The sequence below is a fragment of the Ahaetulla prasina genome, chromosome 4 (genome assembly GCF_028640845.1).
Source record: "Ahaetulla prasina isolate Xishuangbanna chromosome 4, ASM2864084v1, whole genome shotgun sequence".
Lineage (NCBI taxonomy): Eukaryota > Metazoa > Chordata > Lepidosauria > Squamata > Colubridae > Ahaetulla > Ahaetulla prasina.
The window spans coordinates 132,679,002-132,823,180 of record NC_080542.1 but is presented as its reverse complement, the minus strand read 5'-3'; the positions used below and the strand labels follow the sequence as shown (position 1 = coordinate 132,823,180).

At 38.7% G+C, this 144,179-nt stretch overlaps 1 long non-coding RNA gene across 1 annotated transcript; it reads right to left on the bottom strand.

Annotated features, from left to right (window-relative positions):
- Positions 1–31,204: 31,204 nt before the first annotated feature.
- On the bottom strand, positions 31,205–115,858 carry LOC131198813 (uncharacterized). Its single transcript, XR_009155166.1, has 3 exons — positions 115,698–115,858; positions 52,882–53,056; positions 31,205–31,333 (listed from the first exon to the last, which is right to left on the bottom strand). It is a non-coding gene; the product is annotated as an uncharacterized LOC131198813 (long non-coding RNA).
- Positions 115,859–144,179: the final 28,321 nt, after the last annotated feature.

Here is a 144,179-nt window from a genome sequence, read left to right as displayed (position 1 = left end):
AGTCCTAACCAGGCGTGATCCTGAACAGATTTTTCTGGGCATCAGTTGCTCCAACTGGAGTTTACATTTGTGACTAAACAATTTGTTAAAATCAGATATAATCAAAACACCTGTTGCTTCATCTGTAATCTCATCATATTCAGAGGTGAGCGAGTTAAGATTTGTCTATCTCATTTGCAAAATATTATGGAAATGTAGAGGCATTTCCACACATACTGCTTCTTTACTCCTATTCCTCAAAACATTTTGAACGGGCTGAGGGTTCTTTTTCATTCCTGTCATGTCTTGAGGAATGAAAAAGTACTTGAGAAAAGTACAGGGAAGGTATACCAATAACCAATCAATGTTTCTTCTGGCCAACCAATAGGAAAATGCAAATGCTTTGGTTAAGCAAGTAATCTGCCTCTGAGCTATGGCATCTCTTGGTATAACAAAAATATCCTTGCACTTATCTCAATGCTAGTCCTGCCTTCATAATTTGATTTCTTTTACCCAGCAACTGGATAAAGGAAATATTTAATGATATGGCTGGATATAAAAATCAATTTTGTCACTAGGTCAGGGCCAAGAGTTTTTTCAATCTAAACTCTTGAATTGCTAGACAAGTACTGAATTTGCCTGATCACATCTTCATTGCACTCAAGATCAGTTTTAGCAGGCAATATCAATACCAACCTAGCAGTTTGAAAGCAAGTAAAAAATGCAAGTAGAAAAATAAAGACCATCTTTGGTGGGAAGGTAACAACGTTCCATGCGCCTTTGGTATTTAATCATGCCGGCCACATGACCACGGCGACGTCTTCGGATAGCACTGGCTCTTCGGCTTTGAAACGGAGATGAGCACCACCCCCTAGAGTTGGGAATGAGTAACACATATGTGCGAGGAGAAACTTTACCTTTATCCATGGGTAGTTTGTGAGAATACTTTGACAGATACCCATGCCTGCCCTTCTTCGGCCCTGATTTTTGGAATTTGTTTTTAATGAGTACTATGAAGTCTGCAGGGCAGAATGGGTGTCTGCAACAGAGACCAAAGAAACGCAAATGACGAAATGTGTTTTATGACATCATAATACAAAGTTCACACTTTTATACAGGTAGTCCTCATCTTATGACTACAATTGAGCCCCAAACTTTTGTTGCTAAGAAAGACAGTTGTTAAGTGAGTTTTGCCCCATTTTACAACCTTTCTTGTCACTGTCATTGTGTGAATCACTGCAGTTGTTAAGTTAGTAACACACTTAAATGAATCTGGCTTCCCTACTGACTTTTCTTGTCAGAAGGTCACAAAAGGGGATCACATGACCCCCTACAGCAACGGTCATAAATATGAGTCAGTTGTCAAGCGCCTGAATTTTGATAAATGTGACCGTGGGGATGCTGCAATGGTTGTAGCTGTGAAAAATGTCATAAGTCACTTTTTTCCACTGCTGTTGAACCTTCCAGTGGTTACTAAACAAACTATTGCAAATTGAGGACTCCCTGTACTGTATTATGAAGTCTCATCCAAGTACATTACAAACAGCACAGCTATCCTGATTTTGCAATACATTTTTCTCCTTTTGACGAAGTTTTACCTACATTTACCTACAATGGCCCCCAATTGCAAGTCTATTCATTTTTCTCTTGCTTGGTGCAGGCAAAAATACATCATAAGACAAAAGGAGGATCTGGATTGGCATGGAAGGGACACTGACAGGGGCTGATTTCTATGACAAGAGGTATAGATAGCCAAGCGGAGGGATAAATGTTTTAAGGCATTGATTGTGCTGGGAAAGAATACTGGAGGTCTCAGATAAATTAGAAGATAAAGTCTGCCTTTTTCAATAAAATCCAAATGGGACTTATAATTAATCCTGGTATAAAGTTTATGCACTTGTTACCTCTATTACTCCATGAGACGTTTCCTGTAAGATAAGGTTCAAGGAGACACTTTGGGCCGGGTTACCCTTTCTCAACAAAACAGCCTCTTTGTCAACTGGAATTCTCTTTGTCCAAGTCATACCGTAAATTAACACGAAGTGAGTAATGAGGGCAATGAATGGGAACAGACAGAATATAGTGGGTGACATCATTCCCGGATGTGTGTGTTGCGTGGGGCTCACCTGTTAGACAGGTTTAGTCAAGTCTGGAGTTAAACTGTAAGCTCAACATCTGGTAAAGAGCTTTCAAAACTTTGGGTCAAAGTTAAAATAGGCCCTTGGCCTAGAGTGATAGATAGCCGTGCAGCTTGAAATGACCATTCTGGAGTTTATCTGTTATATTTATTTATTCTATTTATCTTGGGGAAAGATGACACTTTAGTGGCAGCCAATAAGCAACCAATGAAATTTACAGGGAAGAAAAGCAGGTGAGCTGGTTCATGCTCTCTGTGGAAGAAAGGGCAAGACATAGTTTCCAAGAGAGGTGAGTTACTGCTGCTTATTTTGCTCTCTCTTATGCCCTCTATGAAAATCCACTGGGCTGCCAATTATTGAGTTATTTCGTTTAGTCAGCTTTTATCACCATGGATAAGAGCATCTAGCTGGATCCCAGCAGGGTTAAACTGGGTTTTTCTTTTGATAGATAGCGCTAGAAAATCTTAGACCTAAAATAGGGATGTCCAACTTGGCAGCGTTATTTCAATTCCTTGTATTCCACAGCCAGCCCTGTGGACTGGGAAGTTCTGGGAATTGAAGTCTACAAGTCTTAAAGTTGCCAAGGTTGGATATGCTTGGCCTAAAATGAGAACTTGGGGAGTCATGACTCAATAAATGGCCAATAATGTCCACACTATAGTCAAAATAATGCACAGACATGTTCCTGTGAACATAGGAACTGAACTTGGCTTGACAGAGACTTTCCCTTAATCCAGTGTTTCGCATCCTTGGCATCTCTGAGATGTGAGACTTCACCTCCCAGAATTTCCCAGGATTCTGGGAGTTGACGTTCACTCATCTTAAAGTTGCTAAATTGGAAACACATTGTTCTAAAGTCATGATGGCGAACCTATGGCACTCATGCCACAGGTGGCATGCAATGCCTTCTCTGTGGGCATGACAGCTCTCGGCCCGGACCAGCTCCACTGTGGATGTGCATGCATCCCATTGGCTAGATGGTCTTCAGGTCTCTGCTGCACATGCACAGGGGGCAAGGCACATGCAAGGGACGCACGCATGCATGTGCAGGGGGCAGGATACATGCACAGGGGTGCAGGTTGGTGCAGGAAGTTTTCTAAGTCCAAAACTGGGCATGGGGGGCTCACATGCCCCCTGCAACCCATTTTGAGCCTGGAAAGCCTCCTGCACCAACCTGGAAGCTCAAATGCAGCATATGTACAGGGAGCCCAGCAGCATGCACAGGGTTGTGTGGAGGTGGGGTACAGGCATGGGAAGTGCTTGCATTGGATTTTAGAGGTTCAGCCACACGTGCATTCATTTGCGTGTGTGCTTTGGGCACTTGGCACCAAAAAGGTTAGCCATCACTATTCTAAATGAATAGGGCTATGTAAAATCTTGTATGGGACATGGTGGCTCAGGGGCTAGGACGTTGAGCTTGTCAATCGAAAGATCAGCAGCTCAGCGGTTCAAATCCCTAGTGCTGCCGTGTAATGGGGTGAACTCCCGTTACTTGTCTCAGCTTCTGCCAACCTAGCAGTTTCGAAAGCACGTAAAAATGCAAGTAGAAAAAAAAATAGGGACCACCTTTGGTGGGAAGGTAACAGTGTTCCGTGCGCCTTTGGCGTTGAGTCATGCCGACCACATGACCACAGAGATGTCTTCGGACAGCGCTGGCTCTTCGGCTTTGAAACGGAGATGAGCACCGCCCCCTAGAGTCGGCAACGACTAGCACGTATGTGCGAGGGGAACCTTTACCTTTACCTTTTTAAAATCTTGAAAAAAATAAAGTTGTATATGCAGGAACACCTCCAAAATATTGCACTGCCCATTTCCTGTTTCTCACAGTAATGTGAACTTGCACTCTTGCTTTTTCTTATGTTCTGCTTTATCTGCTTTATCTTCTGATCATTTCTGCAGCAATTCCAGCAGTGTTCACACCAGGGCTGAAGTAAATCATAGTTCAATGAACAAACTGCAGCAAAGAATAAATATTGCTTTTCATTCCTGATGTAAGGGATAAAGAAGGGAAATTTGTGACAAATGTGAAATGATCTCTAGTGATGCATAGCTTTTGAATGATCATGTGTACTCATATGTAAAAAGCCGCTTTGGTTGTTGCAAGGGCCATCTGTCACAATACATGCACACACATATACTGTTCTGTCCTCCCTTGCCTCCATCTGAATGATGGCTTAATTAGCCGTCACTATCAGCTCTGGCAGCAGAATAGCCAGCGTCTGCCAAGAGCCTCCGTTATCTTCCATGACGCTGGTGAGTCACTCAGAAACAAACTTCAGCTCGTAATCAGTGGATTTGCCTGTTACAAAGAGACACAGCAGCTCTTGCTGCCTTTTATATCCTGTGGGGTGTGGCTTCATGACTCAGCACTTCCTAGGCCTGTCCCACCCTTGCTTCTGTTGTTCCCTCCTCTCTTGCCTACGAAACGTAGGGTTCAACCAAGCCGGATTGCCATCAGCTGGGTCTGAAGGTGTGGCCTGGGGGGGAAAGAGTCAGGGGATGGAGGCCTCATTATCTCTTCCACCTGGCCTGCTTCTGGCTCCTGGAGCTGAGCCAGGCAAGCCGGAGCTCCTGAGGTAAGTCCTGATGGCCCTTCCCCCTCACTATCCAAGTCACTTTCTGGCAGCAGGCCCGGCTCAGGGGGCGCAGACACAACACACACATACACACACACACACACACACACACACACACACACACACATATTTAAGAATAGAAGTGCATAAGGGTGGAGTTTGTATTAGGATGTTATCATGTGCCAGTCATCATTCTGACATAATCTCAGTTTACCATAGATAACGATTGTCAGCCAACATCAGGCTGTTAATAGCAAATTCCAGGAAATGTGTCTGGTGGAAACATCTGAATATTTCTTAGAGTAATGTGGACTTCTTTTTATCAGGGTAGTCCTATATTCTTATCAAATCCAGGATCAATTGATGTGGGCAGAAGAAATTGGGACTGCATAAAGGGACTGGCTGCTCAAGTAATAGAAAAAAAAATGCTTCCTAACTTTCCATGTTTCATTGGCAACCGTCAGTCTCAAAAGGCTATGGCATCGTGCTCTGGAAAGAGGTCCTAAAACAGCATCTAGTTAGTGTGACTAGAAAAGCCAATTTGAGAGTGGCAATCCCTTCCACAGTGAGGGCAGAAACATTCTCTCCTTTGCCCAGCCCCCAGATTTCTCTGGTTCTGGCACTGCCTCTTTGCCTCAGCCTGCTGAACAAATGTCTCTTCGAATTGGAGAAGGCCATGCTGCGTCTTTAGCCTCCAAGCTGAACGATCAGAGGTCAAGGTTTCCCAGTCATTAATGTCCATTCCCAGGGCCTTTAGGTCCCTCTTGCAAATATCCTTATATCACAGCTGTGATCTCCCTCTGAGGTGCTTTCCCCGCACTAATTCTCCATACAGGAGATCTTTCGGAATCCGACCATCAGCCATTCTCACGACACGCCCAAGCCAGCGTAGACGTCACTGTTTCAATAGTGTATACATGCTAGAAATCCCAGCACGTTCCAAGACTGCGCTATTTGGAAATTTGTCATGCCAGGTAGAAGATCCATGAAAAGTGTCTGGTGGGTTATTACAATTCACAGAGAAGAACTTCATATTTATTTATTTATTTATTATTTACATTTCTATACCGCCCTTCTCCGAAGACTCAGGGCGGTTTACAGCCAAATTAAAAAGACATATACAAAAATTAAAACACAATATTTGAATTTAAAAATCTGAATCCAAAATCCGAATATTAAAATAACAAGTAATAAAACCACCCATTAAAAATTACCCTTAGGCCAACCCTGCTCGGTGAAACAAAAAAGTCTTGAGCTCGCGCTTAAAGGCCCGGAGGTCGGGAAGAAGGCGTAGCCCCAGAGGCAGTTCGTTCCATAGGGTAGGTGTCCCCACAGAGAAGGCTCTTCCCCTGGGAGCCGCCAGCCGACATTGTTTAGCTGACGGCACCCTGAGGAGACCCTCCCTGTGGGAGCGCATGGGTCGATGGAGGCTATTGGCGGCAGTAGGCGGTCCCATAAGTAACCTGGTCCCATGCCATGAGAATACTTATAAATAACATCTTTTAAAATTTTTTAATAATACTTCCCATTGATCATTTTAACCTACTTTGGTATCCAGGAACAATATGAACTGCTTGCAGAGACATGCATAATAAGCTTTACTGAAAAGATAAACATACCCTATGAATGTCTGCAGAACAAACTATTGTTAAGATAAGAAAACCAGGAGAGTTGTTAAAAAATAAATGACACCCTCAACCAAAATTAGCAGCCCTAAGTCAAGAACACAGGCATCTCTGTTGCTATGATGTCTATTTAAGCAGCTTCTGCTTTAATGGGAGAAAGCCTCCCTATTTTGCTTTGATTCTTTTTATGTCTACTTATAGGCCATCCCTAGCACAACTAATGGGCAAATACTTCGTTGGTTCCTAAAACCTTTTTATCCTCTGTGTAAATAGATTACATGCTGAGTAATAGATGTAGTTTCAGGAAAGCATTTTCAACTTTCAATGTTATGGTGGAACTTTCTCATTTTGGATCTTCATGCTGGAATTGAACTGAACTTATTTTTAAACCATAGTTGTGGATGTACTTGTTATCCTTTTGTGGCAGACTAGCACACTTTCCTAGGTTTCTCCTTTAAACTGAGTCCTGTGTCTGTGTTTTTCATTCTAAGCCTATAGTTATCTGAACATTTATCCTGGAAAGCAATGGTGGCTTTCATATTTTGTTACCACCGGCTTACCGTGCGTGTGCATGCTCACTTTGCGCATGTGTGCACTTTCTGTGCATGCGTCTGGCCTTCTGTACTTACACTTCAGGCACGCATGAAACCTGCACTTTCCACACATACATCCAGCCTCAAAAACATGCCTAAATAGGATTGTATAGCACCGGAGCGGGTGAGCAGCCCCCCCCCCCCCACGATCTCTAATACTAGTTCACCCAAACCAGTCTGAACTGGCTGCTGGAAAGAGTTTGTTGAACTTATATATATTTAAATCAGGAATGCAGTACCTGACTCTGTGGTCTCTTTCCAAAATCCCCAAAGCTTTAACCAAAGACTATCTACTATTGACCTCACCCCATTCCTAAGCGGTCTGTAAGGGGCATGCATAAGAGCACAAATGTGCCTACAGTTCCTGTCCTAATGTTCCCTTTTATTGTATCCAATTCATATAGTTATTTCATGCTTATGCTTATATATATATTCTTACATATCGTATAGTTATTTCTTGCTTATGCTTATATATACTGTTGTGACAAATAAATAAATAAAAAATAAAAATCCACTAAGTCATCTTCCCCAAGCTGATGCTCTCCATTATTTTAGGACTTTAGGTATCTCATCTGCACAGCAAGAAGATACTAGAAGAAAGCTGTTCTCATATGCTCCAGGTCCCCTTTGATTCTATCAGCTCAGTTTCTTAGACAGGGGACAGCCAGATTCTAATCTTCATTCAGCTGTAAATCTCACTGGTTGATCTTGGGCTTGTCACTTTCTCACACCCTAAGCCTTTTTATAGGTTTTGTTATATGTGTAAAAATATGTGTGGGGGTGTGGGCATATATGCTGACCTGAGGTCCTTGGAGGAAAGACAGGAAATAAATGTCATAAATAAATGGAAACAAAGCCTAACATTACAATTTTATGTGCAAGGGTACCACCTTGAACTTAGGGAGATATGTGTCTCAGTACTTATTTTTTAATTCCATTTATATCTTGCCTTTCTACACATGGGACATTTAAGGCATCTGGAAGGAAGAGAGGGACAAAGAAGGAAAAGAAAGAAAGAAAGAAAGAAAGAAAGAAAGAAAGAAAGAGAGAGAGAGAGAGAGAGAGAGAGAGAAAGAAAGAGAAAGATAAAACCAGTTAAATTCTTTAAACTATTATTAATATAATTCAAAAGCCTTGGCTAAAGAAGGAAGTCTGGATTCTTTTCTGAAGGCAGAAACAGTGGCTGGTTCCTTTGGGAATACATTCCATAGTTTATGAATAGCTAAGTAAAGACATCTGGCTGGATTACTCAGCAATAGCTTCATATGTAATGAGATTACATGTGAATTCAGGAAATTGCAGGCCCCCAAACAACTGGAAAATAATTTGCCTGTCCATCCATCCATCCATCCATCCATCCATCCATCCATCCATCCATCCATCCACTTTTATGCCATATACAAATTTAGTAAGTCCAGTGACTTACTAAATATACATAAAATCAATTTTTTAAAAAAATAAAACAATTCATCGTAAATAAAACAATTATATATTGTTGAAACAACTGCTGCTCTCATTAAATCCCTATAATCCACTGAAGATATTTATCTAGCCTGCTAACAAAACATTTGGAAACCAATCCACAAGCTTGGAGAAAGAACCTCCACTCTCATCCCTCACCCAAACTACAAATATTCACCACTATTTCACCATTAGATCTTCACAGGAGAAAATCTCTCTTTCTCGCTCTCACAAAAGGACTATTTCATGGAAAGACAAAGTAAGGGCACCTCTAGTTTTATGGGGCAAGATGTTTCGGAGGTATGGAGTGTTCATTCTCTGAAGTGCAACCTTCCTGATATCTTCTGGGTAGACATCTGGAGCAATATTCCCTTACTAGGCCCTGTAGAGTGGACCTATTCTACAGGGGTATTCTACCGGGTTAAGATGGTTCAAAAGGTAACAGGCGCTGAGGACATATAGTGTATTATACATTAGTGGACATATAGTGTATTATACATATAGTGTATTATACATATAGTGTATTATACATTTGATTAAATTATCTTTCCATTGATAATTTTATGGTACTACTCCAAAAAAAGTGGTGTTATTAGCTAGTTTTAGAAAATACACTTTTCCCAAAATGTTTCCACAATTTTGGCCACTACTGTAGGCAATCAACAGTGCCTTAACATGGACCTAATGGTAGCTAAGGCAGCTGCCTTGGAACAGAATGTTTTCTGCTGAATAGCCTAAGGGCAGTCAACAAATGGTCTTCAAGCTCGGACCTATCTGGACCAAAATGCAGTAGTTAAGCTCAAAGAGGGAAAAGAGATGAGTCACTGTCCTCAGTGCCTCCTAATCTTCCCTTCCTTGTCCTGCTCTTCTTCTTCTTCTTCTCTCTCTCTCTTTATTTTAAAAAGGCATGTTGTTTATTTTGCTGAAACTAATCACTTAATAAAATCAATATTTTTGTATATGTCTCTCTGTCTGATGGCTTTGCTCCATTGCTGGAGTATTAAAAATAACCTCTGTTTGAGCTGTGTAAATAGTTAGGAGTTCAGCTCTCCCAAGGGGGTAAATAATATGTGGGATGTTGACGTTTTTTCTGCACTGCAGTTGGCTTCTCCTTTGCCTTGCTGACCTCACCCAAACCTGAAATTAGCCAGTTTGTAAAGAATAGGAACTTGTCTCAGGCTTCCACTTGCTCTGAACAGCCTAAATAAATATGAAGGGAACAAGAACAGGGAAGTAACAGATGTTTCCTAAGAAGGTATAAACAGGAGGGAAAAATTAGTTTTCCTTTAACATTTGCAGGCTCACTTGGCAGGTTTGCCAAGTTGAGTGGGATGTCCCAGATTTTGGAAGATTATTATTATTTTTTTAATTTTTAATTTCCTGAGCAGCTTGATAGGCTTGATAAGATGTTCCCTTAAACAACTTTATCAACTGGCGATCAGATAGCAGTACACTAGGATCTTCCTTCACAAAGATTTTGGCACCTAATTAAGGGGAAAATAATCATGAATTGTCATAGTTTTGGCTGGCGCATAGAAAAGCTTGATCATTGGGGTAGAATAGCACTTATGTCATTTGGAATTTTCCAAAAGCCTAACTGTTTTAGTTTGTTCAAAGAGACATGTTACAAGTTAGGATATTAAATATGGTCTGGTCTTGCCTTTTTATTTTAGCTCTTATTTTAAAAAGAGACTTAAGAAAAATTTGCTGGGGTCCAGGACAAATTTATAACAACTGCATCTGGATGATTGGGGTGGGGGGCAGGGGGGGGATTGTATTTTCAGAAAATTGTATTTTCTTGTCTTTCAGTAAATAGCAGTGTAGCCCAGTGTTTTTCAAATTGGGCGATTTTAAAATAATGGACTACAACTCCCAGAATTCTCCAGCCAGCATAGTTTTGGGGAGTTGAATTCCACACATCTTTAAGTTGTCAAGGTTAAAAAAATACTGATCTAAATCAGAGGTGGAGAATTATGGCTCCTTTATGACTTGTAGACTTCAACTCCCAGAATTCCATGCTGACATAGGAATTCTGGGAGTTTAAGTCCACAAGTCATAAAAAGGCCATAATTCCCCATCCTGCTCTAAATGGAGACAGGTCACTTCCAGTAAAAAGAATTCTGGGAATCACAATGCATGCATCTTAAAGCTATCTAGTTTGAAAAAGAGTTCTCTATCCCATTCTCAGCTATCCAATTTCAGACACACCCCAACATGACAATATATACGTGTACTAATATGTACAAGTGAGATATTTTTTTTCAAAGCCCAGAGGTAAAATCCCATGCAACCCAAAATGATTTCTTCTTGCTATATTATCAGATTTATGTAGCTTTCCTTGTTTCTGTTAGTGATTTAACTAACTTTTTTTTTAATTTTATCTTCCATGCTGTTCAAGTTGTATTTGTGTATGTTAAATCAGATCAGCAACTGTAAATAGTTATAGCATTATTACCACTACTCACTGATAATAGGTTTGTAAATTCAACAACCGTCAGCAAGTATAGCTAACGGGTGTGGAAATCCTTCAGTTTCATGATGAGCTGTCATCTATTCAAGTCATAACAAATTTGTTAATGTTTAAAATGCCATTATATTTTTGCTGTAACAGATCATTATCACTGATTCTTGAACTTGATCCTTAAGATGAATTTTCATTTTTAATATTATTATGAACATAGTCATTTGAGTCAAAATTGCTCCCAAAACATTTCCAAAGATTGGTATTGAGACAATTCCTGCCTCAGGCTTATAATTTTAAAATTCTTGATGGAGAAAGAATAGAGAAAAAGAAGAAACAGCTTGACAGTTACACTGAAATTACAATTCTTATGTTAACTGGTTGGGATGAGAATATTTTTATCTGTTTGTCTGAATTTATTATAGCCATTCGACTCCAATAGACTCAACTCTAGCAGCTGTTTGAAACATGGCTTCCTCAAAATGGGCTGAAATGGCATCTCCCAGAATTCCTGGCACCCATGATCGAAGAAGTGGCCTCCCACTTAGGAGAAGCCAAGATGAGGAGCTGTATTGGCCAGTGTTTCACAACCTTAGCAGCTTTAAGATATTCCCAATATTCCCTAGGTAGCCATGGGGGATGCCATACATTAACTTTTGCTCTGAAGTTAGAGGACAGTTGAAAAAGGCTAATTAGGATGTGTGTGAAAAACAATATCACACTACTAACTAGAGCATACAAAATATTTGCTAGACCAATTCTTGAATACAGCTCATCTGTCTGGAACCCGCACTGCATATCACCCGCACTGCATATCATAAATACAATTGAACATGTCCAGAAATATTTCACAAGCAGAGTCCTCCACTCATCTGCTCGCAACAAAATAGTTTATGCCACCAGACTTAAAATTCTAGGCTTAGAAAACTTAGAACTATGCTACCTTTGGTATCACCTAAGTGTAGCTCATAAAATTATCTGCCACAATGTCCTACCTGTCAATGACTACTTCAACTTCAACCACAACAATACACAAGCACACAACCAATACAAACTCGATTGCAGAAAATATGACTTCAGCAACAGAGTGGTCAATGCCTGGGATGCATTACCTGACTCTGAGGTTTCATCCCAAAACCTCCAAAATTTTAACCTAAGACTGTCTACTGTTGACCTCACCCCATTCCTAAGAGGTCTGTAAGGGGAGTGCATAAGAGCACCAGCATGCCTACCGTCCCTGTCCTAATATTTCCTCTATTTGTATCTATTTTATGTATTCAGTTCATGCTTATAAATATTACCTAATCCGTTCTTGACAAATAAAATAAAATAAAGTTCATGATGCAACTACTTTTTTCTTCCTACAGTCAAACATTTTCAACTTGATATGATAATATGGTTTATATGTTTATCAGATAAGCTTTCTGGTTTTCTATTCACTAAATGCTTAACAATAATATTTCTGCCAGTTTGTGCAAGAAATTAAATTATAACTTTCTGCCAGCTTGTGCAGCAAGAAATCAAACTGTACCTCTCCATTCTTTGAGTGGCAAGAAAAGAAAAGAGTTTTCCTTCAGGAATTGCCTTTTTTGTTTGAAAAGGGGAAAGAAACCCTGTTATTTGAGTATTTGTTTGGCTGCTGCTATGTTTATTTACTTTCTCAATAGTTATCCATCCAAAAATGGAAAATAAATGAAATAGAATCATTCCTTTAGGAAGCAGCTGGGTTTGGGATGAGTGGGTGGCTGGATAGAGTGAAGAACTTGCTGAAGAAAGATCAGTTTGTCAACTTGAGAGAATAAAGGTCAGTTCTGCTGTTCGGCTGTAAGGCTGCAGAGAAACACTCAACGTTTATAACATTGTACCTTCATTTTCAAAGAAGTCTTTCAAGTTGTTATTATTATTATTAAGTATTATCTGCCAAACTGATTAGATTAGACTTAGCCGGTTTTACTTGTGTTGAGGATCAGGCAAATCCTACAGCTTTGTGATCTTCAAAAGACTCCCCACTATCTATAGGAATGAAAAGTTGCATTGCTGTACACAAGAAACAACAACTAAGTCAGGAGGATGAGGATACGGTAACAGGAAAACCATGCTCAGTGGACAAGGTCTTCCTTGGCTTGGTGGATTGCCTTGCAGTTATTTTTAAGTAGGCTTTTGTGCAGGGGAATCCTGGGAATTGAAATCCATACACTTACATTGCTAAGGTGGGAAACCCTGTAACAACTTCTAGTTCAGGAGCAGGTCTAGAAGTCCACATCCTAAGTATAATCATAGCATGGGCCAATTGTTGTGGCCCACCAGCGGCCAGCACAGCTGGCAGCAGATTCAGACAGTGAGGAAGTTGGGGAGGAATGTGGTCCAGTCCTGGGGTCTGGGGAAGGCTCGGACAATGGCTCTGTGTCAGAAGCAGAGTGGGGGCCAAGGCCATCTGGTAGTTCTTTGCTGCCTCTGGAGTCTCCAGAGTCTGACATCAGCGAGGCAGAAGAACAGCGTGAGGCCTGTTCCCAGGGTGCGCATGCAAAGCTGCCATGAGACAGGAACAATTAAGGAAACAGGGTCAACTTGTGAGTAAGACTTGGAGATGATTGGCCCCTCCCATAAGACATAAAAGAGAAGCAAACGGGATGTGAGCTTTTGCAGGAAGCAATTGATTCATCTGGCTGATTCAAGATCTGAAAATTCTGTTTGTGACTCTGTATCAAGTTTGGCCTTGCCCTGCAACTGGAAATTAGCTCTTTGGCAGTGTTCCATGTGAGATAGGTGGGCGTTAATAACCTTCCACTGAAAGACAATTTATCAAGCCTTGCAGACTGTAAATGAAAATAATTTACAGCCGTATGAATTAAAGTGGTTTGCCGGGACTAAGTTTGTGCTGTTTAATTTCTAAGGAAATTAATTACATTTCCACCCCGAGCCACCCCAATGAAGCCGCTGAGGTCTTGAGGCCGTGCGGGTCTGGATGGGGAGGAACAGGCTCCAACTCAACCCTTCCAAGACAGAGTGGCTGTGGGTACCGGCGTACCGGTACAGTCAGCTTACACCATCGCTGACTGTGGGGGAGGAAGTACTGACCCCCAGGGAGGGAGTGCGCAACTTAGGCGTCCTCCTGGACGATCGGCTGTCCTTAGAGAATCATTTGACAGCCGTCGCCAGGGGAGCATTTTATCAGGTCCACCTGATTCGCCAGTTGCGCCCCTTCCTTGACCGGGACGCCTTACAGTCACTCATGCCCTCGTCACTTCCCGCCTGGACTATTGCAATGCTCTCTACATGGGGCTCCCCTTGAAGAGCACCCGGAGGCTCCAGTTAGTCCAGAATGCGGCCGCGCGGGTGATAGAGGGAGCACCGCTGTTCCCATATAACACCTATCCTGCGCAGCCTACACTGGCTACTGGTAGTCTTCGGTGCAATTCAAGGTCTTGGTTACCACCTTTAAAGTGCTCCATGGCTTAGGACCGATACCTTCGAGTCCGCCTTCTGCCGATTGCCTCCCAACGACCTGTGCGCTCCCACAGAGTGGGCCTCCTCAGGGTGCCGTCGACCAAACAATGTAGGTTGGCGGCCCCCAGGGGGAGGGCCTTCTCTGTGGCGGCACCAGCCCTGTGGGACGAGCTTCCTCCAGGATTACGACAACTACCCGACCTCCGGACCTTCAGACGTGAACTGAAGACTCTATTATTTCAGCGTGCGGGACTAGCCTAAGATAAAATGTTTTAGCATATTTTAATGGGGTTTTTATTGGTTTCTATTGTTTTAGTGATCAGGCCATGATAATATTTAGTTTTAACTGGGTCTTAATGTTTATTTATTATATTGTTTTAATATGCCTGTGAACCGCCCTGAGTCCTACGGGAGATGGTGCGGTATATAAGTTTGATTAATAAATAAATAAATAAATAAATAAATAAGGAAGCCTAGGTCATAACATCAGCTTTCCACAAGTTAGCACCTGTTTTCCAAAGCACCAGAAAGCAAGCCAAGATACAATGGATTGAAACTAATAAAGGAGAGAAGCAACCTAGAACTATGGAGAAATTTCCTGACAGTGAGGACAATTAACCTGTGGAAAGGCTTGCCTTAAGAAAGTGTGGGTGCTTCATTACTGAAGGCTTTTAAGAAGACACTGGACAGCTACTTGTCTGAAATGATATAGAGTCTTGTGCTCGAGCAGGGAGTTGGGTTAGAAGTCCTCCAAGGTCCCTACCAATTCTAATATTCTGTATTCTAAATATATAGATTTTTGACTTCAAATTTTCCCAGATATTTTTCCATTGCTGGTAGTTATAGGAATTGAAATCTGTCCATTTGGTGGGTGCCCAAGTTAAGAAAAGCTGAAGAAGGCTATAAAACTACATAATATATGCTAAGCATATATTATGTTTGTGCTGTATTTGAGACTACAGGTTTGAGACTAAGACAACAGGTTTGAGACTAAGAGGTACCCCACCTTGTTGAGTTCTTGTGGCTCTATTTATTTCCAGATAATAGTTTTAAAGTTTTCTATCAAGAGGGACAACCAGTTGTACCCAAAGGTTTGCTACTGGGCTTTGGGCAGTGGTGGGATTCAATTTTTTTACTACTGGTTCTGTGGGCATGGCTTGGTAGGTGTGGCATGGCTTAGTGGGCATGGCAGGGGAAAGATATTGTAAGATGTCCATTCCCTCCCCACTCCAGGGGAGGGTTACTACAAAATCACCATTTCCTCCCAATCAGCTGGGACTTAGGCGGCAGAGAATAGATGGGGGCAAGGCCAGTCAGAAGTGGTATTTAACGGTTCTCTGAACTACTCAAAATTTCTGCTACTGGTTCTCCAGTACTGGTCAGAAGCTGCTGAATATCACCTCTGGCTTTGGGTGAGCCCTACTATAATTGATGCACCATCATAATCTGAACAATTGTTATGGAATGTAATATGGAGCTGAATTCCCAGGAGGGAGGAGGTGCATTTCACAGGAATAAGAGACAACTTAGTCTAGATATTATGTCTGAGCAAAAGAGAATGAAAACAGTCTTTCCCTAATCATTCACAGAGTATATTTTAAATACAGATAGTAGAATGCTCAATCTTGCAAGACTTGCTGTCAGGGTTCCAGACAAATGCCCTAATTAAATCATGAGTCTCGAGCCAAGCTTCAAAAGAAATCCAGTCATTTATTAGGAGCTTCAAGGCAGCATGTTCCCAAATGAAGCCAGCTCTGACCCTACATAATTTATGCTCCAATTATGACCCTGTTCCCCCCCCCCAGGGTGTGTTATCAATAATATTCACCAATGGAGCAATTTTGTGGGTGGTAGAGATCACTCCCCTTCGACTACTGTAGATATCCCTGAGATACAGCCTTGAGGGAGATAAGCATGGAACGTGCATCTGTTTTTGGCTGCTGTGCAGTTTCACCAGTTTCCCATCCCCCCTGGCCTATGGCAACTGTAGAGCAGGTCAGGGATGCTTTCCGGTTTGACACTCCACTTATAGGTATGAAATGAGTTCTTTACTTTATTTATACGGATATGGATTCTTCCAAGTTTATATGGATTCTTCCAAGTTTATATACCTATAAACTTGGAAGAATCATCATCATTTTTTATTTTGAGCCTGATAGCAGTAGAAGCATAGAGTACAGAAAAAGAGACCAGTTGTCTCAGCAGGAATAGAACATGAGCATCATCCAGCAATTGTCTCCAAATTCAGATATACATTTCTCAAGACATGCAAACTAGGATATGTGACATGGGATCTAGGACAATTCAGTGCAGCCAACTCAATGTGGCCAACTCACCATGGCCAACTCACCACAGCCAACTTGCTGCGAGACAACTCACCACGGCCAACTTGTCATGGGGCAATTTGTTATGGGACAAGAGGTACACTAAGATTGAAGGAATGGTGGACTAGAATAATTAAAGAAAGTATGCAAAAGGAGGGACAAAATAAATTGTGAATGACATTAAAATATTTTTTTAATTATTTTAAATATTTAAATTGAATTGTTGTCCCACAGCAAGTTGTCCCATGGTAAGTTAGTCAAGGTGAGTTGACTGGTGTGTTGCCCATGGTGAGTTGGCCACGCTGAATTTGCCATGCCAATTGTGACATCTTGTCTATACTATACTGTAGGGAAGTCTTTCTGATTTCTGTTTAAAGTTGTCTTAAGTATTGGGGAGACCAAATATTTTCACAGCCATTTCATGGCTGTAGAAGAAGCTATGTCTCACAACAAACCTCACCTTTAATTAAATAATTGTAGGGGGTCCTTGATTGAAAGGAGGATAGCCTTTAGTGATAAATCAAGCAACAAGGTAATGACAAATTCATTTATGCAACAGTAAATTTTGACACATCTCTGTGTGTCAAAATTGGGGGCAATTCTGACGACAGTGCCCAATTACTGCTTACCAGTAAGGTAGAAAAGGTAGTGAATTGGGCTGGAGCATTTTGATATCATGGTATATTAGAATGATATAATATACAACAAGTAGAAGAAGCCAACACAATAAAGTCAATTCAGCAACAATTGTTGGATCTGTCTCACAGGAGCAGATACCAGTATTAGGATGGTCGCATTCCTAAAAAACACACACAGCACATGAATCAATTTCTCATTGATTTAATATGTCCTTTGCTTTATATGGTTAAGGTTCACCATTTTTTTGCACATGCAAAGACACTTTTGAAATACTATCATTTCCCCTTCTTAGAATATCTTGACATATCTTCTGATTTATTATGGTGGTTTCCTTGAGATGACCTATGGATTTAGAGCAACATTTCTCAACCTTGACAACTTGAAGATGTGTGAACTTCAACTTCCAAATTCCCCAGCCAGCCATATTGACTGGAAAAATCTGGGAGTTGAAATTTATACCCCTTCAAGTTGCCAAGGTTGAGAAACACTGATCAGAAATAATGGAGAAGGATCTTTATTTGTCTTCTTCCTGGCACTTAACTGGGAAAATGTCTATGGAGATTCTCAGCCATCCAGGTCATGGTTGTCCCAGAAGTGCTTTTTCAAAAGGCAACTGGACTTTCTTCGTTTTGTCCGTGAAGACATTTCTTCAAGAAAGTCATTTCAGTGTGGAATATAAATTCTTCCATTCTCACCCTTCAGCCAGAACTGAAAAAGCTTCTCGGATAAGAAGTGAAATGTCTTCAAGAAAAGAAAAAAAGTCCAGTTGCCTTTTGAAAAAACACCTTTGGGATAACTGAGAAAGTGCTTTTGAAAGCACAATCCACTCCATAGTTATCTCTCTTTTAATAGAACAGTTGTTGTTGTTGTTGTTAGTTGCAAAGTTGTGTCTGACCCATCGCAACCCCATGGACAACATTCTTCATATCCCAGCATTAATGACAAAGTTTTCCTATTTCTGACTTGTTTCTCCTTTCCCTTGTCAGTCCCAGCAGTGCACGCCTGTTTTTTTTTCCTGTTTTTCAGTTTTTGTATGTAGAACTGCAAAAATCTCCCATCCATTCTCCAAACAATCCTGCTCTTGTTCAGATCGCACATTTCTCTGATGAACAATGCAGCGGTAATTCGTTGTCAGGACAGGTCAACAAGAGGACTGATTACCGTACTGTTTGGCTTGCAGGTCTCCAGGTCATAGTATAACATTTATGATTCTGTTGAAATGAATAATTGAAGTAGGGGAAGAGGATGAAAATATTGTAGGATGGAAAACAAGCTCAGCAAGCTACTAAGTGCAGCTGAAAGAGAAAGCTTTGGTGTTTTGCACTTCAAGGATTGATAGTGGTTTTGCTTGCCCATTACTATTTATTTATTTAGATAATTTATATGGCCACCCAACACGCTGTTAAGATATTTAAATTTAGTAGCTGGAGCAGAAGGTTTGTGCAGTGAACCAGAATGCACAGTTGTGGTTGATTGGCTGCAGAGCACTGGCTCCTGAGTGAGGTAATCTGCACTGTGATTGGTTGCTATGGGTGTACAGGGGGACCTTTCACCCGCCTTTTTCTTCTGTGTGCCGCACAATTTACCTCATGATGCTCCTGTTTGCCTGACTATCTAGTTTAGTGTATATATTGATGTAAAATATATTCATTTATATAAAACTACAAGTTTGTATCAGCATCTCTGGCTTCATTTGGACACCGGCTGCATAATTCCCTGACATCACTCACTCTGGATAGCTTCCAGAAGTAAAAACGCAAATGACAAAATCATGTATTCAGGGTCTTCCAAAAAAGTATCAGGGTGGCAGTCAATCTTATCTCCACAGGGATGATGTTCCAAAGGGAACATGTTACCACAAAGAAGACCTTTCTTCTTGGTCTACCTTTTTTTTTTCTAGTTGTTGTTGCCTTTATTGACACATCTATTAGATATAATGAAAAGGAACATTAGGACAGGAACGGTAGGCACGTTTGTGCTCTTATGCACGCCCCTTATAGACCTCTTAGGAAAGGGGTGAGGTCAATAGTAGACAGTTTTTGGTTAAAGCTTTGGGGACTTTGAGAAGAGGCCACAGAGTCAGGTAGTGTGTTCCAAGCATTAACAACTCTGTTACTGAAGTCATATTTTCTGCAATCAAGATTGAAGCAGTTAACATTAAGTTTAAATCTATTGTTTGCTCATGTATTGTTGTGAATGAAGCTGAAGTAGTCTTCAACAGGAAGGACATTGCAATAGATGATTCTATGAGTTAAACACAGGTCATGTCGGAGGCAGCGGAGTATCTAGGTTTTCTAAACCTAGGATTTCAAGTCTGGTGGGATAAGGTATTTTGTTGTATTCAGAGGAGTGGAGAACTCTTCTTGTAGCAAATGTTTTGTAAGCTCTGGTTAGTAGTGTAGTGTTTCTGGAGAAGAAGCTACACAAGATTAAGTTTACAACTCTTAAAGCCTTTTTTGCGATGTAGTTGCAGTGGGCTTTGGCACTTAGGTCATTGGATATGAAGACTCCAAGGTCTTTGACAGGGTGGAGGTCATCTGTAAGATAATGTCCGTTGAGTTTTTATTTAGTGTTTAGATTTTTTTTTCCAATGTGTAAGACAGAGCATTTGCTGGTTGAGATTTGGAGTTGCCAGGTTTTAGACCATTCTGACACAAAGTCAAGGTCTTTTTGAAGAGTAGCTGTATTGTTGGTAGTGTTAAATAGTGTGATATCGTCAACAAAGAGAACACAATTATTTTTAATATGGTCGCAGAGATCATTAATGTATAATATGAAGAGTGTTGGTCCAAGAACACTGCCTTGGGGAACGCTGCTATTGACAGGAACAGGATGTGATACGGCACTGCCTATTTTGAGGGCACTGCCTATCCTTGAGTGGCTCAGACTGCTAAGACAGTCTGTTATTAACAGCAGCTGCTTGCAATTATTGCAGGTTCAAGTCCCACCAGGCCCAAGGTTGACTCCATCCTTTATAAGGTAGGTAAAATGAGGACCCAGATTGTTGGGGGCAATAAGTTGACTTTGTATATAATATACAAATGGATGAAGACTATTGCTTAACATAGTGTAAGCCGCCCTGAGTCTTTGGAGAAGGGCGGGATATAAATGCAAATTTTTTTAAAAAATTTTTGACCACTTGTCTGTTTGACAGGAACGCTGTTATCCAATTGTGGAGGGGTCTGGAGATGCCGTAGGAGTTTAGTTTTAGGAGACGTTGGTCGTGTACCACTGAGTCAAAAGCTTTACAGAAGTCTATGTAAATTGCATCTATTGTTTTGCCTTGTTCAAGATTAGTAGTCCATATATTTTTGCAGTGAAAAAGTTGTAAATTACATGATAATTTTTTTCTGAAACCAAATTGTTTATTAGAGAATAGGTTGCTTGTTTCTAGGTGGAGGGTAATGTACTGGTTAATGATGGATTCCATAACTTTACAGGTAACGCAGCATAGAGAGATTGGTCTGTAATTTTCAACTAAGTTGGGGTCTCTTTTTTTGAAAACAGGGATGACCGTGGCTAGTGACCAAAGTTTGGGAAGGGAACTGGTCATGAAGGCTTTTTCAAAGATTATGCTTAGGGGTTCTGCTATATAAGTGGAAAGTTTTTTTAAGAAGTATGCACATAGTCCCTCAGGTCCTATAGATACTCATGGTTTTAAATTGTGAAGAGCTTTTTCAACATTTTCTTCAGTGAAATCTATATGTGTAAGGTCGTTGTTGGTGCAGTTGGGAAATTTCAGGTTTGACCATTGCTGTTGACAAAGACTGAGCCGAAGAATGTGTTAAAGAGGTTTGCTTTAACTGTTTCATCATTATTTTCTTTGCCGTTAGATTCTTTTAGTGGTGGGATGGATCTCGAGACATTAAGTTTGTTATTCACAAAGTTATAAAAAAGCACGATTGGAATTTGTGCGCAGAAGGTCTTCTTCTTGCTTGGTGTGGTAATTTTATTTGGTTGCATATATCTCTCTAGTGGTTTTTGAAATTAGCTACATGCCCCTTTTTGTTTTTTCTCCAAAGGGATTTTTTTTTTGGATTGGAGCTCTTTTATTGATATGGATAATTTGTTTTTCCTGATTTTGGTGGTGGTTAGTGGTACATAGAGTTTAATGACTCTACTGACTTTGAGTAGGAAAACTTTGTAGTGGTCTTCAGCAGTGATACAGGTTGAGAATAGATTTTGCCAATCAAGAAATGTGAAGTAGGTGTTTATAAAGTCATAGTTGGCTTTTTTGAAATTGTAGATTGGATTACTATTATTATGATGATTTTTGTAAGGGCGTATATTGAGGCAAAAGTCTATCATACTGTGGTCACTGTTGGAAAAGGGTTCTTTTATTTGTAGTCCATAAATTGAGTTTGTGTTATTGGAGAAGATGAGGTCAAGGCAGTTGTTTAGTCTTGTATTGTTAGTTGCTAATTGTTCAAGACCTAGATTTGTAACATCATTGTATAGGGTAGCATGGATGGGTTCAGTTGTACATTCGTTAGTTATCCAGTTAATAAGAGGTAGATTGAGGTCACCCAGGAAGACGTGGTGGACTTTCTTAATAGAAGGAGCTATTACATACCCTGCCTCCCCACCCTGGTGAATTGGATACATATAAATGAGAAAAGATGTCTAAATAACCTGGCCCCAATCTTCTGAGGTGGGTGAAATGGGCCTCTGGTGGCTCAACAGACTAAGACAATCTGTTATTAACACAGCTGCTTGCAATTACTGCAAGTTCAAGTCCCACCAGGCCCAAGGTTGACTCAGCCTTCCATCCTTTATAAGGTAGGTAAAATGAGGACCCAGATTGTTGGGGGCAATAAGTTGACTTTGTATATAATATGCAAATAGATGAAGACTATTGCTTAACATAGTGTAAGCCCCCCGAGTCTTTGGAGAAGGGCGGGATATAAATGCAAATAAATAAAATAAAAAATAAATAAAATAAAAAATAAATAAAAAAATAAAATATAGGGCTTTCAAAATGGCAACCAACATCTTGAATTGGATCTGGAAGCAAGTTGACAACCAATACAATTCACACACGAATGGTGCAAACATAGACTTGGATTAAACCATGGAGATCACTACATTTTAAACTAATTAGTGGTTCTGCCATCCTTCTGAGGTCGGTGAAATTAGGACCCAGATTGTTGGGGGCAATATGCTTACTCTGTAAAGTGCTTAGAGAGGACTATAAAGCACTGTGAAGTGGTACATAAATCTAAGTGCTATTGCTATTCTCAATACCTTTCAAGGGCCTCTGGGGCTCAGACTGGTAAGACAGTCTGTTATTAACACAGCTGCCTGCAATTATTGCAGGTTCTAGTCCCACCAGGCCCAAGGTTGACTCAGCCTTCCATCCTTTATAGGTAGGTAAAATGAGGACCCAGATTGTTGGGGGCAATAAGTTGACTTTGTATATAAATATACAAATAGGATGAAGAATATTGCTTAACATAGTATAAGCCGCATAGTATGAGTCTTCGGAGAAGGGCGGGATATAAATGCAAATAATTAAAAAAAAAGGGCAGCCCCACGTAAAGTGAATTGCAGTAGTTAAGATGGAAGGCAACTTGGGCATGGATGACCACGAACAGGTCTTGTTGGTCCAGGAGAGTTGTTTGTCGGTTGTTTTAAAGAGTTGTTTTAAACTCTTGTTGGTCCCAAACTGATACATGATCCACTGTTGTGCAAAAGCTGTTTTGGGCACAACTGCCACCTGCTTTTTGTGGAAGAGTCATGAGTCCAGGAGAACCCCCAGATTATTTAATTCACCATGACATTCACTTTGTTTTCTTGGAAAACCTCAAGTCCTAAACCAGAAGGCTACCTCCAGATTGCAAGTGATCCTAGTCAGTGGTGAAATCCATTTTTTTTACTACCGGTTCTGTGGGCATTACTTGGTGGGCATGGCATGGCTTGGTGGGCGTGGCTTGGCTTGGTGGGCATGGCTTGGTGGGCGTGGCAGGGGAAGGATACTGCAAAATCTCCATTCCCTCCCCACTCGCCAGCCAGAAGTAGTATTTGCCGGTTTTCTGAAATACTCAAAATTTCCATTACCGGTTCTCCAGAACCTGTCAGAACCTGCTGGATTTCACCCCTGATCCTAGTTTCTAAGAAGACCACTGATTATGTTCATTAGTCACCTACGCCTCTTGACAATAAGAAAATCAACAAAGGATGAAATCAGGCCCAAAATGACATCTTGTCATCTCCAGTGGCAACATTAAAATTGAATGAAGCCCTTTCTGCTGCCATTTGCCAGTTGAACCAAGAAAACATAAAGGATATCTTTCTTTGCATAAATATATCAACCAATAGAGATCCTCTAATGAAGTCTCACATTGGACCTCACTGCAATAACTAAATGTGAAGATAATGGACACCAGTACTCAGGATGTACAATTTTTTTCTGGGATTGTTCCAATACTCAAATTATTTTCTTTTCATAAGGATTTTTGAATCAGGAACTTTTTCAAGGTTCTTGAACAGGCAATTTTTGTCTCGTTAATATTTCTTTTAATTAATCCATTGGGCTTTTTTCTTTGGAATGTTGTCTTTTAATATGCTTCACTGTAGCTTTTTCATTGAGCTACTTTGGGAGTTTTTAGGCAAAAGGGCATCTTATTGCTATTTTAAGTTAATATACATAAGAGCAAAAGTGTGTAAACTGAGCCTTGCCCTATGCCTATGAACATGGGCATCGCTCCATCTAAAACACTGCAACGTCTAATATTTTTAGTATTCTGAGCAAATGTGAACATGTATCTGCAAAAGCCCAGTATAACAAGCTGCCTGAATTATGAATTTTCAACCCAGCTAAACGTTGTAACGATAAATACATTTCACCACAGGCAATAAAACACTGTATCATTAGTAAAGCAAAGTGTAAAAATATTATCCTTTCCCATCTCCTTTATAACTTAAATTCTACACAATTCCATCCTTGTAATTTAGTGCAGTACATTAAACATTTCTTATACAATATAATTCCCCTCTGGCCTCTATGATCTTGAGCTACTTATGGTTTCAAGATGTGACGAACTGGGGAAATGGAAAGTGATTTTCAAGAATAAAATAATGGACTTATTCAGTTAGTAGCAGTTTCAGAAGAAAAGCATCTGAGAGACAGAAATAAATGGAGAGCTAACATGAGATGAACTCTCCAATTGCTGCCCAGAAGCATGGCTCAGATTTTAAAGTAGGAAATATTTAACAATAGCCAGTGTTTTCCAAGTTGTAAACAAGCATTCAGACATTGAGCTAGTCTCTGCACTAAGAGACATATTCTCAGATATTTGTGATGAGTATTTCCTTATTTTACAATTATTCTTGTTGTAACACAATTGCTTCTGCAACAGCTCACATGTTTTTTGTGATTAAAACCTGAGGGAATCTGAAGCAAATTGGGAGGGTCTTCAACACTTTGGAAAAGCAGAGGGGAAAATTAAAAAAAAAAAAAGGTGGGGGGGGGACATCAGAATAGCAATATGTCAGGGGAACTCTTGGGTCCACAGGAATGTAAATACATAACAGAAAGAAAAAATGAGCTATTTTAGGGCTATTTCCTGTGGAGAAGTGTGATTAGAGTAGAAGAGAACAATTCTATGGATAACTTCAGTTGGTCTCTGGGAAAGGATTTGGTAGGAATTACAAAGATCAAATTCTTCTTTTTAGGAAGCTTGGATGAATTTCTCTTCCCCCCACCCTCTCTCTCATCCCTCTCTCTTTCACACAAAAATAGCTTCTCTTGAAAAGTTTCTATGTAAGTAAATTGAGAACTGGGGAAAGTATGTATGCAGACCTAAATAATGAGGAAACAAACAAATATTTATGATGTAACCACACCAGGGAAACAGCCAACTCAAAATGATCAATTCAGTTAAAGGAAAACCAAACATTACATGAACACTATATTCAATATTCACCCTGACATATTTACAATGTCTATAAAAATAAGAAATATACAAATATAAAATCTACCCGTATGACCTGATATACTCTTGAATTTTGGTGTTGGAGAAAAGGTCTGGGAATACCATGGGAAGTCAAGAAAACAAATGGATCATTGAACAAATCAACTCGGAGGCACAAATGATCAGGCTCAGATGATTATATTTTATTTCATGACAATTATGATAAGATCTAGCTCCCTGAAGAAGACTGTATCAATAGGGAATGTGTAAGGAAGAAGAAAAAAGAGAAAGGAACCACTTGTAAGTGGATCTACTAAATTTCAGTGATAAGGAGTGTATACCATTGAAAAATATGAAGGATCAAGTTGGGACAGGGTTGACATCAACTCGGCACATAATCATAATCAATCAAAGTTTGCAAAAAGATGAAAGGTATATAGTTTTTACTTGGAGATGACAGAATTGGATGAGATACTCTCAGGAACAGATGAGAAAATGATTTAAAAATTATATAGTTATTTAAAGGTAAAGGTTCCCCTTGCATATACGTGCTAGTCGTTCCTGACTCTAGGGGGCGGTGTTCATCTCTGTTTCAAAGCCAAAGAGCCAGTGCCGGCTGAAGACGTCTCCGTGGTCATGTGGCCGGCATGACTAAACATCAAAGGTGCACAGAACGCTGTTACCTTCCCACCCCAAGGTGGTCCCTATTTTTCTACTTGCATTTTTTACATGCTTTCGAACTGCTAGGTTGGCAGAAGCTGGGACAAGTAACGGGAGCTCACCCCATTACGCAGCACTAGGGATTCGAACCACTGAACTGCTGACCTTTTGATCAACAAGTTCAGTGTCTTACCCACTAAGCTACCATGTCTCTTTGTTATTTACTTGGAGTTAAATTAGAAGAACAAGTAAAAGAAACAATGATAGTATGGGCAAATTTTTTTGAATATACGATAGAATTAGATAAATGGCAGCAATTATGGGAAAGAAACTACAAATAACAATGGCTATAGCATGTAAAGAGAACTTGTATATAAAATGTTTTTTAGATGGCACATGTCACCGGAAAGATTGGCAAAAATGTTCAAAGATAAATCAACTAAATGTTGGAAATGCCACCAGACATCGGGATCGTACTATCACATGTGGTGGACATGTCCAGAAGGGAGAAATTATCGGGCAAAAATTCAAATATGGCTAGAGAAAATTATACAGCAATACTTTGATCTTAAACTGGAGCTGTTCCTGTTGGGTATCTTACCGGAGAAATTCAGTAAAGAAAATACATATTTGATTATACATGTAATAACGGCAGCAAGAATGGTATTTGCACAAAATTGGAAAGCAGAAAAAATTCCTACAAAGTGAGAGCTAATTAAGAAAATATTAGAATGTGCAAAAATGAGTAGGTTAATATTAGCAATTAGAGGGAAGGAAGAATCGGAATATTACAACATATGGGGGCAATTTTATCAATGGATAGAGACTGAATATAGATAATAGACAATGTAAAAATAAGAAACATGGGAAAAATACGTTGTAATATATTAAATTTAAATGTAAGAAGAAAGATAAATATGTACTAAGAAAATGATGATAAATATTGAATATGATGACATAAGAAAAATTTGTACCCAGATGTTACACTGATTGATTAATGATGTATTGTTTGTTTAAAAATAAAAAAAATTACAACTAAAAAAATCATAATCAATCAATCAATAACCTGATACCTGACATCAGATCTTACTAGTAAGATTTACAATAGGATACCCCCCCACACACACACACACCTAATTTTACTAATCATTTTCAGCTTCTGCTCACAACCATTTCCACCAATCAATCTGGATTATTGAATAAAAAAAATTCAAATTTCTTTGAAGTTCATTCAAAGATATACATGGCTGGAAAAGAAAAGAAAAAAGAATATTCTAATTGGAAGTGCATCTAGAACCTGAAAAATAGGCATATCCAACAGCCCAAAATACAGGAAAGGAATGGGGGGAAAAAAACCAAGACATCCTGTATTGTATAAATAAGATCATACTAGCATATAAATTGACATGGCTAATAGGAAATAGCTAACCATGGAACTTTTAGCGCTAGCCCAAAATGTTTATAATGAGCTCTGGAATGCAGCCAATAAAAGGCCCAATGTTGACAGAATATCTGGATAAAAAAAATAAGAGAAGTCCAGAATAATGTGTACTGTAAAGTTTTGAGCCAGGGTCAAAACAAAAGGAAGACAAAGAAAGACCTTCTCATAGATACAACAGATAGATTGATGTTGTAGTCCAGCCAAGAAATTGCCAGAATGTGTAATAATGCACAGAGAATTTCAGACATGAACTAAAAGTATATTGTTGCAGTTGCAAAGATGGAACATATAATCTAACAAGACATGTGATTCCTGATTATGAGTGCTTTGCACATACTAAGGCTTAGCACATACTAAGGATTCCAGGGAATAAATGCACAAAACTTCAGTTAAATATTCTTGGAGAACTTTTTAGTGTTTAGAAACAGTCTACAAAGTAAGTCAAAACAGGTAAGAAATTAGGAAATAGAGAAGGTAAGAGGGAAAGGGATTATATAGCAGAAGATGAGAAGATTACTTTGACAATTAAAATCTCAAAAAACATGAAGGGGAGGGGAATTGTAAAATAGGAACAAAAAGATAAATGTATTACAATTTTATATGGCAAAGAGAGCATATTCAACTTATGTGCCAATTTATCCTCTTAAAAAGAATCTGAGTCACCAGATGAAAGCAAATGAAGATATCTAAGGAGCTCCTTTGGGACATGGACTCAAGATCAGATGACAGATTGAAAAAAAAAATTGCTTTGACTCATCCAGCAGATGATCGCAATTAGGCAAGACTGAGTGTAATGTAGCAAATAGGAGCAAGTAGATCATAAGGATCTTTTAAACATTTATGATCAATTCTATAAGCCTTTTTCCTTGCTTTTCAAAGTTGAAGAAAGCTAGAGATGGATGAGGACAGCCGCGCGGGTGATAGAGGAGCCACTCGTGGCTCCCATATAACACCGATTCTGCGCAGGCTGCACTGGCTACCTGTGGTATTCCGAGTGCACTTCAAGGTGTTGGTTACCACCTTTAAAGCGCTCCATGGCATAGGACCGGGATATCTTCGGGACCGCCTTCTGTTACCACATGCCTCCCACCGGCCGGTACGCTCCCATAGAGAGGGCCTCCTCAGAGTGCCGTCAGCCAAACAGTGTAGGCTGGCGACCCCCAGGGGGAGAGCCTTCTCTGTGGGGGCACCTACCCTCTGGAATGAGCTTCCCCCAGGACTTCGACAACTTCCTGACCTCCGGACCTTTCGCCGCGAGCTTAAAACATATCTATTCTTCCGAGCAGGACTGGCTTAATAGGGTTTTTAAACATGGATTTTATTGGGGTTTATTTTATATTTTGTATTGTATTTTAAATTTAGGCTTTTGGAATAAGTTTTTTAAATAGTGTTTTTATTGAAATGTATTGTATTATTTTATCTGCCTGTTCACCGCCCTGAGTCCTTCGGAGAAGGGCGGTATAAAAATTAAATAATAATAATAATAATAATAATAATAATAATAATAATAATAATAATAATAATAATAATTATTATTATTATTATTATTATTATTATTATTATTATTATTATTATTATTATTAGATTATCTTTAGTGGTTAAGGAGCAATGGGATTATTTTCCTTTGGATAGATGAGTCATATACTGAATAATTATCCAAATTTACTTTCAACCATTCCTGAAGACTTATGCAGTAGAGAATTTTCAACCAAGCCTTTAGCTGTTGCAGAAATAGAAAGTTGTGAAAAGTCCTAAATCATAACTCTCTTCTGAGGAAGAGTCAGAAATAACAGAGGAAAAGTGAAAATGATATAAAATGCTAGAATAATCTGAAGGAGTCACACAAGGTAATGTTGACCAACTGCTTTCAAAATAGCTTACAGTTTAATTCAAGATAATAGCAAGAAGACACAAATTATCCATTTTGAAAAGAATGACCGACAGTCTCATCACAATCTGGGAGGCCATTATGGATATTAAAATCACTTTCAACAATCATATGATGGAATGCAAAAAATACATTTGGGATCTGACTATTACGTGTTTTGGTTATGTGAAACAATTTTATCTTTCTGTGGTTTTATTACGTGATATAGGTTGGGTGGTTATATACTCTAAATCTTTTAGAGTATTTTTTTTAAAATAGTTTTTATTAAACATTTTCCAACTTTAAAACAGGGACGTGGTGGCTTAGTGGTTAAGACGCTGAGCTTGTCAATTGAAAGGTCGGCAGTTCAGCAGTTCGAATCCTTAGTGCCGTGTAACAGGGTGAGCTCCCATTACTTGTCCCAGCTTCTGTCTACCTAGCAGTTCGAAAACACGTAAGAAATGCAAGTAGAAAAATAGGGACCACATTTGGTGGGAAGGTAACAGCATTCCGTATACCTTTGGCCACATGACGTCTTCGGACAGTGCTGGCTCTTCAGCTTTGAAACGGAGATGAGTATCGCCCCCTAGTGTCGGGAACGACTAGCATATATATGCGAGGGGAACCTTTACCTTTACCTTTTAACTTTAAAAAACACATGTACAAAAGAAAAAAGAAAAAAACAAATATAAATACAAACAAATAAAAAACAAGCAACACAACAATGTGTCTAAATCTAAATCTTTTAATTAATCATTTCTCCTTTGGCTCAAAGCTACTTTTAGATAGGCAGATAGGGACCACACACGATATGGGAATTTTTTATTTAGCTTGAGCCAGGTGCAGTTCTTCCTGAAAACGTCATCAGAGGTGGTATTCAGCTGGTTCAGACCGGTTCACCCGAACCGGTAGTGGAAATTGCAGGTGGGCAATTTATGCAACCCTAAATAGAATTGCATAAATAGGATCTATGCAATCCTATTTAGCCACATTTTTGAGGCTAGGTGCATGCACGGAAGGCATGTGCATCAGCAAAATGAATGCGTGGAAGGATGGGCCCATGTATGGACGGGCGTGCTCACATTTGCGAACTGGTAGGGAAAGTAAGTAAATACCACCCCTGGACGCCATCTACAACTTCCCTACTGCAGCATGCTCTACATGCCTTAAAAAGCATGGTAGCTTGTGTGCTGGCCGGGGCAAACTGATAGTACTGTGTAATATCAATTTTGTGAGTCTTGCAATGGTTACCAGCAAACTTCCAAGGACTGATCAGAACCTAGGAAGACATTTCATTGCTTCAAGCCCTGGTAGGTGGATGATTGTCTAATCCAGATGGAACCCATACATCTGTTACTTTCAATCATAAGGGGATGAGTCAGAGTGCCCTATAACATTAAAAAAAGAAGAAGAAGAAGAAGAGCCAGAATTCACTCCTTCTCTGAATATGCCCCTTGAGATCCGAATGATCCTTAGCAATCTTCCGGAGGACCCCGAAGATATAACTCTTTTGCAGAGCTTTTAAGAAGTCCCAATACGATGCCTGGTTTTGTTCAGTGGGGATGTTTCCTATGTAATGTTTTAAGATTTTGTAAAACTATGGTTTTGTGGAATTCTGTAAACTTCTGGGAGTTAGAAGCAAGGCCAATAAATAAATAATGAACCAACACATTCTCCCCCAAAGGATAGAAATGAAAAATCAAAATTTCCTAGAATAAGGGTGTCATTTCTATCCTAGCTGGATATTGTCCACATGTTAAAATGTTCAGCTTTATGCTTTTTACATGTGAGGGGTGGTTTAAAGAGGGGAGGACCCAGCACCTGAATTCCCTGTCATAGAGAGGTATTGAGGAGGCCCATTTACTCAGTTAAAAATACGAGCAGGGATATAGCATGCCTAAGGCTCAAAAGTCATCTGATCAATTATACTTTTGCTGGAAATGTATTGACTTTGGTTTCTACAGTACTAGAGAAGGAAGTTTCTCAATTTCAAAAGCAGCTGATTTGAAGTGATACATGTGTGTGTTTCTTTGTGCAAGTGTGCACGTACACCTCACCATTCAGTTGTTGCATCATCAGCATGAACTTTATTTATTCAGCAAATTTTTTTCTCCATTCTGCTTAAGATATCCTTAGAAATAACAGCTTCTGCCTGCTATTCAAGCCACGTTTCTCTGGAATTTTAGTTCGTGTCACAGTGATTTATGATCTGGAAGGGGGGGAAAAGCATCAGCATTTGTTGATTATTATTATAGCCAGAGGGGATTAATATTGCCTCTTTTTGTCCTAGGACATAATCTGTCAGATATAAATGAGCAGGTTTTAATTTAGCACCCTATTGATTTGTAATGAGTTACAACTATGTGATCCGAAGGGTAATCTGTTTGTAGTCACTTATCCTATAAATGTAGCTCAATTTGTGCTCTGGATGGTTATTGCTATTGAAGGAATGAATAGGCCTGAGTTTAATTAGAATTTGATTGTTGTTTCCTTCTGATCCAGTCTTGCCTCCTTCTATTGGGGAAAATTGAACACAAGGAGCATAATACAGGGAAATCTGTGAGCTTTCAATAAATTTAATGTGTTTGGCCGATGTCTTCATGAATGATATAATGATTTTGATGTTTGACTTGGGCTCAACTTCAATTTCAGCAGTGAATGTTCAGCGACTGATTCTGGACAATCACTCTCTCTCCCAGTCTAACTTACCTTATAAAAGTGATGGCGAACCTTTTATACACTGAGTGCCCAAATTGTGTGCGTGCACGTGCCCAAACTTAAAGGTGCGCAACATGGGCTTGAGTGCACATGCATGAATGTGTGCATGCGAGAATGTGCATATGTGCAAATGTGTGTGAATGTGTGCATGCACGGGCATTCACAGCAGAGACCCGTTGGCAACAGGAGGCGGGGCATCCCAACACCGGCAATGTGGCAAGAGGTAAGATCTTTTTCTTTTGTGAGCTTCTGTTCCGTCGTTTGCAGGGAAACAGAAGCTCACAAAAGAAACGCCACGGAGATCTGACCTGGGACGACAGTGTATGTGCCAGCAGAGGGGGCTCTGCATGCCACCTCTGGCACACGTGCCATAGGTTCGCCATCATGGTCTTATAAGATTGATACCCTGAGAAGTATATTCTTTATTTGGAGGCTAATACAAATAGTCCTAACGATTGCAATTATGATTGTGATTGAGCCTCACGATTATGCTGTCATGATCATGATGGTCATAAAGATGGGTACCACAAGAATAGGCCCAGTTTTTGTAGAGGTCATTAATGAATGCAGTAGTTGTAAACTAAATACTTGTAAAATGGTCATTAAACTAATCCACAGTTCACTGTGAGGCAGATTTGATGGAAATAAATATCAGTTTCCAGTATAATACACACACATACACACACACACACACACACACACACACACACACACACACACACACACACGAAGGTAAAGGTTCCCCTTGCACATATGTGCCCGTTGTTCCCGACTGTAGGGGGCAGTGCTCATCTCCGTTTCAAAGCTGAAGAGTCAATGCTGTCCGAAGAAATCTCCGGGGTCATGTGGCCGGCATGACTCAATGCCAAAGGCCCACAGAAACCTTCCCACCAAAGGTGGTCCCTATTTTTCTACTTGCAATTTTTACATGCTTTCAAACTGCTAGGTTGGCAGAAGCTGGGACAAGTAACGGGGGCTAACTCTGTTATGCGGCTCTAGGGCCTCGAACTGCTGAACTGCTGACCTTTCGATTGATAAGCTCAGCATCTTACCCACTAAGCCACCATGTGCGTATGTATGTATGTGTGTATGTATCTATGTATGTATGTGTGTGTGTGTGTGTGTATATATATATATATATATTGATCATGTGACTGCAGTGTACTGCAAAAGACCATAAATGCAGATGTTAAGATTGAACTGCTTTCCTTCTTTCAAACCTTAATGTTTTTCAACTAGCCAATGAACTGAGGGGAGGGAAGGGTGAAATAGAATGCTGAGAAGGACTGTGAGAGTCTGGCAATCATCAAGGTCACCACTAGCAGGTGCTTGAGAAAGATACAGAAGGTTCCCATAACAAAAAGACATCTCATGATTGAACAATGTAATCACCCAGAGATGAGGAGAAAGGAAAGCTATTGTTTAACTAAGCAAGCATTTGTGTGAGAAAACCAGAACTGGTTTTGATTCTTCAGTACCAAAATGGTGTATCCAATAAAGTTTTACTTTTGGGAATTTAAAGCTCCAGAGAATGTTTCCTTATTTTGGGTTCACTGGTCGGACAGTTAGCAGCAGGCCAGTTCCTGAGTGCCCCAAAAGCTGTCATATGACAATGGGGTGGGTCTGGACGTTGGAACTTTGAAACTAAAAGTGAATTCTAAACTGAGATCCATCTATATAGTCCACTATAGCCTTGGCTTGGATCTCAGGCTTAATTGCAGACTTTTAGAGTTTCCCTTCATTAGGAACCATAGTTTTGATATCACTAAAAAAATGGCAGCCTTAGAAATTCATCTTTGATGAATTGACGTTGTATTGCTCCCTGGATGATATATATAAGTATTAGAGTTCTGTGGAGCAATTATTTATCTTGTCAAGACAATCGCCCATTTTCCTTATTATGCAATCTTTCCCTCTTGGATGCTAGTTTGCAAAATAATTATTTTTAGAGATGATTCCAGTCTTCAAGAGCAGTACGGTTGCCTAGAGGTGAATACACTCACTTCCTATTTGGAAGGTTGAGGGTTCAATCCTAGGTAGGGGCAGATGTTTCTCTATCAGGGAGTAAAGAAAAAAACGTCTGCGCAAACTTCTCATAGGCATCAGGAAGGGCATCTGGCCAGTAAACGTTTAGCTCCATCCAGTTTTTCTGACTCTACCTTGAATAGGGACTACAGAGCAGTGGTGGGATTCAAATAATTTAATAACCAGTTCTCTGCCCTAATGATTTCTTCCAACAACCAGTTTGCCAAACTGCTCAGAAAGTTAACAACCGGTTCTCCCAAAGTGGTGCGCACTGGCTGAATTCCATCACTGCTACAGGGTCATAAAAAGGAAGTTTTTATTTCAGTCTTCAAGATACTTGTTTCCTCTTAGCAAGGAAACAAAAGGGAGATGTTCATGAAATGGTCAAGACTGAAGCTCAGGTCAAAATTGCTGCCATTCTTTAAAGTTTCACAAAGGTGAACAAATACTTGGATTTCTTTGTCCTGAATTTTTTCACTAAACTAGTTCAATTATGTTGATACAGTGCTTCTGCAATTCTTCATTAAATGCAACGTCTACAACTTTTTAAAATCACATCCGCTTTTTAACTTAAGATTTAATAGGAAGAAGGTTTCTGTGCAAATGTTTCCTTCCTCATTGCTATCTGCTGACTCTATTAAGGGCATTGTCTTATTATTACATTTGACCAATCTAGCAAGGTTTCCATACTCATAATGTGTCATTCATGAATGTCAGGACCAAATACGAATCCTGCCTTCTTTTTGTCTTTCCCTTTCTTGAATACAAGTAAATTCTCTTGCATGACTGGAAATTATGTTAACAGAGAAGCAGGGGGAAAAAAACCACCCACAATCCAGGCAATAATTGCTCTGGGGAAATCAGAAAATCCAAGCAATTCAAATGAATATAATGATTTATTGTGAGCTTAAATTCTTTACAAGAATCTGAACTACTAACGGTCAAAGCAAATTGGCGATAGATAAGAATCAATGGAATTCAAGATGAGCTGGACCAGGGGTGAAATCCAGCAGGTTCTGACAGGTTTTGGAGAACCAGTACCGGAAATTTTGAGCAGTCCAGAGAACTGGCAAATACCACCTCTGGCTGGTCCCAGAGTGGGGTGGGAATGGAGATTTTGCAATATCCTTCCTTCAGGAGTGAGGAGGGAATGGGGGATTTTGTAGTATCCTTCCCCTGCTACGCCCACCAAGCCATGCCCACAGAGAGCCGGTAGTAAAAAAAATTGGATTTCACCACTGGGCTGAACTTAGATCTCTTGTGGACATGAAGGGACTTGAGGCTGGTTACACATTTGATCCTGCCGTTGGGCTCAATCTGGTCATCTCCTACAATAATTTTTTTCTATTTTATTTATTTTGTCATAACAGTATACATAAGCATAAGCATGAAAACAACTATATAACATATAAGCATATAAATGAGTATTAGTATGTAATAACTCTATCAATTGGATATAATGAAAGGAGTCAATAGGACAGGAATGGTAGGCACGTTTGTGCTCTTATGCTCTTACAGACCTCTTAGGAATGGGGTGAATCAATAGTAGACAGTTTTTGGTTAAAGCTTTGGGGATTTTGAGAAGAGACCACAGAGTCAGGTAGTGTGTTCCAAGTGTTAATAACTCTGTTACAGAAGTCATATTTTCTGCAATCAAGATTGAAGCAGTTAACATTAAGTTTAAATCTATTGTTTGCTCTTGTATTGTTGTGATTGAAGCTGAAGTAGCCTTCAACAGGAAGGACATTGCAATAGATGATTCTATGAGTTAAACTTAGGTTTTGTCGAAGGTGACAGAGTTCTAAGTTTTCTAAACCTAGGATTTCAAGTCTGGTGGGATAAGGTATTTTGTCGTTTTCAGAGGAGTGGAGAACTCTTCTTGTAAAATATTTCTGGACACGTTCAATTGTGTTGATGTCAGAGATGTGGTATGGGTTCCAGACAGGTGAGCTGTATTCAAGAATTGGTCTAGCAAATTTTTTATAAGCTCTGGGTGTAGTGTAATTTTGGCAATCTTATTTGCATACTTGTTAGATATGGGCAACCCCAGAAACTTCCTGCTTTAATCAAAGTGACCAAAACAACCTTATAACAATGCACCATTGCTTTGGGATTTACATATGATGTCAGAATGGACCTAGAAAAGGAGCAGAATATATGCCACAGACTTCTGGTCTGCAGAAGTATGACATGTAAGGAAAAGGAACAGGAAGGAAATGCAGGTGTAGGCATCCATGTCTAAAAAGTTGATCTTAACACAATGAATTGGGATGAATACAGTGCAGGGAATAAAATGGAATGGTTGCTGTTTAGGTAGCTATCATGAAGAATCTTGCATCTCATTTTGAGCGGCTGATCTTAAAGCAGAGTTTTCTGGTTCACATTTAACAGTAGCTTCAGCACATCTCAATCAGTATAGTCATGCCAAAGCTGGTATATTGTTGATAGAATCATTGGAGCAAGTAAAGGATGATCTCCCCCACCACACCTATATAATATACTTTGAAGTACCACTATACAGATTTTGCTGAAGCTCAGCGGTCAGCATCCCTTGCTATTAGATATTTGGGTTTGAGGCTCGTACAAGTAATGAATCAGTAACATCTGGAGGGTGACTCTTTGTCCCCTTCGGCTCAGATCTAGCTTTGTGCCAGTTTATGTGTTGGTTTACATTTCAGATTGGGCATAGCGCTGCTTTATTTGAAGAACAAGGCTTGCCAGAGGCAGAAACAACAAAGACAAGAAAAATAAGCACCGGTTGATAAACAAAAAGATAAAAATGGAATCTTCAAAAGTGCCTTCTCAACACTTCATTTTAATTTCCCTATGTATTATAGGCATGCAATCTGTTTTTAGGAGCTCTGCAATTATACATACATACATACATGTATATATGTATGTATGTATGTACGTATTCAAACCCTCATGAAATGTAGACTTGTAAACAGTCACTGCAGAGTAACTGCAAAAAAGCATTAAGAGCTTATTAACCTAATTGTTAACCTAATCTTGTGTAGCTTCTTTTCTGGCAATATTGAACTGCAAACTAGGGCATATAAAACTTTTGCCAGACCAGTTCTTGAATACAGCTCATCTGTCTGGAACCTGTATTGCATATTGGACATTAATACAATCAAACGAGTCCAGAGATATTTCACAAGACGAGTCCTCTACTCTTCTACTCACAACAAAATACCTTATGCCACCAGACTTGAAATTTTGGGCTTAAGACAACTTAGAACTTGGTTGGCTTTGGTCTGACCTAAGCATAGTACATCATCTGCTACAATGCCCTACCAGCCAATGAATACTTCAGCTTCAAGCAAAACAATATACGAGCACACAATAGATACAAACTCATGGTAAACCACTCCAAACTTGATTGCAGAAAATACGACTTCAGCAACAGAGTTGACAACACCTAAAATGCACTACCTGACTCTGTGGTTTCTTCCCCAAACCCCCAAAACATTAACCTTAAACTGTCTACTGTAGACCTCACCCAATACCTAAGAGGTCTTTAAGGGCATAAGCGCACCAGCGTGCCTACTGTCCCTGTCCTAATGTTTCCTTTTATTCGTATCCATTTCATGTTATTCATAACTATGTTTATACTTGTATCTGTTATCAAATACATGTTTGACAAAATACGAAAATAAAATAAATAAATAAAGTTGGGGAGATGCAAACAACAGGACTTGCCTTTCAGTACAATCCTTGTCTCTTCTTTTTGTTGGCCCACACCTGAGCTGGCAGAGAATTTCAGGCTTTAGTGGCAGATATATTGAGCTAGTCCTCAACAATTATTTGTTTAGTGACTGAAGTTACAACAGCACTGAAATTGCTGTCAGCTGTGGGCTGACAGTGATAGAGGATAACATGTCTTCTGTAAAGGATAACTAGGGACTGGGGTATCTTCATGCTGAGGTAGAAAGGCTATGTGAATGGGTTATTAACCACTATTAAGGAGAATCTGGGAGTGGTTGGTGATGACCTGAAATAACTAATAAAGATTTTGCAGAGCCAAAGAAGAACATTTGAAGAGTTTAAAAAGAGAAAATCAACCTAAAACTAAGGAAGAATTTTCTGACAGAACAATTAACCAGTGGACTCCAGAAATGGTAGGTTTGCCACAGGGGTGAAATATATTTATCTTCCTTACTGGTTGGAAGTGCACATGTGTACCGACCCTCTGCACGTGCGCAAACCCTTCTGTGCATGCGCAGAGGGTAAAAAATAGGTTACTTCCTGGTTAAAACCAGGAAGTAATGACGACCGGGCAGGTGGGTGGAGTCTCAAGCTGCCATTGCTACTGATTCTCCAAACCATTGGCCATCATCACTACCGGTTCGGCCGAACCAGAAGCATTTCACCCCTGGTTCTCCAATCCTGGGACTTTTTTAAGAATGGACAACCGTTTGAGTTGGTATAGATTTCCTGCTTGAGTAGGGAATTGGAATAGAAGACCCCCAAGGTGCCTTCTAACTCTGTCATTCTATTACTCCATTGAAACAAACAATGGCTCCCGTTACACAATCACATTATATAGTCACAACTGTGATCTTGACATTTCACGCCTCGTCCCCTTGTTTTCTAGGCCAGCAAGATAATAATTCAATTTTGAATTGAACTATTAATAAAGACGAGATTCTTCTCTGCACAGTTATCTTTCTTTTGTGCCCTTGAAGCGGATCTTTGCAGGACAATGGTGATGAGAGTTATTATCATTTTACTGCCACGGGTTCATCATTTGATCTGTTGACGAAGGGTTTAATTGGCTTGATCACTCAGAAGGTGTAGTTGAACTGCAGGCATTTGCTCCAGGTCCTATATGTACCTAAACCCTGTAATATAATGCATTCCTTTAATTACCCAAAGCTTCACTCACTATTCTGATGGAGAAAACGAATAAGCCAATCATAAATGGCATCATTCTTGTGTTGCAATGGAAGAACAGATGATTAATTATGGAGAAGAAAAAATATATTCCCTTATGAAATATATTCAAGAGATGCTAGGAAGTATGTGTTAGATGGTGGTTCTTTTCCATTTCTCTTTCCAGAGGAAATCAGAGGTAACCATATCAGATGATAATGAACTAAAATGATATTGAAGCAGGAAGTATTTAATATCACCTTCTGTTTACACATACATTTACAATCCTGTTTTGAAGGTTTGCTACATGTCATTTTCTTTGGTTGTGATGTTGCTGGTGCTTACATATTTTTTTTTAAAAATGATTTTCCTCCAACTTACCAGTTAAAGCTTTCTGTGTAGGATGACCTATCCTAAAAAGTATTTGTAAAAGAACGGTACACTAAAAAGCTAAGAAGTAACAATCACCCAGTCCCTTGGGGGGGGGGGAGAAAGATTTGCTTAATGACCACATTATTCATTTAACAACTAACAGTGATTCACTTAACAACCATGGCAAAAAAGGTTATAAAATCAGACAATTCACTTAACAACTGCCTTGGTTAATAATGGAAATTCTGGCTCATGTTTGTGGCCTTAGGTCGAGAACTACCTATAATGGCATTCTCACACATTATTGTGTAATTAAAGTGGGTATTAGTTATTACAAACTAGCTGCAATACTAGTTTGGAAAAGATTTTAACTCACCTGGAAAAGGAGGGGAGTGTCAACCACCCCAACAGTTGCAACTGACTAACATATACATACAAAAATTCATTTTGGGTGATAAAATTCTGATTGGGAAAAAAAAGCATAGCTTGAAAAACTCAATTTTCATCAACTTGGTGAAATGCAGTCAACTTCATCCCATTGTAAAATTGTAAGTTGCCTGACAACCCATCCTGCTGCGGTGAGGATGAGTGAGGTGGGAATAGATTGCATCTATTTTTGTTTATCCCATTAGGGAAGAGCAGATCTTGGAATCTGTTTAGAATAGTGTTTAATTTTCAGACATAGGCTGGGGAATGCTGGGAATTGAAGTCCATAATCTTAAAGTCGTCAAATTTCAAAAACTCTGGTTGAGAAGAAACTAGTCCAGTGCAATTGCAAGACAATTCAATACTTTTTGCAAACTCAAGCTCTGAAACATCAATTTTCTTGGTTTTGAATCTCCAAAGGCCAGGAAAAATGAATCATTTTTTGAGGGAGGGGAAGCCTTGAGAGTAACATGTTATAAAGAATTAAAATGAACCTTTAGCAAGACTTGTATGTTTACTTTTCTCCACAGAACAAACCAGCCACCTCGCACAAAGTAACTGGCCAGAATTCTACTCTGCTATATACTGTAAACCATTCCCCTGTTGAATTTTATTTCTTGTTTATGGATAAATATGTACATTATTCATGTCTTTGACTTGACTTCATGGAGGACATTCAAGGATTTCTTTCAATAATTTAATGAACCCATTCAACCTAGAAAATGTTGGAAATGCTCAAACATTAACCAAGGAGCCAAATACTTTTCAGGATTTCCAGAAGGTTAATTCTAAAAAGAAAAGTTCCATACCTGTCTAAAAACACTTGCTAAGAATGAAAAGGAAACCCAGGTATAGGCACTAGGAATAAGGAAGGAATAAAACTGAGGTTGAGGTTGTTGATGTTAGTTGTGAAGTCGTGTCCAGCCCATCGCAACCCCATGGAAAACTTTCCTCCAGGCCTTTCTGTCCTCTACCATCCTCTGGAGTCCATTTAAGCTCACACCTACTGCTTCAATGACTCCATTCAGCCACCTCGTTCTCTGTCGTCCCCTTCTTCTTTTGCCCTCAATCTTTCTCATCGTTAGGGTCTTCTCCAGTGAGTCCTTCCTTCTCATTAGGTGGCCAAAGTATTTGAGTTTCATCTTCAGGATCTGGCCTTCTAAAGAGCAGTCAGGGTTGATCTCTTCTAGGACTGACTTGTTTGTTCACCTAAAACTGAGGTAAGGGTGGCCAAAAGTTAAGAAAGAAGGACGATCAAGTTAAGGCAGAAACTCAAAACATAGTGAAGGAACTGTGCCCCTTCAGATCTTTCTGAAATATAGCTCGCATCAATTCCTTCACTATTGCTGAGGCTGTTGGCAGTTTTCATTTGGAACAGTGTTTCCCAACTTTAGCCATATTAAGATGTGTGGCCTTTAAGTTTCAGAATATCCCAGTAAGCAGTATTCTGGAAGTTGGAGTGTACACACCTTAAAATGGCTAATGTTGAGAAACACTGATCGAAAGCATCAGAATGTTCTTCTTATCAAAGCAAGAAAGTGGGAGGTAAGATTTGCAAAACAATGGCTATGTTGAACTTTCTCCTAAAGCTTGGCTTGTTTTAACGTTCCATAATGGGCTTCTGCCCATGCCGTTGAATTTCCCAGTTAAGGTGCACAAAACATGACGGTTTTCTTATAATGCAAAAATGCAACTGATAAGTCTACAGATATCAAATATTCTTACTTGACATAGTTCAAAATGCCCTACTACCCTCTTATTCTAACATTTCTCTTTTTCAGTTTCAGAACTAAACTTAGATTGTTTCTTCACACAATATTCATTTTTTTAAATGAAATGTGCTGTAATGAGACATATTAAACCTCAATGGTTAAATGATTTTAGGAGAAAATTGGGAAAATCCATGGAAGATTGAGCTATTGGTGCTGTAAGCATGACTAATAAATATAACCTTTGACTTCTGTGATTGTCTTCTTCTGCAGCTAGTGAAAGCATTTACTTTTAAGCTCTGCTGGTGAGCTGCCTTGAATTTTCACTCACAAAAAAGATAGTTGTTGTGCCACAGAAACTTAGCAAAGGGCTTACATTTTTTTGCAGAAATACTAATGCTAGAGTTAACTGAAACCCAGTTGTATAAAACCACTTCCTTCAAAAAAAAATAAAAATGGTTGCAAACAATGTTAGCTGATGGCCTTTACAACAAATCCAATTCATCACATGAACTGGAATCTCACAACATTCACACTTAAACACAAACTTTAACTGGATTGACAGTAGTAAGGAAGGATTCAGTAAGAAAATATATTTGCGGCTGCATGCAAAGGAGATAATTTGTGGCTGCATACAAGGCATAAGAGGGGTTTTTAATTGGATTTTTAAATGGGTTTTATTTTATAATATGTATTTTAAAATTTAATTTATCGGCCTTATTGAATAAGTTTCTTAATAGTGATTTTATTGTATTGTATTGTACTGTTTTTATCTGACTGTTAACTGCCCTGAGTCCTTCGGGAGAAGGGCGGTATAAAAATTAAATTATTATTATTATTATTATTATTATTATTATTATTATTATTATTATTATTATTATTATTATTATTATTATTACTACTACTACTACTACTACTACTACTACTACTATTATTATTATTATTATTATTATTATTATTACTACTACTACTACTACTATTATTATTATTATTATTATTATTATTATTATTATTATTATTATTATTATTATTATTATTATTATAAAGGTTATGGTACTCACTTTCTAACTTTACTTTGAAATTAGATTATTTTTTTCAAAGAATCCCAGGTAGTTGAACAAAACACAGTGGATTTCAAAAAGATTCAAAGGGTTCTGAAAAACAGAAAACAAGGACTGCTTTATAGGGGAAGGAGAAGGAAAAACAGGGAACATTGCCGCCAAAAAGAACAACTGTTTATACTAAATCTCTGTTCAGAAGGGAAATCCTGCCTGGAATTTCCCTTTTTTAAAATACATACTTCTGTTCAGAATTACTATGACCTGGTTATGATTTTTTACATATTACTGCTGTCCCTCATACCTTCAGAAGGTACCTTTAAGTAAATAAAATGAATAAATAAAACATTCAAACATTTAGAAGCAGATGTTAGATGGAAATCACCAAGGCTGAAGGATTAAGTTCCTGAAAAACAGCACCCAGCAATTCTATCTGTCATATGGGAATTATAGTTCAGCAAATATTGGGATACCAAAGGATGCCCATCTGCATATGAGTTGAAAGAAATGAGACACATAGTTTGTTAATTATGTGCCTCTGCTTTGTAATCTTTAAGTTGGAAAGAAGGGCTGAAAAAGTATGTTTTTGCATGGTTTTTTTGCCTCTTCCTATCAGAACAGTTTATGCCTCAGCTAATGCACTTGCTATACTTTTAAAACAAAGTAAATTGACTTTGACTTCCTTCCTTTTGCCCTGAGATCTTGATGGTGAAGATAAGCAAGTTGCAATATCAGATGTTAAAAAGGTGCTTACTGTGGCAAACCACAATGTATATCCCCAATTTCCTCTCTGTAAAATGGGTATGACAATTTCTTGTTTCTGAAATTGGAGCAGAAAATGACCTTAATCCTGAGCTTCTACTTCATTTTCAGAATAATTTCTTACTGAATTAATAGAAGTAGATTAATTCTGTTGCACAACACATTTTCAGTGAGCCTAGAAACTATCAAATTTTATACCTAGAGAAAACATATATTTCTCATGTATCTCAAAGCATCCATATCATTGTTAAAGTATATTAACATCCATTTTATTTTACCAGACTGGTTTATATTACAACAATTGGTCTATTTAAGAAGTTTTAAAGAGGCTGACTTAGATACACAAACCTTTGGATTTATACACCTTTTGACTGAAATAATAATAATAATAATAATAATAATAATAATAATAATAATAATAATAATAATAATAATAATAATAATAATAATAATACTTTGATAGTTTATGTACCATTAGTGTTTATCTAAAAGCAGGACAGATTAAGATAACAATATATTTCTACACTACTTATATATTTGTATTTTTTATCCATTGGAATAATTTCCCAGCTTCTATGCATCTGCCTAAATTGACCAATTTGTTGGAGTTCTTCTTCAACATAGTCTATCCATAGGGGAAAAAACTTACTACAGGGTTAGGAAAAAATCTCACAACTAAGCCTGATTGTATGAGAACACCATACTCTTATTTTACTGATCATAATAATCTGTTTTAACTCCTCTTCCCAAGGAAATGGGCCCAGTTCTTTTCTTGAATCTCCTCTGTACAAATTTATTAAAATGTGGGTTACTTCTTACAGGTAGTCTATGACTTGTAATCATTGATTTAGCAACTTTTCACAATTACAATGGCCCTAAAAATGATTCACTACTTTGCACTTATGACAGTCATAGCATGTTCATGATTATATGATCAAAATTCAGATTTTGGCAACTGGCATGTTTTCTCTATAGTTTTGTATTGGGCTTTTATCCTAATAAGCTGCCCAGAGTCAAATCTGGCAGCCATATAAATTTTCCTATATAAATATAAAGCAACAAACAAACAAAACTTATGACTATCACAGTGTTCTTGGATCATGTGTTTGTCATTTCCAGCTTCCCAGCTAGCTTACAACAAGTAAAGTGAATAGGGATAGCCAGATTCACTTAATGATTGAGTGACTCAACAATCACGGTGCATTTTGCAAAATCATACACAACTTGTTTGACAACTGTCTTGTTTAGTAACAGCTTAGTAACAGCTCACCTGTCTGGAACCCATACCACATCTCTGACATTAATACAATTGAACTAGTCCAGAAATATTTTACAAGAAGAGTTCTCCGCTCCTCTGAAAACAACAAAATACCTTATACCACCAGACTTGAAATCGTGGGATTAGAAAACTTAGAACTCCGCTGACTCTGACTCTGTATTTAACACAGAGAATCATCTATTGCAATGTCCTTCCTGTTAAAGACTATTTCAGCTTCAATCGCAATAATACAAGAGCAAACAATAGATTCAAACTTAATGTTAATCACTTCAATCTTGATTGCAGAAAATATGACTTTTGTAACAGAGTTGTTAATGCTTGGAATACACTACCTGACTCTGTGGTCTCTTCTCAAACTCCCAAAAGCTTTAACTAAAAACTGTCTACTATTGACCTCTCCCCATTCCTAAGAGGACTATAAGGGGCCTGCATAAGTGCACAAAAGTGCCTACCATTCATGTCCTATTGTTTTCTTTCATTGTTTGTGCTTGTATATAATGTTGTGACAAATTAAAAAAAACCCAGAAATTCTGATCACAGCTGTGGTCATAAGTCTGTCAATTTTGGAAGGCAATTTTCTTTTTGCTTCTTAACTGCCATATATTTTAGCTGGGGAAGTGGGGAGGGGGTTGTCGTTGGAGCGCTAGAAAGTTAGTCATAACAACGTTCCGTATTCAAGGACGTCCAGCGTCTGATGGAGACTGCCTGAAGATTGTATCCAATTGAGTGGGAAGAGATGATTGGACAATGTGATGAACTTGTGGGTGTGGGACAGGGCTGTGAACTGTCAACTGGGTGTGGAAAACATGGAAGCTTTCAATTTCGGGTTTTCCCAGCTGTGCCAACATGACATCTCTAATAAATTGGAACTTTGAGGAGCCTCAAGCCTCAGAGCTTTATTTTGTTGGGGGTATTCCTTGGAACCCTGACAAAGTCAAGGATTACCTGTACAGTGATTCCAAATGGATTAGGGGGAACAGAATCAAACCCCTCATTTTTTGAAACTCTTTTTTATCACATCTTCAAGGTTTGATATTCAGCAAAGGATGGGGGGCTTCACTGTTCTCTTATTCTTGGTCCTAGTCAGAGGTGCTATTCAGCAGGTTCTGACCAGTTCTGGAGAACCAGTAGCGGAAATTTTGAGTAGTTTGGAGAACTGGTAAATACCACCTCTGACTGGCCCCATCCCCATTTATTCTCTGCCTCCTCAGTCCCAGCTGATTGAGAGGAAATGGGATTTTGCAGTAACCTTTCTCTGGAGTGGGCTGGGAATGGAGATTTTGCAGTATCCTTCCCCTGCCACGCCCACCAAGCCACACCCACCAAGCCATGCCCACAGAACTGGTAGTAAAAAAATTTGAATCCCGCCACTGATCCTAGTATAGATTCCTCAATGTTTTACATGCCTCTTTTGTGGGAGGCAACCATTTATTTCTCTTCTGTATTTTTTTCATTTTGTAAACAGTTATCAAGACATAAGACTATTTTTCTTCATGAATCATGAATTCTATGCTTAGTCAGGAGCCTTGGGTAAAATACTTGACTGTAAACCGTTTGAAAGCACAAGTAAACAAAGTCTACCATATCATTCCATTTCACATGCTTATTGACAATTTCAAAGAGTTCTAAGATTAGTGAGGAACACTTATTACTATTTTATTTTTTTGCAGGAAAATGGATTAATTCTTCTTGAAGAAAACATGTTATTCTATTTCTTAATAATTTAATTGTTGCTAATACATTGGGTACTTTCCAACATTCTGGTGTGATGCTTAATGATTGATACATACTTTTATTAAAAGAGGCACAAATGATCAAATTATCTTACTTCGGAGATATTATATGAAGACCAACTCTTTGGAAAAGACTGAAGCTGGGGGAGAAAAGGGGGTTAAGTGGATTGATGAACATTATGTTCCCTTTTTTGTGTTTTGTCTATTTTATTTTCCAGGGCATGTTTTTTTCTTCGGGGGGACGGGAAATGCCTGTCAGCTTTGGATATTAACATCGGAAGCTTCCACGCTGCCACCTTGTGCTTGGGAAATTAGGAGGGGGGATTTATTTTTAATTTGATTTTGTCACAACAGTATACACAATCATCAACATAAACAATAACTCATAATGAGAGAAAAATTATATATAAGTAAAAGTATGCAACAACTATGTTAATTTGATATAATGAAGGGAACAATAGGACAGGAACGGTAGGCACTTTTGTGCTCTTATGCACACCCCTTATAGTCCTTTTAGGAATGGGGTGAGGTCAATTTAGTAGAGGGAATGTAGTTAGACATAATAACATTCTTCTTTTTGGTCAAGGTCATGGTATTCCTGCATCTGAAGGAGGAGTGGTTGAAGTAGTGTCTCAAGTTGGGACGGATGGTGATTGGACCATATGACGGGCTGATAGGTGCAGGGGGCTGGATTTGGTTTTTTTGATTTACTGAGGGAAAACCCAGAACTCTCAGATTCGGGTTTTCCCAGATGTGCCAGTATACCTACTCAAATAAATGGGAACTTTGAGTAAATGCCTGTCTCAGAATTTTTAATTGGAGTTGGGTTCTTCTGGAACGCTGACAGAAGGAAAAGGAGGATGACCAAGGTGGATTGACTTAATTATAATGGCAATGGGCACATAATTTAGAGCAGATTGTAAAGAAGCCCTTTACCAGGGCTGTCAAACTCCTGGCCCATGGGCCTAATGTGTTACAACTTGAGACCTCACTTCAACCACGGCCAGCTTAGCAAAGGGGAAAAAACTCCTGAGACATCATGTGATGCTGCCATGATGACATGAGTTTGACATCCCTGGTAAAGAGAAAAATCTGTCTTTGGGTTGGGGTCCTTGAGTGTGGTTGTTTTCTTGCATATATTTCATTGCCCAACTAACAGCACTAAGTAAGAGTGCTGATTAAGTTACCTTCTTGGGTAAAGAAGTGTCTGCAAGAAAACAACCAAGTTGAGGTAGCACCATCACAGATCAACCTGAGCTACAAATACTCTCTTCTATTGAAAGTTGTCTTTGTGGTCAGTAGGAGTTGACATGGACTTGAGGGCACATAATTAAACAATTTTCACCTTTGAATTCCAGCTTCCAGGTGGATAGTGACAAGAAGCAGTGATGCATTCAACTTAAACTTGTCAGTGAAGCTTAAAGCTATTTCTCTTTTCACTATTTTATTACTTCTTACTCTGTTCAGAGTGCCTTCATACAAATTTCAATTCATTTTGCTATCTAGGCTGCATCTTCTACAGCTAAAAATGTATTCAGTTTTTCAGCGGTCTTTTTATCTCTGACTCTTTTGTTGTTCAACCTGCTCCACAGCTGATTGTCTAACACTGATGCATTTAAATAATGTTTGAGACTTGAACCAAAAAAACCCACCCTATTTCTTCAAATGATTTCAGCACCTCACAATCCAAAACATTTGTGCTCTGCTATTAAATCAAAACAGAAGTTCCATCTAGTTTTAAATTTTTATTTTCTAAAATAGATCACCTGGTGTTTTTGAAAGAGCTCAAATGTAGATTCTGGGGATAAAAATGATTTTTTTTTAAATGAATGCTGACCAACGATACGGGCATTTAAGAGGGTTATGTTATTGGTGAACTGAAAATTTATTTTATTGCCTTTTTAACTTTTCAGTTGTTATTTTTAACTCTGCTTCAATTCTGTTTTTAACTTTCTTTTTAACTACAGCTTTTATATAGTTGTCTCATTTTATTTTTAAACCACCCAGAGTGATGCAAGTGTGATTGGGTATATACATTTGATAAATAAATAAAATTCAATGGAGTGTAACACAAGAACAAAGTTCCATGGTTGTTAGCAAGACTAGTAGACACTGACATACAAATGTTCTACAGCATTACTGGATCCCATTTCAGAGTAATCTGTTCCTAGTAACTTCACTGGGTTTTATTTGAACACCTTACTAATAAGATCTTTTTTCCAATCATATGTTATCATTACAACTATCAACAGAAAACAAGAAGTATATGATTGTCTCCTAGATCAAAGCCAGAGAGCTAATTTTATCCTGCTCTTTGTGTGTATATTTGTGTATGCACTAACACACAAACAGATTTATATATCAGATCCACTTATACTCTGATACTATATCTCATATATGAGTATATCACTCATACTCATATATGTGTTTATATACTATGTAATCTTTTTGTATGATACCTACATATATTGTTGTGACAAAATAAATAAATAAATAAATATGCAGTTACAGAATTTTTAAAAAATGAAAACAGAAAACTGTGCCCCTTTTTAAAGAATCCTGCTATTTACAAAGCATGTAGGCCTTAGCTTCTAATCTCACTTTTGTAGCAAACACACATACACACAGAGTCGCAAACACACACACACATACACACAGTTCCTTTCAATGTCTGGAAGTGTGCCAAACACATTAGAGTGAAAATTGGAGCTACTTTCTTTTCTGCCAGCTTTCTGACAATGGTGAATAATAGTTGAGAAATTACCCAAGGAAGGGGCACCAAACAGACATGCAAACACACAGTACACTTTTATGGAAATTCAAAAGGACCCTATAGGATCTGCACTGCACCTTTTCTGATATTCCTTTTGGATACACATTTGCATTCAAATATAAACAAATCCTTAAGGTCTCTTCTCCCCCCACCCTTCCTTTCCAAAAAAAAAGGTTGTTTTACATGGTGCTTTGTTCTGAAATAGCTGTCTTCATATATTATAGCCTTGTTTACATTGTTCCTGCTCAAAAGGGGTAGAAGAGGATTGGTAGAAGAAAGTGTGGGAACCGGCCAAGCTGTCTTAATTATTCACTTTCTTCTTATAGAACACACCATTAGAGGGCAAAATTAAAGCCTGATTCATGAATTTTGTTTTTAGATTTTTGCAGAATTTGTTTTCTTCTTCAAGAGATTTGGGAGATAAGGAAGTACCAATTTTGAAGAAGAAGAGAGAGAGAGGGATTCCATATGCTATTAAATTACTGGGGCATGGGTTTTTAGGCACAGAAAACATAATGGGTTTGGATGGCATACAAAAACTGGTTAAAAAAGACAAAGGCAGAAAAGACCAATCTGAAAAGGAGGGTGTCATTTTTAGGGATTTGCTGGTTTATTTCTTGTACATCCTACCATTCAACCAGAAAATGGCATATTGGTATAATGTCTGTATATAACATACCAGCTGCAAACCATTTGTGGCTTGGGTACACTATAGATAGATAGATAGATAGATAGATAGATAGATAGATAGATAGATAGATAGATAGATAGATAGGAAGAGATAGGAAGATACAGAGAAAGACAGAGAGAGAGAGATAGAGAGATATACATACATTGAAATTCAGCAGGTTCTGACAGGTTCTGGAGAACTGGTAGCAGAAATTTTGAGCAGTTCAGAGAACTGGTAGCGGAAATGTAGAGTAGTTTGGAGAACCGGCAAATACCACTTCTGGCTGGCCCCAGAGTGGGGTGGGAATGGGGATTTTGCAGTATCCTTCTCCTGGAGTGGAGTGGGAATGGAGATTTTGCAGTATCCTTCCCCTGCCATGCCCACCAAGCCACACTACACCACGCCCATCAAGCCTTGCCCACAGAACCGGTAGTAAAAAAATTAGATTTCACCACTGCATGCATGCATACATACATACAGTACATACAAAGAGATCTATCTCTGTACCTGTACCAGTAGTCTTCCTCTTACAGCCACAAGTGGGAGCAGAATTTATGTTGCTAAGCAAGACAGTTATTAAGTGAGTCATGCCTGAGTTTATGACCTTTGTTGCCATTGTTGTTAAGCAATTACTGTAATTCTTGAGTAAACCATAAATTCTTAAAGTAAATCTGGCTTGACTCTGTTTATTGTCAGACTGTAAATGGTGATCACTAGGATGCTGCAACTATCATAAATGCATGATAGTTGCCAAGCACCAAATTTTGATCACATGATCATGAGCGTAATGCAACAGTCATTATTTTTTTTTAGTGCTGTTCTTATTTTGAAGAGTTAAACAATGGTTGTAAGTTGAAGACTACCTATACAAGATGTTATGTAAGAATATTAAGAGAATTTACTAGTTTGGTAAAGTGCAAGACTAGAAGCTAAGAGACCAGGAGGTCCAGTTCTTCGTTAGGCATAATAGGTGTCTTTGGGCCAGTTCCTTTCAACCCAAGTCACCTCACAGAGTTGGTATTGGGAAAATAGGAAATGGGAACATTATATACACATTCTGGAGGTTTCTTCTACAACAGGGTTCTTAAAAAGATTAAGATTCTATGGTGGGAGAATGGGGAACATATTCAAATTATTTTGCTGCTTCTCTTTTCTTGAACCATCAGAATCTGGAGTCGGAATGGACTGTTTATGTCCCAGTATAGCTGCTTAATGGTTTATGAAACCAGCTAAAAGTGTTCCCAACAAATACCTATTCAACTTTTGTTCTTTTCATGTTTCTAAACAATACAAAAACTGTCCAGCATAAAGTGTACTTTCAGTATGCATGTCATGCAACCATTTTTCAAATATTCCCAAATCTTTCTTAGTTTAATAACCCCAGGAGATCTTGGAGCATACCTATAAATTAATGTTGATTGCTGCCACTTATACAGGAATATAAGACGTGCCCTTTTACTACAAACCCAAGATTAAAATGTCATGTTGGAAGAAATTAGATTTAGAACTCTTCTTTTTCATATGCAAGAATTCAGGCACAATTCTGAGGCAAAAAAAAAGATAGTAGATTTTGATGGTGAAAAATCATAATGAATAGTAGATGGCAGTAGTCTCTTTGCCACATGTGCTTCTCAGTCTTGGCAACTTTAAGCTCAGTGAACTTCAACTTCCAGAATTTTGCAGCCAACCATGCTAGCTGGGGAATTCTAGGAATTGAAGTTCCCATATCTTCAACCTGCCAAGGCTGAGAAACACTGGTGTAGAAATCACTGAGATTTGTACAGTTTATATCTAGATGGTTCAGAGGACAGATATCACTTGATTGAATTCTTCAAGGTGATCAGCATTAAATGTGGGTGGAGAAAAAAGGATAATCTCAAATCCTTCTGGGCCTCTGTGGCTCAGACTGCTAAGACAGTCTGTTATTAACCCAGCTGCTTGCAATTACTGCAGGTTCTAGTCCCACCAGGCCCAAGGTTGACTCAGCCTTCCATCCTTTATAAGGTAGGTAAAATGAGGACCCAGATTGTTGGGGGCAATAAGTTGACTTTGTATATAAATATACAAATAGGATGAAGACTAACATAGTGTAAGCCACCCTGAGTCTTCGGAGAAGGGCAGGATATAAATGCAAATTAAAAAAAATAAAAAAGTACAGTTCTTTGAGGCAGTGGTGAAATCCAAATTTTTTACTACCGGTTCTGTGGGCGTGGCTTGGTGGACGTCGTGTGGCTTGATGGGCACGGCTTGGTGGGCATGGCAGGGAAGGATACTGCAAAATCTCCATTCCCATCCCACTCCAAGGGAAGGATACTGCAAAATCCCCATTCCCTCCCCACTCCTGGGTGAAGAATACTGCAAAATCTCCATTCCCACCTCACTCTGGGGCCAGCCAGAGGTGGCATTTGCCAGTTCTCCGAACTACTCAAAATTTCTGCCAGCGGTTTGCCAAACTGCTCAAAATTTCTGCTACCAGTTCTCCAGAACCTGTCAGAACCTGCTGGATTTTGCCCCTGTTTTTGAGGTAGATTCAGACAGGGTGGGGACTCTGGTGATATTTTTTAGTCTTTTAGACTAAAATAAAAGTTTGTCAGACTTTTCCTCTGTCTCATCAAAGAGAATCAACCATTCCTTCCCCATTTGTAAGGCCAGGTCTACATATTTTTTTTCAACTTCCATTTTTTAGAGAGAAGATGCCCCTGATGCTTAAAAAGTGGAGAAAGGGGGATTGTTTTTGTTTTTGTTTTATTTTATTTTATTTATTTTATTTTGTCACACAGTATATATAAGGATAAGCATGAAATAAGTATACAGTATATAAGCATATATATATAAGTATGAGTATGTAATAACTATATTAATTGGATATAACGAAAGGAAACAATAGTAAGAACCTTTTTTTCCCCCTGCAAAATTTGTGGGTGGATTCCCCAATTTTGAGGAAGGCTCCACTAGGAGGTATATCTTACAGCCGTGGTGGCTCAGGCTGTAAGATAGCCTGTTATTAAAACACAGCAGCCTGCAATTACAGGCTCGAATCCCACCAGGCCCAAGGTTGACTCAGCCTTCCATCCTTTATAAGGTAGGTAAAATGAGGACTCAGATTGTTGGGGGGGGGCAATAAGTTGACTTTGTAAATATACAAATAGAATGAGACTATTGCCTTACACACTGTAAGCCACCCTGAGTCTTCGGAGAAGGGCGGGATATAAATGTAAATTTTATACACACACACACACACACACACACACACACACACACACACACACACACACATATATATAAGGGCAGAAATGTGACTGATCCCTGATGGAATCAAAGTCTCTGCCATGTGTTTTGTAATATTATGTCACTTACAGATTTTCTGGAGGAGCCTGGACTGTAGCTTCTAAGAGGCAGCTGCTCCAGATAACTAAATTGACACATAAGCTGGAATGGAGGGATGGATAGAAGGATTCTTTCTAAAGCAGGCCTGTCAAACTGGCAGTCCATGAGCTAGATGTGTCACGTGCAGAACATGCCCATCCTGGTTCTGCAAAGGCAAAAAAAATTGTGATACGTCACGATACATCACATGACGTGATCGAGTTTGACATCCATGTTTTAAAGTGATAATGTAATAGAATGTGAGAATGACCTTGAGAGACAACAACCAGAAGACAATTGAGAATGACAGCCTAGCCAAGACAATGGAAAAAGTGGAGAAAACATTACAGAAGGGATTTCCTTAGATTTCAGGAGAGTAAACGTAAGTGAAAGAAGAGGTGCTTTTGATAATTGCAAAGCTGTTACTATAATCATAGGGGAGCGCGATGGCTCAGAGGCTAAAGATGCTGAGCTTGTCGGATGAAATGCTGGGTTTGAGATCTGAGCATCACATGATGGGGTGAGCTCTTATTACTTGCCTCAGCTCCTGCAAACCTAGCAGTTCAAAAGTAGGCAAATGCATATAGATAAATAGATACATTTGCTAGACCAATTCTTGAATACAGCTCATCTGTCTGGAACCCATACCACATTCCGGACATTAATACAATTGAGCGTGTCCAGAAATATTTTACAAGAAGAGTTCTCCACTCCTCTGATTACAACAAAATACCATATGCAATCAGACTTGAAATCCTGGATTTAGAAAATTTAGAACTCTGCCGCCTTCGACATGACCTGAGTTTAACTCATAGAATCATCTGTTACAATGTCCTTCCTGTTGGAAGACTACTTCAGCTTCAATCGCAACAATACACGAGCACCCAATAGATTTAAGCTTAATGTGAACCACTCCAATCTTAATTGCAGAAAATATGACTTCAGTAACAGAGTTGTTAATGCCTGGAATTCACTACCAGACTCTGTGGTCTCTTCCCCAAATCCCCAAAAACTGTCTACTATTGACCTCACCCCATTCCTAAGAGGTCTATAAAGGGCGTGCAGGCCTCAAAGGCCTGACACACTTTATCCAAAAGCAGAAGTTATAGAAACTCCATGAAAAACTTTAAAACAAAATATGCAGACCTTCACATAAGGCAATAAATTCAGCATCAGTGCATTAAAATCTGCCCCAAATTTCTCTGCTTCTCACACACGAAATTATGGAGCAACAATCATCGTTGATTGATTTATTAGTGCCATCAAGTCATCATCAACTCTTAGTGACTGCATAGATCAATTTTCTCTACAATGATTTGTCCCTAACCTGGTCCTTCAAGTCCTCCAGTGGTGCACATGTCACAACTGCCAATAAGTCCCAAAATGTTGATGTTTATTGTCCTTTTCTTCCCTTTCCTTATGCCTTTCTGACATTAGAGCTAGCTGTTTACATAATGTGTCTGAAGTAGAATAGCTTCAGCCTGGTTATTTGTACCTCTAATGAGAACTCTGAATCAATCTGTTTCCTAATCCAATTGCTTATTTTGCAGAATTCTTTATAATACATACAGAAAAAATACCTTTGTTAGTGAGAAGAATTTTAAAATGCTTTTTAAATTGCACTCCTGAGCTGGAATAGAAAGTGTTCAGTATTTACCCACATTTCACTACATTGCAAGCTTCATGTCACTGTTTAGATAAACTTTTCCTTACCTGTTTGCTTGAAAGGTGTTAAGACGGACATTCCCACTCTTCCGAATCATCAGGCCCAAGACAGCTTTAGGTGTCTGGCAGATTACAAAAATGCAAATCTACCCACAATTATCTAATTAATACAATTAAACATAATCTGAACATGTAAAGATATTATCAGTACATTTTCAGTTATAGAACTGAGTTCTGCAAGATCACTAATGATTTTACCACTGTTGCTACCAACTGCTACTGCTAATAAAAGTATCTTAAAGTTTTCTTTCTGCTTTCCTATGTAGTACCAATCTATTGAATTCACTGTTTTATCTTACATTGAGTCTATTCAAAGGATGATACAATATAACAAGTGGCTCATTATAGACAAAAGATTGAAACTGTGTTAATATGCAAATTTTAATCCATTTAGGACTCTGCTCATGCACTAATCAATCAATTAATTTGTCAGTCTTAGTATTGCTCATTATTTGAAAAATGCTTTTAATCACTTTGAAGTGCATTAATTAATACAATGCTTAGTTAAATGAGGGAAAAATGAATTTCAGCTTTCCCCAGAGTTTCCAAATGGCAAATATTTAATCTTCAAATATAATTCTATGATTAAGCTATATATTCGACAGGAGTTTTATAAGATTCTTATATTATACAATTTCACTTCACATAAAACCCTTTGTATGAGTTAGATGTGCTAGAGAAGATTTCTTTTTCTTTAAATATATTAGCAATTTTAAATTGAAATTAATGAAGGCTGGCAAGACAATAAATATAAATGGAATATTTTCATACAGATCAATATTGTTATTTTTCATTTGCATTTTTGAGATACAAGGGTGAATATGTAAGTTTCATTAAATAATGCAGCATTAACTACCCAATGAGGGAATGGGAGATGTTTAATATGACATTAGGCATCGTGCTCACATCTGCAATTTCAGTATTGTTTGATCTGACACAATATGATTTTTGTTTCAGATATTAGCTTGTAATCATACATAATTCGGAGTCCAGAAATAATATATATCGCTCCCCCATCCAGAAGAAAAATAATGCAAAAAGATTTACAATTTCATTAACACATATCATTGTTCAACAATAGCAATAAATCCAGTGCTATATGAATCATCCATGGATGTTGATGGGGCATTAAATGACATCACAAGGACCATGATGTCATCATACAAATAATGTATGATTTATACTGGATCGCTACGAAGATAGCCCTCTTCATAAAATATTTCCAGTGTGTTCATTGGCTTTTATCTAGATAAACTTTCCTTAGCTTGAATCCCCATATTGTTGTGATGGAATGTAGTGAGGAGTGGATTCCCAGAAGGGTGTGTGTGCATTCCAGAGGTAACTGAGCTCAGATATTACATGTGAGAGAAAAAGGGTAAAGACAGCACCTCCCTAATAGTTCACAGTGTATATTGTAGATGCAGATAGTAGAGTCCTCACCATGATAAGATTTTATCTTATAGGTGTGAAAAGAATTCAACTTGGAAGAATCACCACATATCGTTCTTTGTTTTGGGTGTGATAATTTATCAGGTTGTAATCTGGACTTTCTATTAATCTGCTCATAAGAGATGTCAACATCTTCCTTACATAAAAGAGGAATCACTTTACATGCCCTTAGCATCTTGATGCCCTACTAAAAACAAAATTATTATTATTCATTAGACTTAGTAATTATATAAGATCTTTGAATTGCTGTGTTGAGAAATTGTTGAGAACTCTATGGACAACTAGAAGTGATGATTGCATTTTATGAGTATGATCATGATTTATCACTTGTTGCTTGTATGTACTTTTTTTTTTGTTTTTGTTTACATTTATACCCCGCCCTTCTCCGAAGACTCAGGGCGGCTTACAGTGTATAAGGCAATACTGAGACCTTAGGCACCAGAGACAAATTCCTTTTGTGTCCACAAGTCCACAATCACACTTGGCCAATAAAGAATTCTGTTCTGTTTTGTTCTGTTCTGCTCTGTTCTGTTCCCTTCCCTTCTCTTCCCTTCCATTTTATTCTCAGATGAAGTAAAATCAGATAGCTCTGTGGAAGGGCTAATGAAGCTAAGGCTTAAATACTCTAGACACATAATGCTGAAAATAAAAGAGTTTTTGGAGAAGATCCTTAGGCTTGGAGAAATTGAGGGCATATGTAAAATTAGGATAGCAGAAGACGAGATAGTTTAAATGATCATTGATGGAACAAGCAGGAATTTATAAGCACTCAGTTAACCTCAGACAATTTTGATGAACCAGGCATCTGATCTGCAAATATCAGAAGCAGCTGAGAGCCGAATAATAGCATTAGACTTCATATGTATTTAACTACTGATCTGATAATGTGAGGGACTGTCTCTTAGTAGGAAAACCACATCCCCAGCACGAATCAGAGAAGGAGGAGACGGTATCCTATTTTCATTGATAGTTGGAATTAGCAATTTATCAGTGGGAAATTCCTGGTTTGCCTGAAAAGGGGAGAATGGATTCTAATTAGTCTCTGACACACACAGGTATGTGGTGGAAAAGTCCTTCCAGGGATTATAGAGCTGGATGCATTGTTACTTTTGATAAGTACAGGAAACCTATGTCTTTTATGAGTATTTATTCTGAATTTATGTAATTTTCTTCCAATATATTGTTTCTTGCTTTCAGTTTCTAAATTTTGCTCCTTTACCTATAAATGCATAAGGACTAACTTTGATTATTGGGGTCTCTTACTATTTGATACTTTATAGATTTTTAAAATATGTATAATGTATTCTCCTTGATCCCACTTAACTGTTTTAAGAGTAAAAGAGTAAAAGAGTAAAAGAAATAAGGATGCTTCGGTTTGAGTGTAATCAACATCAAGGTACCTTCTTTCATGCCTGGTGGACGTGCCCCGAAGCGAAAAAGTATTGGATTAAGATACAGGATGGTTAAAGGATATAACAAAATGCCAAATTGAACTGAATCCATAAACATTTCTTTTGGGAATGTTTAAGATAAAATTAGATAAAAAAACAAGATACTTGATTTTGCACATTCTAATAGCAGCAAGGATTGCGTTCGCGCAATATTGGAAACTTAGTAACATACCACCAGAGAGTCTGATTATCCAAAAAGTATATGACTGTGCAGAAATGGACAGGCTTACCATAGAACTACAAGAAAAAGAAGATTCAGAATACTATGCGGTCTGGGAAAACTGGTACACATGGACAATCAATAGAAATAGAAAACAAAATATATGTAAGGCTATTGATGATTAGATGTATATAATATATATAGAAATTATATGGAAGGTAGATCCGAAATAAACAATAATGTCACAGCTCTGTTGAATATATACAATTGTTCTGGAAAAAAAATTGTAATAAAAATAAAATTAAAAAAAAGAAATAAGGATGCTGCTATCTAGATAATTTTTAAAATAGTAGATCTTGGCGTATAATTAGTGTGTGTTGATGCTGCTTCTGCTGCTGTTATTATTAACATTTGCTTCCTAGGTCCCAGAGTGGTGATTTAGCATTGTTCCAATGTGCACCGTTCAGTCTGAGAAATGAGTTCTAAAGAAAGCATTGATTTTCATTCTTCTCTCTTTTAGCAATTTCTATCTTGTTTTCATAAGATGAAGCATTGGAGGGTATTCATGGAGGGTGGTGTGGATAATAGGCCAAGGTAGTTTCAGTGGTTATCATCATCCTGGGTATGAAATAAATCTTGGATAAAACTTAGTAAATACATGCATTGGCAAAATTTCAGGCTGTCAATTACAAAAGGTCAATTACAAAAGATGCTGTTTGGATCTGCACATATGCTACACAGAAATATATTAAAATATCCTAGATTCTTGGGAAGTAACTTGATTGTATAAAGGCCAACACCAATTAAAGAACTGGTTATTGTGATTTCACATTTTTGTATGTATGATCAGGATAATGAAAAATACCATGTGCCTACTTTAGAATTCAAACAGACAAGCACCTGCCACATAATGCCCCAGACTTAACAATTGTCAAGAAAAAAGGCAAACAAGTCTGGGTAATAAAAGTGGCAATACCTGAAGAAGGCAGAACATCACAAAACATAAAGACCTGGAAATAGAAGTAGAATGACTCTGGCAAAAGAAAGCAAAGATACCAGCAGTAGTAATAGGTGCAATCCCAAAACATCCAGAGCATCATCGGCATTGACAAAATCACCACCAGCCAATTGCAAAAGGCAGCTTTATTTGGGACAGCTTACATCCCGTTGACAATTTCTTTAATGTTATTAAACAACAACTTTTGTCTATCCCATCTCCTTTGTCTATAAGTAGACAAAAATGCCAATTCCAGTCTAAATATCTGGCTGACTGTGCAATCAACAAAGGGGAAAAAAACTGAAGAAATTAAGGGAAGGAAGTATGGTCTAGTCCAGTGGTTCCCAACCTTTTCTTGTTTGAGGCACAACCTTTTCTTGTTTGAGGCACCCTTGGAAAGCCTTTCAAAAGTTCCCGGCACCCTTATAAGGAAATAGATATTTAAAATCTCCGTAGCTCAAAAGTTCCCGGCACCCTCAAAAGATCTCACGGCACCCCTTAGTGCCGCGGCACACTGGTTGGGAACCACTGTAGTCACTTCTCGTTCCTGATGTCTTATCAAATACGAAGGCTTTAACCTACTGCTCAGAGGATGAGAAACAAAATAAGGGGATTCCTTGTATGTTGATCAGAATTGGTTGGCCAGGATCTCTATGTGATGATTACCATTCACCTTGTTTTTACTTTAGAAATCAATATCAGTCTCAGGCTGTTTCATAATGCTTTTTCGTACCTGAATAACATTGGTTTTATGTTAATTTCATTAAAAAGGATTCTAATTATTTCAGTATAAAGACACAGTTGAGAGCTTGAATAATAACACAATTTGGTAAAACAATTTGTGCTTCAGGAGGCAACAAGAAACATGTGTCTGGTTTTGGGGTGAGGAACATGGCTTGCCCAGTTCTTTTAATAATGTAGCTTAGGGAGAGCAAAGCAAGCTGTCTACTCTTCTCTTCCTCTCTATTCCCAACACACACATACCTGCCTCGTTAAAATTCAGATTCACAGTATTCAGTCATAGCTAATGTTTGTTCACCTCCAAGAGGAAATTATCAGACAGTTACTGTAATACCTAGGAAAGAAAATGAAACAAAAAACGTTCTGGGGCTAAGGATTCATTGGTATCCCCCCTCATTCCCTATTGCCATAGATACAAGCCTCTGAGTATCTTTTTATTAGCTATTTTGCCCTGAGGTTGCTTCTGGCAATTGGAGCACATGGTTGCAATGCTCTCTGCCTTGAGGTTTCAAGGCGCTTATGTGGATCAAGAGTCATTAAATATCAGCAGAACTGGTAAGTTCAACTAGCGTTTTGCCAGCATTAGATGTCACAATAAATATCCATGCTTTGCTTTATTCAGGGCTAGTTTGATTTCCTGGTGGAACATGAAAGATTTCTTTAACAAAGAGCTGATTTGCTTGTCTTAACAAATGCGTTGTAGCATTTTGTGAAAGAATAATTCGTGCTACATGTCAAAAAAAGGCACTTCTGGGAAATAGGAGAAAGTGTAATTCACCAGTACAGGTAGTCATTGACTTACAATCACAATTGGGACCAGAATGTCTGTTGCTAGGCAAGAAAGTTTTTAAGTGAATCATGACTGATGTCATGACTTTTTTTGTTTGTTTGACAGAGTTGGTCAATACTGAGTTATTAAGTAAATCATGTGATCATTAAGCATTAAGTTAGAACAATTACTCAATAGAAAAACTTGCCTACAGAAGTTTGTGTGTTCCAACACTTTTTAAAAAAAGAGACTGGACAAGCATTTGTCTGAAATGGTATAAAGTTTCCTGTCTGAGCAGGGGTTGGACTAGAAGACCTCCAAGTTTCCTTCCAACTATTCTATTCTATTCTATTCTATTCTATTCTATTCTATTCTATTCTATTCTATTCTATTCTATTCTATTCTATTCTATTCTTAACATAACATAACATCAGAGTTGGAAGGGACCTTGGAGGCCTTCTAGTCCAACCCCCTGCCCAGGCAGGAAACCCTACACCATCTCAGTCAGATGGTTATCCAACATTTTCTTAAAAATTTCCAGTGTTGGAGCATTCACAACTTCTGAAGGCAAGTCGTTCCACTTATTAATTGTTCTAACTGTCAGGAAATTTCTCCTTAGTTCTAAGTTGCTTCTTTCTTTGACCAGTTTCCACCCATTGCTTCTTGTTCTACCCTCAGGTGCTTTGGTGAACAGCCTGACTCCCTCTTCTTTGTGGCAGCCCCTAAGATATTGGAACACAGCTATCATTCTATTCTATTCTATTCTATTCTATTCTATTCTATTCTATTCTATTCTATTCTATTCTATTCTATTCCATTCCATTCCATTCTATTTTATTCTTCCAAGTTTGATAAGTTGATAGGATGCCCTATGCATGGTCACTCATGCTCTCGTGACATCCCGTCTGGATTACTGCAATGCTCTCTACATGGGACTCCCCTTGAGGAGCACCCGGAGACTCCAGGTAGTTCAGAATGTGGCTGTGCGGGTAATAGAGAGAGCCCCTCGTGGCTCCCACGTAACACCTCTCCTGCGCAGAATGCACTGGCTGCCTGTGGCCTTCCGGGTGTGCTTCAAGGTTTTGGTAATGATCTTCAAAGCGCTCCATGGCATAGGGCCGGGCTACTTACGGGACCGTCTGCTGCCACCGATTGCCTCTCACCGTGTGCTCTCACAGAGAGGGACTCCTCAGGGTGCCGTCGGCCAGGCAGTGCCGACTGGTGACACCCAGGGGAAGGGTCTTTTCTGTGGGGGCCCCCACCCTCTGGAACGAGCTTCCCCCCAGGACTTTGCCAACTTCTTGACCTTCGAACCTTCCGCCGCGAGCTTAAGACACATCTATTTATTTGCACAGGACTGGACTAGAATTTTTAAATGTTTTAAATTTTAAATCGGGTTTTAATGGGGTTTTATTATTTATATTCCTATTTTAAATATTCGGCCTTATGTAATAAGTTTTTTAAATTGGTGTTTTATTTTGTATATATATGTGTTTTATATGGCTGTAAACCGCCCTGAGTCCCTGGGGAGATAGGGCGGTATAAAAGTGTGAACAAATAAATAAATAAATAAATAAATAAATAATGAGGTTTAACTCCATGGGCCCAGTTGCCAAGGAGAAAAAAAGAGCAGGTATCCAGCTGAATCATATTTATTTCAAACTTTTCAGCAGGAAGCACCAAATGCTAGCATATTCTTGGCCAGTGGCTTCCTTAAAGGAAGACAGTATGTTTGTTTAGCTTTTCAAGAGTTTGTGGGCAGAATCCAGGAATAGCAAGGTGGTTGCTGAGGTTTTTCTCCTGCCTCAGCAAGATCATCTCCTGTTCTGAAACTACACAGTGAATTGTAGAGCATTGCAGCCAAATCGTCTTGCACTTTTTCCCTCTTGGATCACAGTTATTTTTCTTCATATTAAAAAAAAAAAAATCCATCTACTCAGGGATTTCCCCCCCCCCGCACCATTCTTAACCTCAGACTGCTGTTTGTAAGGTCAGTTGGCCAAGAATTAATTTTAGCTGAGACTTGCAATTGTTGGTTTCTATCACATCGGTTCTTATTTCAAAATAGCTGCAGAGATCTAGTTCATTGCTATTTGATCTCCTAACTAATCTTTTCTCCTTTTTTTAAACCTCAAAAAGCCATGATCTGCCAAAGGGGACTTAGTCATGGAACAAATAGCAACAATCGATGTAGTATTTATTTTAATTTATTTACATTATATTGACTTGATTATGCTTTATAAACAACTCAAGGCAGCAGATATAGCTAATACTCCTTCCTGCTTCTATTTTAACCTCACAACAAACCTGTGAGGTAAGTTGGTTTGAGAGAGAATAACTAGCCCTCCGTTACTCAGCCAGCTTTCATGCCTAAACAGGATTAGAACTTTCCGTCTCCTGATGATTCCATCTCACCCAACCAATTTTCATCCTAGGTGGGAGCAGATTTCACAGTCTCCTGGTGTCTGGCCACTGAACCAGATCTGGGCATTTTAGGGCCTATAGGCCACATCCAAACTGTGGGCCGTTCCTGTCTGGGACACAGCAGTGCAGTAGTGATTGATGGGTGGTGGTGGCAGGTTATGATGGTGTATGTCTGGGTGGAGTGTTGGCAGTGGGATGGGGCAGCCCTGGCAGAAGATAAGAGCAGTGGTGGTGGAGCAGCGGCAGCCTCCATAACAATCCCAGTTTCTCATGTGGTCTGTTATGAAACTAGACCATTCTGGGTGTCATGTATGTCACACATGCATGAATTTAAACATTGGTAAAAATCAGAATTTTTGGGAAAGATGTATAAAAGCCAGTGCTGTACAGTATAATTTATTCAAAAGATGTCCACTCCCTCCCATCTCCATAATTTTATTTAATCCATCTTAAATTCACTGAGAATATGGCAATAGAGGCAGATTATTATTATTTTTGTTCTGTATAAATTTCCAGTCCATTGGCAGCATCCTTTTTAATTCTAAGTCTCTGTATTTTTCAGTAAGTATATTTTGGCAAGCGTGCATTTAAAAAAGGATGCCAAGACTAAAGTGTCTTTAAATAAAGCATTAAAAAAGGAAGTTGAATTTAAAAAGTACACATTAAGAGAAATTATGCAAGGGGGCGGATAAATATTTTAGGATTAGTCATGTATCCTGCATCAGAAAATGCAAAATTATGATCAATCAATTTTGGGGTCTTTTTAAATTAATAGCTTGCTTATAGCTTGCTTATAGCTCAGTATGATCAGCCCTTCCAAACCTCCGCAGATATGTTATGTTTACAGCTTGCAGAGTTCTCAGCCATCACCTATGGAGGCTTCCTTAAGTCTTAGGCTTCCAACCACAGCTTGGATCACAAAAATATCTGTGGCTGGGAAGAAAAATGCAAGAAGGAAATGTTTTCTATTCTTTCTCTCTCTGCTAAGTGGCCCACCCCCACTTGATATATAACAGGATTGATGTCTGCCAACATCTCATTTCATCCGGCCATCAAGATAACTCAACTTCTTCACTGGGGGCCAGGAGGCATCCACAATTTAGTTAGAAAGGGGATGGATACACTTTTAATAATATTACTGATTTGTCAATTCTAAATCTCTGGTCATGTAAATGTTTGTTTTCCTTATTTTTTTCTTTCTTTTAAAATATTTTGAGCATCGTTGCTTGGCTGTCTTGCATTCTTTGGCTAAGAGTATTGCAACTGCCAAAAAAAGCCAACACAGTTCTAGACTGCATAAACAGAGGGATAGAATCAATATCACATGAAGTATTAATACCGCTTTATAATGCTTTGGTAAGGCCACACTTGGAATACTGCATCCAGTTTTTGTCTCCATGATGTAAAAAATATGTGGAGACTCTAGAAAGAGTGCAGAGATGAGCGACAAAGATGATTAGGGGACTGGAGGCTAAAACATATGAAGAACGGTGGCAGAAACTGGGTATGTCTAGTTTAAAGAAAAGAAGGACTAGGGAAGACATGATAGCAGTCTTCCAATATCTCAGGGGCTGCCACAAAGAAGAGGGAGTCAAGCTATTCTCCAAAGCACCTGAGGGTAGAACAAGAAGCAGTGGGTGGAACCTAATCAAGGAGAGAAGTAACCTAGAACTAAGGAGAAATTTCCTGACAGTTAGAACAATTAATCAGTGGAACAATTTGCCTCTAAAAGTTGTAAATGCTCCAACACTGGAAGTTTTTAAGAAGATGTTGGATAACCATTTATCTGAAGTGGTGTAGGGTTGGACTAGAAGACCTCCAAGGTCCCTTCCAACTCTCTTATTCTAAACTCTTTAAGTACTTTGAATACTCAAAGAATTCACTAGAAGACATTCTCCCATGCTTGCCATAATTCCTCTCTAGGCTTACAGCCATGATAGCCTAGATAAGAAGCTCTCTCCTGCCTTAGATTGCACAGTAAGAGAAGTACATGACATCTTCTTCCTTACATCTTCACTTCTTTATGATTGACTCCATTTGCCCACTTTTCTTTTTTTTCAAAACAACAACAACAACAACAAATTGGCTATTTTATAAAGAGCCAACACCAAAGTATTGAAGTACATGTAGTCTTCAATTTATGGCCACAACTGAGCTAACATTTCTGTTGTGAGACATTTGTTAAGTGAGTTTTTCCCCATTTTATGACCTTTCTTGCCCTCGTTGTTAAGTGAATCATTGCAGGTGATGTTAGTAACCTGGCTATTAGGTGAATCTGGTTTCCCCATTGACGGCTGGTTAGAAGTTTGCAAAAGGGGATCACATGGGATCGTTACATCTCGCTTGGATTACTGCAATGCTCTCTACATGGGGCTCCCCTTGAAGAGCATCCGGAGGCTTCAGTTGGTTCAGAACGCAGCTGCGCAGGTAATAGAGGGAGCTCCTCGTGGCTCCCACGTGACACCTCTCCTGCGCAGACTGCACTGGCTACCTGTGGCCTCTCGGGTGTGCTTCAAGGTTTTGGTGACCATCTTCAAAGTGCTCCATGGCATAGGGCCGGGTTACTTACGGGACCGCCTGCTGCCACCGACTACCTCCCACCGACCCGTACGCTCTCACAGGGAGGGACTCCTCAGGGTGCCGTCCGCCAGGCAGTGCCAACTGGCGACACCCAGGGGAAGGGCCTTCTCTGTGGGGGCTCCCACCCTCTGGAACGAGCTCCCCCCAGGATTACGTCAACTTCCCGACCTCCAAACCTTCCGCCGCGAGCTTAAGACACATCTATTTATCCGTGCAGGGCTGGCCTAGGGTTTGATTTTTTTTATAAATTTAATTTTAATGGGGTTTTGTATTTTAACTATAGTTTTAAATTTGGCCTAATGGAATAAGTTTTTTAAATGTTGTTTTAACATGTATTTATATTATATTTTATGTTTTATAAGGCTGTAAACCGCCCTGAGTCCTTCGGGAGATAGGGCGGTATAAAAATTTGAATAATAAATAAATAAATAAATAAATAAATAAAGGACACAGCAACAGTCATAAATATGAATCAATTGCCAAGCATCTGAACTTTGATCACATGATCATGGGGATGCTGCAAAGGTTGTAACTGTGGAAAAACAGTCCTAAATCACTTTTTGCAGTGCTGTTGAAACTTTGAATGGTCACTAAATGAATGGTTGTAAATCAAGGACTACTTGTATGATTCCTCTATACCAGTGGTAGTCAGCCTTGTCCCTACCCCTACTAGTGGGCGTTCCAGCTTTCATGGTGGGCGGTAGGGGTTTTGTCCAATACTGAAGCACTTTCCTTTTTTTAAATTTAATTGACTTTTTGAAAAAAATTTCATAGCATTATTTAAAAACATTTTCATTAGGTTTTCATAAAATTCTCCGTGACAATTTAAATTTCTGAAAATATACTATTTGTATTGCCCGCGCATAAATTTGTTCACGTTACGTAAGTGAAACTAAATGGCGCTATAGTGCGACCACAAACAAAAGCGCCTCATCCCAGAATAGCTCACGCATCTCCCCCCACACCACCCAGCTGTAACAGACAAGCAGAGCCGGCGCTCCCCCCAACCCAACCCACAATGCGCGCGAGGCATGCGCAGACACGATACATGGCGCATTACTGTGGAACCGGTGGACGATTAGAAAATTTTACTACTAACAGAGATACAAAAGTGGGCGGTAGGTATAAAAAGGTTGACTACCTCTGTTTTATACTGTTGAGCGAATGAGATTAATCTTCTGACAAGCATTTTTGCTAATTCTTATTAAGCACTATGTTAAGGAAAGAAATGACTTTGAATGGGACAGACAATTGCATTATAATACTAGTTTGATATACATATTTGGTTACCAAATATATATGGCAGCCCATCTCAAAAGAAGGGATTCTGGGTTGCATACAAGAAGATATAATTTGTTTCTCATCCAGACCCTCATAGCTTCCAGGCACCAGGATAAGATATTCATGCCATTGCTTAATTTGCCAGGGGGCAAGAGATATATAATTTGATATCAACAGCGTACTACAATCTAGGTTAATCCCTAAAGATCAACCTAATGAACAGGGTATCATATCTGGTGACCTTTGGCTCAGCATCCCTGAAAGCTGTAAGACATTCATAGATAACAATTGCCACACTACTAGTAGTTATTAGGATATATGTAGTTTGCCAGAAATATTATATTATTATAATACTACAGTACTATGGCATTTTTCCTTTCTAAATTTTTGCACGGAGCAAAGCTGTCCGTTACCACACAGATCCGTGTTGCACTTTTGCACAGTATTTTTTGTCTTCTGTGCTACAGTCATAGGAGGCATGATGTAAATGGAGAAAAAGCACCAACCCATGATTCAGAATAGTATTACATATCTTCTGAACATGTGAAAAGTGATTTTTCTGTACCTATGCATATCTAGCTATATAGATATATGTATAATGGACATAGAATAATAGATTTAGAAGGGATCTTGGAGATATTCTAGTCCAACCCGCTGTTTGAGCAGGAGCCCTACACCATTTCAGATTAATGACTGTCATTTATCTGAATTGACAATCATTTATCTAACTGCCATCACTGCAGATTTTTTGAAAGCCTCTAGTGATGGAGCACCCACAACTTCTGAAGGCAAGTTGTTCCATTGGTTGATTGCTCTCACCGTTAGGAAATTTCTGGTTAGTTCTAGATTGCTTCTCTCCTTGGTTAGTTTCCATCCATTGTTTATAATCTTGCCTTTTGGTGCTTTGCTAAAGAGTTTGACCCCCTCATCTTATTGGAACAGTGCTATCATCTCTCCTCTAGTCCTTCTTTTCATTATACTAGACATACCCAATTCCTGTAACTGTTCTTTGTATGTTATCACCTCTAGCCACTTAATAATCTTTGTTATCTTATCTGCACTCTTTCTAGTCTCTCAATATCTTTTTTATATTGTGGTAACCAGAACTGAATGCAGTATTCCATATGTATTCTTACTAAAGCTTTGTAAAGCAGTATTATAATTTCATATGATCTTGATTCTGTCCCTCTATTAATGCAGCCTAGGATTGCATTGGCTTTTTTGGTTGCTGCAGCACATTGTTGGCTTATATTTAAGTGACTGTCCACTAGGCCTCCAACATCCCTCTCACAATTACTGGCATTAAGCCAAGTTTATGTATATATGTGTCTATCTATCTATATATGTGTGTGTTTTAGTTTGTGTCTGGCATGTGTGAGTGAGATAAATACATCTAACAGGTATGTGTCTGTGGATATGCAGGTGTGATAAACAGTATTTATAATTAATAGATATTTCAGAAGAATGATTGCAGTGAGTTACCTTTCTATAACTTTGATTGGCATTCAGAATTAACTTCATAATTGTAATAATAATGATATATCATTAGCATTGACTTCAATACCCTTGGCATTGACAAAATCACCACCGGTTAATTACAAAAGATATCCTTAATTTGAGCTGCACTTATATCCTAGAACATTATCTTTATTATCAAACAAAAACTTGCCAATACCAGGTCTTTGGGAAGGATGGAATAGATGGAATAAAAATGTCCAATCGGGTCTAAATATCTGGTTGATTCTGTGACCAATCATAATTTATTACATTTATATGCTATCCAATTTCTAGCATCTTTGGACAGCTTAAACCATTAAACATTTAAAAATAAAGAACTGTAGAAAGCACACACCCACACACACTAGCACAAAACAAAAGACTTGTTTATAATGGACCAGAAGTTTGGTCAAAATTTTACATTTCAAATGCAGCTGCTGGTGGCAAATATTCAGCCTAACTTTTTCTAAAGATCTTCTTGAACTGAACAAGGTCTTGGTAAGAGGTTATGTACGTGTGTGTGTGTGTTTGTGTACTATGGAAATAGTTAGACATTTCCTTCTGTTTGGCATGATTTTATTTTTTTCCACTTCCCAGCAAATAGGGAAATATTAAAATATGCTACTGCTCCAAAATAATATGGATTCCTCCGGACTATGTTTTTGTGGGGTTTTTTGCATATGTGAAGAAACTTCCTTTCACGCAGCCAATCCTTAAATGAATGATAAATTAAAACATTGTTAGCAAACAACACCTGTGACATCTAATGCATGAGTAATCCAAGTTTCTTTGTATATGTGTGTTAGCAGATTGTAGCCCTTGGTTACAGCTATCTGATTAATACCGAAACTGCTTGCAGCACAGAATTCCAAGTCTGGACATTGAGATCTGTGAATCACTCAGAAAAACTTAACATTAAATCTTATTCTCTTTCTCCCTCTGCCTGTCTACTCTGTTCTTTCTTGACTTCTTTAACATGCATCTGCTTAGAAACTGTCTAGGAACAAAATTAATTGTGTGAGTGTGAGTCTGGTGTCATTCCTCGCAACTTAGGCGTCCTCCTGGACGAACGGCTGTCTTTGGAAGATCATTTGACGGCCGTCTCCAGGAGAGCGTTTTACCAGGTTCGCCTGGTGCGCCAGTTGCGCCCCTTTCTGGACCGAGATGCCCTGTGCACAGTCACCCACGCACTCGTGACGTCTCGCCTGAATTACTGCAATGCTCTCTACATGGGGCTCCCCTTGAAGGGCATCCGGAGGCTGCAGTTAGTCCAGAATGCGGCTGCGCGGGTGATAGAGGAGGGCCCTCGTGGCTCCGTATAACACCCATCCTGCGCAGACTGCACTGGCTACCTGTGGCCTTCGGGTGCGCTTCAAGGTTTTGGTGACCACCTTTAAAGCGCTCCATGGCATAGGGCCGGGTTATCTACGGGACCGCCTACTGCTACCGAATACCTCTCACCGACCCGTGCGCTCTCACAGAGAGGGACTCCTCAGGGTGCCGTCAGCGAGGCAATGTCGTCTGCCGACGCCCAGGGGAAGGGCCTTCTCTGTGGGGGCTCCCACCCTCTGGAATGAACTGCCCCCAGGACTTCGTCAGCTTCCGGACCTTCGGACCTTCCGCCGCGAGCTTAAAACATACCTATTTAACTGCGCAGGACTGAGTTAGTTTTTAGTTTGTGGGTTTTAACTTGGGTTTTAATTTTTTATATTTTTAATTATTAGGCTTTTGAATAAGTTTTTTAATTGTTTTTAGAATTGTATTTATTGCTTTTAAATGCCTGTAAACCGCCCTGAGTCCTTTGGGAGATAGGGCGGTATATAAATATAAACAATAAATAAAATAAATAATTAAATAATTAAATGAGGAAAGTAGAATGATTTTTGTTTTAAAAAAAATCCCTTTAAATACTGTCATACCTAGAGGTAAACTGTGCACATAGCATTGAAAAGAATTTTGCTTTCTACACTCTGTATTTTTTTTCTTTCATTTCTTTCATTTCTCCTTTGCTCCTCTATGATGAAATTCTCAAACTATTTTTTTTTAAACCATCACGTTTTCCTAAATTGCAAAATGGAACTTTTCCATTTTGCAAAAGTTGCAAAATGAACCATCTCAGAAAGCTACTCCCAGTACTTTTAGCCTATCTCTACCTTTGTTCTCAAGCCGTCATACTTGCCCTGTGACAGTGCAAAATACTTTGTCCCAGTAAATATAACAAAACCAGTAATATGACAGCCTACTTGTTTGGGTGCAGAGGCGACCTTGAACAAGCTTCTCAAACACTTTAGAAATTTCAGCTATTTGAAATGAACTTTATGTGTTCTCCAAACCATTTCACAGTTGTGTAATGTGCATTGAAACCCACTTCTGAAATGAATGGATGGTATGGATGGTAGTTGTTATGATATCAACATGTTGGTAAACAGCATCCTTTCTTTTTTAAAAAAAAATGCTTTCAATTTTATGGTTTTTTTGAAACTCATCATGAGTCAGGCAATCCTGTGACTGTCTGGGCATTCTTCCAGCCCAGGAGGCTATTAAAAGCTTCAATAAAAACTTGATTCTGGTCGCGGAACCAAGGAAAGGTATGACCAAGGTTTCTGTCAATAGACTGGCACAAACATTTGCATAAGAAGACTGTTCTGCTGAGCTGAGCTTTTTACTGTACCTAAAAGAAAGAGCAAACAGAACCTTTAATTACTTTTTTTGGGGGGGGTTTTGGATACAGGAAGCTGTAACCCTACCACATCTCTGTAAGGAAAAGAGAAAAAGAAAAGAGGAAGAAATCCAGAGTTATTTAAACTTCTCTGACTCATGGGGGATTTTTTTTTTCACATCAAATGCCATTTGTTTTCCTAAAGTCCTTGCTTTAAAATGTGAATAAGATTAACTCCATGTGTCATGGAAGCATCCCATGGGAGACATCCATTTAAAAAAGGCAATTAGATAAATAAATACCCTCTTGTATGCTTTTTTAATGACAAAGCCCGATATCAGTTTTAGCTGTAGAAACACAAGATAAAAATAGTGTGTGTGTGTGTGTGTTTGAGAGAGAGAGAGAGACAGACAGACAAAGAGAGAGAGAGAGAGACAGAGACAGCGACAGAGAGAAACACAGAGAGAGACAGACAGAGAGACAGAGAGAATATTTTAAAAATTCTTTTACTTTGATTTCTGCAAAAGGGTAAGGTCTTAAAAAAACAAATGACAATGATCAAATTTTTTTTCAGGATGACGGGATATGGGCTTTTAGGTGAGAAGAATACAACTGCTACTACAACAACAAAAGCCTTTTGGCAAAAATACCTAACATTCTTCCTCTTACTCTGCCTATTTTCCATCCTTTGTGGTGGGTTGGACTGAGAGAGAGTGACTGGCCCAACTGTCAGTGTTTTTCATGCCTAAAGTGGGACTAGAACTCACAGTCTCCTGGTTTCTAGCCTGATGTCTCAATCACTAGACCAAGGTGACTCTTCCTTCAGCTGGTGGCCATGTCTGGAGAGATGTAAAACATACTTGCATGAAGTGTCCTCAATCCCTGTGTCAGATTAAGGATAAGGAGACAGTGGTGGCACACCAAAAAAATGTCTACACCACATATCTGATCTCTGTCTCTATGCCAAAACAATCTTTGAAGTGTCTCATATTTCTTTTCAGTTAATGTTTTTCTATCAGTTGTAGTCAATAGCTCCAGGACAACATTAGCCCCTCTCAGGTGTGATTCTGAAAATCCCAAAGCTGAGGGTGACTGCTTTTCCAAGTGGCCAGCAGCTGTATCTTTACATAGAGAGCACCTTTGAAGGACAATTTGTTGGTGGCTTTGCTTCTCTGGCCAGATTGTAGCAGGAAGGTGCAGCCTTGCAGTGGTCATTCATAACTTGGTCCAGATAGGGATATGATACAATGGGGGAACAGACATAAAGTTTTCTCTCAGGCTTGGCCAGTAGCTTGAATTTCACCAAAGATGGAGGATAAATTCAGGAGGCATTTGAACCATTTGGTATGAAACCACTTCGGTTGACAGAATCAGCCCATAGAGAGACTTAGCTCAAAAACAGAACTAGGATTATAGGACTATAAAAGGAAGCCAACTCATATGCCCACCTGGGCTTTCTTCCAGGGACAAACCAGTTTTAGTCAGTTGCAGTCACCTGCCAAAAGCTGACATCATTGCTGTAGATTAGGAAGTAAGAGCTAGCTTTGAGAAGTACAATAAATGCTGTCATATATTACCAAACTCTTCCAGGAAAAAAGCAAAATACCCAGATGGTTTCCTTCCAGCACCCTGTAGACAGGGTTCCCATTCAAGAAGAACAACACTGGCATTGTTTCTGTGGGTTAATCAACGTCTTGGTTTCTCAGTAGGGAAATTCAGGTAATTGTCTGAACTTGGGGATAATAGCTGCCTTGTTACCTATAAATGAAACAGTGGAATGGAGCAGAGGCAATAGCCTTCATAGCAAAAAAAGTGCAGTTGAGGGCATAGTCATTTATCAGAACATTAAGTCCTCTTTGGAGCACCTCAGGGCTTCTCTTCTCTTTCCTGTTTTCATGTACAGAAGAGAAGAATGAGTTTGTCACTTTGGCCTGCCCCCCCTCCTTTTTTTTTTAAAAAGGTCCAGTTCTTTTATTCCAGAAACAAAGCTGATGTGGCATTTCCTGTGATCACCTGTGATACCATACTGAACTTTACAAGTGTGTCTGGGATTCCTCATCATGAAACTGATCTAAGGCAAGGGGTTGTGTAATGCAGTCTAAGAGTATGGACTTTGAGCTTATAAAGAGCCTTTTCTCCTTCAGTTCCATGGCTGAACTAGATAAGAAAGCTTCATTAACAGTGGTGATGTCTCAAGTTGTACCTTCTCTGGAATTATTCTTCAGTTGTCTGTGTATTTCCTGAAATAATTGCTATTTCTCTAATCCACATATGTTACCATAGTGAACCATATTGTCACATACCATTCCTTTTATTAAACCGAGTATGTTGGGATTGGTCTGTTCTTGTTTCCTGCTTGAAATGGTAAAATTCTACATATTGGCTGACTTTTGGTAGCCAATATTTGGTTGAATTCATCTTGGTTGAACTGTCACAAGGGTTACTGGATTTCTTTAGCAGGAGTACAGTTAGCTCTTGTCTGCAGCTCTTGTACAAATGATTTATTCAGATTTCTGGAAGGTTAAAAAAAAAATCCAGCAAAGGGAGGGGGGAGTAAAAGGGAGGGACATTTATTTATTTATTTAGAAAATTTATATAGCCACATTCTCGCTATCAGCGACTCTAGGCAGCTTACAAACAATAAAAACACGGAGAGGAGGGAAAAAAAACAATAACCTTGGTGTGTATGAGAGACAGACAGAGAAAGTGACAAAGAGAAAGAGAGAGAGAGAAAGAGAAAAGAAAAAAAGAGGGAGAGAATGAGAGAGGGTGGGTGATCAGAAAAAAAGACTGTCTTCTTTCACGGGGATTATCTCCTTCCATTGACACCATTGACTTAAATGGAATATAGTTTTTGGAGCAAGAAAAAAACAAACTAACCAATTTTACTGCTGAAGCAGTGGTGGGTTGCCCCTGATTTGGACCGGTTCTTACGAACCAGTAGTAAAACCGCAGGGAGGCTGTGCCCACCAACCCTGATATCATCAGGAAGCTTCTGCGCATGTGCAGAAGCTTCCCACTGCAAACCAGTAATAAAGGTAAGTAGAAGCCATCCCTGTGCTGAACTACCATTGGCTTATCCTTGCTAGTTAACGACTCAGACTTTATTTATATATATGGATGGGAAGTCCCAGAAAAATTCCACCTTGTAGGAGAATGCGGGAAGCTGAAACATTATCTTAGAAAGTCATTAAAAAACCACTTACAAGGGAAAAACTAAGTATTCCCCAGGAGTCAAGCTCAGCAGCTCAAAGAGAGACCTTGCTTTTAGTTCATTTTAAGTATTTGTTTAGGCTTTATTCAATAATGAGTTCCAGAAGAAAACATTACTTATACTAAAATGGATGATTAGATAGAAAAGACAAATTTTCTTCATCATCTTTGGTGTTGGCTGTATCTCCTGATAACACAGTGACTCATCCAAGAATAAGTTGTATTCATTAACAGATGAAATTAGAGGGAAGTTGTCAAGGAGCCAAGAACTAAATTTATTCACACATCTTTGATGTCTTGAGTTCTCCCAAACAGCCGCTGGTTGCTTTTTATAACAAGAATGAAAATGACACTTTTGGGGGTAAGATATATTCCCCCCACTCAATTCTGCATTCATTTCTTCTCACCCTATTTTTAATTTAGAACCATCCACCTAGAATTAATAACAAATAAGCCACAGCAAGGCTTAAATGAGGTTACTGTTGTAACTTTCAAATACAAAAATCAAAGCACAGGAATCTCAATAGTTTTTGTTTGTTTGTATGCTTATGCACTAGCTTTTTTAAAGAAGAGCACTAATGCAAAAGAGTAAATGTGAAGTTCATATAAAATTATGAGTTTCAGGAATTTATTTTTTATGCATTCAGTTTATAGATTGCCAAATTCCCTCATGACTTAGCATACCACACAATACAGTTGAAAACAATATAGTATAAAGCAATACCAAAAAAACAACAACAACACATTTTTTAAAAGAAAAATTGCACAAACTCTACATAACCTCTTTTTAAGAGGTCATTTTAAAAAGATCAGGTTATGGACCATACATATTTTTGGCAGGAATGTTGTTCCAGAGGGCACAATATCAAATTAAATGATAAAACTCTTAATTGGAAAAGACAGAGAGAAGGAGAATGGGAGAGAGGGAGACATGGAAACAGGATTTTACATATCAATTATATATATTTTTCTCACATTCTCCCAAATCTTTTTCAGATTGTTTCATAATCCAAACCAGCCTTGTCTGGTCCTCATCCTGAACCAGAATGAGTTTGGATCTTGCTCAGATCTATTCCTACAAAGATGGTAAAGAATAAACAGCCTGTGATGGACTGTTCTCTTCTCACATGATTCTTAATTTTCATAGTTGGGGCACATAAATTCTTTCATCACGAGGAGTCACTGCCTTGGACTGAGGAAGCTTTGCTATTACCTCTGCATGGCATAAGACATTCTGCTTGCCCCAACTTGAGGAAATTTCATCGTTAGCTTTTGGAATATGAAAATTTCCGTCTGGAACTCACTCTGCAGAGCCTTCCCTATGCTGATGGAGCCAACGGATGCTAATGGATAAGCAATTAAGACTTTTAATTACGAAAGGCTTGTATTAGATCTGGTGCATGTCGCCGCCAAGATTGTTGTAGAGTGTTGTAAACCTCAGTATAGGGTATCCTGCTTTTGAACACTTAGAATTATCCACCATGCAATCCTGAATTTAATGTCATGCCTCGAATTGAGATTTTGACAGAATGGCTATTTAGTTGGAACAGACCCCTCTGTCACTTTTGGATGTGATTCCGACTTGGAAAAGAACAAATGCTGGAAACCTGAGGGCAGGGGTAAAATCCAGCGGGCTCTGACAGGTTCTGGAGAACCGGTAGCAGAAATTTTGTGTAGTTCAGAGAACCAGCAAATACCACCTCTGACTGGCCCCAGAGTGAGGTGGGAATGGAGATTTTGCAATATCCTTCCCACAGGAGTGGGCAGGGAATGGGGATTTTGCAGTATCCTTCCCCTGGAGTTGGCTGGGAATGGAGATTTTGCAATATCCTTGCCCTGCCATGCCCACCAAGCTACACCACGCCCACCAAGCCAAGCCCACAGAACCGGTAGTAAAAAAAATTGGATTTCACTACTGCCTAAGGGGTATTATTTGTGAAACCTAAAGGCAGGAAGAAACAAGAATTAGCACACACTGTAGATAAAGCTCTTTCTCTCTCCCATGAAGAACTGAATCTCCAAAGTCAATTGGAACTCTGTTTGTTTCTGGTGCCATTCCTCTTCAACTCTTTAACTGGAGAATTGCTAAAATGTCTGTGCAGACTTTATCCCCGAGTTTTACTTACAAAGGTAGCTTCAGATCCTTGCCTTTTACTTTAAAGGAAGCTTCTGAGCCTATATTCTCAGGAATGAAGATTGAATCTCTAAATAGTCTCTTCAGACAAGGGCAGGATACTTCATTTGGAATCTCTTCATCCATCTCTTAACATCTAAAGGCCTTTTGCAGTAAGACTCTTTGGTACCCTGATAGTCTGAAGGAGGAATAGCTTTGTGGGTCAGGAGAAAGACTCGCTATCAAGACAAAAGACAAAGGAGTTCAGAATGAAACTGTAACCTGAATCCAGAATAGAACAGAACTCTAAGTCAATTTCTTAGGCAAAACCCTCTCTAGGTCTTATGAATAAAAAGAGAGGGAAGGGAGATGCCCATTCACACTTGTAAGTTTCTGTTACCATAGCTTTATAATAAAAGTACTATTGACCTAGATAAATTGGATTTCAAGTCTGGTCTATCTTGAAGGACTTACACCCCTAGATGAAGCTGCAAATGCTACCATTTCCATTATGTAGTTTTTCAGAAACAGAGATGAGGGTCTGGAAAGGAAGTTGGCTAAAATATGTAAGTTATAACATTCTCAATATTGAAAGGTGATGCTTCAATACTATAATTGTATGGCTCTGTTGAATGTTGGCTTCTGGAGAGAAATCTGCCCTAATCTGTCATATCTTAAATACCAGAGTATGTGCTCCAGAGTAGGCACCTCAAAAGATCCTTTATTTCATAGAGGCATATTGGTGGCTATTAACCATGATAATGCTCATTTCTCCTGATTGAATAATCAATTACTGGAGTGTAATAACAGGGAATGGAGACTGTTTTCTTCCTTTGCTTGTGAGTTTCTTTAAATAAATCACCACTAAGTACATATTTTTCCTTTGATTCTACATGCTTTCTCTTATACTCTTAAAATAACAGTTAATTTCATTTCATGATCATTTATTTCCCTCCAACGTGAATAAATAAAGTGCACAAATATAAATATATTGTAAATCGCTTTCTTCTTTTTTTAAAAAAAAAATGAATCAGACCGTTTGAAGTTTTGGTGAGACTTCTGACTCATGTTACACTGTGTTCAATTGCATTCCAGTAATTTGAGTTGAGTTGAGTGAAGTGATGTGGTGTTAAAGGGCATACAATAGAACCAGGGATCTTCTCCTTCAGTTTGTGTGGCTCATCATCAACTGTCAACAGCCTCTGGCGTTCAAGGCTCACATTGTACGTAGTAAATTTTTCAAGCAGGGATAATCCATATGGCAGGTGTCCCACTTGTCTCAAAAGTCCTGACTGCAAATTCAATCTCTGCTTCTTTGACATTCTCTGAATATTTTCCTATAAGCTCCAGATGTGGGAGAAACAGCTATCTTCTCTTGTTCTTCAATAGAACCATCATCCTGCACCATGCATCAGTAAATTATAAAACTCGTTTGGAGAATATGGTAAACTCCCTAACACTGGGGTTTCTAACATGAAGTCTGTGTGTCTCAATGTGAACTTTAATAACTCCTTTCATATGTGGCAGATTCCCTACCTGTGAGTGTGTGTCTGATCATGTTTATACAGGCAGAGGCAACATCCAGGAATTGCTTAGAAAATTAAAAATGATAGATGACTACAACTTTGTGCTTTGTTTTCAAATTGAACCTAGTTAGTATTTGGTTGGAAGACTGTCAAGGGAGTAGCTAGACTAGGAAGTTGATCCTAGATTGACAAAATACTTCCATACTGTTTTGAAAAAAAGACAAAGCAATATATTCATGTAGTCTTCAAGAACCAAACTCAGCTGGAGGAGGAGGAGGAGGAAGAGAGACAGAGACAGAGACAAAGATGCGATCTTTCCAACTATTCAGAAACCTAACTCTAATATATGACTGACCCAATTTCCTTGCCTATAGTAAGCCTGGAATATTGTAAAGTCAACAATAAAAGAAAGTATAAAATTCACTGGCTAACTTAATGCTCCAAGCTTGGAATTGTTGCCCTGAACAATTATCTTCATTTATGCAAAGCGCTCCACTTACATTGGAAGGGTGCATTCTGGGAGTTGAGAATCCCAGCACATCTGGAAATATCTAGAAAGGTTTTATAAGAAATATCAGTCAAAACTCAAAGCCCACCATGTTTTTGTGTGGGAGAGAGGATTGCTCAGGCCACACACATAGAGGGGATCATATCTCAAATATAATCCAGCATTTTAAATGGTCCATTGGATCAATTTTGTTTGTTGAAGACAATAACTCCCTAGGGTTATTTCAGAATTTCAAATTTCCTCTGACACTATTTTTTTAAAAATGACCTTGTCATAAGGTGCAGTGAGAAGAAGTTCAGAAATGGAGAACCATAAGGACATTCTCCCTCCAGGTCTCTTTCAGATTTTAAAACTGGGCTTTGAGAAGGCCTGTTTTGAAGGAAAAAAAAAACATTGTACGTTCAGTTTAAAAGAATCTGGTTCTTCTGCTTAAATATCTCCCTTTATTAGAAAGCAAAATATGCCTTAAGAAAGATCAGCTAAGGATCCCGGGATGACAACATGTTTCTATTTACATATTTCACATCTGGGATTACATCTGGTCATACATTAGATTTGAGAAGATTAGATTTGACCATGCAATCAAAGCCTCACCACTTCTATTGCATGACGACAGGCCTTTTACTCATCTTGACTTTTTAGGCCACCCCTGCAGAGACCTCACTTTTTTATTTAGCAGCCTTTTCAGCGTGTTTTTTCACATTCACAATAACAACACCATTTTGGGTCCCTGTGTGGTTTCTAACAAAAGAATCAAAGGACCAAAGGAATTCACTTGCAAACAGGGCCCACTGACGAAGCCACTGCTGAAATTCCACCAAGCCAGGAAATATCAGAGTTCCCCAATAAAGCATTTTCTAATTTCACAGATGACCAAGACTCATTGGCAAACTGAAAGGATATTTTTGAACACGATTTTAAAGATCTCTTCCCCTCTTTTTTTCCATGTATTTTAGGGCTTGTTAAGCTAAAAAACCAAATCTTGCTTAATAGCAAAGGATGCTGACGATGAACGTTTCGTGTCTTCAAATTTGTACCATTCTGTCTATTTGTTCTCAAAGCACAGACAACAGCCTCACTCTGTATGAGCTCCCAGCCAAAGTGGCATTTTCAGTAATTACATGCAAATGAAACTCAGCAGAGTAATTCACGTTCCTTCACAAACCCATAGTGAAAACGATGCCAAGAACTAAAAGAGAAGGAAGGAAAGCCCCAAATTCTTTTTCTTTTCTACTAGAGTTTCCTTTCTACCAGATTCATTAACAACTTCAAAGAAATGTGGATGATGTGTGCAACATAATATTATTTCCTCTGCCACAACCAGGAAGCAGCTAGCTTTGCCAAATGTAGTTTATTGGAGTAGACACTCTAGTGTAGAGGTCACCTTAGGACATAGGAGAAGTAAGGACAGATGCCTACTTGGGGGGGTGGGGAGAGAAATATGTAAAACTGGATTATGTCATGACTGTAATTTTCACCACATCAGTATATTATGGAATCATGAAAAACAAACAATCCAGAGATAGAATAAAATTTCTATTGAAAAAAATGGAGACTTTAAACATCCAGGATTACCTGAATGATCTAGTCTAAATCAGCCTGACCTCTAGACTAATCCAGCCTAAAAAAAGTGTAAGGCCTTCACTCCTGCAGGATGTGGAGGAAAAATTGGAAAAAAATATTTAATAATTGCCAGAGATCAACGATTTGGGGAAAAAAATAGTGATAGTCTAATGCAGAGGTCTCCAACCTTGGTAACTTTAAGCCTGGTGGACTTCAACTCCCAGAATTCCCGAGCCGGCTTTGCTGGCTGGAGAATTCTGGGAGTTGAAGTCCTCCAGGCTTAAAGTTACCAAGATTGGAGACCCATGGTATAATGGATAGTTTCAGCATTGTGGAGCTTTGGGTTTTTTGTGTTGACATTTTTATTTTTTTTAAAAAGTATAAAGCCAAAAGCGGAGGACAGGAGAATAGTTCATTTACTGTACTAAAAGGGCCCTTCTTGTTCCTAAATTAGTTATTGCCTATTTTCAGAATTTTTTTCCTCACTTCCCAAAGTTGTAATTATCATCATTCACAATCATTCATTCACAATCACAATGAATTTTTCTTTGGTTATTAGTCAAAGTTCAATTATTGGTCCAGTATTTTTATCCATGAAGTTTTCTTGGCATCAGCAATTTGCCACTGCTTTATTCTGGTTTGTTCCCATATGGTGTTCTTTAGATTGCAAGGGACTGTCATGACCCAATCCACATGCACAAACTCACAGCGAGTTTTAAAGACTTTATTGAGACACCACAAGCTCCTTGTAGTGTTATCTGGGTCCTACTCACACCAATGGCAAAGTGCCACAGGGTCCAAGTCTGCTTAGCCTAGGAAGAGAGTTGCAAACTCCACAGACAAAGATACAAGTTCACACATACAGAGTCCAAAATCTAGGTATGGTCCAGAATCCAGACATGATTAATCCAAATTAAGGTACAAATCTGAAGTCCAAGAAGCAGACCCAAAGAAGACCAAACCAAATATGCAACCACACAAAGCCCAGGTCTGAAGTAGGGTTGAAATTCAACAGGTTCTAGAGAACCAGTAGTAGAAATTTTGAGTTGTTCGGAGAACCAGCAAATACCACCTCTATGCAGTGGGAACAGAGATTTTGCAGTATCCTTCCCCCAGGAGTGGGGAGGGAATGGGGATTTTGCAGTATCCTTCCCCTGGAGTGGGGTGGGAATGGAGACTTTGCAGTATCCTTCCCCTGCCATGCCCACCAACCCATACCCACAGAACCAATAGGGAAAAAATTTGAATTTCACCACTGGTCTGAAGTCACAAGAATGAGAGTCATAGAGTTGAAGGACACATACGGCAGAGAAAATGGGCAATGTTTCCAACATCGTGTAGCTCTACATTTCCGACTAAGTAGGCACCTACCAATGGAACTAATTAGGAGGGGCAACACTAACTGCCTCCTCATAGGTAGCATCAGTGACCTCTGTTATATCTCGCTTTGTGGATCCTGGGATCCAGTGGAGGAGGCATTCTTCTTCATCCCCACTGACCAACTGCAGCTATGATCCTTCTCCATCTCATGCTTCTTATTGGGTCTCAGAGCCCTCCAGCTGCAGCTGTATCTCTCCCCTTTGCTCTCCAGTAGGCTTTCTTCCAGTTGTTCCCCTGATGGTCCCTCCAAGATTCCTGGCCTCTCCTTTTCCTCTGGCCTGGTCATTCCCTGCTCAGAGACCTCAGCATTTTCCTGACCCTCCTCTGCAGCCTCCTCCCAAGTCCCTAGAGTCCATTCCTCCTCCTTGTCCAAGCTGGCATCCAGAAAGACCATTAGAGGGACATGGAACATATGTCTTTATCTTTTGCAGCAATAATTTTAGGTGCTAGAAGTCCATAGGAGGCAAAACATAGTTAAATAAGAAAAAAAAATATTCTAGTATATCATAGCATATACTTCTCCTTCCTTCTAAGTTTGGGAGCTAGAGATATATTTTTCCCCAGATTCATCCCATTTTGCAAAACTCCATCTGTGATGGGTGATCTGAAGATAGTTCATTATCCATTAGAATGATTTTATACTGTTATACAAGATCAGGAAATCTAGTTGGCCTAGTGATTAAGGCACCAGGCTAGAAACCAGGTGACTAATTTCTAGTCCTGCCTTAGGCATGAAAGCCAGCTGGTGACTTTGAGCCAGTTACTCTCTCTTTTCAGCCCAAGCCAACTCACAGGTGGGAAGATAGGAGAAAGATGTATACTGGTTGCTTTGCTTACAGTATTTATAAAAATAATAAAGTTGGCATAATAAATAAATCTGTATAATCAGAGTTTTTAATTCCATATAATATAATTATTATGATCTTCAAACTATAAAGACAGCAAGATACAAGGATGGCTAATTATCTGTAGAGTTGCTCTACAAAATTAAAGATTTATGGTTCTGTATTACATTATTACTGTATTTCCGAATCGCTTTCTGGACTAGATAATTTGGAAATTTCATTAGTGTTTATATATTTGGATCACAACCAGATGAAAAACAGCCAAGCTAAAATGAATATTTTAAAATTTGTGGAGTCAGTATATTTAAAATCCTTTGTAGAAACATGACTGAATCTTCCTAAAAGTTTTTACAGTGTAACAAGACTATTCTTCTACTGGAGAGGTCAGGTTCTGCCTTCATATCGAAAGATCCATCTCATTGTTCTCAACAAGCTTTTTAAAATCCTTGTTGAGTAGAAGGGCTTTTGAAGATCATTTAAACAGTATAGATGGGAGAGCTATCACATCTATCAGAATACTTTGTCACATCAATAAACTGGAGTGTATTATATAATGTCTTGCAAGTTTCTAGGTTAGGCTTGCTGCTGAGCCATATAACTAGAAAATAGTTGAATAATAGTATAATATAGTGAAAAATAGTAAGATGATGATATTTGTGAACAGAACTTATTGTTTATTACAATATCTTTCTCAAATACCGCTCCTACTAATAGAGTAGAATAGAATTCTTTATTGGTCAGGTATGATTGGCTACACAAGGCATTTGTCTTTGGTGAATAAGCTCTCAGTGTACATAAAAGCTATAAGTGATAAATCGTGATCATAGTCATCATAAAAATACATTTGTCATAAATCATAAGATACAACACTTAGTGATAGTCATAGGATACTAAATAAGCAATCAATATAAATCATACTAGAAAACTAAATAAAACAATATAAATTGTAGAGATACAAGCAACAAAGTTATAATCATAAGTGGAAAAGGAGATACATAATAGGAAAGATGAGAAGAAGAACAGTAATATAGTCTTAATAAATAGTTTGAAAGTGTTGTGGGAATTAATTATTTAGCAGAGTGATGGCATTGGGGGGAACCTATCTTTAGAATATCAGAGTTGGAAGGGACCTTGGGGGTCTTCTAGTCCAACCCCCTGCCCAGGCAGGAAACCCTACACCACTTCAGACAAATGGTTATCCAACATCTTCTTAAAAACTTCCAGTTTTGGAGCATTCACAACTTCTGCAGGCAAGTTGTTCCACTGATTAATTGTTTAACTGTCAGGAAATTTCTCCTTAGTTCTAAGTTGTTTCTCTCCTTGATTAGTTTCCACCCATTACTTCTTGTTATACCCTCAGGTGGTTTGTGCTCAGGTCCTTGTGTCTAGTTGTTCTGTCTACAGTGCCCTATAACGTTGTTTTGAGGGTAGAAGTTGAAACAATTTATGTCCAGGATGTGAGAGGTCTGTAGATATTTTCACACCCCTCTTTTTGACTCCTGCAGCATACAGGTCCGCGATGGAATGGTAGCAACTGTTTTTTCTGCAATTCTAATTATCTCTTGAAGTCTGTGTTTATCTTGTTTGGTTGCAGAGCCAAACCAGTTAGTCATAGAAGTGCAGATTACAGACTCAATAATTCCTCTGTAGAACTGTATCAGCAGCTCCTTGGACAGTCTGAGCTTTCTGAGTTGGCACAGATAAGATTAGGATAAAACCCTAGTATACTACCCATATAACCGCATCATTGTATCTAATATGTTTGGCTGGTTGTGCTGAAGATAACTCTATCAATTGTCCACTAATCACCCTCTAAAGTCATTGCCACACCAGCAATTAACGATGTCTTCTTCATTCATTAAATGACTGGAGTGCCAAAACAATGTAATGCAGATAGGCTTTATATCATGTTCCTGATGTCTGGATGATGCTATAAAGATTTTGTAAATCACCAATGAAGAAACGGGGTACATTAACTCACTGTACCTTCACAAATATTATAATGTGAGTGCCCCAATGGCTGTCTGTGGAAAAAATTCCCATGGTCACTACACAACATGTAGTCTGAATATCCTCCCTAATTCATATTTGATGATGGAAGTTGGGGGTGGGGTAGAAAGGGATGAGGATCAATGAAACTTTCTTCCACTACAGACCATGAGCTGGCTTGGACTTAAAATTCTGTTGAAATATGCAAGTAATTATGTTCTTCATGTTACAACTTGCTAGAGTACAGAACCTGCCACATCAAATTCTACTCAAGAGACACTAATGCATTTTTCTGGATTTTGATAAAAAGAAACTAAGCCAATTTCTTGGTTGTTCTGCTTAGTGTAAAATACTCTCATTCTGTGTGGCTTTTAGTTTTGCCATGGCTACATTGGCATTCTCTGTAATGAAGCTTGAAGGATTCCTCCAAGTAGCTGGGGGTGGTCAGGCTGCACAAGGTTATTTTATTTTAATCTCCCAAGGGCAGTGAAGTGCTTTAACAGATGAGAGATAAGATGCTTGCCAAGGCAAATTTCTATAATTGTTGTACAGAGATCTTGGCTCTCTTGAGACTAACTCATTGGCAGAAATGTCAAAGTTCATAATGGATGTGCTGCAACCAAGAGGCTTAGGTTGATGTATTGGTCACAGTGTTGGACTACAACTGTGAGTCTAAGCAAGTCTAACTTCAGCCATGGAAGGCGCTGAAGGACCTTGGGTCAATCACAACAGCTCTGTTCATACAAAATATGTGATTAGGCCTCTTGGAGATCTATTGCCTAAATTAGTACATGTCAGGCTCGGTTAATTTTCTCACTCCTTGTTTGCATGTATGTGTATGCATGAATCTTGTCCATTTGGTTTGTTTATGGTTCAACATATTGTGCAAATTGAAAACGAAAGGATTAATGTAGTAGCCAAGTTAAGCACCTTGCATAAATTCAGTTACTATCTCAATGCAGTCAATCCCAACAGGAAGTGCTATATATTCCCACGAGTTTCTGAAGGAAATGCAAATCTAATGAATAAATCATAATAAGCTCAGCACATGTCCAAAAGGTGTGCAGATTAGTTTAGTTTAGTCAGGACTGGGTTCCGCTTACCTTTACTACTGGTTCACAACAGGAGGTCGTGTGTGCTTCTACACATGGGCAGATCATCAGTGATGACATCGGAACAGGTGGGTGGAACCTCCTGCCACCATTACTACCCATTCTCAAGAACCAGATTGAATCAGGAGCAACCCACCACTGAGTTTATTTTATTTTATTTTAGTTTATTGTAATTGCACATGGTACTATGAAATTAAATTAGATTGCCATAAACGTTACCCTTAAAGTCAAAGGATATGACTTTTTGTACAGAACAGTAGTAATTCTCCAGCACAAAAGTTTCTTAGATGTCTACCTTCCAGTCTAAGACATGGCAGGATGGTAAAGGGGAAAAAAAAACCCCTCCTCTAGATACTCCAGAAGTGCTTTTCAAAAGACAACTGGACTTTCTTATTTATTTTTTCCTTGAAAACATTTCACTTTTCATCCAAGAAGCTTCTTCAGTTCTGATTGAATGGTGGGGAATGGAAGGATTTATATTCTTGGCAGTTAACTGGCTGTTAGCACTCTGAAGGTCAGTAATTTACTCTCTGAAAGTTGTTGAGGCCACTTTAGTGGTTTAATCTGTACCCTCAGGGTCACCTGATTATTTTTCAAGGAAAAAAACTAAGAAAGTCTAGTTGCCTTTTGAAAAGCATCTATGGGACAACCATGACCTGGATCATTGAGAATCTCCATAGACACTCCTCTAGGATACTGTGACCCATAAAATTATTAAATATATGAACTATGCCCCCAATGCATAAAGCTAATATTGTTGGCATTGAGAAAAAATAAACGCACCATTTATATTGAACAGTTGAATGTTTTTAATCTAATGAATGCTATTATCTAATATTATGTTTAATTTTGAAGAAAAATTAACCCTTGTAATATTAATATCCAAAACTTTAATTAATGTCAATAGAAAATATCCATTTCTCTCTTATCATTATTATAAGATGTCTAAATAACTAACCAATAAGAATTTAAGTATAGTATATAAATATTATTGTACTAAAATAATATTTACTCTACTAAAACTGAAAAGATGGAATATAGATGGTTTTTGTGGCTATCTTATTGTCTGTTTAATAATATGTTAAAGGTTAAGTAAACTCTTTATTAATACTTTATGTGTATATCTCTAATTTCTTCATATGTCACACAATTAATTGTTATTATGTATTACTATTACAATTAATTGCTTTTTGTATATTTTTGTTATATTAGCAATGTTATAGTTTTGGTTGTGTTTCATCATATTTTCTAGTTGCTATTTATTCATATTCACTTTTTTTAGATTTTTACCTTACTTTTATTTTTTTAAAAAATATGTCTAATGAATATTCTTTCTCTTATTTTCCCCGTAAAAACAACCCCGTGAGGTGGATTGATCTGAGTGACTTCCCAAAGTCTCTTAGTCAACCTTCATAACTAAGCTGTGACTAAACTCAAATCTTCCCAGTTTCTAGGCTAGTGTCAGGGTTCCAAGTAACACCCGCAATGAAAGAAGACTCCGAGGCTTGAAGTTTCTCAATGTTTATTAGAGATGTCATATTGGCACATCTGGGAGAACCCGAACCTGAAAACTTCCCCACCCAAAGGAAAGTCCAAGTCCCTGCCCCAGTACCCACATGTCCATCACATGTCCATCACATGTCACAGTACCCACATGTCCATCAAAACACCATCTGAACTGGAGATGACTCCCAGTTCCAGCCCTCCAGGTGCAGGGCAAGATGTCCTTGACTCTCAGAGAAAGGAATGTTATTATGACTATATATCACCCTGGCTCCCTACAATCCCTCTTCCCAGTTTCCCAAAGTAGTAGATGTGGCAGGCCTGAAGATCCAACGCAAAAGATGGCTTCCAGGCCTGACAGCTAGTACCTTAATCATTAAATAAAACTGGCTCCTTAATCTTTATTAATAAAATATTAAAATGTTAAAAACAATGTTTTAATTATTTTTTTAAAGTTAATCTATTAAAACAATTATACTTAAAATGTTATAAAATAAAACCAAGCTCATTGACAGTAAGCAAGTCACCCTTAAAAACCATGTTTTTCCCTAAGGGAGGAATCATCTTTGCATAAATTGTGAAATCTTGTTTTCACTTTGAAGATAGTCACCATCATTTCCCAAGGTCAGGGGAGAAAAAAAGACTTTTTTCACCTTAAGTCAGCTTTTCTTTAACTGTTGCATCTTGCAAAACATTGGCAGCAATGGTGGATTTCACTTTATGTTACTATCGGTTCATTGCATGCATGCACATTCTCTTCGTGCTCCCAGTTCACGTGCGTGTCTTCCTTCTGCACATGTGCTTGGCCTTCCGGGCAAGCGCCTAACCTCAAAAACGTGCCAAAATAGGATGGCATAGAGCTGGGGTGAGTGGGCAGGCCCATCCGCGATTCTGCTACCAGTTCAGGAGAACCGGTGCAAACCGGCTGAATACCAACTCTGATTGGCAGGCTGTAAATTAGTCCCTCCCAGGATAGACCCATGCAACCCATTTTATTTTTCCTCCTTATGCTCCATTGCAATTCACCCTTCAGAGTGAGGGATTAAATCAGATGACGGAATTTTGCACAGAATATTTGTGCCCTCCATGTATTAAGAAAACAAATCAGGCTTCAAATAGGATTCTAGAATGGCCGTGTTTCTTTGCAAATGAAGTCTCTTGATTAAGATAAGCAACTATAAGAAATTGAAAAAAATAAAATTAAATAATAAATAATTAAATTAAAATAAAATAAATTAAAACTGGCTCCTTAATCTTTATTAATAAAATATTAAAAAGTTAAAAACAATGTTTTAATTATTTTTTTAAAGTTAATCTATTAAAACAATTATACTTAAAATGTTATAAAATAAAACCAAGCTCATTGACAGTAAGCAAGTCACCCTTAAAAACCATGTTTTTCCCTAAGGGAGGAATCATCTTTGCATAAATTGTGAAATCTTGTTTTCACTTTGAAGATAGTCACCATCATTTCCCAAGGTCAGGGGAGAAAAAAAGACTTTTTTCACCTTAAGTCAGCTTTTCTTTAACTGTTGCATCTTGCAAAACATTGGCAGCAATGGTGGATTTCACTTTATGTTACTATCGGTTCATTGCATGCATGCACATTCTCTTCGTGCTCCCAGTTCACGTGTGTGTCTTCCTTCTGCACATGTGCTTGGCCTTCCGGGCAAGCGCCTGACCTCAAAAACATGCCAAAATAGGATGGCATAGAGCTGGGGTGAGTGGGCAGGCCCATCCGCGATTCTGCTACCAGTTCAGGAGAACCGGTGCAAACCGGCTGAATACCAACTCTGATTGGCAGGCTGTAAATTAGTCCCTCCCAGGATAGACCCATGCAACCCATTTTATTTTTCCTCCTTATGCTCCATTGCAATTCACCCTTCAGAGTGAGGGATTAAATCAGATGACGGAATTTTGCACAGAATATTTGTGCCCTCCATGTATTAAGAAAACAAATCAGGCTTCAAATAGGATTCTAGAATGGCCGTGTTTCTTTGCAAATGAAGTCTCTTGATTAAGATAAGCAACTATAAGAAATTGAAAAAAATAAAATTAAATAATAAATAATTAAATTAAAATAAAATAAAATAATAAAATAAAATAAAATAAAATAAAATCCATAGTGTATTTTGCAGGCCTGTTCAGGAAGAAAAGTGAGAAAGACACTTTCTGGTGACCTTCCATTTATTGTCTCATGTCTGCCTGGTGTCATGACCCAAAAACACTGACCTACTCACTGATGGCACCCTGACTGTGAAATACTTTCAATAAATATTTATTGTACAAGAAGGCAACTCTTGGCCTAGATTTACTAAAGTACGATGCTCAGCATTCCTTGCTTTAAACCATCTTCCCTACAGCTGCTGAAAATTGTGATTCAGCACCAGCTGGAAGGTCATATGCCGTCTGTGCCTGGACTCTTGTGATAATATTTCAACACTAAGCAAACATCATACCAAGACAGCCAGCCTGCTATAGACAACATTTTCCAGCTATCTAATATTTAGCTAATTGTTTTTTATGTTCAATTATTATTATTTTCTCAAAAGAGAAAGAGTGTCCACGATATGTATAAATCTTTTTTTTTTATTTTAGCTGTCTGATTTTTGTGCCTTCTTAAAAAAAAGTAGACTACATTTTTTTTTTGTCAGTAAAGGTATCTAGACTTTGATGTTTCAAGTAACAAAACTATTGCAGTCATGGCTTCCTGGATAAATTTTTCTTCCTGCTTAATTGACCAATTATTATTACTACTCAGATCATAGCCTCTCTCAGCTTTGCTTCTTTCCTTTCCTTCCTAGTTATATTTCCCTCTCTATTAAATGAGCCTCTTCCTCCTTCAGTGGGGCAGTGGCCATACTTTTCAACTTTTTAGTTCCTTTGTCTATTAATAACTAAATAAAAAATAACTAAATAAAATTTGCCTGTTAATAACTCAGCCATATTATGTCCATTCACTTGTGCTTTTGTATATAGCATTCAGTTTCTCATTCCTTGAAGTAACTTGTTGCTTTTCTTCTTACTATACAGACTTCATTTTTGGTCTTTTCTTTCAATGCTATGTGTAAAACATCTGAAAATGAAGAACCAGAGCTGCTTCTGCTTTCTGATGTCTGATTTAGTGAAGGTTATATTTCATTGATTGTAAACTGTAATGGAACTGCACAAACATCAATGGGTGAAGTGCAAATGATGGAATAAAATATAACCCACCAAGGTTTATAACCTGTCCATCATCACCATCTCAACTGTTAAATATTTGTTGTGGCCCTCAAAACCAAGTACTTTTCTTGCACAGTTGAACCAATGTGGTATAATGGCTAAGGAAATGGATTAGGCCCACAAAGGCCCACACCCAATCCATCCTCAGATGTGGAAAATCACAGATTGATTTGGAGGCTAATCATTATCCCTCAACCCATCTCACCTTGTAGTTTAGGCTGCTGGGGATAAAATGAAGGAAGATCCCCATATCAGTTTTCTTGAGTTTGTGAAGGAAGGGCAGAATAATTTTGAAGAGAAAGATAGCTACCACAAGAAGGAGAACAAAAAGACTGATGTATTGTAGTGACTTGGCTTTCATTCCCAGGACCACTGGACATTATCCATTTATTTGGAACAACCTGGAATTAATGTGGTGACAAAGCTATCATTTTTAAAGGCCATATATTTATTCCTAGGAAGAAAAATAAGCTGTAAACAAGAGGAGAGCAGTTGCATCAACCTTAGCAATTTTAAGATGTGTGGGCTTTAGGTCCCAGAATTCCACCAATTAGGATGCTGGATGGAGAATTTTCTGAGTTCTATAAATCCACATTCTTATAGTTACCAACGTAAAGAAACTGAATGATTATATTTATAAGTAACCCTCTCATAAGTACAGCAAACTCCATTGCATTTCATTTCTCTAAAAATTCTCTTGTCTTTCAAAAGAAATTTCAAAAGTTAAACTCCTTCATCAAATGATCTGGAGTTAGGGGAATTAATATCTCAACCCTTGTCATGGTCAGATCATTTACTCCTTCAGCTAGACTTTCAGACCGCTACACCTCACCGCAGGGAGACGGAACCGGTTCAATGGTTCCGTCCCAGGCGCCTGATGGACCCCGAGAGGTTTCTGATGGAGCTTGGGCCATTTCCGAGGGAGTTAGCCCACGGCTCGGCTGAGGAGCTGGCGGCTGCCTGGGATGAGGCGGCCGCTGGCGCCTTAGATCGTGTCGTGCCTTTGCGGCTTCTGACCCGGCGACGAACTCGACCAGCTCCTTGGTATAACGAGGAGCTGAGAGAGATGAAGCACCGGAAAAGAAGCCTAGAGAGCGCTTGGAGGTCCAGCCGCTCTGAACCTGACCGAACACTAGTAAGGTCATATATTCAGACCTACCTAGTGGCGATCAGGGCAGCGAAACATAACTATTTCTCCACACTCATCGCATTGGCAGATAATCGCCCAGCCACCCTGTTTAGGGTGGCCCGCTCTCTGCTCATGCAGGAGGCTCGGGAGGACCCCTTACAGGGATGCGCTGAGGATTTTGTTCAGTATCTGTCTGATAAAATCGCTCAGATTCGGGACGGCTTGGACACTGATTGGATAGATTCAGGTGGGATGGCGGAGACAAGTCTTGAGAATGTTATCTGGGCTGAGTTCGATCCTGTGACTCCTGAGGACATGGACAGGTTGTTGGGTAGGTTGAACTCCACCACATGTTTATTGGACCCGTGTCCCTCCTGGATGGTGCTGGCCACTCGGGAGGTTACACGAGGCTTGCTCCAGGAAGTTACCAATGCTTCTTTGTTGGAGGGTGTCTTCCCCGCCGTTTTGAAAGAGGTGGTGGTGAGGCCCCTCCTCAAGAAGCCCTCCCTGGACCCGGCTGTTTTAGCGAACTATCGTCCAGTCTCCAACCTTCACTTCTTAGCGAAGGTTGTTGAGAGTGTGGTGGCAAATCAGCTTCCTCAACACCTGGAGGAAACTGTCTATCTGGACCCGTTCCAGTCCGGTTTCAGACCCGGTTACAGCACCGAGACGGCTTTGGTCGCGTTGGTGGATGACCTCTGGAGAGCCCGGGACAGGGGTTGTTCCTCTGTCCTGGTTCTATTAGATCTCTCGGCGGCTTTTGATACCATCGACCATGGTATCCTGCTGCGCCAGTTGGAGGGATTGGGAGTGGGAGGCACCGTTTATCGGTGGTTCTCCTCCTATCTCTCTGACCGTTCGCAGACGGTGTTGGCAGGGGGGCAGAGTTCGACCCCAAGGCGCCTCACTTGTGGGGTGCCTCAGGGGTCTGTTCTCTCACCTCTCCTGTTCAACATCTATATGAAGCCGCTGGGTGAGGTTATCCGTGGTTTCGGGGTGGATTATCATCTGTACGCTGATGATACTCAGCTGTACATTTCCACCCCGAACCACCCCAATGAAGCCGTTGAGGTGATGGGCTGGTGTCTTGAGGCCATGCGGGTCTGGATGGGGAGGAACAGGCTCCGACTCAACCCTTCCAAGACAGAGTGGCTGTGGGTGCCAGCGTCCCGGTACAGTCAGCTTACACCATCGCTGACTGTGGGGGAGGAAGTACTGACCCCCAGGGAGGGAGTGCACAACTTAGGCGTTCTCCTGGACGATCGGCTGTCCTTAGAGGATCATTTGACAGCCGTCGTCAGGGGAGCTTTTTATCAGGTCCACCTGATCCGCCAGTTGCGCCCCTTCCTTTACCGGGACACCTTACGCACGGTCACTCACGCCCTCGTCACTTCCCGCCTGGACTATTGCAATGCTCTCTACATGGGGCTCCCCTTGAAGAGCACCCGGAGGCTCCAGTTAGTCCAGAACGCGGCCGCACGGGTGATAGAGGGAGCACCGCGCTGCTCCCATATAACACCTATCCTGCGCGGCCTACACTGGCTACCGGTAGTCTTCCGGGTGCAATTCAAGGTTTTGGTTACCACCTTTAAAGCGCTCCATGGCTTAGGACCGGGATACCTTCGAGACCGCCTTCTGCCGCCGATTGCTTCCCAACGACCTGTGCGCTCCCACAGAGTGGGCCTCCTCAGGGTGCCGTCGACCAAACAATGTAGGTTGGCGACCCCCAGAGGGAGGGCCTTCTCTGTGGCAGCACCAGCCCTGTGGAACGAGCTTCCTCCGGGATTACGACAACTCCCCGACCTCCGGACATTCAGACGTGAACTGAAGACTCTATTATTTCAGCGTGTGGGACTAGCCTAAGAATAAAATGTTTTAGCTAAATTTTAATGGGGGTTTTACCGGTTTTTACTGTTTTAGTGATCAGGCCATGATAATATTTAGTTTTAACTGGGTTTTAATGTTTATTTATTATATTGTTTTTAATATGCCTGTGAACCGCCCTGAGTCCTCCGGGAGATGGTGCGGTATATAAGTTTGATAAATAAATAAATAAATAAATAAATAAATAAATAAATAAATAAATAAATAAATAAATAAATAAATAAATATAGTATGAATGGAGATACTAAAAAAATTGTGTGTGGTTGTATTTCTGCATAGCATTAGCTAGAATCAGAGTAGCGCAGTGATGACAAACCTTTTGGGCTTGGCGTGTTAAGAATTTGGAAAATGCCTAACAACTTTGTTGGCAGGTCCCTCATAGACACACTCCAAATAAAAGAGAAACAATTCTTTACAAATTCATTTATAATTCAACACACAACTTCTTCACACGAATGCAAATGCTGATTTTACATGATTGCTAATAGTGTGCTCATTTTGCAGACTACAGATGCAGGTGTCCTCTGTGCTTGCACCTTGAAAATGAGTTTTCTGCAGAAACAACCATTTTATAGCACGGCTGGAAGATACAACTGAACCAGAGATGGTGTTCAGCAGGTTCTGACCAGTTCTGGAGAACCGGTAGCGGAAATTTTGAGTAGTTTGGAGAACCGGTAAATACCACCTCTGACTAGCCCTACCCCCATCTATTCTCTGCCTCCTGAGTCCCAGCTGATCGGGAGGGAATGGAGATGTTACAGTATCCTTCCCCTGTCATGCCCACCAAGCCACACCCACAGAACCGGTAGTAAAAAAAATTTGAATCCCACCACTGAACTGAACAATATGGCTGCCATGTTTCTATCACATCTTGCAAGTTGCTCTCTCTTATACATCACCACCAGTCACAATTCTGAAGATGACACATCACATAGTGATACAGATGGTAAGAAACAATTTTCAGCTTTGGGTAGTACAGGATTGCCTATTTTTCGTATTTGTGTTTGTTCAGTTTCTTTAGTAATGCAAGCTGGGAGCAAAGTTGTAGTTGAGTGTTGGTGAACATTAGTCTGTTACCCAAAACATTGTGGCAAGTGATATTTGACATGCATGTCATAGGTTCATCTTCACTGGTATAGGGTGATTGTGAGATAGTTTTTTAATTACATCCTATGATTTTTTTATTTTTAGCATCTGGGTGTAGTAAGGAGAGTATTCCATGCTTTGTAGCTTACGATGTTGTAGCTTACAATGTTATAAAAACCCAACCTAGGGGTGACTGTGGATAGAAGTTAAAACAAAAAAGCTAAAGTTTGCAATCGCAATGTGTTAAGCAACTGTTTAACTTAGCAACAGAAATTTTGGGCTTCATTACGGTCATTAGTCAAGGACTACCTGTCCTGTCCTGGAGAACTCATGATCACATATTTAAATTGATGGGTGGAAATTGGCTACATTTAATTCTCCCCTTCCAAAAAAATAAATCAATCAAAAGAAGTTCAAAATTATTGTCAACCAAAGAGGATGGAATGTTCTAAGAACATAGCCAGCTCATTCAGAAAGAAACACTGGTTACAGGAAACATTTGATCGGATTTTTTTTTTTTAAAAAGGATGTATGATTTAGGCGAAAGTCTTATTTTATCCAATCTGTATTTACAGGAGTTTGCTGATTATACTACATAGAGGGTTCTGTGGTCTCCATGGCAACACACGATCTTTCACAAACATGGTATATACGACTGACCTTCTTGGAATTTTGTGGTGCTAAAGTTACAGCCCATAAAGCTAAAGTATTCATTTCAAGTTGTTTAAATTCATGTGTATTTTTTTTTCTGCAAAAGAATAATAAATACATTTAGCCTATTTGTATTTTATTGGGAAGTATATTTGCAAAGCTAGATTTTCCAGTTTATTAGGCTGAGCCATGACAGCTTAACCATCAAGCAAGCATTTTATTTTTTATGTGTATGTATTTTCTGAGAATGTGCATGGCATCTGGGTAGGATAGCTGGTGGTTAATGAAAAATGTCAGAAAAAAAGATTTTTTTAACATATTTAGAATAATGATGATTCACCCATATGAACCTGGCCATTAAAAAGAATATATTTCTTGTGCCTGATTATGTTACACATTACCTCTACAATTACCTCTATAACTGTCTGGTTTGGTCCTGTAACCCAACACAGACTTCAGAGGATAATTAGAACTGCAGAAAAATCAATTGCTACCAACCTGCCTTTCATTGAGGACGAGTCAAAAAGAGGGCTGTGAAAATATTTACAGAAAATATTTACATATTTATGTCCTCACGTCCTGGACGAAACTGTTTCAATTCCTACCCTCAAAACGACACTATAGAGCACTGCACACCAGAACAGCTAGACACAAGAACAGTTTTTCCCCGAATGCTGTCACTCTACTAAACAAATAATTCCCTCAACACTGTCAAACTATTTACTAAGTTTGCACTACTATTAGTCTTCTCATCATTCCTGTCACCCATCTCTTCCCACTTATGACTATATGACTGTAATTTTGTTGTTTGTATCCTTACGATTTATATTGATATTGTTTCCTGATTGCTTATTTGTACCCTATGACTATCATTAAGTGTTGTACCTTATGATTCTTGATGAACTTATCTTTTCTTTTATGTACACTGAGAACATATGCACCAAGACAAATTCCTTGTGTGTCCAATCACACTTGGCCAATAAAAAATTCTATGCTATGCTATGCTATGCTATGCTATTTGATATTAACAGAAAGTGTATGTTACAGTAGATATAAATATATATGTGATATTAGTATAGGCATATAAATATAGTTGGTAGCTATAGATATGGTATACACATACAGTATAGTACATTTTATTGTATTAGGGGATATTATTATTTATTACATTCTTTTGTTCTCTATCTCCTGATTACAGGATAAATTGCAGGAAAATGTGACCTTATGGAAACCTTTTACACTGGACTGAACTTCCCATTAAAAGAATCAGCCAATGGAATTTTGCTTGGCTTCTGTCCATTGACCCAATCAATTGTTCACCACCATTTCTTTTAGCTTTATGTCCTAAAATCCTTTATGGATGGTCAGGAGGTGATCTTAAAACTTCCTATGGCTCATTAGTGGAATTTGGAAAAATTCCTAGGCAAGTCAGTAAAAGAGCCTTCAGGCAAGGAATAGTTGCTAAGCTTCCTCTTGATACCTCACAGCTTTTTAAGAGTTAGGCATTATCAATGCACCATGCATATCATGAGTTACTGAAACTTTGTGATGCTTAGGGATGTAAAATAATTCAAACACAGATCTTCCTGGGAATAGATTTGTAGTTTTCATTCCCAGTGGCTCTATGATGGAATAAAGGTAGTAAACATTAGGAAGAAATTAAATCAAATGGGGGCTTGTTTTCTTCATGGAAAAACTCACTTTTTTTTTACACATTTATGGGATAAGCAAGACTTTCTTTTCTTTTCACTGCAATAAAACCTTCCCATCCTCTGCATTATGAGGTTTTCTCTCTGGTAACATTATACTTCTAACTAGGGCATACAAAACCTTTGCCAGACCTATCCTTGAATACTGCTCACCTGTCTGGAACCCACATTGTATTTCGGACATTAATACATTAGAGAGGGTCTAGAGCAGAGGTGGTTTCAGCAGATTCTGACCAGTTCTGGAGAACCGGTAATGGAAATTTTGAGTAGTTCATAGAACTGGTAGTAAAAATTCTGACTGGCCCCATCACACTCTGCTTCCCAAGTCCCAGCTGATCGGGAGGAATTAGGGATTTTGCAGTAACCTTCCCCTGGATTGAAGAGAATGGAGATTTTACAGTATCCTTCCTCTGCCATGCCCACCAAGCCACACCCACCAAGCCATGCCATGCACATGAAGCCACACCCACAGAACTGGTAGTAAAAAATTTTGAAACTCACCACTGGTCCAGAGGTATTTTACAAGAAGAGTACTCAACTCCTTTGCTTGCAATAAAATTCCTTATACCACCAGGTTTGAAATTTTAGGCCTAGATAACCTTGAACTACACCATCTATGTTTCAACCTAAGCTTAGTACACAAGATTATCTACTTTAATGTCCTACCTGTTAATGACTTCTTTAACTTCAACCGCAATAACGCAAGGGCTATCAATAGATACAAACTAAATATAATCCGCTCTAATCTTGATTGCAGAAAATATGACTTCAGCAATAGAGTAGTAAATGTCTGGAACACTCTACCTGATCCTGTCGTTAGTTTCTCTAACCCCCATACCTTTTACCTTAAACTGGACCTAAATGTGGACCTTACACATTACTTAAGAGGTCCCTAAGGGGGCGTGCATAAGCGCACCAGCATGTCTACCGTCCCTGTCTTACTCTCCCCATTTATATGTAATCATTTTATGTGTTTATGGCTATGTTTTGCTTGTTTATATCTATTTATTTGTGCCATTTTTTTCCATATGTCCATGTCTATGTCTATACTTGTTACTTGTTTCTTTGTATTTGTTGACAAACAAACAAACAAACAAACAATAAATTAGTTGATTCTCCTATGCAGCACTTCCTTGAATGGCTATTTGTCCATAGGACTTGCTCATTCCAGGAATTGTGCAAAGAAAAACCAGGTGACCGAGGAAGGCAGTGATTGTAGCACATTTACATACAGATATTTCTTTAGAAATCTGGATATAAATTTTATCCATCTTGCAACTGGAAGGTAAAATCAGAAAGCAAAATAAAGGGGATGGGAAAAATTGAGGAGTCCTATAGAATCAAGTGGTTCCTCTAGTTATCTCAATCAGCAGCTACAATTACTTTAGTGCATGTGCCATCTGTTTACTGACTGATGTTGCAATATATTCATATCAGGTTGGTCACTGATACCTGGAAATTGCCCTAGAAGTCCAGAGACTGATTCAGCAGGGTTACTCTACCAGACTCAAAAACACCACTGTTCTTCTTTCACCACTGATCAACAGCTCAATAGTTTAAGAACAGGCCTTTCAAAATCTTCAGATGTCTGTTGTTGGCAAGGACTTCATAACTTGAAAATGTTTGCGATCCAAAGGATCTGTGCATTCCACACGAAGCCCTCAGACGCCAAAAGCTCAAAAATCTAAGCTATCTTTAGAAATCCCAGGACATTAAAAAGCTAGTGTGTTTTAGAAGAGGAATATTGTGTTCCATGGTTTTGCACAACCCAAATAACATTTAAGCATAAGCCTAATGCATGAACTTGTTAATAGGTTTTCCTGTAAAGCCCATAATATAATAAGAAAATAAAGTATTAAAAAAACAAAGCACTTCGTTTCAGACTATGAAAATACCATATAACTCTGGGCTAAGCTTGAAGAAAGCTCCTGCTAAGTTTTTTTTTTAAATAAAAATTTATGTTAAATACTTCTGAGAGTTTTTTTTTTACTAATATCAAACTCTTATAAAACTTTTAACTCATATATGCATAAGAAAGATATGGGAAAGACAGCACAAGGATAGATTTGTGAACATGACAATTAAAAGAGAGCCAATTTGATATAGTGATTCAGGTATCAGGCTACAAACTGGGAGATCATGAGTTCTAGTCGCACCTTAGCCATGAAATCTTGGTGGGTGACCTTGAGCCAGTCACTCTCTCTCAGGCCAACCCACCTCACAGGGTTGTTGTTATGGGAAAAATAGGAGGAGGAAGCTGTGTTGGATATTTTCGCTGCCTTGAGTTATTTGAAAAAATAATAAAAGCAGGATGCAAATAAGTAAAATAACGAACAAACAAACAAAATGTAAACTGCAGTTTATAGGACAGCATTTATCAGGCTTGGCAAATTTAAGTTCTGTGGAGTTCAACTTCTAGAATTACCCACCCAGCATGTTGGCTGACAAATTCTGGGCCTTGAAGTCCACATATCTTAAAGTTGCCAAGTTCAAAAAACATTGATCTATGGGGATCATGAATGCCATTTGGATCTATCTAGAAATATGTGGACATGTGAAGTGATCTATTTTCCTGCACATTACTTGAGGACTGGATTTTTAAAAACCAGCAGCAATTGTACACCTGCCTTGTTGGAGGCACTTTCGAAATCCAGTGGAATCTTGAAGAACAATAAATGATTGAGGTTCCTCAATTCCTCATATTGTGTACTTTAGAGTGGGTGGGGAATGCACTGACGACAACAGCCATGGAAATGTGTTACAGTAAATAAAGGCCAAACAATCTTGGTCACTTTTGCATATTCAGAATATGCATAACAGAGCTGATAATCTCCTGGATGTCTGGACTTTGGACAAAAGCTGGATTCCATAGGCACCAGAAGGTTTAATTAGGTCAGCCACTGTCATCAGAAAGTGAATGCGTGGTTTTCTCCCTGCTTAGATAATCAGAAGTGAATGGGCATTTCACCAGTCAGCATCCCACTGTGTTGACAAGGGTGGGCCAACTTTCTGTACTTTGTAACTCTGCATATTTGTTGGGTGACTCATTCGGTTCTCAATGACCAATTTGCATGAAAAAAGAGAGTGAAAGTGAGAGAGAGAGACTGTACATGAGCAAATAACATAGACGGTAAGACAAAACAACATTCACTTGCATCATTTCTGGACAGCAATGGCTTCCAGGAAAGTAAAACCTTCTCATGCATTAACACCTGTTGCTATGCCAACAATTTACCAAAGCTTTGTTTGAGGCCTTGTATGGACACCGGCTCTCAAAAATTCACATCACCAAGTGAATATTCTGAGAAACAGAAAATTGTTGGAAGGGTGTTCCCTTGTCTGCTAACGTGTAAATGTGAAGCAAAGTAGATCATTGTATTTATAACCTGGATACATATACAATAGATAAGAAAATGAGTTGAATATATCTCATTGATAAATAAATACGTAAGGACACGTCCATCAGTCTCATGAATTGTGCCTTGTAGTTCTAAGGACAGATTCATTAGATGAATTTATTGGATTTATTAGTTCCATGGCACATTTCCAAATGCTAGTACTTACCATTAAGCACCTAAGTCTCTGCAGTGTCCCTCTGTCAGTGGTGCTCCCATTCGTCTTAAAAAAAGATGGTAAACTGATTTTTTTCCCCAACCAGGCCACTGGTGGGTTTCAAAAATTCTGTGAGTGCGGCTTAGTGGGCATGGCATGGCTTGGTGAATGTGGCTTGGTGGGCATGGTTTGGTTGGCATGGTAAAATCTCCACACCCATCCCACTCAAGGGGAAGGTTACTGCAAAATCCCCATTTCCTCCAAATCAGCTGGGACTCGGGAGGCAGAGAATAGATGGGGGCAGGGCTAGTCAGAATTTTCATTACCAGTTCTCTGAACTACTCAAAATTTCCATTACCGGTTCTCCAGAACTAGTCAGAACCTGCTGAAACCCACCTCTGATCCAGGCCTTTTCATTTGGTGAGGTTTTTTAAAAAAAACACGAAAGTGAATGTTAAATCAGAGGCCACAATAAGTAGCTTTCAAAAGAATAGATGCAATTAAAAATAATAGAGATTACGTATAAATTATTAGAGGGAGAGCAACTGAATTGAGAGGAGGAATGTTTTAGAGATTTATATCAGAGCAACAGCACTTAGACTTATATACCACTTCACAGTGCTTTACAGCCATCTCTAAGTGGTTTACAGAGTCAGCATATTGTTCCGGGCAATCTGGGTCCTCATTTTACCAACCTTGGAAGGATGGAAGTCAACCTTCAGCCAATCAGAATTGAACTTCTGGAGTGAGCAGTGAGTTAGACCTGCAGTACTGCATTCTAAGTACTATGCCACCACAGTTATATTATGTTAACGTCCAAGGGAAAAATGATGATAAGGAAATCATAAATTCTGTGAGAATGTTTAATAATAATAAAGCTATATGTACAGATAAATTGACTAGATAAATATTAAACTATGGATATAGTGTCTTTATGAAATAACTGCGAATTGTTTAAAGGCTATATTTGTGCCTGACAAATGGAAGAATGTTGTCACCGTTTCAAAAGAAAGATTTGAAAATTGATTGCAAACTGTTCCTGGGAAATACATCTGGCAGGCTTCTGACCGAAAGGTACAAGAAATGGCAATATTAAACAATGTAGTTTAATATTTGATCTAGTATAGTTTAATATAGTACAGACAATAAAGGTAAGGTAAAGGTTCCCTTCGCACATACGTGCTAGTCATTGCCGACTTTAGGGGGTAGTGCTCTTCTCCATTTCAAAGCCAAAGAGCCAGCGCTGTCCGAAGATGTCTCCATGGTCATGCGGCCAGCATGACTCAACACCAAAGGTGCATGGAACGCTGTTACCTTCCCACCAAAGGTGGTCCCTATTTTTTCCTCTTGCATTTTTATGTGCTTTTGAAACTGCTAGGTTGGCAGAAGCTGGGACAAGTAATGGGAGCTCACCCCGTTACACGGCAGCACTAGGGATTCGAACCGCCGAGCTGCGGACTTTTCGATCGACAAGCTCAACGTCCTAGCCCCTGAGTCACCGCGTCCCTGATAGTACAGATAATAGTACAGTTTAATACAGTACAGACTGTATTTCTGCTTTTAGTATTTCATTCAAATCCATAAATGTGAAGAACTAAAGTTTATTCTGGGTTTATTGATTTAGAGCAGGGCTGTCAAACTTGCCACCTGCAGACTAGATGCGTCACACACTGGCCACACGCACACCCAGTTTAGCAAAGGGAAAAAGTTGTGATACGGCACATGATGCTATGTACGACGTGAGTTTGATCTCCCTAGAGGAAATTTAGAGGAAATTATACAGAACTGAACTGTGAAAGCTCTACAGAAATGCTATCTTAAAAGTTGATCACTGGATCAAGAAAATCACACCTGGAAATCAATAGTCTGCTTAGAGAATGACTCAGTTTTGAACAGGAAGTAAAATCAAGAACACATGTTGGCTGAATGAAAGAAAAGCTTAGGTGTTTCAGAAAAAAAAAGAAATAAATTGAAATCTTCAGAAATGGTTTCATCAGTTTTTAACTTTATAAGCAGATGAGTCTCTGGGAACCAACGAAGTATAACAGAGCTATCTCTAACCCTTTTCATAGGTAATATAACCAAATACTTTGGGTAGGGTTGAAATTTGATACCAAGTCTACTAGGAATCCAGACTCCAGCTCAAAATCCTCCCCGTGTTATATACTGTATACATCAGGGCTGTAAGATAGACTGGGAAGGAAGGGAGAAAGGGAGGGAAGGAGGGAGGGAGTGAGGCAGTGATGGGATTCAGCCAGTTCGCACCATTTTGGGAGAACCGGTTGTTAACTTTCTGAGCAGTTTGGCAAACTGGTTGTTGGAAAAAATCATTAAGGCAGAGAACCAGTTGTTAAATTACTTGAATCCCACCACTGGAGGAAGGGAGGGCGGGATGGAGGGAAAGTTATGGCTAATCACGTCTGAATTCCTGGCAAATGCTTTTCCTTCATAAATATAACCATTTATGTTAGAGTTTTAAATTGCAAAATAAATTGAACTAAAGGAAAAGGGAGAGAGTCCGCTGAATTACCTTGGATTTTCCCAGTCAAAGTCAATCCCCATATTCTTTTCTTTCTTTTTCCCAGAAAACAAGAACAAGAACAACAACAATCATTTATCATTCATATTAGCACTTAGATTAAGAAACAAACAAAAAAAAACAGCTTTGCTGGAACGGTTGATTTTAACCTGAAAACACTTGAAGAGATTCCTCTCTATTGCTGCTTGTTAATTTCTTTCTCCCTCTCCCCCTGCTATCGTTTTATCCCCTGTGGCTACTATTAACACTCAAAACACCCAGACATACACATGCAGACAGATGATCTTGTTCATAGATCTTATGAATCATCTTTTGTGGGTCTCTAGACAAGCACTTTTAAAGCATATGCTGCAGAAAATGAAAATTTGTATTCATTATGGAAAGATGCACCAAATATAAACAGTGAATTAAAATCCATCTCAGGATTGCTTTTCAACTTATTGATGGCATCCGTATAGAGACATTCCCTTGAGATGTGGAAACAACACCCAAACACAGAAAAGAGAATGAAATAGAAAACTTTCTCCACCACATAATTGGGAGGTGAGTCTCATCGTCATCTCACACTTCTTTATTTTGTTATTTCTCCTGACAAAGCTAGTCTTTCCAGTAATTAAAACAAATAACATTATATGGCCTTAGTTTTTTTAGATCACTTGCAGATTTGGTTTCTTTTTCTTTCTTTTCTCTCTTTTTAAAAAAGTTTTGGGATGTTATACTGAAACTACTCGAAGCTCACAAGTTCTAAAATCAGAGCTTCTGTGCTTACTTTTTAAAGCCAAAGTCAATATTATTTAGAAGTTGGTGTAATAAGGCTAGTCATAAGGCTAGAAACTGGGCACTGTGAGCTATAGTCCCTCCTCAGGGATGAAACCAGCTGGGTCACCTTGGCCAGTCCCTTTTCTCAGTTCTAAGAAGAAGGCAATGGAAAACCAATTCTGAAAAACCTTGCCAACAAAACTGCACTGATTTATCCAGGCAGTCTCTGAGAATTGTACACAACTGAACAACAACAACAAGTGGAACTGACTTAATGAAACAATTTAATGGGAAATCTAGCAAGTTTACACTATACTTTCTCTGAAATTCTATGCTTTCAGAAACTTCCTGTTTCTGTTTTACCTTCATAAAACTCTACTAATGTAACATAGGCTTTAAAGACGTGTAATGTGTTATATGATGTTATGGCACTTGTCCATGTGCTTAACTTAAACAATATTATTTAAAAACATTGGTTTTAAATGCCAAAAATATTGTGCAAGAAAAAAGGAACCTGATAATTTTCCTAAGACTGTATCCATCCATGTGAATAGTGAAATGTTTATTCAGAAAAGTATAATGTCCAATAAAGAGTAAGGATTCTGTCACATGATCTCAGGTGCTTCTAGAAAATATAAAAAAATGAAGTAGAGGATGTTCTATCATAGTGCCAATGTTATAATATATATTCTAGTCAGGTTTTTATATCAGGTACAGTGCTAAGATCTTCCCCTTCTTCCACATTCCTGAGCAGATTCAAAAGTTTTGAGAAATACAGAAAACAAATTTGTAACAACCTTTCAATAACGGAATCTCATGTTAAGAAAAATGCATTGCAGTTGCATTATCTTTGCCCAAAGCAAGATACCATTCCTTCTATTAAATACACAAACCACACATTGCTTGAGACCATTGTTAGATTTATTTTAAGATAAGGTGAAAAATTAACTTTTGACTTTAGGATTTTAGGATTAAATCTGATCTAATTAGAGAAATGTTGAGGTTAGCTTTAAGGCTGGAGTTTTTTTAAATATATGGTTATTCATATCTGACCATGTATTATTAGGCAAAGCTTTTTTAAAATGCAGAACGGGTGAAGGTGAAAGGACACTGGGCACCTGATTATTCAATCAACCATATATAAAAGATATATGAAAGGTAAGTGTTAAACTTGGTGGTTCACAAAACCATAAGACGTCTGTACATGTAACAAATTACTATGATTATTTCAGACCTCAAAAGAAGGTCATATTGCCACTGTGGAGATATGTCTTTGATGGCCAAAAGCTCCTTCTTAAAACATTTTCATTTTGATCAGTTGGAAGTAGCCATCAAGGAGAAAAAATGCACAAGGAGTGAGCTGCTGTCAAACTCTGGAACAGACTATTAAATGTACAGAACTCAGGATGAAGTCAGAAGCATCATCCTGAACCACAAACTATTGTATGAGACATGAAAGATAGGTTGAATAAGATAAAAGACTTATTGGATTTTTGAATCCCAATTAAAGAGAATCACTTTCTTGGTAGAGTTGTATAGGACTATCAAACTTACACCTTTTATTAATTTATTGTGAATTATATATATAGTGTATTATATATAGAGATATATTGCATATATCTATATATACACATACAGTATACATTCATATCTATATCTCTATCTATCACTATTTATCATCTCTATCTATCTATCTATCTATCTATCTATCTATCTATCTATCTATCTATCTATCTATCTATCCTGTCTGGAGAGAGAGAGAGAGAGAGAGAGAGAGAGAGAGATACAGAATATACGTATGAGTGTGTAAGTGTGTGTATTAGTGTCCCAAGTGTACACAGCATTGAGTTCTCCTTCCAATTTTGCTGTTATTCTATTCTTTCATTCACAGCTTAACCTGAGCCATCTTCATCTGAGCAGAATATCTTGTAATCTTTGCTAACATCAAAGCATTAATTTGTGGTTCAGAATAAACAAACACTGTCATTTAAGGTGAACAAATTGAAAGGTTTAATTCATTATGGTTTGTAAAATAAAATCATACTACTTAAGCAAATTGCAACACCTACCATTCAAGATTCGGCCCGGTCCAAAAATAGCTGGGTTGCAAGATATTCATCAGTTGCCAATTTGTTTCAGAACACCCTTCCAAGAATTGATGACCATTTTAAATGAATGGCTTAATTTTAGAATGCTGAGAGAAATTTTCCTCTTTTAAGAAGCCTCCTTAAGATCTATTGAAAAAAATTCCATTCATACTATACCCTGAAGCTTAACTGATTACAATCGTGACTGAAAAGGCTTTGTGGACCATACTCACATTTTGAAATATCACACCCGGTCACATGTTCTCCCCCTCCCCCCACTCTGTTTTTCATTCAGATTGTTCATGTTCTGTCAGGCCCTTCTTTAATTGGATAGATCGGGGTCTCCAATCTTGGTCCCTTTAAGACTTGTGGACTTCAACTCCCAGAGTTCCTCAGCCAGCTTTGCTGGCTGAGGGACTCTGGCAGTTGAAGTCCACAACTCTTAAAGGGACCGAGGTTGGAAACCCCTGGGATAGATGATGTCGTATTTGTCCATATGTTCTCATTTTTTAAAATAATGCAGCTTTATTTGAATTTATAAATTGAGCTGTCTTTTAAAAAGTTTATTACAGTATAAAATGCAAATAGAAACATAGCTGATGAAGAAATAGGGAAAAATAAAGAAGAAGAAAAGAATGCAAGCTAAAAAGGAAAGGACAAAAATGAGTAATTTCCAACTTTTTTTTGGCACAGCAGAATACCAAATACAGTTACAACTTCAGGTTGTTTTTTTTTGCCTTACATATTTAGTACTATCCATTTCTATTAAAACAAAATCATGAATCATGAAAACCTGAAATCAAAGTTTAATTTTTAATGTTTCTAGCATAAAATCCATAAGCAGTTTTCATGTGGAAACAGAAGTTTTCTTTTAATTAAAGGAGTTAGTTTTGCCATCTCTGTCAACTTCATTACCTTTTCCATTCTTCTATTGTGGAATTAACATGTTTTTTTCATACTTGCTCATATAGGATTCTTGCCACAGTCAACATATATGATAAAAAAGTTCCATTCCCCCCCACCCCCAAGTTCTTTATTCAAGATAACTAAAAGAAAATCTTATGGTTTTAGTTTTATATTTGCTTTAAGAATCCTTTGAATTAAAAGAAAAATAAGTTAGTGGAACAGAGGTCCAGAGGTCATGAATGCTCCAACAGTGGAAGTTTTTAAGAAGAGATTGGACAACCATTTGTCGGAAATGGTATAAGGTTTCCTGCCTGAGCAGGGGGTTGGACTAGAAGACCTCCAAGGTCCCTTCCAGCTCTGTTGTAGTGTTGTTTTGTTTTGTTAAATGTGGCCCTGTAAATTAATCTGTTTTAAGTGAGATGCTTAAATGACTTGGGAGAACATAATTCTGAAAATAAGTATGTCATTACGTAAGTGATTTGAAAATGATATGATTTAATGGTTTCATTCTATAGACTACTTGATAAAAATGAACAAACTCTTGATTACTAACTATCAAAGATAGTGGTTCTCATGTTTAAGAGGAAACACAACATAATTTACCACTGACTTCTATTAAAACAGATTTGTAAGATCTGTCAAATCTTGCTGTATCCATAGCTTGAATTTAACAGCTCTGCTATTATCCGTCTTCCTTTAGTCAAAAATTTATGCATACAGAGGCAAAACCAAAACACTCATGACATGGTTTCCTTAAAAAAAGGCATGTGTTTTAAAAAGTTTCATACAAAAAGAGTTACTTTTTCCTTTTTTTAAGAAAAGCTGACATTGACAAAATTTACATTTAATACATCTTATTAATTACAGGTTCACTGTTAATTGTGCTCTCCATTCAAAGGCCAAAAGTAATGCTCCATTTAGAACTTGGATTATTGGGTAACAGATGATGTTTGGGAAATCTGTTATTTTTAACCTGACTGAAATGTATTCCTACTTGGAATACCAGAAATGAGGGCTGGGGGAAATCTGTTCAGGGTTCATACAGTGCTAGTTATTTGTTATTCTGGATATTCTAGGCCAGAAATGGAAGAATAAATTTTAAATTCATGATTTGAAGGGTACTTTGATAGAAATTGTGCAAACACATAAAAGGCAAAATACAAGTAGTCCTCAACTTATGACCACAACTGACCCCAGCATTTCTGTTGCTAAATGAGACAGTTGTTAAGTGAACTTTGCTCCATTTTATGACCTTTCTTGTCATTGTTATTAAGTGAATCATTGCAGTTGTTAAGTTAGTAACACAGTTGTTAAATGAATTGAGCTTCCCCATTGATGTTGTTTGTCAGAAGATTGCAAAAGGTGATTACATGGCCCCAGGACATTGCAACCATCCTAAGGATGAGTCAATTGCCAAGCATCCAAAATTTGGTCTCGTGACCAAGGGGATGCTGCAATGGTCATAAGTATGAAAAATTGTCATTAGTCATTTTTTCAGTGCCTTTGTAGCTTCAAACGGTCACTGAATGAACTGTTGTAAGTCAAGGACTACCTGTGAATTCAAAATTATTAAATTGGACATGGGTTTAGAAAAGACTTGGCATCTTTTATTTATTTTATTTTATTTATTTATTTATTTATTTATTTATTTATTTCGATTTTTATACCGCCCTTCTCCCGAAGGACTCAGGGTGGTGTACAGCCAAGTAAAAATACACTGTATACAAATTAAAAGAAATTTAAAAGGAAACATATTATGATGTGGCCGAAAAATTTAAAACAATTTAAAATCTAAAAATATAAATAACCCCACTAAAATTTTAATCCAGTCCCGCTTGGATAAATAGGTGCGTTTTCAGCTCACGGCAAAAAGTCCGAAGATCAGGCACTTGACGTAAACCAGGGGGAAGTTCATTCCAAAGCGTAGGAGCTCCAACAGAGAAGGCCCTTCCCCTGGGGGCCGCCAACTGACATTACTTGGTGGACGGCACCCTGAGAAGGCCCTCTCTGTGTGAGCGTACGGGTCGGTGGGAGGCAAAAGATAACAGCAGGCAGTCCCGTAAGTACCTTTATCCCTTTTAAGTGAGATGCTTAAATGACTTGGGAAAACATAATTCTGAAAATAAGTATGTCATTACGTAAGTGATTTGAAAATGATATGATTTAATGGTTTCATTCTATAGACTACTTGATAAAAATGAACAAACTCTTGATTACTAACTATCAAAGATAGTGGTTCTCATGTTTAAGAGGAAACACAACATAATTTACCACTGACTTCTATTAAAACAGATTTGTAAGATCTGTCAAATCTTGCTGTATCCATAGCTTGAATTTAACAGCTCTGCTATTATCCGTCTTCCTCTAGTCAAAAATTTATGCATACAGAGGCAAAACCAAAACACTCATGACATGGTTTCCTTAAAAAAAGGCATGTGTTTTAAAAAGTTTCATACAAAAAGAGTTACTTTTTCCTTTTTTTAAGAAAAGCTGACATTGACAAAATTTACATTTAATACATCTTATTAATTACAGGTTCACTGTTAATTGTGCTCTCCATTCAAAGGCCAAAAGTAATGCTCCATTTAGAACTTGGATTATTGGGTAACAGATGATGTTTGGGAAATCTGTTATTTTTAACCTGACTGAAATGTTTTCCTACTTGGAATACCAGAAATGAGGGCTGGGGGAAATCTGTTCAGGGTTCATACAGTGCTAGTTATTTGTTATTCTGGATATTCTAGGCCAGAAATGGAAGAATAAATTTTAAATTCATGATTTGAAGGGTACTTTGATAGAAATTGTGCAAACACATAAAAGGCAAAATACAAGTAGTCCTCAACTTATGACTACAACTGACCCCAGCATTTCTGTTGCTAAATGAGACAGTTGTTAAGTGAACTTTGCTCCATTTTATGACCTTTCTTGTCATTGTTATTAAGTGAATCATTGCAGTTGTTAAGTTAGTAACACAGTTGTTAAATGAATTGAGCTTCCCCATTGATGTTGTTTGTCAGAAGATTGCAAAAGGTGATTACATGGCCCCAGGACATTGCAACCATCCTAAGGATGAGTCAATTGCCAAGCATCCAAAATTTGGTCTCGTGACCAAGGGGATGCTGCAATGGTCATAAGTATGAAAAATTGTCATTAGTCATTTTTTCAGTGCCTTTGTAGCTTCAAACGGTCACTGAATGAACTGTTGTAAGTCAAGGACTACCTGTGAATTCAAAATTATTAAATTGGACATGGGTTTAGAAAAGACTTGCCATCTTTTATTTATTTTATTTATTTATTTATTTATTTATTTATTTATTTCGATTTTTATACCGCCCTTCTCCCGAAGGACTCAGGGTGGTGTACAGCCAAGTAAAAATACACTGTATACAAATTAAAAGAAATTTAAAAAGAAACATATTATGATGTGGCCGAAAAATTTAAAACAATTTAAAATCTAAAAATATAAATAACCCCACTAAAATTTTAATCCAGTCCCGCTTGAATAAATAGGTGCATTTTCAGATCACGGCAAAAAGTCCGAAGATCAGGCACTTGACGTAAACCAGGGGGAAGTTCATTCCAAAGCGTAGGAGCTCCAACAGAGAAGGCCTTTCCCCTGGGGGCCGCCAACTGACATTACTTGGTGGACGGCACCCTGAGAAGGCCCTCTCTGTGTGAGCGTACGGGTCGGTGGGAGGCAAAAGGTAACAGCAGGCAGTCCCGTAAGTACCTTTATCCCTTTTGCCAAGTGGAAAACCAATAGGTATCTCCTTGGATATTTCTTTATGTTTGAAAGGGCTTACTATAGGAAGCAAGTTCAGCAGGAAAATATCTTTTTATTGAAAATCTATGAACACTGTTTGAAAACAACTTTTTACACTCAAAATATTAACATCATTTTCAGAGAGAATCTCTGAGTGTGCCAGGAAGGCAAAATAGGCCAGGAAACAAAATTAGATGTAATTTTTCTTTATCCATTTTGGCTTTGATGAAGATGTTTCACAATGGCTGCAAGAGAGGGGATTAGATGCACTCTGTGTCATCTTGGAGCATATTTCCTAGGTTTTCAAAAGATACTTTATCATGTTTCCAAAACACAGAGTGAATGACATAAACTTAAGAATATTTTTGACACCTATTGATCTTCCTTCCTTCCTTCCTTCCTTCCTTCCTTCCTTCCTTCCTTCCTTCCTTCCTTCCTTCCTTCCTTCCTCCCTCCCTCCCTTCCTTCTCCTCCTCCTCCCTCCCTCCTTCCCGCTCTCCCTCCCTCCTAATAAACTATCTTGGGAGGAAAAAGATAATATTCCAATCTGTATCCAACCTCACAGAATTTACTATATAGGACACTGGCGCACTTAGGGGACAGGAAATTGCCTTATATCAGATCACACCTATTAAGGTCCATCTGTTTATTTATTCAATCCAGCTTTGCACAAAAATGTGCTCAAGGGAACTGTGACAATAAAATGAATGCAAAGTTAACCACTGTCGTAAATATATGTCACCAAATAAATCCAGAGCAGATAACAACACATCAATAAAATAAACCCATAAAAATAAAGGGCAGCTGAAATGAGAACAAAGAGAAAACATAACATAGTGACAAATGAAGGGAATCAGCTAATCAAGTCAAAAATCTATCTTAATCCAAAGCTATTTATTTATTGGTATAAAGTTGTAAGAATATGGTCGGTCCTTTTGGAGAGAAGCCATTAACATCTGTTTTATTTATGGAAAAGATTGATAAGTTAATAACAGTTGGATTAGTTTACATAGGAAATGGTATTTACTAGGAACTATAAAAAAGAATTACAAGGAACTGTGAGTTTATGGTACACATAAGTGTAGACTGTATCTAGACTTTTATTTTTGACAGACTACAGTCTTTACATCCATGCTATGTACACATTCAAGCCTCAACAGTTCCGTGAAAAAGCTGTTGCAGCCCACAATCAAACACATGATATTGATAGTTTACATTTGCTAAGTACATATCACTTAAATGATTGCTGGATAGATCAGCTGATTTGAAAAGCGAGCATTCTGCAAGCACAAAGTGTGTCAGATTGCATGTGATCACACATTTTCTTGTTTAGGAAGAAAAGGAAGCAATATAATTTGGCTGTAACAAATGTTCCTTTCAGCAAAATATCTTTTTTTTTTTTTTTTTAGCATTTAGCATTGGATTTTGTGTCAGGGACAGTATTAAGTGAAAAGAAAAGAAAAGAAAAGCTAATAATGTACTGAAATCTTCCAAATCATTGATTTAAAAAAAAACAAAACAGTGAGAAACCTTCTTTCAAAATCTACAGCAGGGATTTAAAGGTTTCAGAGTTTAAAAGGAAGGCTAATTAGTTTCAAATCTTGCAATTAGCACCACTGTGGAAATGCAGCCATGTGGGAGCTGAGCAAACAACATTAATATTAACACTACAATAAAAATAACATCTGAACTAGTCAGTGTTTAGATCAATGGCACTTGGAATTGATAAATAATGAATAGCTACAGGAAATGATTTGTGAGAAGAAATAAAAATTAATCCACAAAGGATACAAAAAATATAAAAATAAAGCTCAAATCTAATCCTGAAGTATGAGCAAAAAGACTCCCATGGTTTGAACAGATTGGAGCTGCGATATCATGTGCTAACAGATTAGTTGCAGTTAATTTTTTCTTGTCCAGATTCTGATCTTTAGATTCTTCTCCGACTCTTAACCCTGCTATCTGTTGATAGTCTGATATTGCTTGGTTGCCGACCCTAAGAACAATTTCTGAAACCATTTTGCTCTCTTTGATTAACTATTGCCACTGTGGAATACGATAAATAATATTGCTAGATGGTTCCCTTGTATCTGTTGGCCAAGAAAACAAACAAACAAAAAACTCTACAAATAGGATATGGTTACAGATACTCCTTGACTTATGACTTGTTGCTTAGTGACTATTTGAAGTTATGATAACCTGGTTGCAAAGCTCTGCTGGCCACTCCCCATCCTCCCAGCATATCAGCCTGCATTTATGGTTATTGCCAACCAACCAACCAGCCTGCACCAACCAGCCTACATTTATGGTTATTGTAGTATCCTGCAGCCACATGAGCCACATGTCAAGGACCTAGGTAACTTATCTCTGATGATCTATGCACTAAAGTTCTCTGCAACAACAGTTGCTAAAAAAGCATTAAAAGTTGTAAATTTAATTTTGAGCTTTTTTTTTTTTGCTGGAAACATTGTATTGCTAATTAGAGCTTATATAACTTATCCTAGACCAATCTTAAGAGTATCGTTCAACTGTTTGGAATCCCCACCATATATCTGACATCAGTACAATTTAGCGGGTTCGGAAGTATTTCACGAAAAAAGTCTTACACTCTTCTGTACACAACAGAATTCCCTATGCTACTAGGCTTGCGGTCAGTCCTAGGTATTGCATACAAAATTATAGTACTAATGTTTTACCTGTACATGACTTTTTTTGTTTTAATCTCAATAATATGCATGCTAACAACTGTTTTAAACTCAATGTAAATCCTTCTAAACTTGACTGTAAAAAGTATGATTTCTGTTGTCAAATGCTCTACCTGATTCAGTTGTTTCAGCTACAAATTTTCGCAGTTTCAGTCACACATTGATTTCTGTGGACCTTACATCATACTTAAGTGGTCAGTTGAGGAGGCGTGCATAAGTTCCGATCGTCCCTGTCATTGTATTTTTATTCTTTTATTCTTGCTGTCATCTTTGTTTGACAAATTCTAATAAATAAAATTAAAATAATTAAATTTTTGCAATATTTTTGCCTAAATTTGGCATTTTCTTCTAGTTTTTGGGAAAACTGATCACATACAGTAGTAAACAATGGATTCATTTAACAACCACAGCGGTTAATGACTGCTCCAAGAAAGGTCATTAAATCGGGTCAGTCACATGGGTAACCTGTTTAGCAACCATCAGGACTTGCAACAATAATGGGCAGGTTCCTAAATCAAGGACTACTTGTAACCTTCTAATTCTGATTTACAACCGAGGAAGCAAATATCATGGTATTTTTTTCCCTTCTGCCAAACTTCTCTTCATAAGGCAATTTTATTAGATCAGGCCACATGGGGCTGTCCACTATGGATATGCAAATCACTGATGGCTGCTTGGGCCCAGCTGGCTCTGTATATGCAAGTACAGCATTTATGCTAGATTGCCAGGAATCCAGAGAGACTGCAGGAACATATTTATTGGTATTTACAGAATAAGAGTTGGAAGTCTTCCTCTGTACAAGCAGGAGATCCTATGCCATTCCAGATAAGTGACTCTCCAGTTTCTTCTTAAAAGCCTCCAGTGATGGAGCACCTACAGCTTCTGAAGGCAAGCCGTTCCAGTGGTTAATTGTTCTCACTGTTAGGAAATTTCTCCTTAGTTCTAGGTTGCTTCTATCCTTGATTACTTTCCATCCATTGCTTCTTGTCTTGCATTGTGGTGCTTTGCAAAATAGACCCCCTCTTCTTCGTAGCAGCCCCTCAAATATTGGAACACTGCTATCATGTCACACGTCATTCTTCTTTTCATTAAACTAGACATACCCAAGTTGTTTATGTTTTAGCCTCCAATTCTCTAATTATCTTTGTTGTTCTTCTCTGTACTCTTTCTAGAGTCTCATCATCTTTTTTACTTATGTATAACATCATCTGTCTGTCTGTCTATTCTCTATCTATCTATCTATCTATCTATCTATCTATCTATCTATCTATCTATCTATCTATCTATCTATCTATCTACCTATCTATCTATCATCCAGCTATCTATCATTAAATGTATTTGCTGTAAGGCATACTCTTACAACAATAGATGTAAAATTATAAAAAATGCAAAAGCAATAGTAAAACATGAAACAATAAATATAAGTAAGGAAAGTACAACAATATGAATTAGAAGATGGGTGGGGAGGCAGCAGGGAGAGTTGAGGTCTGCTATTAATCTAATAGCCACCTCCTGTGTGTTACTCCCCCATGGGTACCACAGCCCAAACAAGACAACCTCCTATAGAAGGACCTGGGAGCAGACATCACCCAGGAAGGCAGGTTGTTCCAGAGGGAAGATATATGGATAGACAACCTTTAAAAGAATTGTATCAGTCTTTGAAAGATTGGATTTGCTTCAGTGCTTTAACAAACGGGGATCTCTTCGTGTTAATGCTATTTATGGACCTTAAGCATCTGGAACACCCCATGACAATGCTTCAATGCTTCACATGACTTTGGGTATTCACAGTTTGATAAAACCAGAAGTAGAGACATTTGCAAGATCAAAGTAAATCAGACTGATGAAAGTATTGCAGTGACATAGGACAAGTCCTGCTGTGTTTTTTTGTTTTTTTTTTGCATATGCTGTGACATCCCCGCACATACAGTATAAAAAGTGGCAGAGCTGGTGGCATGATGCCACAGTTGCCATCCTGACAAAAACCACAAGAACTTGTGGACTCTTCTGATCATAAACCATCAAACAGATGGAGGAAAGTTTTGGATTTTATTTATAGAGTCCATGGGATACAATTATTTTTAATAAACAATCTGGAGGTATCTCAGACCTTCTGATATTCTGATGTTGAGATTAAAAAGGTGCCTTTGACACTAGGACACATGAGAGAGGGGACAATTCGATCTTCAGTCTGTGGTGGAGAAAAAATAACAGAGGACATCTGTTGTATATAATTCCTGCTTCTAAGAAAAGGAGAGACATCAACTAAAGACATTGACTTGGTAATGCAAGTTGCCATCGTTCAAAAGAGGATGTAAAGGAGCTCATATTGAAGCAGATACATATGCGTCAACCCTTATGTGAAAGGCACTCCCAACTGTCTCTGCCAGGACATGCAGCTAGAACCCTTTTATAAACAATCCCTTGCAAACTGAAGTATATTCAGATATATATCTGAAGTATATATCAAGTAGAAGCTTGATGGACATTACCTTACAGATGACCCCCACCCTGTTAAAGACCTTGGATTTTTCATATCAAATGATCTAAGTGCCAAAGCCCACTGCAACTACATCGCAAAAAAGGCTCTAAGAGTTGTAAACTTAATTTTACGCAGCTTCTTTTCCAAAAACTCTACACTACTAACCAGAGCACATAAAACATTTGCTAGACCTATTCTTGAATACAGGTCACCTGTCTGGAACCCATACCACATCTCTGACATTAATACAATTGAACGCATTCAAAAATATTTTACAAGAAGAGTTCTCCGCTCCTCTGAAAACAACAAAATACCTTATACCACCAGATTTGAAATCCTGGGATTAGAAAACTTAGAACTCCGCGGACTCTGACAAGACCTTTGTTAAACACACAGAATCATCTATTGCAATATCCTTCCTGTAAAAGACTACTTCAGCTTCAATCGCAATAATACAAGAGCAAACAATAGATTCAAACTTAATGTTAACGGCTTCAGCCTTGATTGCAGAAAATATGACTTCTGTAACAGAGTTGTTAACGCTTGGAACTCACTACCTGACTCTGTAGTCTCTTCTCAAAATCCCAAAAACTTCAACCAAAAACTGTCTACTATTGACCTCACCCCATTCCTAAGAGGACTATAAGGGGCATGCATAAGAGCACAAAAGTGCCTACCGTTCCTGTCCTATTGTTCCCTTTCATTATATCAAATTAATATAGTTGTTGCATACTTTTGCTTATATATATGTTTTTATGATGTGTTGGTGTTTTATATCAATGTTTGCCTATACTGTTGTGACAAAATAAAATAAAAAATAAATATTTTTGAAAGATTTGCCTTACTGTTGAGCTTCTGAATCTACTCCAAGGGTTGGTGATCAAGGACACCATATTACAATGGTTCTAGTTTTTCTTCAGTGAAGAGTTATAGTTGGTGGTCATGGAGGAATGAAAGCTGAAAAAGCTGAAGTTATTCCAGTTTGGTTGACAAGAAGAGAACAGCTCTTTCCCTTCATGTTATTTATCAATCTTCAACAAAAACTGTCTACTATTGACCTCACCCCATTCCTAAGAGGACTATAAGGGGCGTGTATAAGAGCACAATAGTGCCTACTGTTCCTGTCCTATTGTTCCCTTCATTATATTCCAGTTTGGTTGACAAGAAGAAAACAGCTCTTTCCCTTCATATTATTTATCATTTCTGCGAAAACAACTGGAAATATATTCCAGTTAGTTTGATAAAAGAATAATCAGAATATTGATAATGCTTCTGGCTATACATTCTGGCTCCAGGCCATATTGCAGACACCATAAAAAGTCCTTTTTTCATGGTATGGAGTTTTGGAGGAACTGAATGGGACAAAACAAGCTTAAACTGAATCTCCATAAGAAAGAGATGCTACACATAGCAATAGTACTTAGATTTATATAATACTTCACAGTGCTTTACAGCACTCTCTAAGCAGTTTACAGAATCAACGATTTGGGTCCTCAGAAGGATGGAAGGCTGAATCAATCTTGAGCCTGGTGAGATTTGAACTGCTAAATTGATGGCAGCTGACAGTCAGCAGAAGTAGCCTTCAATACTGCACTCTAACCACTGCGCCACCGTAGGTCATATAGATAAACCTTTCGTTGTCTCAATTCCATGGTTAGGTCTGGACGCAATAATACTTTCTCTCTGAAAGAGCAGGTTGATGACTTGAGTGTTCTCCTGGACTCACAGTTCCAGTCTGAGCAGCAGATAGAGATTGTGGCCATAGATCATTTGCCCACCTTCAGCTAATATGCTAGTTGCAGCCTGTTTTTTGCACTGGGATCTTCTTATTCCTTTTTATTTCCCCATGTAAACCATTGTAAAACACACTTTGTAAGCCAGACGGGAAACTGCAGCTGATTCAAAATGTATGCTACTGGCAGGGTTTCAGGATTGGAACTTTAGCGCTGCAGTTACTGTGTTGGGGTCTAATACAATGTCCTTATAATATGGACTTTTAATAATATAATTCTATAATTATCATTCTATAATTATAATAATTCTGCTTTCATTTAGACAAGCCTGAATCCATCTGTCTTGTCTGATCAATTTGAGAGAAGAGGTTTAGGACGACCATCCTACAACAGACCAAGACAATAAGAGCCCAGCAGTAGACCTTCTTAATGGCAGCCCAAACATTGGGAAACAGCTTACACCCTGAGTTATATTTGACCCTATCTTGATCAAGATTTTAATCTTGATTAAAATAACCCTGATTTCCACATATATAGAAAGCATAATAGGGGTGTTTTGGGTAGATTTGAATTCTGATTGTGGATCTTATATATGAGATAATGAATTTGGGTATTGGCTGCCATCCAGTGACACTGAGACAACCATCTACCTTATGGCTCATACCATGGATGAGCACTGAATCATGCTCTTTTTAAAAGAATATCACAGTGCTCTGTAGTCTTGAACGTTTTAATGTCCCAAGATATGTGCTTCAAGTGATGAGGGAGATGGAAGAAGATTAAATTGAGGAAAAGAGAAGAAAAAATTATCTGATGCATATGATCTCATATTCATTGAGATTCTCATGCCATCCTCTCCCAAAACAAACCGGAGTAGCAGGTATATATTTCTTTTTTCCGTTTTAAGTGAAAACAAATGCCCAAACTTTCACAAGCTTATCTTTAATCTTTTGCGTAATAGCAGATGGCAGATTGTCTACTGCATTTTTTATAGTGGCGTGCTGACTCAGGCAACCAGGATTATCATGACATACAGATCTGGGTATGTGTAAGATTTATTTGTGAAATAAAAATGTTTGGGGATGCTAATTCTGTTCCTATGTGTTCTACCTATGTGATTGCTTTATTTTTTTGTGTTGTGGCTATTGCCTTCAATTATCATCAGTGATAATTGCTCTATAAAATCTCCCCATCGGGAGCAGGAAACCTGTGGCTTGTGGGTCTGATTCAACTCTCCAATACCCAGAGAAATCTGGAGGCAAAATAGACAGATTTTGGTCAGGCAATTCCAAAGAAGCCACAGTGTTAACAGCATCAAGAGACATCTGAGAAAGACATCTGCTTTGGTCCACCATATGGCCAAAAAAGCATCAGGTTAGGGACCTGGATTTTAGCACATGGGTATGTGTGTGTGTGTGTGTGTGTGTGTGTGTGTGTGTGTGTGTGTGTGTGGTGTTTTTAGGGCGAGAACTGAAGTGGAAGCAAAAATAGTTTGAAAGAAACCAGCAACAATCCAACCTGCTCTTCTATTTAAACTACCACAAAGCAATTGAAAATCAACATTTAAAAGCAGAATTCTGAGGAATGCCAGTCTTTTAGAGCAAGGGTCTCCAACCTTGGCAACTTTAAGCCTGGAGGACTTCAACTCACAGACTGGCTGGGGAATTCTGGAAGCTGAAGTCCTCCAGGCTTAAAATTGCCAATTGGAGACCCTTTTTTTTAGAGACTCTGATCCTGAAGGAATTGTTAGTCTTGAAAAAGAGAGGTAATTGGCTGGTGACCTAATGACATTGGTGGACCTGAAACAAACAGATGAGAAGACCAAAACCTCAATTGAATGGCATGAGTCATGGCATTTCCCACTTTCTTTCCTTTTTACTTGTTTGCTGCTCCTTTACCTTAGTGTGGAAAAAAAAAAAGCCAGAGAAATCTTACTAAAGGCCTTAATAGGTTACAATTAGGTTGAGCCTATTTGGAATTAGACACAAGCTGCTATCCTTCCTTTCATTGACAGTGTTAATGCTTCCATCACTTCATACATAGGTTAGGTTAATATTCCTGATATGACTAAACATGTAGATCATCTTCCAATATAATGCCTTCCAGAAATGTCAGGAAGACTGTTCCCAGAATTCCTAGACAGATTGGCCAACTGATTTATGGTTACATGGTATCTGATGCCCCATTTTTCAGGATATAAAGAAGACTTTACACAACCCATCATTGTTGAGAGGATTGCAGTAGAGATTATCTATCTTACTGTGTTCCCAATGAAGCACGAAGCTGTAAACACCTAGCCTGAAGATGACGAATGAGACTTCGTCGAAATGTCGCCAAGACACTTCCAATTTTACGCAGGAGAAAACCCGAATAACCAAAGACCTACATACAAACACCCGCGAAAACCTCAGAAAACATATATATATATATATGTTTTCTGAGGTTTTCGCAGGTGTTTGTATGTGGGTCTTTGCTTGTTCGGGTTTTCTCCCGTGTAAAATCCCGTGTAAAATTTTCTCCATGTAAAATCCCATGTAAAAGGTAAAATTCTTGCTCCCAGAAGACACCAGCATAATAATCCAACCAGCATACAAGGGGAACACCACGGTGGTTATGAACACATCAGACTACTAAACCAAATTAACCAACCTACTCCAAGACCCTGCATACAAGCCCCTAAAAACAGATCCCACCACCTACCTAGAAAAAACCACTAGATCCAAAATAAAAGCCTCCCCCATCAGCGAAGAAATCCAACAAAGAATCATTCCCAGAGAGAAATCATCCAGATGCCCTAAGCTCTACGGCCTCCCCAAGATACACAAAGAAGGAACCCCACTCAGACCCATAGTCAGCTCCATAGGCTCACCTCTACAAAACCTAGCCAAATTTCTTGCCAAACAACTACAGCCCTATGCAGAATCCATCACCTCACATGTAAAAAACTCATTCCAGTTCATAGATATCATAAAGAAACAAAACTTACAGCCCAGCAACCTACTCGTGAGCTTTGATGTCATATCCCTCTTCACCCAAGTGCCAACCAAAGAAGCCTTGACAGCTATCCAAAACAAATATAACCCCCCCAAGCACATCCTAGATCTGACCAACCACTGCCTATCCAACACATACTTCATCTATAACGGACAAAAATACAAACAAATAGAAGGCACACCCATGGGATCACCCCTCTCACCTGTCATTGCCAACCTCTACATGGAACACTTTGAAACCCAAGCACTAGAAAAATCTGATCACAAACCCAAACTCTGGCTCAGATACGTAGACGACACCTTCATAATCTGGCCACACGGGAAAGAAAAACTTGACAACTTCCTCACACACCTCAATAGCCTACACCCCAAAATACAGTTCACCATGGAAACAGAAGTTAACAACCAACTTTCCTTCCTAGATGTCTTAGTCTACAAGAAACCCAATGGCTCCCCAGGACACACCATCTACAAGAAGAAAACACACACAAACCACTATCTGCATGCACTCTCACACCACCACCCAGCACAGATCAACTCCGTAGCCAAGACAAAATGCTTAGCTGATGAACAACACCTAAAAACCGAACTACACACTCTCACAAACGTACTAACATCCAATGGATTCCAGAGAAATAAGATTACCAAACTAATCCAAAAAGAACCCCCCACTAAAACCCAAGATAGAGAACAAGAAAACGGCACAGCCCTCCTCCCATATATAAAAGGCACCACAGACAGAATCAGCAAGATCCTCCACAAACATAACATCAAGACAGCATTCTGCACAAACCAAAAAATATCCACCATCCTAAGAAACCCCAAAGACAAAATTGAGTTAGAAAATCAAGGAGTACATGAAATCCCATACACCGCCTGCCCCACCACATACATCGGACAAACCAACAGAAGAATAAGTGCACGCATTGAAGAACACAAGAACTCAGTCAAAAAAGAGGAACCAACTTCTTCCCTGGTCCAACACCTAAAAGCCACAGGACACGATATTGACTTTAAAAAGACCAGAACTATCGCCAAAATTGAACATTTTAAGAACAGAATAATCAGAGAAGCCATCGAGATAGAAAAATGCCCACACAGCATGAACAAATGAGATGATACCTCCCGCCTACCAGCCATTTGGAAACCTGCCCTTATTGACAAACGAGTCCTTAACACGAGGAATGACACCAGACCCACACTCACGAGGTCCACACAGGATTTCACCACCACACATCCACCCAGAAAGCAGACCCAAACCCACACTGATCAGGAAGCACAACCAAGGACCAGAAGCCAGACCGCAGCTGCAACATTAGCCATTTAAACCCCTCCAATCCATAAATGCAGCAGACTCACACCCACTATGAAGATGTAGCACGACCACGAACACGAAGCCAAACAGCAGCAGTGCAGCTCACCAGCTCAAATCCCCCTGCAACTCAGACTAATCTGAGCACAACCAAGCCCCCACCCAAACAGGACACACCCCCAGCCAATCAGAGCACAAAAAAACCCCATCCAATTAGAGCACAGCCAAGCTCCCACCCAATCAGTTCAAACCCCCACTAGCAGTTAAAAAGGAAGAAACAGCTGTAATCACACATTGCTCCCAGAAGCACGAAGCTGAAGCCTGAAGATGACGAATGAGACTTTGTCGAAACGTCACCAAGACACTTCCAATTTTACGTGGGAGAAAACCCGAAGAACCAAAGACCTACACACACACACACACATATATATATATATATATATATATATATATATATATATATATATATATATATATACATATATTCATTCTGAGGTTTTCACGAGTGTTTGTATGTAGGTCTTTGGTTATTCAGGTTTTCTCCCGCATAAAATTGGAAGTGTCTTGGCGACGTTTCAACGAAGTCTCATTCATCATCTTCAGGCTGGTGTTTACAGCTTCGTGCTTCTAGGAGAAATGTGTGATCGCATCTGTTTCTTCCTTTTAACTGCTAGTGCGGGGTTGAACTGATTGGTTGGGGGTTTGGCTGTGTTCTGATTGGATGGTGGGGTTGGCTGTGCTCTGATTGGATGGGGGGGTGTTCTGTTTGGGGGGGCTTGGTTGCGGTCAGGTTAGTCTGAGTTGCAGGGGAATTTGAGTTGGTGGGGTGCATTGCTGTTGTTTGGTTTTGCATTCGTGGTCATGCTACATCTTCATGGTGGGTGTCAGTCTGCTGCATGTATGGATTAGAGCGGTTTGAAATGGCTAATGATGCAGCTGCGGTCTGGCTTCTGGTCCAAGGTCGTGCTTCATCATCGGTGTAGGTTTGAGTCTGCTTTCCGCGTGGATGTGTGGTGGTGACATGCTGTGTGGCGCTCTGAATGTGGGTCTTGCATCATTCTTCATGTTAGGGACTCGTTTGTTGATAAGGGCGGGTTTCCAAATGGCTGGTAGGCAGGGGGTATCATCTCGTTTATTCATGCTGTGTGGGCGTTTTTCTATCTCGATGGCTTCTCTGATTATTCTGTTGTTAAAGTGTTCCGTTTTGGCGATAGTTCTGGTATTTTTAAAGTCAATTTTATGTCCTGTGGCTTTAAGGTGTTGGACCAGGGAAGAAGTTGGTTCCTCTTTTCTGACTGAGTTCTTCAATGCGTGCACTTATTCTTCTGTTGGTTTGTCCGATGTATGTGGTGCTGCAGGCAGTGCATGGGATTTCATTTACTCCTTGATTTTCTAACTCAATTTTGTCTTTGGGGTTTCTTAGGATGGTGGATATTTTTCAGTTTGTGCAGAATACTGACTTGATGTTATGTTTGTGGAGGATCTTGCTAAAAGATAAAAGGCACCACAAACAGAATCAGCAAGAATAACCAAAGACCCCCCCCCTCTCTCTCTCTCCCTCCCTCTCTCTCTCTCTCTCAATATATATATATATATATATATATATATATATATATATATATATATATATATATATAATAATATATATATATATATATGTTTTCTGAGGTTTTCGCGGGTGTTTGTATGTAGGTCTTTGGTTATTTGGGTTTTCTCCCGCGTAAAACGTCGCCAAGACACTTCCAATTTTACGCGGGAGAAAACCCGAATAACCAAAGACCTACATATATATATATAAGAGAAAAAGCGATTATGAGGGTTCATATGCTTTCTGACAGTTAATAAATAAGAACCAACATCTAAATCTTCCTCCTTTTCTCCAAAGTTTCAATCTTACTCATCTATATTTGGTAATCATGTTATCCTTTCTGGTGGTGACCGTAACTAACTTATTATGTTTTCCCCCTTACCTGTAGCAATCTTCTTAATGAAGTGTAAAATGGAAGGGGAGTTATCAGGGAGATAAAGGACAGAGTAAGGAATTTAATAGGTGTCCATGTGAAAATTCAAGATTTTTTTTTAAGCGAAATAACAAGAATTTTTTTTTAAAAAAAATCAACACTCAAGATCTTCAAATACCTACAAATCATTTTCTTGAACATGTTGTTAATAAGGCAATCTTGTTTTAGAAACTGTAATGAAACCACCAAATATTTTAAGTGGGAATAGGAGATAGGAAGCTATTAGCCAAATGCATTTCATCTTTAGAAGCTTCTTCAGCATCTAAAAAAAAAGGAGTAATTTGATATCCCTGGATTTTAATTCAAATTCAGGCTGAGGTCCATTTATGTGAATAATCTGATAATCCAAATCAGATTTTTTTGAAAAAAAATCCCAGGGTTCATCAAGCATTTTCTTTCTTTCATTGCAAACATTGATCACCCAATGACATTTTTTCTTTTTGAGCAGCTTGGAAGCATAAAATGTAAAATATTAATCTTTATAATATTAAATACAAAAAAACATCTGGTTCATTCGCTTCTCCTCTAGTTTGGTGTTCTTGTTCATTGCTTCTTATTATATTGTTTTCCTACTGTCTGGTGTCTTATGAGTCACCCACAGTCATTTGGAATAAAGCGGCAACAAATCAAATGAAGCAAATAAATAATAAAAAAGTAGAGAATAATAGAACATATTTCATAGCATAAATAAAAATACATCTAATTCCAGTTTGGGCTTGACTATTTTTGACAGGAGTTTAGGGTAACCTAAATAATCAAAGACATTTAAAGAAATAAATGTCTTTTAACTTTACTCTTCCACAAATGTGTTGCAAGTGATTTGGGGAGGTGTGGTGATATGAAAGAGTGCTAAAAATGTTCTCTCCAATGACCTAAAGTAGGAGAGACAGGGCAAGCCATATATATCAGCTAGCCATCTTCTGAAGTATCTTCTGTACTCCTTCCTTGCATCATGATCATGACTGATGGATGCAGCAAACATTCAAGGATGAAGTCAGTGTGGTTTCAGGATAATACAAGCCTCTCCCTTTTAAATAAGCAACATGATATCACATGCACAGGGGGTAGGACCTTGTGATGTGATGGAGTAATGGAATGTATATATTACCTTTGGAGAAAGAGTTGCTGTCTAGGAAATGAGAAGGAAGACCTCACACTTGTAAAACAGTCATGGAAAGAAATTTAGAAATGACTCTGTCAGGCCTATCCCAGCTTTGACCTTTAGGAAAGAATGATCCTCAATTCCGTTTGTAGCAAACAGTTTACTTTTATTAAATCCAAGTGGTTATAACCAGAGGTGGGTGTCACATAATGTAACAACTGGTTTGCCCAGTACCGAAAATGTGAGTGCATGCCTTCTGCGCATGTGCGCAGCTCCAAAAACATGGCAATATAGGATAGGTTAGAGCCGATTTTCCCAAACCGGTCTGAACCAGCAGCAGCCCACCTCTGGTTATAGCATAAGCAAAGCCAGACCTGAATATTCCCATGTAAACCCAGTGCTTTTCCCTTCCCTTCTCCTGGGCCTTCCTCCTCTGTAAATGTCCAATGTAAATGTGTCTGCGCCCCCCGAGCTGGGCTCCCTGCCAGAAAGTGACTTGGAAAGTGAGGGGAAGGGCCATCAGGACTTACCTCGGGAGCACCAGCTTCCCTGGCTCAGCTCCAGGAGCCAGAGGCAGGCCAGGTGGAGGAGATAATGAGGCCTCCGTCCCCTGACTCTTCCCCCCCAGGCCACACCTCCGGACCCAGCTGATGGCAATCAGGCCTGGATGGACCCTAGGTTTCATAGGCAGGAGAGGCAGGAACAACAGAAGCAGGGGTGGGGCAGACCTAGGAAGTGCTGAGTCATGGAGCCACACCCCACAGGATATAAAACCAGTGAGGGCTGCTATGCCTCTTCGTAGCAGGCAAAATCAACTGCTTAACTAAGTGCTGAGGTACTCTTTGTTCCTGGTGACTCATCGGCATCAAGGAAGATAACAGAATCACTTGGCAGATGCTCACTAGTTTGCTGCCAGAGCTGATAGTGCCGGATAATTAAGCCATCGCTCGGACGGAGGCGAGGGGGGACAGATCAGGTATTTAAATTAGGTGTTTTGGTAACAGTCCTAAAGTTTGGTGCTTCTTCTGTACTGGGCTGGAACCTCTGGTTCCGGTCATCCCTCCTCCCTATGTTACCTTACTCCCCCCTCCCACCCTTTAGGTCAGGATGCCATCAAAGCAAAGCAGGGCTGAAGCAATGTAATGGCAGATCTGACAGGCTCACCCTAACTGGAAAAGAGAGTTGAAAGTTTGGTAGGGAAGTCTGTGTCTTCAGACTTACAAGATTGATGTCAGCTCTTCTAGGTAGACCAGACAGGAAGCACAACTAGATGTGCATGATATCAGTGTTCCAATATTTGAGGGGCTGCCACAGAGAGGAGGGGGTCAAGCTATGTTCCAAGGCACCTGAAGGCCAGACAAGGAATAATGAACGGAAACTGATAAATGGATAATTTTTCTGATAGTGAGAACAATCAACCAATGAAACAGCTTGCCTTCAGAAGTTGTGGGAGCTTCAGTACTGAAAGCTTTCAAGAAAAGACTGGACGGGCATTTGTCAGAAATGGTATAGGGTCTTCTGCTTGGGCAGGAGGGTTGGACTAGATGACATACAAGGTCCTTTCCAACTCTGTTAATCTGTCTAATCTGTCTAATCTGCAAAATCTATGTTATCCTAAGGCTACAATAACATAATTCTGCAGGTCTGGAACTATAAACTACTCACTACCACTTGAGTAAGGCAGATCAATTAGGGCAGATCCTTCCTAAGGTGTTTTTTTTTATGACCATTAAATAACTGTGAGTGCCTAATCCTATCCAAGGCAGAATCTCTGTCTCTCATCCTCCAAGGTCCTACACACTTTCCATTACAGATGGCCAGATGCTGCTGGTGTCTTTTGGACAAAAGTAACAAGAGCTCTTTTTGGTGAATGGTTTCCCACCAGCTAAGTGACATTTCAGAGAGGAGAAGGCAGCAAGGTCAAAGGATTTACCTAATCATATTGCTTAACGTGCCTTGTAAATATGCAATCAGATTGCCATCACTTGGTGACAAAGCAGAGAGACAAAGCAGAGAAGGCAGACATTTCTGGGATGGGTTTCAAATAGATGAAGAATAGGGATCAGAAACTGGAATAGCAAATGTTGGCAGATATTTTTTTGCTGACTCAGATTTGGCATGCAGGAGACGCTCATACTTCATTCAACTATTAAACAGTTTTTATTACAAGATATCCAGGGATTTACATCTATTTCCATTTAAAAAGAGGGGATCCAGACAGGGAGGGCGGTACATAAACGGCTGTTTATTTGCCATATTAGATACTACACTGAACTTCATTTATACTATTGAGAATTCACTTGCACATTCCCCTGAACACAGTGGGTGTATCTGTGGAAGAGAGTAATGGATTTTAAACTCTAGTTTTAAATAGCATTTGAACAACTGTGCATATGTGTATATTTCCCCACAGGTCCAGATTTTGTAAACAAGAAAAATCTCAGTTAAAACCAATAGAGCATTGTTGGTGTAAAAATGTTAAGAAGGCTTAAAACCATTATTTACCCTGAGATCAAATAGTTTACTTACAAATAATCTCATCTGCTTGGAAGATTCTTTGAAACTCCCAACCAGGTACTTAGTAGCCAGCCAGAAGAAATGGCTTGTTTAGAGTCATTGAGCTCTATTGGGTAATTACTTTAATTAGCTCGTTTTTGGGAAACTGCACATTAGCTACATGACAGATCAGAATAGCTGTGGTCTATTGAGTAATTATTTAATTAGGCCATGTTTTAAAAACAGTTTATCACTCATATAATGGACTGGAACTAGCTCCTTCTGGTCTTTTGTGAAAATATTTAATGAGGCCAAATGTACTATCAATTGAGAAAAAGAGAGAGAGAGAGAGAAAATAGAAAGCCAAAAGGAAGAGGGAGACAAAACTATTTTGCAACATAGTAAAAAAAGGAATTTAATGCATAAGACAGCAGATGCTTTCTGCACAGGAAACTCTCAAACACTTCTCAGGCGGCTGAAGGTATTTTATTGGCTGTAATATAGGCAGGGGAGGTGGAGACAAAGTTTTCTATAATCATTCCATTCAGTCTGAGCTGAAAGGAAAGAAAAATTAAAACATAAAGGTGTCCCGTACCCCCCCCCAAAAAAAAAGTTTTGCTGAATCTTTGGTGATTGATGTGTTCTTAAGGGAGGCTGTTCTAAACTGAAGGGGAACTGGCTAATATCCAAGAATGGTGTTTTCTTCAAGTGTGTTGGGAAAGTGAACCTGGGATCTAAGATGATCTGGCATCACTCTGATGAGTCAGGCTTAATTAAACCCAGCGATGAAAAGATCAATGTTGAAATATGCCAACAAATAAAGCTTGGGGCAAGTAGCAAAGATTTTTTTTTTACTTACTTTATGGAGGAGGACAACCTCAAACAATCATTTCTTCCCACCCCCCCTTTCAGATATTATTGTGCATGTATTAGTTTGCCAAATTTCATCTCTATATAAAATTGTGTGGACAGGCACATAAAAATAGCTAGCTAGCTACTGGTAGAAAGATAGATAGCTGATACCTGATGATAGATAGATAAGATAGATAGATAGATAGATAGATAGATAGATAGATAGATAGATAGATAGATAGATAGATAGATGATAGACAGACAGACAGACAGACAGACAGACAGACAGACAGACATGGATGGATGATGAATGGATGGATGGATGGATGGATAGATAGATAGATAGATAGATAGATAGATAGATAGATAGATAGATAGATAGATAGGAGGAGATGGATGGATGGATGGATGGATGGATGGACAGACGGATGGGCTGGCTAGCTAGTTGGCTGGCTGGCTGGCTGGCCAGCTGGCTGGCAGGCAGGAAGCTTTCTTTAGAGATAGCAAGAGAGAGAGAGACCGATCTAGTAGACAGACAGACATAAAGTTTGTTGATTAACATAATTAGGCTTTCAGGACATAGAGTTTTTTTCCTCCATGATGCCTAGAAACATATGAGTAGCTTAACCAGCCAAATAGTTGTCTTTTAAATAAAAGTTGTCTTTTAGCTTTCAAATAATCAGCCTACAGCAGAAGCTCTCAAACTCTTTACGATTTATTAAAATAATAATTGAACCTATGTGACCTTCCCATGAATCAGAAAATGGGCAAGGTACAAATATAATATTGACTTTTAATAATTATATTTTAATCAATACATCATAAAGGTTCTGAAATATTGTGTTCCTCCAATTGCCCATTTGTGTAGGTAACATGAGAAGCAAATTACAACGGTACTGAAAAAGTGACTTACAACCATCATAACGTCTCCATGGTCACACAATAAAAATTTGGCCACTTGGTAACCAGCATATATTTACAAATGCAGCATCTGATCTCCATTTGTGACCTTCCCAGCTATCTTCCAACAAACAAATGTCAATGGAGAAAGTTGGATTCAATTGCAAAATTGAGTGCTACTCAGTTAACAATTATTTATTACACAGGCCCTGCTTAGCAAAGTAAATTCTGCTCCCAACTGTGATCCTAAATTGAGGACTATCTGTAAAAGGAACATGAGGCTCCAAGTGGAAATTGATCACTTGCACCATTTATTTGGAATATACTAGCAGGTATTGTGATAGGCTTAGTTTAGCTACCTGGGTCAATACTTTATTTTAGTCTATTCAGGTGCCATTAAGGATTGTTTGTTCCTTTGTTTCAGTATTCTCCCACAAAGCCCATAATTAACATATTTGTGTTAGGTTCCCTCCCCCCTTCTTTATTTATAGTTTGTTCAGAAAACAACACCAAGCCCAGAAATATCATGTTTATTTTTCTTCGGATTTGAGTCTTCGTTTCAAATGCATACAATTATTTGGAAGCAAAAACAAGTAACGAGCAAAACCCACAATGGAAGCAAATAGTTCAGGAGTGACTAAGTATAATAGCATGTTAAATTTAGGGATAGCAAAATGCTTCTGGGAAAATAAAATTTATATCTGTCTAAAATAAGCCTATAGCAATCCTGTAAGAAAATGGTATTTGCTTAGAATGAACAAATTAATCTAATTTCAGGAATTTATCCCAACGCATCATCTTGAGAAAGGCTGATCTGAGTCATTATATTAGCTTAAGAGCTGAGGCTGTCAAAATAGAATGAGTAAGTCTTAGGCAAGACAAAAACTGAACTTATGACTCCAAATCTCTAGGCAGTAAAAAAAATGCCAGTGTTTCCCTTTATTTAAAAAAAAAAAACTGGGGAGAAATTAGCTAAGATTTAAACATGGGAATTGCAGGCCTCTGCAAGGGTATGTTTTGTGACATTATAATGCAAAAATATTTATGTACTTGTATCTGACATTAAGACACAACCACAAAAGGGGCAGGATTTGCTCTGGAATGTTCTGCAACCCATCATCATCATAGCTCATAAAGAACACCAGTGCTTGGAGCACATTCACCCCTGCACCTGCCTTTAAAGATAAAGGTTCCCCTCACACATACGTGCTAGTTGTTGCCGACTCTAGGGGGCGATGTTCATCTCCATTTCAAAGCCAAAGAGCCAGCGCTGTCTGAAGACGTCTCCGTGGTCATGTGGCCATGTGGCATGACTAAATGCCAAAGGCGCACGGAATACTGTTACCTTCCCAGCAAAGGTGGTCCCTATTTTTCTACTTGCATTTTTTACCTACTTTCGAACTGTTAGGTTGGCAGAAGCTGGGACAAGTAATGGGAGCTCATCCCATTACGCAGCACTAGGGATTCAAAGCACTGAATTGCCAACCTTTCGATCGACAAACTCAGCATCTTAGCCACTGAGCCCACCAAAGGCACACAGAACTCTGTAACCTTCTCACCAGAGGTGGTCCCTATTTTTTCTACTTGCATTTTTACGTGCTTTCGAAACTGCTAGGTTGGCAGAAGCTGGGACAAATAAATGGAGCTCACCCCGTTACACGGCAGCACTAGGGATTCGAACTGCTGAGCTGACGATCTTTTGATCGACAAGCTCAATGTCCTAGCCCCTGAGCCACCGCGTCCCTTTTGTACCTGCCTTTACAAGTATATAATTGTAGGTGCATCTTCTGTCTATTTATGGCCTTTATCTTCTCTTCAATAAAGCAATTTAGCTAGTCCTCAACTTGCAACCATTTGCTTAGCAATCATTCAAAAGCACAATGGCGGCAGCGGGTGGGGGGTGGGAGGGAATGACTTCCTGCATTCCAGATCTGATGATGGCCTGATGATCTGATGCAGAAGCGTGGCAGTGTGGATATATATACCAGAATCCAACAAGCGAGGCAAATAGGAGGTAACTTCTGTTTGCTTTTCATAGCAAATAATTTTTAGAGGTATGTTGCTATTTAAATGTGGTTAGACATCTAACAATTCATAAACATGACGTCTTCTTCATTACATCCCTGTGAAAAATTGTATCATAGAGCATTAATTTTGTCTAAAGAAGCCAATAGGGCAAAACTTAGATGGAGGATGGAAATGTAAAATAATTGTAGATTCCATCTTGATTCAAAAGGTTTGCCTTGAAGTCTTTCTGGTGTGCTGTAACATCACACCACCATTCAGTCTTTCCTGGAGGGCATCTGAGTCCCTTCTGTGAACAAAATGCTGGCAATTTCTCTTTGAACTGAACCAAAAATTATTTATCGAGTCAAATATTTATCATGTTTTTTTCTCAACAGCTTGCTTTTGTATGACATGTATTCCCCCCGCCCCTCAAAGGTATGAAACATTGTAAGAAAAAAAGAAAGAAGGAGGAGGGGGAGAGATGGAAAAGAGAGGGGGGGGGAATACCAATTTTCCTGGCTTGAGTTTCTTAATATTCATGAAAGAAGAAAGTGATGTGCCTATTTTTCTTTTGAAGCAGAGAAAGCTTATGCATACCAGGGGAAAATCTCAAAGAAAGAGAAAAACTCAATAATGGAGATATACCTTATGTGTGTGCTCATGCGTGTATCTGTGTGTGTTTCTTTGTGTGCATGAGTGCACATGTGCTTTTGAAACGAGGGGCAGGGATAAGATAAAGAGTATGAAAGAGACAGGGCAAAGAGAAATGATAGAATAGAATAGAATAGAATAGAATAGAATAGAATAGAATAGAATAGAATAGAATAGAATAGAATAGAATAGAATAGAATTCTTTATTGGCCAAGTGGGATTGGACACACAAGGAATTTTTCTTGGTGTATACGCTCTCAGTGTACATAAAAGAAAAGTTACGTTCATCAAGAATCATAAGGTACAACACTTAATGATAGTCATAGGGTACAAATAAGCAATCAGGAAACAATCAGTATCAATATAAATCATAAGGATACAAGCAACAAAGTTACAGTCATACAGTCATAAGTGGAAGGAGATGGGTGGTGGGAAGATGATAAAGCATGTAAAATTAAGCTAGGTGAGATTAAAAACTGTATTTTATGTAGGTTCTCTTTAAAGAAGGAATTGAAGAAGAGAACAGCTGATGGAATAAGCCCCATCTGAAGTATAATTCATCATTTGATAGGATCAACTGAATTAATATACTTCTTTTAAATCAAGGAAGTTAAAATGTAACGTCCAACATTACATCCTGATTTCAGATTTCTATAAACATGTAATATTGTTCGGTTATTAAGTTCAACAGATGAAAAATACCAGGAAAGTGGATGGAGGAATTCACATCAATGGAGGATCTAGATAATTGATGGATGGTGTTCAGAGGAGGATTCTACCTCTTCCAACTGTCCAGAGTCTTGAAAGGCCCAAATTTCATAGTACAATGGTACTTCAGTACTCATCCTTAATTGGTGTGATGAGTATTAAAAAGGACGAGTACTAAGCAAATGATGTGACTTACAACATTACCTTTTGTTTCGGCTGAGAAGGATTCCTATTTGTCCTTTTTCCTTATGTCAGCAGCCTTCACATCATGGCCAACTTCCTATCCATCCTCTGCTGCTATCCCCCATTTCCTTTTGCAGTACATCAATTACCAAAGAAATGATGAGTATCAGGACAGTATTTGCATGTCAAAATGCCTCAGATATCAAACTCAATGAGTTTTGAAGCAGTCAAGTGACAAGGTACTACTGTACTTAAAAGAGAACAGCCATTGCTTAAATCTAAAGCCCTGAAAATTTCCAAATCTGAGAACAAACTAGATGAAGGATAAAGTTGTTAGGATAAAGTGTTGGGGCTACAAAATATACAAATATCTTCTGGCCTGCTTCCCTGTCCTCAGATATGGAGTAAATTGAGACTTTAATTCAAAAAAGATATTTTTTTAAAAAAATCAAGCCTCCCCCATTGCCCACAAATATGTGCGCAGCTGTTTGAAAAATGTTCCTCCTATTTCTACTTGTATGTATGTATGGTTTTCCCAGTTGCAATGTATGGCTGTGAAAGTTGGACTGTAACAAAAGATGAACACCAAAGAATGGAGGCCTTTGAACTCTGGTGCTGGAGAAGACTCCTGCGAGTGCCTTGGACTGCGAGATGATCAAACCGGTCAGTCTTAGAGGAGAACAACCCTGACTGCTCTTTAGAAAAAATTTAATAAATTAAATTTCTATAAAAATTTAATAAATAAATAAATAAATAAATAAATAGAAGGCCAGATCCTGAAGATGAAACTCAAATACTTTGGCCACCTAATGAGAAGGAAGGACTCCCTGGAGAAGAGCCTAATGCTGGGAACGATGGAGGGCAAAAGAAGAAGGGGACGACAGAGAACGAGGTGGCTGGATGGAGTCACTGAAGCAATAGGCGTGAGCTTAAATGGACTCCAGAGGATGGTAGAGTACAGGAAGGCTTAAAGGAATATTGTCCATGGGGTCGCGATGGGTTGGACACAACTTCACAACTAACACCAACAATATTTCTACTTGGGCACACAGATATCTTTGAACATTTTATGATTATAATATTCCAAGCATAATCTGTTTATTTCTATAGCTGTAAACCATGGTTATGCTATGTAGTTTCCTGTCAAAAAAAATAAATACGTATTTTGATGTCAGTTGTCCATATTCACCGTGCATTTGACAGACACAGAAGAGACTCCTTAAAAAATGTTGCTAGTTCTTGCGAGCAAATTAAAAGAATAACAGAGTTGGAAGGGATCCTGTAGGTCATCTAGTCCAACCCCTAGCCCAAGCAGACCCTACACCATTTCTGACAGATGGCAGTCTAGTCTCTTCTTGAAAGCTTCCAGTGATGAAGCTCCCACAAGGTCTAAAGACAAGCTGTTCCATTGGTTGATTGCTCTCACTTGTTCGGAAAAGATTTCCTTATTTCCAGGTTGAATCTCTCCTTGTTCATTATTCCTTGTTCTGGCCTTCAGGTGCTCTGGAACATAGCTTGACCTCCTCCTCTCTGTGGCAGCCCCTCAAATATTGGAACACTGCTATCATGTGCCCCCGGTCCTTCTCTTCACTAGACTAGACATACCCAGTTCCTGCAACTGTTTATCATAAGTGTACCACAAACACACACACCACAAACCACAAACCATAAACATAGAGACAAAAAGTCTAGAGCTTTGCTGTACTTTAAAGACCTCTCTGATTTTATTTTACTATCACATAAATGGATTGTGTCCACTGCATCAAATCTATCATGTAAATTCGCACGAAAGGGATTTGATAAAGGCCTATATCGATAAGTGGATGGGAAAGAAGGCAAGATTGGTTTAAAGGTCATAAACTTCATTGCAGTCCCCTCCCCTTGCAAGTGACTTTTACGGGTTTTCACAAACTCTCACTGGATGAGAGTTGCTGCCAAAGCTGCCCTCGGCTTCTCTAAACGCTGCCACTGGCGCGATTTGATTACTGAGGACCTGCTCTATATCACGCATGGATTCTGCTTACACACCAGAGCCTGCCAGATGGAATGAAAGCCATCTGGAACTCTGGTTAGTGTTTCGTGATATGGGTTAAAACATGCTCAAAGTACATCTGCGCTCTCTGTCTCTGTCCACCTCTGCCTATCTCTGCACGAGTAAGTACACACAACAGCTCTTAATTCTCCAAGGGCAGTTTTTCCACTCTGGCTCTTTTTTTTTTTTGGTGTCCTTTCAGCTGGAACATTTTTTTAAAAAATGGTTTTTCTTTTTTTAAAAAAATCCTGAGGAGAGGAGAATATCATACTTCTGTCAAGGTCACTGGTGCTGCTGGGCTTGGCCCCTAGTTGCCAGGTTAGAAATGGATGAGCTTCTAAATAGGGTAGGCAGCCAAACTTGCATCTCCTTTACTGAGGAACTGGTCTTTATTTGTGGTGGTTTTTCTCATGACTAGGGTCTCCTGTGAGAAGCCCAAGGCTACCATAGGACAGTAAGTGCCCTTCATTGCCGGGGTTGCTGTTTGCTATTCTATTAAATACATAGCTCTTGCAGGCACTGTTTACTGTTTAAATAAGTCCTTTTTTTCACTCTTGGCTCAAATCCTTATGTTTACTTTCAGATTAGACAGCCTATAAAGAGAAAATGCCTTTTCTCTGAGCCCCCTTGGTACAGCTGGCTGATGAAGGAGCAAAAGCAGTGAGCGTTTCTTGTTGTTTGCTTACTGAAGGGAAAAAGTCAAGGAGAATAAAAACCACTTCAGGATCTCCAAGCTCTTTCTATTTCTGTACTGTTTTTGCAGGACTGGCTCTAGGTTAGTGGAGCACTTGGCAAAGTGCCCCGTAGTGGCACCTTTCCTATATTAGTAGCTTATCCCCCCCATCAGATTTAATTGGTAGCAAGCGTAGATAACAACAACAACAACAGTGATTCAAACAGCAATAAGCCATGAGCTGCCATTTTAATTTCCCACAGCATTATTCCAGAGAATTTGAGAGGCTGCCACAAAGAAAGTGTGTGTTTGTGGGGGAAACAACTTATTTTCTAAAGCACCAGAAGGGAAGATAAGAAACAATGGATGGAAACTAATCAAGGAAAGAAGCAATTAAGGAAAAATTTCCTAACAGTGAGAACAATTAACCAGTGGAACAGCTTGCCTTTAGAAGTCGTGGGTGCTTCATCACTGGAAGTCTCTTTTAAGAAGAGACTGGACAGCCACTTGTCTGAAATGGTAATCATATAGTGTCCCCTGCTTGAGCAGGGGGCTGGACTAGAAGAACTTCAAGGTCCCTACTCTGATTGTAATTGTACATTGTGGAAGTTCAAATGGTTCTTAAAATCAGGTGTTGGCTAAAAAGTCAATGGTAGGTCCATTTAAGTCCTTTACCCTATATATGATTTCAACACTCACAGCAAGTCTGGCAAATGTGTCAAAACATTCGTGTAATGGCCTTTCTGAGAAAAGCAGAACAGCCAATTTTTTTTTTTAAGACAAGAATAGAAAATTGTTTTCCCAGCAGTCTGTTTTCCCATAATAGGAGGTTGGGAACAATAGGTGAATCTAAATGCAGTGGTGTTTCCTTTTCCTTTTTCCTCAGGCTTTTTCTCATCATGGCTATCATAGGAGAGGACAAAATGATGCAAACAGTCGGTCAGTATGGCTACACACACACACACATGCAAACACACACACACACACACACATCATACAAATTGTAGAATTTATTTGAAAGTGACCTCCTCGCTTGTCTCTGAGCTTGGATGTTTTCTTGCAGACATTTCATTACCACCTTGCTAGCATTTATGACATCACCTAGTTTGGGTAATGAAACTTCTGCCAAAAAACAACAACCAAGTTCAGAGAACACTAAGGAAGCCTCATTTCAACACTGAGGTACCAATATTTTCCTTTATTGTTATCTGAGGGATTATCATGCTAAATTAGAAGGACATGGTCCAGTGCCCAAAGAAGAGCCCAATAATAACAAGGAAGTGAGCTTTAATCAAAGGGTCTTTGATTTTTATGTATGTCTGCTAATCCTGAAATCACTGGGGATATAAAGGTCAGAATAGTATTGATGCCTTTGATCTTTGATATTGGAGAAGTCTCCTGAGAATATCATGGACAGCCATGAAAAGACACCAAAGGATTATCAAATAAATCAGTTCAGAATTCTCAGCTGATGCTCAAATTATCATACTTCAAAACAAATTGCAGGTAGTCCTGGACTTATATTACAGTTGTGCCCAAAATTTCCATTGTTAAGCAAAGCAATTGTTAAATGAGTTTGCCCCATTTTATGACTTTATGATTTTATGTGTTTATGATTTGTGTGTGTGTATGTGTGTGTGTGTGTGTGTGTGTGTTACACTTATGATGAACTGGGCATGGCTAGTCTAGTGAAGAGAAAGACCAGGGGTGGCATGATAGGAGTATTCCAATACTTGAGGGGCTGCCACAGAGCGGAGGGGGTCAAGCTGTTTTCTGAAGCATCTGAAGGCCAGACAAGGAAAAATGGATAGAAACTGAACAAGGAGAGATTCAACTTGGAAATAAGGAGAAATTTTCTGACAGTGAGAACAATCAACCAATGGAACAGCTTGCCTTCAAAAGTTGTGGGAGCTTTATCACTGGAAGCTTTCAAGAAGAGACTGGACTGCCATCTGCCAGAAATGGTTTATGGTCTACTGGATGGGGAATTGGACTAGATGACCTACAAGGTCCCTTCCAACTCTGTTAAACTCTAATAGCATATTAAGCAATGGGAGGCTGACTTTGCAAGACTGGTTGAGGACAGGAACATTTAGGCTGAAACACACAGATTGCACACAAACCCAACCTCTTTTTTATGATGTACCACTTAATACAAGATTATAGCAATGTTTTGCATGTTTTTGAATAAATAGTAACATATAATGCTTCGACCCTCACCCTGGGATTAATGCAGTGGTGGGATTCAGCCAGTTCGCACCACTTCGGGAGAACTGGTTGTTAATTTTCTAAGCAGTTTGGCAAACTGGTTGTTGGAAGAAATCATTAGGGCAGAGAACTGGTTGTTAAATTATTTGAAACCCACCACTGGATTAATGTATTTATTTTTTGTTGTTGTTAGTTGCGAAGTCGTGTCTGACCCATCGTGACCCCACAGACAACATTCCTCCAGGCCTTCTATCCTCTACCATCCTCTGGAGTCCATTGATGCCTACTGTTTCAGTGACTCCATCCAGCCACCTCATTCTCTGCCATCTTCTTCTTCTTTTGCCCTCAATCTTTCCCAGCAGTAGGCTCTCCTCCAGTAAGTCCTTCCTTCTCATTAGGTGGCCAAAGTATTTTAATTTCATCTTCAGGCCTTCTAAAAAGCAGTCAAGGTTGATCTCCTCTAGGACTGACCGGTTTGATCGCCTTGAAGTCCAAGGGACTCTCAGGAGTCTTCCCCAGCACCATAGTTCAAAGGCTTCAATTCTTTGATGCTCAGCCTTCTTTATGGTCCAATTTTCATAGCCATACATTGCAATTGGAAAAACCATAGCCTTGACTATACACCCTGTTAGCAGGGTGATGTTTCTGCTTTTTAGTATGCTGTCTAACTTTGTCGTAGCTTTCCTTTCCAGGAGCAAGTATTTATTTTACTAAGTTCTTATTCCCCAAACACACCCACACCCACACACAAAAGAGGTGAAAAATATGACCTACATTATGTTCTTCAGTGGTATCAGGCATCACTGTCCTATTTCCTCTGTGCCGGAAAAAAAAAGTTTGACCCTTGATCCCAAAAAGGCTTCCTATCCCTTCTTTACATCCTCACATAATTCCAACTGATTACTCAACATGCATAGGATTGAATTGTAAAACTCATTATATTACTTAAGTATGTGAAAAGCCTTGAATGAGCAGAAGCAAGAGAACATTCTGAACTCCTAAGACTGGGCCAAGGGCTAATAATGGCCATTGTGATCTTGTAATCGTGATGTGTTTGTTTGCTTGTTTGTTTGTTTGTTTGCTTGACATTTGCCCAATATCTCAAGTTCTATGGATGAATGATAAAAAAATATTAAATCACTGAATGTTTCCAAAATTATTAAAAGATAAAAGTAGCAAATAGAAAACACACTTAACAAATAGCTCAGGAAGCTTTTTAATCAAATCTACTGTATTATAAAATGGAAATGCCTTGGTACAAGAGAAAGGTCTTTGGCAGTGAATAAACATAATAGAGTTGGTCCTGGATTTATGACCACAGTTGAGCCCAAGTTTTTGTTTCTAAGTGAGTTTTGCTCCATTTTATGACTTTTCTGGCCGTGTTTGTTAAATGAGCCACTGTACTTATTAAGCTAGTAAATACGGTTAAATGAATCTGACTTCCCCATTGACTTGGCTTGTCTGAAGGTCACAAAAGGGTATCACATTGTTCACATGTGTTTGCATGGGACACTGCAACTGTTATATCACACTTATCTAGTCTCTGGATATAAATTGACCATGAAGATGCTGCAAATTCATATATGAAAAATAGTCATAGTCACTTTTTTCAGTGCTGTTGTAACTTTGAATGGCCACTAAAAAAAATTGTTGTAAGTCTACCTGTATGAGTCCCAAGTAGGAGTTTTTTAATTTGGAGAGGGGGTGATAATAATGTTGTCCCTTCTGTCAATTCTGACTCTTGGTGATTTTATAGGCTGGGTTTCTCCCATCTCCCGATTTTGCACTGCTTCTTTGAGTTGTTCTATGCTCTGGCTGATGTCAGCTTTGGTGATGTCTAGCCACCGTGTTCTTTGGTGCCTGGTTTCCTTTAACTCTTCCAAACATAATTGTTTTCTTCTGTGAATTATCTAGCAATGACATGACCAAAGTATGACACAGTTTTGTGATCCCCCCCCCTCCTTTTCATTGACATGTCTGGTGTAATGCTCTCCAGCACTTGTTTGTTGGTCAGTTTTGATGTTCAAGGAAGTCTGCAGAGAAGATTCTGTAATTTGTTCCCTTAAGTCACCTGATTTTCTACCTTTCCTAGAGAATCTTCAGAAATGACTGGGAAGTTAAATTAGGGAGAAGGCATTCTTTGGGAGAGTGATTAGAAAAATACTGTAAGCCATGTATTTTCTTCTTCCTTCTCGTTCTAAAGCTAAAAATACAGAAGCTGTCTGGGAGAACTTTAAGTTTTAAAAGTTTAAGGTCATAACCCTTAAAATCTGAAAGGCTCATAAGAGTCAGCTAGTTAAAATACCCATTAGTGGTGATCTAATCAGACACATTTGAAATGGCTGGATTTCACTTGGAGCAGTTAGCCCTTATAGCACGGCAGAGGTAAATGTTTAAAAAGAGAGAAGTGTCTCAGTTAATACATACCACTGTGGTTGACCATAAATACTTTTGTTGTGACAGGTCAAAAAGATACAATGTGCTCGTTTTCAGCCTATGCATTGAGACATTCCTGTTGTACGTGCAATGAGGAAAGCACTTCGGCATTTTACAATTTGTTGTTGCATACCATGACAAGTATGCAAGAATAAGTATTTAGATTAAGTGCAGTCAGATAACCCAGTGCCATTTTCCTTAGCCATGCTTCATGGACTTCTTATCTGTGAAAGGAATACCCAGAAATGCTTCTCCACATAGATTTAAGATGACTCAGAGAGTCAAATTGAAATAATCCTTCTTCTATGAGGCAACCCAGATGAAGATTAGCCAAATTTATCAGGTACAACAGGAGAGATTTTATGTGTTTACATTTTATGAGGGCCCAAGAAGGCTGCAAGCTGAATCTTGCTTTGAGATTCTGTGCAGATCTCAAAGATGTGATTAAGAGCCAAGCTAGATCATATAGACAAGGTGGAGATGCCATGCAAAAGAGAAACCATACCTTTAGTTCCACAGTTCTGTTATAATATCACTGTGGATCACATTGTTGTTTACTAATTTATTTATTTATTTATTTATTTATTTATTATTTATTTATTTATTTTGTCATAACAATATATACAAGCGTTACATAAAAGGTTATAAATATATGAACGTATATATGAGGAGAAATGAGGTACTAAAAACGTGTATATACATAGGGAAAGAAACAGTAGGACAGGAACGGTAGGCACGTTTGTGCTCTTATGCACGCCCCTTTAGAGTCCTCTTAGGAAAGTGGTGAGGTCAACCGTGGACAGTTTTTGAGTGAAACCTTTGGGGTTATGAGAAGAAACCACAGAGTCAGGTAATGCATTCCAAGTATATACAATTCTGTTACAGAAATCGTGTTTTCTGCAATCTAAACTGGAACGGTTGACATTGAGTTTGAATCTGTTTGTAGCTCTTGTGATATTGTTATTGAAACTAAAAAAAAAGTAACCTTGTGTAAGAATGATGTAAGCAGCTCTTCAAATCAAGTGCCCTCAAAATTCTATGAGTGGACTTTTGGTATGTAAGTGACATTTCACTTCAGATTTTAGGAGTAACCTAAATGGTATCTCCAAAAGTGGTATCTCAAAAATAGACTTCATTACTAACATTTTAGTTCTTTTCTCAGGTATATAAAGAACACAGATTATTAAATAAAACCATATATGAGGAAATTGTAAAAGTATGTGTGGTATATAGATGTTTTTTTAATTTTTTTAAAAATTAAAAAATTACCTTAGTAATAAGGGAAATGTTGTAATACTGTGTTCAGATTGATTTGAATGCCCAAAATTTCCCCAAATCAAAGCATAGGGGCATTGTAAAACAATATATCTAAAGAAGACCAAATTGGAGAAGAATGATCTAAAGCTAATTTCGCAATTAAATCTTGTGTAAGAATGGACCTCTAAATCTTTCTGAATCAGTCTGTCTTTTATTTTTTTTACTGTAATCTCTTAATTGGGCTGATATCTAAATTATAGTCATTTCACTGAGTTTCTCAGTTCAGTGTAAGCTGTGCTTAAAATTTAGGAAAAGGAAGGCATCTTTTCATGAGACATATCATTAAATAATCCAGTTATCAGCAGATTTTCCTATTGTCCCACAATTTTCTCATTACATCACTCTGTATATGTGTTTTTATGTTATCTCAATGTTAACAAAAACATGTCCTTTCCTAATGAAATCATGTAATTCATAAAAAACAAGAGGTTGCTTTGTTATGTCCTCAGAATATCCAAACTGCTTGCTTACCAAGTTTTTACCACTCAGTCTTTAAGCTGACCATTTTCCATATATATGACCACGCTGCAACATGATCATGTGATCAGAATTTGGACTCTTGGCAACTGACCTATATTTATGATAGATACAGTGTCCTGGGATCATGTGACCACTTTTTGCAACCTTCTGATAAGCAAAATCAATGGGGAAGCCAGATTCACTTAGCAACCATGAAACTAGCTTAACAAGAGTTAGGTTTTTCTACAATAAACTTCATGAAAATGGAATGGGTAGCCAAAAAAGTCGTATGCACCATATAGGAAACCAGAAAATCATAACAATATTCTTGTTCTTTGCTTGGAGAGAACTTCCTTGCTAACAGATAAAATCATTGGCTAAAAACCATATTGGGTTGCTATGATTTGCAGAAGGCATATTGGATGCTTGTTCAAATATTTTTCTTGACACAGTTATATCTCTGCTGTACTGTATATATTGCACAATTTCAGCATTCCAGTCTGGCTGTTCTGTTAAAATTGAGTGAAAACATATCTCCCTCTCTCCTTTGCTTCCTCCTTCTTTTCCTATCTGTTTTCTCTGCCTGTTGATATCTTTGATACTGAAATGAGATTTGAGGGTGTGTTTTTTTCAAGACGTACCTTACAAGCAGACATTAGGGTTTGATTACTCTGATCAATAATGGATTTGAGGTGTATTACCAATGTGTAAATTGAATAGTTACAATCTGGATTTTATCTCCTTTATTTTAATATTGAGATTTCCTTGTGCCCTGGATCAAAATAAAGAGTGAGGGGGTTTTTTTTGCTCAGCACTGAAGTGAGTTATTTTTCAATCCATTGTAAAATATTAGAAACCTCTCTAAGATCCGTGGTGGCGCAGTAGTTAGAATGCAGAACTGCAGGCTATTTCTTCGACCTGCCAGCTGCCAGCAGTTTGGCAGTTTGATCCTCACCAGCTCAAGGTTGACTCAGTCTTCCATCCTTCTGGTAAAATGAGGACCCAATACACTGACTCTTCTAAACCTCTTAGAGAGGGCTATAAAGCACTGTGAAATGGTATATAAGTCTAAGTGCTATTGCTAAGAGGATGCTGAATGCTGAATGTTAGGAAGACAGTAGATATTGGTTGCAGAGATAATGGTTTTAGGCCAGTCAAAAGATATCCCATTGCCCTTTTGTTATCATTCACTTATGGCAATGACCTAATCATGTCCTAATAGACCAAAGTGCTGTCCTCCAAGCAAGTTTCAGTGCCTCAGAAAAGAAAACCTCCTTTTCTGGTGCAAAGTCTTAGAACAGTAGTCAAAGAACCTTGGGACATGAAAATTGCAGAAATTACTTCTCTCCCAAAAAAAGCCCCCAACTGTTACTGAAAGTGGCTACATCATCCTCCAAGTAAATGCATTAAAAAAGAAGAGACATTTTTATATGACATTTGTATGTGCTTATGTACTGGTACATCATTTCTATACATTGAGAAACAATTAGAATTATTTGAAGAAAAGAAGTATAGAGTCTATCTCACCACTAGTGGGAAATACTGTCATTAAGACAATTGCATGCCTGTTCAGACTATTGCACAGCTCTCCTGCAGATGACTAACTTCAAGCCAGCTCTCCTGTTCTCTCTTCTTATGCAAACCCTCCAAGTATGTGTGGCATACCAGTGGGCTGCAGCTGCCAAAAAAGCCAACAAAGCCCTAGGCTATATTAACAGAGGGATAGAATCAAGATCACATGAAGCATTAGTACCACTTTATAATGCCTTCGTAATACACACTGGGACTACTGCATGCAGTTAGATTGCTACAATATAAAAAATGATATTGAGAGTCTAGAAAGAGTGCATAGAAGAGCAACGAAGATGATTAGAGGATTGGAGGCTAAAACATATGAAGAAAGGTTGCAAGAACTGGGCATGGCTAGTCTAGTGAAGAGGAGGACCAGGGGAGACATTATAGCAGTGTTCCAATATTTGAGAGGCTGTCACAGAAGAGAGGGAGATACAACCTATTTTCCAAAGCACCCAAACACCAGATAAGGAATAATGGATTGAAACTAACCAAGGAGAAAACCAACCTAGAACTAAGTAGAAATATTTCCTGACAGTTTGAACAATTAATCATTAGAATGACTTGCCTCCAGAAGTTGTGGGTGCTCCAACATTGGAGGTTTTTAAGAAGACAACAATTTCCTCCTTGAGCAAGGTGTTGGACTAGAAGACCTTCAAGGTTCTTTCCAACTCCATTATTCTGTTATGTTTGGTTTTCTGGTTTTTTTTAAAAAAGCTTGGTTATTTGGAAGTTGATATCACAATTTATTTGGGGTTCCTATGTCAAAGCAAAGGCTTCCATGAATAGACGACTTTTTTTTTTTAACCATTCGTGATGGAATTCATGCCAGAAACACTATTGTTTTTTCATTGTGAAATATTGACAACATTCTCCACTTGGGTTTCCTTTTTAGAGAAACACAGGGGGCAAATAAATGCTAATGCAAAATTAGCAGAAAAGTGGATAACAGTCTAAACCTTTATTGCAAGAGTGATATTTTCCAACTGGAGTTCCTGTTAGAGGTACCATTTTCTTATTTCTAATCACTGTTCCTTGTGCTCTGAAACAAAAAAAAAAGATCACTAGTAATGAACAAGAGAACAGTGCTAGAGGGAGAACATAATTCTTTTGAAGATATACCATAAATTTCAGGCAGAAGCTTTTAGGAGAGTGCTGATAGCAATATTGGGCATTGGTGGCAATGAAACACCAAGACATTTTTATCACTTGCTTTTGTGAATCTAAGATGCCCTGTCCCCTTTCTGTACAGCTAAAGAATGTTATTTAAATATGAAAGACACCAGGTGCTCCACTAAGAAAGGTTGGTGAGTTAATTCAATAGGATTCCTGGCAGAATTCCTATGTAGTCACAAAAGGAACTGGCAAGGAGAAATCACAACCATGCAGATGTGAAACCACTAGCACTGTGGAAAAGATATGGGCCCATGATGATATCTAAATCTATCTTAGTTTTATCTAAATAAAACTAAGATAAGTCAGTGTCTTAGAGAATAATGAGTAATGATACTCTTCAAAATAACATGATATGGAATTGTCTGGTGAACTAGCAATATCATTGACCTGGGAGATTTCATAACGACATCAGTCAGATGCTTATAGCTATTTCCCATTCTTTATTTCAAATCTTCCTTCTTAAAATGCCCATATTAGTTTAACAGAAGTCTTGAAG